A 143,089-nucleotide genomic window follows, 5' to 3' on the forward strand; every position below is an offset into this window, starting at 1 on the left:
CCTATCATTTAAATTGGCTTCTGTACCAGATGACTGGAGGATAGCTAATGTGACGCCACTTTTTAAAAAGGGCTCCAGAGGTGATTCCCGGCAACTACAGGCCTGTAAGCCTGACTTCAGTACCGGGCAAACTTGTTGAAACTATAATAAAGAACAATATTGCCAGACATATAGATGAACATAATTTATTGAGGAAGAGTCAACATGGTTTTAGTAAAGGGAAATCATGCCTCACCAATCTGCTAGAATTCTTTAAGGGGGTCAACAAGCATGTGGACCAAGGGGATCCAGTGGATATAATGTACTTAGATTTTCAGAAAGCATTTGACAAGGTCCCTCACCAAAGGCTCTTAAGCAAAGTAAGCTGCCATGGGATAAGAGGGAAAGTTTTCAGAATGGAGAGAGGTAAATAGTGGTGTCCCCCAGGGGTCAGTTCTGGGACGAGTCCTATTCAACATATTCATAAATGATCTGGAAAAAGGGGTAAAGAGTGAGGTGGCAAAATTTGCAGATGATACAAAATTACTGAAGATAGGTAAGACCCAGGCAGACTGTGACGAGCTACAAAAGAATCTCTCAAAACTGGGTGAATGGGTAGCAAAATGGGAGATGAAATTTAATGTTGATAAATGCAAAGTATTGCACATTGGAAAGCATAATCCCAACTATACATATAAAATCATGGGGTCTAAATTAGCTGTTACCACTCAAGAAAGAGATCTTGGAGTCATTGTGGATAGTTCTCTGAAAACATCCACTCAATGTGGAGTGACAGTCAAAAAAGCGAACACAATGCTGGGAATAATTAAGAAAGGGATAGATAATAGGACAGAAGATATCAAGTTGCCTCTATATAAATCCATGGTACGCCCACATCTTGAATACTGTGTGCAGATGTGGTCGCCCCATCTAAAAAAAAGATATATAGGAATTGGAAAAGGTTCAGAAAAGGGCAACACAAATTATTAGGGGTATGGAACCGCTTCCGTATGAGGAGAGATTAATAAGACTGGGACTTTTCAGCTTGGAAAAGAGACAGCTAAGGGGAGATATGATTGAGGTCTGTAAAATCATGACTGGTGTAGAGAAAATAGATAAGGAAGTGTTGTTTACTACTTCTCATAACACAAGAACTAGGGGTCACCAAATGAAATTAATAGGCAGCAGGTTTAAAACAAATAAAAGGAGACTCAAAGAGCTTGGCTTGTTTAGCCTAACCAAAAGAAGGCTGAGGAGAGATGTGATTGCTCTCTATAAATATATCAGAGGGATAAATACCAGGGAGGGAGAGGAATTATTTAAGCTGAGTACCAATGTGGACACAAGAACAAATGGATATAAACTGGCCATCAGGAAGTTTAGACTTGAAATTAGAGGAAGGTTTCTAACCATCAGAGGAGTGAAGTTCTGGAATAGACTTCCAAGGGGAGCAGTGGAGGCAAAAGATATATCTGGCTTCAAGACTAAGCTTGATAAATTTATGGAAGGGATGGTATGATGGGATAGCCTAATTTTGGCAATTAATTGATCTTTGACTATTAGCGGTAAATATGCCCAGTGGCCTGTGATGGGACACTGGATAGGGTGGGATCTGAGGGTATGTCTACACTACGAAATTAGGTTGAATTTATAGAAGCCGGTTTTATAGATATTGGTTTTATACAGTCGATTGTGTGTGTCCCCACATAAAATGCTTTAAGTGCATGAAGTCGGCGGACTGCGTCCACAGTACCGAGGCTAGCGTCAACTTCCGGAGCGTTGCACTGTGGGTAGTTATCCCACAGTTCCTGCAGTCTCTGCCGCCCATTGGAATTCTGGGTTGAGATCCCAATGCCTGATGATGCAAAACAGTGTCGCGGGGAGTTCTGGGTACATGTCGTTAGGCCCCTCCCCCTCCGTCAGAGCAACGGCAGACAATTGATTCGCGCCTTTTTACCTGGGTTACCTGTGCAGACAACATACCACGGCAAGCAGGGAGCCCGCTCAGCTCAGCTGAGCTCACCATCACCATATGTCATCTGGATGCTGGCAGACGTGGTACTGCACTGCTACACAGTAGCAGCTAATTGCCTTTTGGCAGTAGACGGTGCAGTATGACTGGTAGCCTTCATCGGTGATCTGGGTGCTGGCAGACGTGGGGCTGCATTGCTACACAGCAGCAGCCCCTTGCCTTTTGGCAGTAGATGGTGTATTACGACTGGTATCCGTCATCGTCGTACTCCAGCTCAGTCAGAGTCACCTGGGCAGACATGCTTTGTCTCCTGGAGACTCAGTTCTGCCGGCAGTCCTATTGAACCGTCTTGATGATGACGGGTAGCGGTCGTAGTTCAGTATCTTCTGTCAAGCACCCAGAAGATGCCGAGGGCTATCAGTCATGCTGCACCGTCTGCTGCCCGCTTAAGATCTAAAAAATAGATGGACCAGATTTGTTCTGTATTCATTTGCTTCCCCCTCCCTCCGTGAAATCAACGGCCTGCTAAACCCAGGGTTTTGAGTTCAATCTTTGGGGGGGGGCCATTCTGTATGACAGTTGTTTGTGTTTCTCCCTGATGCACAGCCACCTTTGTTGATTTTAATTCCCTGTACCTGTATGCCATGTCGTCAGTCGCCCCTCCCTCCCTCCCTCCATCAATTTCGCACCTTTTTTCAGCCCAGACACCATAGCACTGGGATCATGGAGCCCGCTCAGATCACCGCGGCAATTATGAGCACTGTGAACACCATGCGCATTGTTCTGGTGTATATGCAGAGCCAGGACATGCCAAAGCAAAACCAGGACCAGCCGAGGAGGCAATTGCAGTGCAGCAACGAGAGTGATGAGGAAATTGACATGGACATAGACCTCTCACAAAGTACGGGCCCCAGCAATGTGCAAATCATGGTGTTACTGGGGCAGGTTCATGGCGTGGAATGCGGATTCTGGGCCCGGGAAACAAGCACAGACTGGTGGGACCGCATCGTGTTGAAGGTGTGGGACGATTCCCAGTGGCTGCGAAACTTTCGCATGCGTAAGGGCACTTTCATGGAACTTTGTGACTTGCTTTCCCCTGCCCTGAAGCGCCAGAATACCAGGATGAGATCAGCCCTCACAGTTGAGAAGTGAGTGGCAATAGCCCTGTGGAAGCTTGCAACGCCAGACAGCTACCGGTCAGTCGGGAATCAATTTGGAGTGGGCAAATTTACTGTGGGGGCTGCTGTGATCCAAGTTGCCAGGGCAATCAAAGACCTGGTGATATCAAGGGTAGTGACTCTGGGAAACGTGCAGGTCATAGTGGATGGCTTTGCTGCAATGGGATTCCCAAACTGTGGTGAGGCGATAGACGGAACCCATATCCCTATCTTGTCACCGGAGCACCAAGCCACCGAGTACATAAACCGCAAGGGGTACTTTTCAATGCTGCTGCAAGCCCTGGTGGATCACAAGGGACGTTTCACCAACATCAATGTGGGATGGCCGGGAAAGGTACATGATGCTCGCGTCTTCAGGCACTCTGGTCTGTTTCGAAAGCTGGAGGAAGGGACTTTCTTCCCGGACCAGAAAATAACCGTTGGGGATGTTGAAATGCCAATAGTTATCCTTGGAGACCCAGCCTACCCCTTAATGCCATGGCTCATGAAGCTGTACACAGGCAGCCTGGACAATAGTCAGGACCTGTTCAACTACAGGCTGAGCAAGTGCCGAATGGTGGTGGAATGTGCATTTGGATGTTTAAAAGCGCGCTGGCGCAGCTTACTGACTCAGATAGACTTCAGCGAAACCAATATCCCCATTGTTATTGCTGCTTGCTGTGCGCTCCACAATATCTGTGAGAATAAGGGGGAGACATTTATGGTGGGGTGGGAGGTTGAGGCAAATCGCCTGGCCGCTGATTGCGTGCAGCCAGACACCACGGTGGTTAGAAGAGTACAACAGGGCGCGGTGCGCATCAGAGAAGCTTTGAAAACCAGTATTGTGACTGGCCAAGCTACGGTGTGAAACTTCTGTTTGTTTCTCCTTGATGAACCCTCCGCCCCCCCCCCAGTTCACTCTACTTCCCTGTAAACCAACCACCCCACCCTCCCCTCCCCCCTTCGAGCACCACTTGCAGAGGCAATAAAGTCATTGTTACTTCTCATTCATGCATTCTTTATTAATTCATCACACAACTAGGGGGATAACTGCCAAGGTAGCCCAGGATGGGTGGCGGAGGAGGGAAGGAAAAGGACACACTGCAGTTTAAAACTTTAACTCTTATTGAAGGCCAGCCTTCCAATGCTCAGGCAATCATCTGGGGTGGAGTGACTGGGTGACCGGAGGCCCCCCCCCACCATGTTCTTGGGCGTCTGGGTGAGGAGGCAATGGGACTTGGGGAGGAGGGCTGTTGGTTACACAGGGGCTGTAGCAGCGGTCTCTGCTCCTGCTGCCTTTCCTGCAGCTCAACCATATGCTGGAGCATATCAGTTTGATGCTCCAGCAGCCGGAGCATTGAATCTTGCCTTCTGTCTGCAAGCTGACGCTACCTATCATCTTCAGCCCGCCACTTGCTCTGTTCAGCCCGCGATTCATCCCGCCACCTCTCCTCTCGTTCATATTGTGCTTTTTTGCACTCTGACTGCCTCCACGCATTCTGCTGTGCTCTTTCAGCATGGGAGGACATCTGGAGCTCCGTGAACATATCATCCCGAGTCCGCTGTTTTCTCCTTCTAATCTTCGCTAGCCTCTGAGAAGGAGAAACATTTGCAGCTGGTGGAGGAGAAGGGAGAAGTGGTTTAAAAAGACACATTTTAGAGAACAATGGGTACACTCTTTCACGTTAAATTTTGCTGTTCACATTACACAGCACATGTGCTTTCGTTACAAGGTCGCATTTTTCCTCTTATATTGAGGGCCTGCCGGTTTGGTGTGAGAGATCACTCACGCAGTGCCAGGCAATAGAATTCGGCTTGCAGGCAGCCATGGTAAGCCACAGTCTTTTGGCTTTTTTAACCTTCATAACATGTGGGAATGGTTTCAAACAGCAGCGCCCTCATTTCCCATACCAAGGACCCATTGGGTTGGCCATTTAAAATGGGTTTGCAATGAAAAAGGAGGGGCTGGGGTTTCCGGGTTAACATGCAGCACAAACCCAACTCCCCCCCCCCACACACACACACCCAATTCTCCGAGCAGGAACGGGCACCTCTGAATGTCCCCCTAATAAAATCACCCCATTTCAACCAGGTGACCATGAATGATATCACTCTCCTGAGGATAACAAAGAGAGATAAGGAATGGATGTTGTCTGCATGCCAGAAAACACCGGGACCATACGCTGCCATGCTTTGTTATGCAATGATTCCAGACTACGTGCTACTGGCCTGGCGTGGTAAAGTGTCCTACCATGGTGGACGGGATAAGGCAGCCCTCCCCAGAAACCTTTTGCAGAGGCTTTGGGAGTACATGAAGGAGAGCTTTCTGGAGATGTCCCTGGAGGATTTCCGCTCCATCCCCATACACGTTAACAGACTTTTCCAGTAGCTGTACTGACCGCGATTGCCAGGGCAAATTAATCATTAATCATTAAACATGCTTGCTTTTAAACCATGTGTAATATTTACAAAGGTACACTCACCAGAGGTCCCTTGTGTGCCCTCAGGGTCTGGGAGCACGCCTTGGGTGAGTTCGGGGGTTACTGGTTCCAGGTCCAGGGTGATAAACATATCCTGGCTGTTGGGGAAACCGGTTTCTCCGCTTCCTTGCTGTGAGCTATCTTCATTGTCTTCATCATCATCATCATCATCATCTTCCGCGTACCCCGAACCCGCTTCCCTGCTGCATGTTTCTCCATTGACAGAGTCAAAGCACACGGTTGGGGTAGTGGTGGCTGCACCCCCTAGCATGGCATGCAGCTCCTCGTAGAAGCAGCATGTTTGCGGCTCTGCCCCAGACCTTCCGTTTGCCTCTCTGGCTTTGTGGTAGGCTTGCCTTAGCTCCTTAATTTTCATGCGGCACTGCTGTGTGTCCCTGTTATGGCCTCTGTCCTTCATGGCCTTTGAGACTTTTTCTAATATTTTGCCATTTTGTTTACTGCTACGGAGTTCAGCTAGCACTGATTCGTCTCCCCATATGGCGAGCAGATCCTGTACCTCCTGTTCGGTCCATGATGGAGCTCTTTTGCGATCCTGGGACTTCATCATGGTTACTGTGCTGATGAGCTCTGCGGGTCACCTGTGCTCTCCATGCTGGGCAAACAGGAAGTGAAATTCAAAAGTTCACGGGGCTTTTCCTGTCTACCTGGTCAGTGCATCTGAGTTGAGAGTGCTGTCCAGAGTGGTCACAATGAAGCACTGTGGGTTAGCTCCCAGAGGCCAATAACGTCGAATTCCGTCCACACTACCCCAAATCCGACCCGCAAAGGCCGATTTTAGCACCAATCCCCTCGTCTGAGGTGGAGTAAAGAAACCGGTTTAAAGGGCCCTTTAAGTCAAAAGAAAGGGCTTCGTTGTGTGGATATGTCCAGGCTTAATTTGATTTAACGCTGCTAAACTCGACCTAAACTCATAGTGTAGACCAGGCCTCAGTTATACAGAGAATTCTTTCTTGGGTGTCTGGCTGGTGAGACTTGCTCGCATGCTCAGGCTTTAGCTGATTGCCACATTTGGGGTTGGGAAGGAATTTTCCTCCAGGGCAGATTGGCAGAGGCCCTGGGGGTTTTTCACCTTCCTCCGCAGCGTGGGGCACATGGGTCAGGGGTTTGTTACAGGACTGGGTGGGTGAGATTCTGTGGCCTGCGTTGTGCAGAAGGTCAGACTAGATCATAATGGTCCCTTCTGACCTTAAAGTCTATGGGTAAGTATTTCTTCACACAATGCACAGTCAACCTGTGGAACTCCTTGCCAGAGGATGTTGTGAAGGCCAAGACCATAACAGGGTTCAAAAAAGAACTAGATAAATTCATGGAGGAGAGGTCCATCAATGGCTATTAGCCAGGATGGGCAGGAATGGTGTCCCTAGCTTCTGTTTGCCAGAAGCTGGGAATGAGCGACAGGGGATGGATCACTTGATGATTACCTGTTCTGTTCATTCCCTCTGGGGCACCTGGCACTGACCACTGTCAGAAGATAGGATACTGGATTAGATGGACTTTTGGTCTGACCCCGTGGCCATTCTTAGGTTCTTAACTGTAACATTCTAAATACAGACTGAGGGTGAAATCCTGGCTCCAATGGACTTGATGACTTACTGTGGACTTTAGTGGAGCCAGGATTTTGCCCTGAGATTGTAAAAGGAACAAGAAGCTATGTTGATAAGAAAGGAATTAGAATAACATGGGTTATGTTCTGCACCGATTTATCTTGAGGGAGCCAAGAGCTGATCTTGTGGCTTAACCCAGAATCATTAAGACTGTCTGATAAGCCTGTATCTGTCAACCGGGTCGTTCAGACGTGGCATATTCCGACTTATTGTATCTTACTGGTGAACTCTGGAATTGTACCTGATTAGCTTTATTTTTAAGCTCCTTCTCAATTATTGTAGATTGCCTGGTGGCTTTTTATTATTCAAAGATATGTGAGCACTACTATCAAATCTGAAACCTAGGTTTCCATATAAAATAATTTTCCCAGTCTTGCTTCATGTATTCACCTTGAATAATAAAATAAGAGGTGTGATACTTAATATATTCTGAAGGATTATCAAGAGACGGTACTAACTCTGGTCTGCTTAAATGAGCTAATCTTACTGTAGTCAGTCAAAGCTAGGAGACGAGCAGACTGTAGTTACTTGGAGGAGTGATTTGGGATCATTAATCTTCAAATTCTACTTTACAGGGCAGTTTGAACTTTGCTAGCTTGGGCTGCCCTCAGGGCCAGCTCTAGGTTTTTTTGCTGCCCCAAGCAAAAAAAATTTTGGCTGCTTCCCTTCCCCCCCCCCCCCCCCCCCTGGGCTCTCCCCTTCCCCCAACTGCACCCTCCTGCCACCCCAGCCCTGGGTCACTGGTAACTCACTCCCAGGGTGGGTCATTCAGCAGGAATTTTGGATGTGCACAGAACACAAACAGGATTGGTTCCCATATGGTTACAGAACTTCAGTAAAGTGGAACAATTTTCAGCTTGTGTGTTTGGAGGATATCTGGATGCATATTATAAGACTGTCCTACATAAATGAGGAAAAGTTGAGGTGCCTTTATTATTCTTTTGTTCCATTCTTTGTTTCTATGGGGAATTTGCCAATGCAATATCACTGTCTTCCTTTTAAACAAATAAAACTAAAACTAAAAAAACAAACAAAAAAAGCAACGGCTGTTGAAAATAGCAATTCCAGTGCTAATAACCACTGGGAAGCATTTCTTGCTCAATTTATTCTACTTTTTCTACAGCAAGTTACAGTGGATCAGTATATTTGATTTGGGGGAAATGAAGTAACAGCTGCCCAAATTGAGTTTGAGTACTCCTGAATTTTGAGGGTGTTCAAATCTGGAAGGCAGATGCTAGATTCCCTTTCTGAATATTAGCTAAATCTGGAAAAGAAAAGTCAATTTCTGCTTCCATGGCTCAGAAGTGTAAATTCTCCTACGTGCTGGTACTGTATCTAAAGCTGCCCAGTCTAGTAGAGCCTCCCCTCCCTTACTTTTCATTTTAAATTCTAGTGGGATCCATGTAACTCCCTTGCTAGGTTTCAGATAGAGAGGTGCACTGTCCATTTAGTCCACCCAATTCCTTCTTTGGGAGAGAGCCCAGGGCTGGGGCGGCAGGGGAGTGCAGGTGGGGGCCAGAGCTGGGGCGGCAGGGGGTGTGGGCGGGGGAGAGTCCAGGACTGGGGCAACACAGGGGGGTGGGGGGCGAGCCCAGGGCTGGAGTGGGGGGCGGCAAAAAACCTAGAGCTGGCTCTGTCCCTACCATTCACAGCAAGCTGCAGGTTTCAGTTCCATACTCCTTCCCCCTCCTTTTCCTGTTACTAGTGGCTGAGAGAATGCTGGGAAATGTAGGGCTGGCTCTATAGGCAGGGAGCTAACCAAGGAACTACAGCTCCCAGGGCCCCCTGTTGGTTCTCAACTCCCATGCTGGATTCTTGCGCCCCTGCAAATGTGCAGCCCTAAGCAGCTGCTTGCTTTGCTGGTGCCCAGAGCCGGCCCTGGCTGCCCTGTATGATGCTGGGACTAAGAAGGACAAAAGTGGCTTTGGTGCATCCATTCTATCTAATACCATTGTTCTAGATGGAGTCTGTGCAGAGCTTGAAGTCATTTGGAAGGCTGGAGCTGGGAAGGGTGGTTTGATGAGGCATGGTTTAGAGTCTAGTTATTTTTTTTATCAGGTATTCCTTATGTGGGATGTTTTCCATTGTCTGTTCAAGTCCTTAGGCTCCCTAATCCCTGAAGCATGAGCTATTTTCTACATGGTTAACTCTGCAGATAAGAGCCATGTGACGGCTCCAGCTGGTCCCAAGCCATAGTAATTAATGCCATGTCTTTCCCATTTCTGTCTAGGTTTCAGACTCATGCGTAGGCTTTTGCCAGCATTAATCATCTTGCTCACTGGAACTGTCAGGCTATGGGAGCAGTACCAACTAGCAAGTAGTCTTACCTTCTAAATTGGAAGGGCTGAGGAAAGGCTGAGTTAATGGAGGAATAAAGGCTAGTTGTCTTTGGAAGGCTAGTTGGAGAAAGGGATTTTGGAGACTGCAGGTACAAAGTAGCATCCCTTTAAAATATTGTGAGTCCTCTAGCGGCACTCACTACGTTCTGATTTAGCAGCCATCAGGAACCAGCGAGAGCAGCAGTATGTTTGTAAGTAGGCCTTGCATGTTAATGCATAGTTAGTAAACATGGTCATTTTGGACCCAGCTGTGTCCATGTGGTTTCTTCATGTTTTGGTTGTGTAATGAGCCAAAGATACATCAGAGCACAAAACGTTCTATCTGAATAGTTCAAGGATAGAGTTGACTTAATTCCAAATATATGATAAACTGGGCCAAAGGAAAATCAGGTTCATCATGCATGCCTACATGCTGACATGTACAGCATCCCTACTGCAGGGCAAAATATCACAAATTATCCTTACTGAACAAAGTGCACATCCTTCTTCCAACTGTATTTTGGTTCCAAGTTGTTTAATAGTGGCACTGTACATTATGAACCCTATTTGATACAAGACCAAAGCTTGACTAGAATGGCTGAGACAAGATTGGGATATGGTGACGTGCTGCAGGGAATATAGCTTGCCTAGTGTGCAAAATTTACTGCAAAGACAGTAGTTGACATGAGTTTAAGAATCTTAGGCTATGTCTAAACTATAAGCTAGGAGTGTGATTTCCCCTGCTCACATACATGTACTCACACTGCCTCTCATCATGCTAGAGTGAGTACAAACAACAGTGTAGCCACAGTAGCAGCTAAGCTGTATACACCTACTGGTTTCAGGCAGGTTTGCACTCCACACAGCTATGCCATGCATCCTCTGCCACTACCTCATGCTACACCACTAAACTGCTATTTTTACTTGCACCAGCTCAAGGAGAGCTAGTGCCAGCATGTATACATGAGCAGGGGAATCACACCTCTAGCTCGTAGTGTAGACATAGCCTGAGCGTGGTGCAGCAAATACAAATATTTGTGATGGTGGCTTTACAGCCTTCACTGAATGGGTGGTTGGGAAAGTGAACAGGTTTAGAAAGCTGAAAGTAATAACCAGTGTGTCTGTTGGGGGTAACTTATTCTCTCTCTTAGCCCTCGCTCCCCATCAGGTTAGCCTAGCATTTGAGGACCTAGTACTGTGCCCTCCTCCCAAAAAGAGAAGCTGTAGAGCAGTGGGTCTCAAACTTCTTTACTGGCAACCCCTTTCACATCTCAAGCCTCTGGGTGCGACCCCCCTAATAAATTAAACACCCTGTTTAATATATTTAACACCATTATAAATGCTGGAAGCAAGCGGAGTTTGGGGTGGAGGTTGACAGCTCGTGAACCCCCCCCCCATGTAATGACCTCATGACCCCCTGAGGGGTCCCGACCCCCAGTTTGAGAACCCCTGCTTCTGCCTTCTTCCACCGCTGATGCTATTGCATAGAAACTGTGCATTTCCCTGAGGGCAGAATGCTTCATAGTTTGTCCACCACCAGTGTTTTGACAGTTCCTTTCTCTTTGCACTTGAGAGAACAGGTTTGCTGGCAGTTGTATTAAATCTCTAGCTCAACCTTTCATCACATCAAAATGGGGAGACAGGTGGTGAGAGAAGGCAAAATATTGTGGCTTGTGTACAGCATTCAAAATGTACAAGCCACATTGCTTGGTGGGTGTAAAATGTAGGGGAAATAGGGCAAGTTGCTACTTCCGCAATTACAGTAGCATTGAGTCTGCTCCCCACTGTACCTGGTAGAGCTGATGCACCAGTGATTAATTCCAATGTGTTTGGGAAAGAGAAACACCCAGCACAAGAGTCTAGAAAGCTACCCACACCCCACCCCTTTTTGCAGCTTGGATGGGACGTTTTTATTGTAGCTGAAAAATTCGAATGTCTTTTCTTCTGCCAACTGACTTATAAAGGCAGGAGCATGTTACACCACATCTCAGCTAAGGTCAGATGTGGGATTTTGCAGCTTCCGCTTACTATTTTGGAAATGCACTCAAAATTTTGACAGAGTGTAAGTCGCCATCTGCTACAAGAGCCATGATGGATTAATTCTCCTGACTCTTGAGAAATGTTCTGATTTTATATACCACGTAAATGTGTTCGAAGAAGAAAAACTTGGAAACTTCCCCCATCCGCTAGTCTGAAAAGGTCCTACAGTAAGTAGCAAAGGATATCTGCCAAAGGGTTACCATGTGTGCACATTTTGTTTATATGCAATGTATAAATCACTGTGGAATACAAATCCATGTCTAGCATGTAGAGCAGGGATCGGCAACCTTTGGCACGCGACCTGTCAGGGAAATCTGCTGGCAGGCCGGGACGGTTTGTTTATCTGCAGCGTCTGCAGGTTCGGCTGATTGCAGCTCCCACTGGCCGCGGTTCGCTGTTCCAGGCCAATGGAGGCCGCAGGAAGCGGCGGCCAGCACATCCCTCGGCCCGTGGCTCTTCCCGCAGCCCCCATTGGCCTGGAACAGTGAACTGCAGTCAGTGGGAGCTGCGATCGGCCCAACCTGCAGATGCTGCATGTAAACAAACCGTCCCAGCCCACTAGCAGATTTCCCTGACGGGCCGCGTGCCAAAGGTTGCCGATCCCTGATGTAGAGGGAGCTTTTCCAGACATGAGCTACAGCTGGACTTAAAAACTGTTTTACTTTACTACTATAGATAATAGGGCCAATTTTCAATTATAGGCTCTTTAGCGAGATATGCAAATCCAACATTTGCCACAAAATATTGGACATTTGCATACTTAATTGCCAATTTGAGCATCAAAATGGATGTAGTCTTAAGATGCTCACATTTAAAAATAAGGTTCAGTGTGTGAATTTAAATTACCCTTTGAGACTGTATTGTAAGTTTTGTGGTGGTAAGACGTGTATGTGAGTATTTTATTAGCTGCACTTTTACCTCTGAAAACCTTTGGAAAAACACTGACTGTTCTCAGTAAAATACAAGATGTATCAGCACTGTGTTCATTATCACTTCCCAATATAAGATTACAGTGAAGGTTTAATCACAAGCTAAGGGTTATCACTAGAGTTGAATACTGCAAAAATGTTTGCTAATGTTTAGTTCAGACAAAAAACCTGAATTCAGGTAGCAAAAATCTTGAATGTAAGAATGTTCCTAGAAGGTGTTTCGGATACTTGTGCTATTGTGTATAAATACCAGAAGTGCTTGCAGGCCACCTTCATCATCCATATGAATATTTCACAGACTGAAATACATTCACATAAATTTGTCAAATAATTTTGAACAACCAAATTAGTAAAAAAATCAAGATCTTTGCATGGATAATTCACAGATAGAAATAAGTTGTTTTCTGGAAATAGTTCTTATTTAATATTAAATACTAATATTTAATAAATAAACTAATAAATACTAACCCTGCTCTTGTTAGTACAAGTGTCTGCTGAAAGCCGTGTATAAATTATATCCACTATATAAATACATAATATATTCATATAGAGAGAGACCAAAAAGAGAGAGGAAGTTAGAGCTGTTTTAAAGGAGAGAGGTTCCAGAGATGCAAAGAATTAAGAACTAAGAAAAGACCCGTTAGGGATTTCTTTAAAAACCTACATTTTTCTCTCTGGTTGATTAAGTTTTAAATGTTATTTGATATAAGGGAAAAAACATTTTCTACACAGATCCACAGCCAGGCAATTAATCCCAACTAGAGGCAGAATTTGCAGCCCAGAAATATATTTTCCTACCTGTCAAACCTCCCTCTTCATATGTAGAAGTGTTGTTTCCACTCTTCTCACATTGGGTAGATGTAATTTGTGTCTCCAGAGATCTATGATTTTTATTTGTCAGCTATATTTAATTATTAAATTCTCATTCTTTGCAGCTGGAGAATGAAGGGGAAAACAGACATGTAAAACTTAAAATGCTTTTTTTAAAATACTGCCGAACAAATTCATCCCTGGTGTAACTCTGTTGGCTTGAGTGAAGTTACACCAGGGATGAATTTGGCCCATTCAGGCCACTCCTAGAATCAATGTGTGCTTTTAAAGAAAGACTGGGATTATAGCTGTAATGCATCATCTCTCCCCAATTCTGTTTTAGCAAATCCAGCTAGTTCAAGTCCTCATAATTTTTAAACTGAGAGCTAACTTTTGACCCCTAGCTCCCCTCAAAAACAATTTGTCCCCTTATAACTTTAACCAAGAAGTGGAAGCCCTGTAGTGGGCATATTGATACTTGTGCCCTCTCCAACCTTCAATGACAAGTTTGTTGGCAGTGTAGTTGTAGCTGTGTCGATCCCAGTATATTAGAGAGACAAGGTGGATGAGGTAATATCTTTTATTGGCCCAACTTCTGTTGGTGAGAGAGACAAGCCTTTGAGCCACAAAGGGCTCGAAAGCTTGTCTCTCTCACCAACACAAGTTGGTCCAATAAAAGATATTACCTCCCCCATCTTGTCTCTGTTTGTTGGCACAAAGCATACCGCTACTTCAGCTAGCCTTGCACTGGTTATTATTAGACTCTGGTGGCCACAGGATCAGTTTCATAGCAATCATGGAGTGATTCCAGGTGATCTCTAGTTCCAGTCACATGAGTTCAATGCACGTCGCACACTCTGGATCTTGTGGAGTGGAGTGGAGATTGAGGGGTCATGACCTGCCCACTATCTCTTGCAGTTTCAGGGCAGGGCACTCTTTGTTCGCATCACAGTAATGGATCTGTTTGATTGTATATCATAAAATTCCAGAATTGGCACTCTGTGGGCCACTCTGAAACCTAGAATGTCTGCAGAGTCGGTGTGAAGTGATGGAAACAGCTACAGGCATGGTCGATGGCTGTCTTTGTTCAGACTGTCACCAGGTTGAACCATCATTGGGATTCAGAGTCTGTTACCATTCAGTTTTTAAGTTCTCAGCCATTTTGACTTTATGAATTACACCTACATGGCTTACTGTGGCTGTAAAGCATATATCTCTGCCATGCCATGATCACTGTAATATCAGATGTAACTCATCCAATCACCAACCTTAATGCTAATTTGCATGCAACAATATCATTGTTTGTATGAGGAAGATGCATAGATGGTGGATCATCTAACTGCCATAGTTCTTCAAAACCACCCACACAATTAGCACACACAATAATCCCAGACACACATTGTGAATTTTTCAGCTACCTTGTGGGAATGAGCGATCTGACTTGGCCTGGCTTGGCTTTTTCTGTAGAAGCAGATCAGTGTCTGAGGTATATAAATGTGCAGTCTGCTCTGCATGAGTTTTGGCTAGCATTGCTCACTGAGGTGCCAGGTGTGTTTAAGGGAACTGTGGGTGGTGATCAGTGAATTGGACCTTTATCCATCCTGGCTGATAAAATCTTTCCATTTAATTAAGGAAATCTATTGAGGAGATTGTCACAAAGTTGGTCTGGAATCCTCTCATTTCCCTGATTTTTATCAGTCTGCTTTTGGTCTGGGAATGGACATAGACTGCACTAGTCTCTTTGGTAAATGTTCCTTTGGCAATGGACAAAGGCTAGGAGTCCCATGACTATGCTATTAGATCTGTCAGCAGCATTTGATTAATTGACTAATGTTGGTGTGTGGTCCCTGGCAGGGCTAGCTGGCGTTGTGCTTTGTTTTTCTTTTTAAGAAGATTTAGTGGGCAGTATTGGGCAATGTTCATCTGCCTCAAGGATTGCCTGTGTGGGATACCACAAATATCTCTTCTATCACGCACACATACCCCTCATTCAACAAATCTATGTATCTGCCAGGGGAGATAAGCGAGTTGGTTTGGGCTGTAATGCCACCAGTATGTTAATAACTCTTGCTCTGTTGTTCCATGTGACTAAATCTGGATGATGTGGTTGTTGGGCTCGGCCAGACACTAGGAAAGTCCAAGTTTTCTGACCTTCAGAGTAAGGAACAAGGCTCACTTGCTAGGCCTTTTTGGAGAACCTGAGTTGAGTAGAAAGGAAGTTGCTGTTTTATGGGGTGATTTTATGATGAAGAGGTTAATTGTCACTGTTTCTGTGACATTTCTGGGATTATTATTGCATTGATGAGCCTAGAGAGTTGTCAGCTGTATTAGAATCAAATCAGTATGTTTAGTCATATATTCTGTAATTCCTCAATTATCTAAAGTTATATCTACACTAGGGGGACTATACCAGTAGAACCCCATAGAATAGACACAATCTACGCTGATGGAAGGGGTTTTTCCCTTGGTGTAAGAAAACCACCTCCCTGAACATTGGTAGATAGGCCAGCAGAAGCATTCTTCCATTGACCTAGTTGTGTCTACATTGGAGGTTAGGTTGGCCTAGCTACATCAGTCAGCAGTGTTGATTTTTCACACCTTTGACCGACATAGCTATGTCAACCTAAATTGTAAGTGTAGACCAGACCTCGTTCACTTAATATCAGCTCTTCTCTCTTTCCATCTCTGATCTCCACATCTGGGTGCAAACTTTTGTATCTTTTGCTGTCTAAAGCCTATGTCTATGCTTCAACTAGAATCAAGTTGGGGAGCCAGTTGAAACGCAGTTACCAGCCGTTGCTTAGCCAGGAACCTTCACTATGTGCTTGTAACTAAGTTAGAAGACTGGACAAATGGGTTGTAACCATGTTGCAGCAGGGTTATGGTTATGTAAATGGGGTCCAAGAGTAGTCTGTGGACACCCTGAATTTGTAGTTCTTCTTTGAGTGCTTGCTCATGTCCATTCCATATTAGGTGTGTGTGCTCGCCACATGCACTGATGCCGGAAGTTTTTCCTTCAGCAGTATTCGTAGAGGACCGGCTATGGCGCCCTCTGGAGTGGCACCCGCATGGCACAGTATAAGGGGTGCCACTGGCTCCCCCCCACCCTCCATTCCTTCTTGCTGCCAGTGACAGTGCTGGAATGTCTGCTGCTTCGGCTAGCGTTGATTCCTCCTCTGTTCTTGCAAACTTTGAAAACCTGTAAAATAGTTATACATCGTTAGTAGTTTTCTTAGTTACCCTTAGTAGTAGCCTCAAACTCTTCGTTAGTCCTGAATGGGACCCAGCCAGGGGTCAGGGCATGCCCTGGTCCCCAGGCTTTAAGCCCTGCGATCGCTGCAAATGGCCTATGCCCATCAGCGATCCATATACCAGCTGCCTAAGGTGCTTAGGCAAGGGGCACATAAGTGACAAGTCTGTATCTGTAAGTCGTTTAAACCTAGGACGAAGAAGGAGTCCAATATCCATCTGAAAGTGCTCCTAATGGAGTTGGCACTCACTCCGGCACCGTTGCCTCCCTGCGCAGTGCTCCCCCGGCGCTATCCACAAGCCGGCACCAGTCTCCCTCCACGGCTCCAGTCAAGAAGCTGAAAAAGACTGTGAGGGGAAGATCTCCTACCTCCCCCAAGGGAAAGGAGAGGGAAGGGGGCAAGCCAACACCCGTGTCGGGCAGCTTAACATCCCCCTCAGGAAGTCGGGCCGCAGCTCAAGTCGAGTGGTGCAGCCCATCCCATGCCTTGCCTGTGACTCTGGATAGCGGTGCAGGCCCTGGCCAGCTTCAGGTGCCGTCAACGCCCAAAGCCCTTCATGCAGCTCAGGAGATCCTGACGCTCCCGGTGCCGCCCACACCGGCTCCAACGGTACCCTGCTCTCGGGGAAAACCCGTGTTGGGACCTATGCTTGTGTCCCCGCCTCAGCAGTACCGTTCCCATTGAGAGGGACGTCCCACCAGCGTTTGCCTGTCCTTAGCTGTCACGCTTCAGGACAGGAGAGGCAGGCTCAGCGGAGTCCTCTTCGGTCCCCGCACCGGGGTCAGTGATCGAGGGACTTGAGGCATACCTTGCTGGTAGATTGGCACAGAGCCTCTGAGGCACGCGCCACCCGGCAAGAACTCCGGGACCAGCCCCGACCATCTTCAAGGGCCAGGTACTGATCCCAGGACCTATCAGACACCAGAGGCTGCCGATTGCCAGACCATCATTGCCCGTCTCCAAAAGGAAGGTTGCCTTACTCAGAATAATGCTCCCGGCAACCGGCTTGCGATGTCCCAGTACCGGTCAAGTAGCGTGAGGTGTGGATCGCTGGTATCTGACTTACGTGGTTTGCCATGGCAGGCTCTAAATGTAGCCCCTGCAACAATGGCTGGGGATGGTCTATTCCCAGTCCAGAGACCCCCCTGGGGAATGGTAACGATATTTTCCAGGCAATACTTACTTCGCTATGATGGTGGACCGACTGCAGGACAGTCCTGAAGGGGGTTCCATTTGACAACCTCCCTCACTCCATCGAGTTGGTGTCGGACGCCTCAGACCTCGGCTGGGGTGCGCATCTCAGCGACCTCCAGAGACAGGGGATGTGGTCCCCGAAGGAGATGAAGTTGCACATAAATATCAAAGAGCTCCGAGCAGTCCGGCTGGCGTGTGGAGTCTTCCTGCCCCACCTGTCGGGCAAAGTGGTACAAGTCCTGATGGACAACACAGCCTCGATGTTCTACATCAACAGCAAGGGGGAGCTTGCTCATCGGCCTTCTGTCAGGAGGCACTCAGTCTATGGGACTTCTGCATCAGCCACGAAATCCACCTAGAAGCTTTTCACCTTCCTGGTGTCAAGAATATGCTGGCGGACCAGCTCAGCAGGGACTTCTCCTCTCACCACAAGTGGTCGCTCCATCCAGAGGTAGCCTGCATAATCTTCCAAAGGTGGGAAACTCCCCAAGAGGACCTGTTTGCTAGCAGACAGAACAGGAAATGCCACTGATTTTGCTCTTGGCAAGGTCTGGGCAAGGGCTCCCTCTCCGATGCCATCCTCCTGTCATGGTCAGGGAGCTTGATGTACGCGTTCCCTCCGATTCCACTCATCGGCAGAGTCCTGGCAAAGATTGAGAGAGAAAACGCAGGTTGTCATGATCGCCCCGGTGTGGCCTCGCCAGCATTGGTTCCGCACGCTCATGAACTTGTCAGTGGCCCCTCTCTGGCCCCTGCCCAACCAACTGGACCTGCTGTCACAGGACCACGGTCGCCTCCTACACCCCAACCTCAAGTCCCTCCACCTCTCGGCGTGGATGCTGCCTGGCTGAACCCAGAGGAGCGGGCCTGTTCCAAAGGAGTCCAACAGGTCCTCCTGGGGAGTAGGAAGCCCTCAACCAGACTGACTTACCTGGCCAAGTGGATGAGGTTTTCCCACTGGGCGTCTGAGCATAGCATCTCTCCCTCATGTTCTTCCATACAGGCTGTCCTGGACTACCTGCTCCATTTGAGGAACCAGGGCCTGACACACTCTTCCATTAGAGTGCATCTAGCAGCCATCTCCACTTTTCACCCGCTGATCCACGGACAGATGGTGTTTTCTCATGACATGATGGTGAGATTCTTGAGAGGTCTCGAGAGACTCTTCCCGCAGGTACGGGCTTCTGTCCCATCATGGGATCTTAACTTGTTCCTCTCTAGGCTCACTGGCCCTCCCCTTGAGCCGCTGGGTTCCTGCTCCCTTTCCCACCTGTCATTTCTGGTGGCAGTGACATCCGCAAGACGGGTCTCTGAAATTAAAGCCTTGACCTCATAACCTCCATACACGGTCTCCTACAAAGATAAGGTTCAGTTGCAGTCCCACCCGGCCTTCCTGCCAAAGGTGGTCTCCACCTTCCATATGAACCAGGACATCTTCCTCACGGAGTTCTCTCCCAAACCACACAAGACCAGTGAGGAGAGGCATCTTCATGCCCTGGCCGTCTGGAAGGCCTTGGATTTTTACTTAGAATGTACCAAGCCTTTCCGAAAATCGACTCAACTCTTCATCGCTACAGCAGATAAGATGAAGGGTCACCCGGTGTCCTCACAGAGGATTTCCAATTGGATCACCTTGTGCATAAGGACCTGTTACGACCTGGCAAGAGTTCTGCCACCACCGATTGTCAGAGCCCACCCGACAAGAGCGCAGGTGTCTTCAGCGGCCTTCCTGTTGCACATCGCTATCCAGGACATCTGTAGATCCGCAATGTGGTCATCTGTTCGCACATCCGCGTCTCATTACAGCATCACTCAACAGGTCAGAGACGACGCTGGGTTCGGCAGAGCTGTGTTGCAATCTACACGTCCATGAACTCCTACTCACCTCCAGGGGTACTGCTTTGGAGTCACGTAATATGGAATGGACGTGAGCAAGCACTCGAAGAAGAAAAGACGGTTACCTTTTCCGTAACTGGTGTTCTTTGAGATGTGTTACATGTCCATTCCATAATCTGCACTCCTTCCCCGCTGTCAGAGTTTTTGGCAAGAAGGAATTGAGGATGGGGGGAGCCAGCAGCGCCCCTTATACCACACCATGCGGGTGCCACTCCAGAGGGCACCAGAGCTGGTATCCTACAGATACTGCTGAGGGAAAAGCTACCGGTGCATGTGGTAAGAGCACACACCTAATATGGAATGGACGTGAGCAAAAAAATCTCGAAGAACACCAGGTACAGAAAAGGTAACTCTCTTTTACTTTTCAGCCATACTTCTCATGCAGCTGGTGATTCACCATTTTTAGAGTGAACTCCGTACCAATTCACCATCAGTTAATGTTAATAGTTGCTGACAACCATAACTGTGTAAAATGTCCAATTTTTTTTTTTTTACATACATCAGTTTTGTGGTCACTATGTTCTTTCACAGATTTTTTTTTTAAATGTTAAGGTATGTTAAGGTTTTAATTTGTGAATATGCATGTCTACTGATAAGATGGACTGTCAAGGATATTGGGGGGCGATAATTTGCCACATTCTGATGGGGTAGGCAGAAAAATCTTTCTGTTTTCAGTTATCTAATTGTTGGTTTTAAATTTGCCACAGCATCTCAGAGAGCTTAAATTAATTAAAATCACGCTTTTTGTGGGTCCCATGAAAAAGCAATAATATTGTGCTCCCCTGTTGGCTGTATAGCATGTACTTCCTTGTTAACACATTTGATTTTTGAATACACCTTTTTGATACACTTCTGCTCAAAAACTCCACATCACCCATCTTGTATCAGTCTTTGGGCTGTCTTCAAACTTGGACAGGGATCTCACCACAAATGTATTTTGAGGAACTCTTCCATGACTTCCACTGGTGTATGTTTTAGAAACAAGTCTTAGGAGGAGGGAAACTTTTTAAAAAAGTAATTCTCTATTAAATGAGTTCTGTTACAAACCATATTCTCTTTGTGCCCTCTACCCCATCTAGATAAAGTCTGGCCCTGCTACAAATATTACTGCAATGCAGAGGTGTGGGAATAGAGATGTCATGCAAAATTGAGAACTTTTTTCCTCTTTCTCTTTAAAATAGAGGAGGAAACATTGTAGATGCTGTGTTTGCTCCTGCAACAGGTGAAAAGATGCTAACATCTTTGTTTTTAAAGTAAAATTTCTGAAATGTAAAATTGTCACCGTATTTTTCAAATAATGAAATGGATTGGATTGTTTTACAATTCAAATCCTTCAGTGATTTCTCCCCCCCCTCCCCTCCAAATGCAAATTCCCTGTCTGGCATGTTGTTTTTCTCTATGGCTGGAGTTTGGAATGTGATAAGCTGTCAGGACTCTGTATGTATTTGGGGACCTGTATGTGTTTGTGCTAAAAGCCCTTCAGGCACTGTTATGATAATCAACATAAGAAAATAAATTGCTTTTTGCTAAAGCAGTAAAGAATCAGAATCCGCTGTAGCTCAGCTATCATGAGCAATTCTGTATGACAGATTGCCATACGTACCGCATGATGGAGGGTAAAAGACTGTGGGGAAGAAACTGATTTTTGTTTTCAAGCTACCAGCCTGTATATGCTTTTGCCTGCAGATGCATGTTATGCAGATCAAAACTTTGGGCATACAAAATTGCAATCAGTTTTAGAGGCCTAGTTATAAGTCCCTTTTGAAGATGAAGCCCATCAAGTCCTTAGTTAAGGTAGCAGTTTGCCTTTGGGCAGACGTAGCTATCAACTTTGTCACCTATGATGCACTCCTCTTCTCGGTGAAAATCTTTTTAATATTATTACATGATTTAATTGTATTGTTTTAATAGAGGTGAGCAGCCTGTGAGCAACCAACAGATTATTTTATTGTAATCATTGATCCCTTATTTAGAAATAGGCAGATTTTCAGCCTCCCAGCAACACTGGTAGTGGAGTTACTAAAGTCCTCAAATCTTGATTTAAAGACTTCAAGTTACAGAGAATCTACCATTTATTCTAGATCAGACCAGAAAGAGACATGTACCCCATGCTGCATAGGAAGATGAACTCCACGCCATGGTCTCTGCCAGGGGGGAAATTCCTTTCCAAATCCAAATATGGCGATCAGTTAGACCCTGAGCATGTAGGTGAGCCCCACCAACCAGACACCTGGGAAAGAATTCTCTGTAGTAATTCAGAGCCCTTCCCATCTAGTGTCCCATCACCAGCCATTGGAGATATTTGCTGCTAGCAGCTGGCAGTTACATGCCATTGTAGGCAATGTCATCGGACCATCCCCTCCATAAACTTATCAAGCTCAGTCTTGAAGCCAGTTAGGGTTTTTTTGCACTGCTCCCCTGGGAAGGCTGTTCCAAAATTTCAATCCTCTGATGGTTAGAAACCTTCATCTAATTTCAGGCGTAAACTTGTTGATGGCCAGTTTATATCCATTTGTTTTTAAACACCAATGTTGGTGTTTAACCTCTCCCTCCCTGGTATTTATCCCTCTAATATATTTATAGAGAGCAATCATATCTCCCCTCAGCTTTCATTTTGTTAGTCTAAACAAGCCCAGCTCCTTAAGTCTTCTCTTGTAAGGTAGGTTCTTCATTCCTCAGATCATTCTAGTAGCCCTTCTCTGCACCTGTTTCAGTTTGAATTCATCTGACTTAAACATGGGAGACCAGAATTGCACACATGCGGTCTGACCAGTTCCTGGTACAATGTTGTTAATGCTTCCCTATCTCTACTGGAAATACCTCCCTAATGAATCCTAGGATTGCACTAGTCTTTTTTACAGCTGCATCTCATTGGCAGCTATAGTCTGTGATCAACTAATACATCCAGGTCTTTCTCCTCCTCTGTCGCTTCCAACTGGTAAGTCCCCAGCTTTGCACGTGCCGGCTGCCTCACTAAAACCCTGGCCTTCACCTGGGTAGCATGCTTAGCCTTTTCTCCTGCCTGTCAGCATGCTGCTGTTCCAGTCTTTCGTCCCTCTTCTTCTGGTACTGGACATGCTTGTCTGTCCTCTCAAGAACATCGACGATAACTAAGGCTAAGATTTTTGTCACAGATATTTTTAGTATAAGTCATGGATAGGTCACGGGCAAAACAGAAAAATTCACGGAAGCCGTGATCTGTCCCTAACTTTTACTAAAAACATCCCTGACAAAATGGGGATCTGGGTCCCCACACTACTTCAAGTGGGCCAGCTGCAGGGACTAGGAGCTGCCTGTAGCAGCTGGGGGCTGCAAGGTACCACTGCTGCCTGCAGCTCCGGGCACCCCCCGCTACCCCTGGGGGCCGAGAGCTCGGGGGTTCCCCGCCACCCATGGGGGCCAGGAGCTTGGGTTCCTCTGCAGCAGCCTGGAGCTGCCCGCCACCCCCGGCGGCAGGGAGCTCAGGGATTCCCTGCCACTCCTGGCGACCCGGAACTCGGGGGTTCCCCTGCAGCACTTCCCCCGGCGACAGAGCGCTGGAGGTTCCCTGCCACCGCCTGCCAGGAGCTGGGGGGTTCCCCCAGCAGCAGGAAGCTGTGGGGGTTGCCACAGGCAGCAGGGGTACCCCACAGCTTCTTGCCCCAGTGGGGGAACCTACAGCTTCTGACCACTGCAGATTGCAGTCACGGTGGCTGCTGGAAGTCACCGATTCCGTGACTTCCGTGACCTTCGTGACTAAATTGCAGCCTTAACTATAACTTCATCAAGCAAATGCTTCCTTTTGGAGCGGTCCATGAACATACGTTGGGCCAAAGATTGAGTTCCTGAAGAACAGCACACAGTATAGGCAGGGCTGGATTTCCAATTAGGCACAGTAGGCACGTGCCTAGTGGCACTGGTGTTCTAGGGGCGCGAAGGTTACCAAGTACGTGATTTTTCTAGCCCAATTGGGTTATTTTTAGCTGTCAGTTGCCGGGGGCAAGTTGTGGTATTTTGGGCGATTTTGCTGCCCTGCTGCTGCTGGCTGCTTGGGAGTTCTTGGGAGGGAGGGTGCCTCCTAATCTGCCCTACCCCCTGCCCAGATGCCCCACACACCACTTGTCTCATACTGTGCCCCCTTCCCTTAGGTGATGTTTGCAGCATGCACCGAATTCTTGTCCGAGGGAGGCAGCATTTTTTTTCTTCAGAAAATGTGCTGCAGTCCTGCCTTTCGCCCACCAGAGGCCACTGTGGCACCAGGTGGCAAATAGCCAGCAGGCAGGTGCATTTTTTCCTCAAGTGAAAAGTCACAGCAGCCTTCTTGGAGCCAGGTAAGGAGGCAGAGTAGGCCACACAGGGCTGCTGGGGGCTCACAAGGCCACATGGGGACACAGGAGGAAGGGTCACAAGGGGATACGGGAGGAGGGCGCTGAAGATGCTGTGCCTAGGGGCGCATAAGGTGTAAATCTGGCCCTGAGTATAGGTAAAGGGTTATTGTCTACACTAGCTCAGTGGAGGGGCACTGAATTAATTATTGTGGAATCTCAAGGGCATAAAATGTAACCAACACCTATTGTGACCGGGATGCTTCGGTCCTCATACTGTCTCTGGACACAGCCTTGTTAATTGCAGTTACAGAAGTGCAGACGTCATGGTAACTTTAAAATTGTAACCTTTTGGTTTAATAAAAGTGTCATAACTAATTGCCATATGGAGGGTGCGGGAGGTGTGTATAGCGCTCTTGCTGCAAAAAGCTTTTTCTGTCATTTCAGGCCTTTCATTATTTGGGAGGCATAACTCTTCTTGTGGTGCCCTATTGGCAGAGGAGGATGTTATTCCAAGCTGCTGGTGTATGCAGTGTATGCAGTATTCAAACATATAATGACCAAACAGCACATTTGTGAGTGGAATGGACTAGTCACCTATACAGTGTGGCCTGGAAAATACTCCCTTCCCCACAGTGTGACTAACTATCTGGAGATCCCGCTTCAGGAAAAGTTGGCAGCTATCAGCAGCCAGGATGTGGTCAGAATCCATGTGGGAATGAACATGATGCTGTGTTAGTTCACACATGGTGTCATAACTATAAAGGGAAGGGTAACAGCTGTCCTGTGTACAGTACTATAAAATCCCTCCTGGCCAGAGACTCCAAAATCCTTTTCCCTGTAAAGGGTTAAGAAGCTCAGGTAACCTGGCTGGCATCTGACCTAAAGGACCAATAAGGGGACAAGATACTTTCAAATCTTGGGGGGGGAGGGAGGGGAGGCTTTTGTTTGTGTTCTTTGTTTGGAAGCGTGTTCGTTCTCGGGACTGAGAGGGACCAGACATCAATCCAGGTTCTCCACATCTTTCTAAACAAGTCTCTCCTATTTCAAACTTGTAAGTAAATAGCCAGGCAAGGCGTGTTAGTTTTCCTTTGTTTTCTCAACTTGTAAATGTACCTTTTACTAGAGTGTTTATCTTTGTTTGCTGTACTTTGAACCTGAGACTAGAGGGGAGTCCTCTGAGCTCTTTAAGTTTGATTACCCTGTAAGGTTAATTTCCATACTGATTTTACAGAGATGATTTTTACTTTTTTCTTTAATTAAAAGCCTTCTTTTTAAGAACCTGATTGATTTTTCCTTGTTTTAAGATCCAAGGGGTTTGGATCTTGATTCACCAGGAGTTGGTGGGAGGAAGGAGGGGGGATGGTTAATTTCTCCTTGTTTTAGATCCCAGTGGGGTTGGAACTGTATTCACCAGGAGTTGGTGGGAGGAAGGAGGGGGGATGGTTAATTTCTCCTTGTTTTAAGATCCAAGGGGGTTGGATCTGTATTCACCAGGGAATTGGTGAAGGTTTTTCAAGGCTTCCCAGGGAGGGAATCCATTGAAATGGTGGCAGCGGAACCAGAGCTAAGCTGGTAGTTAAGCTTAGAAGTTTTCATGCAGGCCCCTACATTTGTACCCTAAAGTTCAAAGTGGGGATACAGCCTTGACACATGGCCTACCCTGGTTCTGCTGCATGCAAACACTCTGAAATCTGCAGCTTTCCTCCATCCCATACCCAGAACATTTCTGGGGGAAAACTCATCCCTCCTGTACTGTGGAGAAATTATTTGGTGACCCGCAGACGGCGTGGATTACCTCGAACTAGCATGGACTAGTTTTGGCAATAGGATACTGTTTCCCAAACACACACACTCAGTTCATTGTTTACAGGTGGCTCCATAGACCCAGGAGGAGTGATTTATTGAAAGGAAAACATGAATGGCCCTAACAACCATCTGTGACACAACAGTTAAATTAACCTTCACAGCTGTTTATGAGTGTTTGAAATTCCAAGGTGCCATTTTGAACTCCACATGGTGGGGGATGCCAAGGTGCTGTGATACAATCCGCTGCTAGTGGCCACACACTGGTAGTCAGGACTTAGCATTTTTGCATTGCTCTATACAGCAGGAATCCCTCCCATCACTGTAATAATAAACTGAAATTTGAGTCATACACTTACAGAGCTCTGAGGCAGCTTGAGTCTCCATTGGGTTTTCTGCAAGCTCCACACCAGGCTATTCTATATGGAGGTGGAGGAATCAAACAGCTCTTCCAAGTAGGGATTGAGAATTTGCTGTTGATCCTGATCCAAGGCTGCTCTGGGACCTTAAATCCTAAAATGGGCGAGTCGTTGGAGAGTTGTACAAGGTGCAATTCTTGTTTCAGTCTTCCGGTACTCGCTCTTCAGCCTCTTCACAGGCACTCTGCACGGATCACCTGTCCAGAAAATCTGCAGAGCTGCCAGTTTAACAACTATCTGCTGGTACGCATGGTCATTGCTGATGCTTTTGCTGAAGTCCACCGTTTTACTTGCTTCGCACCAGAGATTCATCAAAATCTGGCTGTGCTTCTCTGACCAGGATGCAGCTCGCTTTGCAAAAGGCTTGATCAGTTCGCTCTCCATTGCGAACCCAGGAGGCTCTCTGACACTGGAGATTGGTGATCGGAAGAGAATGAGTTAACGTTGACCTGAGTGCTGCTGTTCGGGGGACAGGAGGTGAGCAGGGTGGCTTCTGTTTTCAATACAGTGGATTGTTGGGATAGAGAGGACAAAGGAAGTTGTCCCATGGAATCATAGGGTACTTCTGGCAGACTCTTGGGACCTGAATCAAGTGGGGCTGCATCTGCACTGCAAATCAATAGGGCTCAAACTCTCCAGCCCTGCAGGGTTCTGGGACCCTAGGTTAGCGCAGTTGCTGTGCAGATGCAAGGGGGGTTAGGCTTGAGCCAAGTTCAAGTACAGGTTCACATTGCCGTGTAGACATACCCTCAGATTCATGGTAATGGCTAGACACACCCTGAACACTTGAGGCACAAAGATGAGAGCTGGCTAGGGTCTCAGCAAAAGCAATTCTTATTCTAGTGCTCAGAAGATCTTTGGTGGGAAAATTCTTGGGCCTGTCCTGTCCCACCAAGACGATCTCCAAGGGAGGGGAGGAGAGAAGATGTGGAAGGAAGAAGGGAGGTGGCAAGGGAAGAGCCCAAAGGAAGAGGGGAGGGAAGACGAAGAAGGAACTGGAGAGTAGGGAAAGAAAGAGCAGACAGAGGAGAGCTGAAGGGGCAGGAAACATGAGAAGTGCCATAGAAGATCAGAGCAGTGGTCTATCTAGTCCAGCATCCTGTCACTTGTGGTGGTCAATACTAGATGCTTTAGATAGAAGAATGTGCAAGACACCTATTCCTCCATGTGTGGGTTGCATAGTGGGCTGCTATATTCTTCACTAAACGATGAGCTATGTTATCTTCAGCTAGTTCCAGCTCGTGCTGTATTTCAACACTATCTAGAGAACTGTATCTGAGTTCTAACCCCAGAGTTGATGTAGTGCAAGGATAGCAGGGGGGAGGGGGTACAGAAAACCCATCAAACTAGATACTGCCTTGCTACTTACAACAAAGTACATAACAAAAACCAAACACATTTAGGTAGGAAGGTGATAGTGTTACAGGCATAAAAAAAGACAAGTCTCTACAAATAGCAATACAAATACCTTGTGATGAATGAGACTTTAAAGGAAATGTGTGAAAACTGTGACTGGTCCTGGAGCAGAAAGTGTCTCTCCCCCGCAACAAAAAACACAAACCTCAGGTTGAGAGGATTAAAAAAAAAAAAAATCTGCTTTGCTTTTCCTGCTTTCTTTCCTGTGTAATCAGATGCTTAGATTTACTAAGCTACTGTGACAGAAAAATACATGGTTTTGTGCTGTGCATATCTTTCGATGTTCATTGAACTGTGATGCGTCATAAAATGTCTATGATCAGCTGAAGCAGAGACAACTTGCGTTCACATTATTTGTTACATTGGGTTTCCTGTTTAGTTCTAAGCAAAAACACAATGCAACCAACTCTAATGGAATATTGTCACCTAATGAGCTCTAAGCACTGTTCTATTATTTTATCCTTACTGATTTTCAGCTTCTAATCCCTTCTAAATATATTAGCCATCTCTTCCCTGCTGCCCTCTCTTTATTTCCACAAAACCCACTGAAAAGGTAAAGATCTGTATGAAAATCCTTGCGGGCTCTGTTGCAGTACACAATGCAATGTAATGAAATGAGGCTGTAGACAGACATTGCGGTAATCAATGGCAATTGTAGCCTTATCTGTAGTTTTAAGTTACTCTTGATTGATTGCCCACCCCAAGTTGTGAGGATCTGTGCTATAATGGTCTGGGTAGGTTCAGCCCTCAGATAACCTCTCAGTTGTAGTCTATTAGAATGAGGATCCTATGGTGCACAAACATGGACGCCACACTTGTATTTGTTTGGTTTGGTTACTAAAAACCTCCTACAATACAGAAGAGAACTGAAAGATAATGCCATACAACCAGTGCTTGTGTTACGTACACAATTGCCTGAGAAGATATGCGACACATAGTAGGTGGTCGTCAGCACGCTGGTCACACCTTTCCCTACTAAGAATTATAGTAGGTTATGCTGACGGCTCCTTGATTCCATGCAAATTCATGTGTGTCACCCTCATTTCCTTAAGCTTTTGCACCCCATATCTTAGGGAGTTCACACTGTTAATTAGTTACTTATTTACTTCATCATCATTATTATTTGTCAATTAGTTGTATGGTATTTTTGTGGTATTCCTGGAGTTCATGTATAAGTGTCAGTTAAACTTATTCTTTACATTTATCCTAAAATACCAATAACCTTTACTTTGTAATTTCATATGTCCTATTAGCTAATTTTCTTATGACTGGCTTAATCTTGTGATTTGCTGTCACCTACCTGTCAGTTCCTCATGTTAAGCTAAACCTAGGCCTTAATTAGTTATACTCAGCAAACTACCTTTTAGGCCTTGGGCCTGTGGGTTCTCTATTTGCATTACAGCATTAATCAATACCTATTTTACCTGTAGATATAGATGGAAGGCTACATGTGAAGCCGGAGACCTTCAGCACCAAAGCTCCAATTCAGCCAGCTATTTAAGCATGTGCCTCACTTTAATCAAGTACATCCCCTGGGATTTATTCATATGCGTAAAGTGAGGCATGTGCTTAAGTGTTCTTCGGGGCCCACTTCACCAAGACAGTTATCTAACCACTCAAGCTCAAGTAGGGCTTCGGCCATGAGAAACTGTTAGAGGCTGTCATAACTGCCATCTACATCTAGGTAAAAACTACAGTCCCTTGTCTCCACTAGGATTTCAGATTGATATCTCTCTCACTGTAAAAACATACCTTTGATTGTCAGTGAAATCATAGCCTCAGTCTCTGAGGACAATGAGAGGGACACATGATCACACGTGCTAAACTACACTTTTACTGCAGTATTTTCTTCTTAACACCTCTATTCATACAGTGTGTGTTGTTTTTGGTACTGTCTTCTTCCACTTTTTTTTTATAGTCCCTTCAAATGAACATAAAGCAGTAGAGCTTTCTGATGTTCTAATCCTGTGTTTTATTGAAACAGAAAATTGAACAAATATTGTCTTATTAATCATATCAAAAGACTTGCATCAAGTTCAGTTCAATTAAAAAATAAAACTCACAGTGGGAGACAAGCTCTTTTGGGAATTTAAGTGGGAGGTAAGCAGTGCATACGCCTTGTACATCTCTTCTGCACGGGGATGAATTTCATTCAGTGGCCTGTCTTCACTATAAAATTAGGTTTTGTTAATACACGACCTTGAGGATTCATTCGCTAACACCATGTTTAAACTCAATTTAGCAGGTAGCACAGTCCTCAGGTTTAAATGGTCATGGGCAAACACCACTGGAACGATAGGGTTAATCACCTGATGTTAAATATGACTTGCACCTGCCTGTCTGTAAAGTCATATGTAACATTGTGTTGGTTAACATGACCTAATTTTCTAGTGAAGACCAGCCCTATGGGAAGAAGATCCATCTTACCTTCTGCAGCAGGAGAAAGCAAGACAGGTCATGAGGTCTGTGCATAGGGCAGAGACCTGCTGTCTTTAGAGTGAGAGTGGGCCTTCGATGGCCTTCTGCCAACTCTCTCTGCAGTACCACAGCCTGGAGCTACAATCACATAAGGCAACTTATTATTTGCAATTTCTTATTCTGAAGCTGTTGGATTTGTAGAGTCAATTATTTAGGCCCAGCTGGAGGTAATGACTAATGTTTCTCTTTAAGACCAAAAAGTATAATATATATAGTCTCTTTCAGCCGCTGCGAGCTCAACTCCTTGAAGCCTGTAAATTTGTTTGCTCAGGAACATTCACATTTTATTAGATTTTGACATACATGATGGTGCTGATAATTCACTGTGGAAGATTTTTGGAAAGCTGTCTCCAAAGGATTAAAACAAAGGCAAAGCTTCTATGCAAGCAAGCTGGAATTGTGCCTTTAGTACTTTTTCAGCAAGTCAAGCTGAGAAAAGTGGTAGCTCACCCATTCCCATTCTTGAGTCAGCAGAAGAGAAAAGCAGCCCTCAGTATGAGTGGTGCTGGGTGCCCCTGGCTGAGTACTTGATCAGAAACAAGGCTCAAACACCCTGCCTAAAAATGGCTCCAGAAACAGCAGCTGTAACTATAATAAAAATAACAACTCATCCAGAAAAATCCATCTTTGAACTCATATTGAAATTTACTTATGTTAGATTAGAGGTTCTCTTTCCGTAGTGATTCCTGGTTGTAAGGACTATGCAGTACACTATATACATACATCTGTCCTATTTTCTGCCATGATTCCCGAGTCAGATCGGATTAGCCCAGTTGCTGGTATTCTTGTAGGCTAAGACTTCCTGAATAACTGGTGTTAGCTCTTTCATTTCATGCCTAGAGTTCTGATACCAGCACTGCTATGGCATAGTCATGAGCTGGGAAAAGCACGCTGGGATATGATGTTCAAATCAGTTCATAAAGTCTTCCAGTTGGGGTTTACAATTCCTAGAGTCAGTAGAGCAAAAACACCAGGTTCTTTTCTAGAGCTTGTTCTATGAACAAACCTTCTTGGTGTTCTGACATTCCTCCAGGTCAGGTTTTGTGTGTTTTGTCTCAGCAGCACCAGGGGAGAATTAGTATCTTTAGGCACATGCCCCAGCCATGGATAATGAGGGAACAGAATACAAATTTGGAATTCTTGGTTTGTGATGACACCACCCTACAGTTCCCGTCTATTGCAAAATATCAGCGTTCCAGATGTGTGTGTGCAGAGAGAAGTCGTTTTTTGTCATGAGTCTATGTGGCTGGCCAGAATTATGGAGGCCTGTCCCCATTTCTAAATCAAGTTTCTCTTATCAGATTTGTATATAGTATCCCAGCTGCAAGATTCTTCACTATGTGAGTGAATATCCCATCAATATCAATAAGCGTTACATGCATGTAGAGAAGAGCAGGTTAATGGAGTCGCCATCTGCCAGGAATATGTCACCTTCAGCTTTTATACTTATGTTCACTCTAATAGTTAATTAAAACAGAGGAGCCAGTAACTAGTTTTTCAGCAGGTCAGGAAGAGAAAATCATGATCTGATTATGTACGTAAACGCCCCAGGACTTGGGCCACTCCTTTTAATCTGAGATCTTTAAGAGTCAGCCAGAGTTGTCAATTGCAATTGAACACCTGCATAAGTATAGTGACGCTTTAAGTAAAAGCTGTGCCATTGCATCCATTATATTAATCCTCTAACAATGCAATGAAAACTCCCACTTTAGTAAAATTTGGCCAAAAATATTAAAAGAAAAGAACTTCTGCAAAAAAGCAGGATGGGAATTTGGAATTCCACTGTTTTCATTTTGAGTTTATAATTCAGCCATCAACAGTCTTTCGAAGAAAGGTTCAAATGAGCGACTGTATCAAAGGATGTAATACACATAGTTACATGTTTTTCCAGAAAATTAGTTTGTGCAAAATAAGAAAAAGGAAGTTGGGAACTGCAGCAACCCTCCTGTTGTTCAAATGATTAGTAGGCTCAATGCACCAAGCAGCCTTGGTACCACCACTGTGGATTAAGACATGAACAAATGGACTGACAATCTGAGCCCTGACTCTGAAGATCTCCCTGCAGGATCTATTTCCATTAGGGCTGTCAAACGATTAAAAAAATAATTGCGACTAGTAGCAGTTTTAATTGCACTGTGAATAATAGAATACTGTTTATTTAAATATTTTGGATGTTTTCTTTATTTTAAAATGATTTAAATTACAACACAGAATATAGTGTACAGTGCTCGTTTTATTTTTTATTACAAATATTTACACTAAAAAAATAGTATTTTTCAATTTACCTCATACAAGTATTTATTACAATCTCTTATCTTAAAAGTGCAATTTACAAATATAGACTTTTTTTACATAACTGCACTCAAAAATAAAACAATGTAAAACTTTAGAGCCGGCAAATCCACTCAATCCTACTTTTTGTTCAGCCAATCGCTAAGACAAACAAGTCTTTACAGGAGCTAATGCTGCCTACTACTTATTTACAATGTCACCTGAAAGAGAGAACAGGTGTTCCCATGGGACTGTTGTAGTTGGCATTGCAAGGTATTTACATGCCAGATATGCTAAACATTCGTATACCCCTTTGTGCTTAGACCACCATTCCAGAGGCCATGTCTTGTAAGTTTCAGTCACTAGCCTGCTTACAAAAATGCAGGCAGAGGAAAACTGATCAAGCCATGGTCATAAAAAGACCAACAGTCCTGTGTGTAAACAGAAAGTAAATAGGATTTTCACATTTTTGCAGACCTTCACTTGGATTCCCCCACCCCCCAGGATCATGAAAGTACTGACATTATTTAGGGGGCAAGAAGGGAGGGAGAGAGAGAGAGAGAGAAAGTGTGTCCAGGTATGTTGGGAATGTTCAGTACAGGGCATGCAGGTTACATCCAGTCCTTTAGATTCATTAGCATCAGGGGTCTCAAGTTTCCAAATCTGAGCAAATCTTTTTTTGCAAGCTTTCTGGTTCTCCCCATATCTTGAAGACTAGGTGTGTTTAAAGTACATCCAGTGTAGTGTGTGTGCACACTGGGGAAACAGCTTTACAGAGATGGCTGTCTACAAATATTAGGCTCAAGGTGTTGCAGAAGAAACGGACACAACCACGACTCCAAAATAAAATGGAGTCTCTTTGCAAGAGCAGATTAGAAATAAGAAAAAAGAGGGGGAGAAGAGGCAGAGGTCGGCAGAATAAGCACTGCTCAGAACGCTGGATGTTATGTCATTTGCAAGTGATGACCGTACACAGCCCCTTTCATCCAGAGGGATCCCAAAGTACTTTACAATGAATGTGCAGTCCTCATTCTGGCGAAGCTCCTGTCCATCTGAATTACTTCCTCGAACACTGAAAGGCAGCCATCTCTGGGGTGGGAGTTTAGCAGCTCGCAGTACCACTGTATAAGAGTTAAGGTCAGGAAGTAAAGAAAAATACTATTCAGCTGAAACAGCAGGAGATTTTTTAGCTAAATAGATTGTAATGATCTAAATTGGAATTTTGCCAGGATAAGAGATGGGGAAAAAATGCAAGCAGCAAACAGTGAAAGGTTAACCCTTTGGAAACTACATATTCCTTTCTAACCATTTTTCTGGGTGGTGGAATGGACAATGCTTCGGTGCCAATTAATAGAGGGTAATAATTGCATTAGGGTAATAATTCAGAGTGGAGATATTGGGTGTGGCCAGGTTGGATAAAACATTGTTCCCTGTGATGAATAACATGCAGGTTCAGAACTCGTGACACAGAGAGAGTGAGTGTTTGGTCGCAGGCTAAAAAAAAAAGTAGAGAGGGAAATATTATCCTTGTTGGATAGCCTGATGAGATGAATCTGTGGTCAAGATGGCTCTGTTAAAAAGGCTTGCCAGACTCCTGTGTGCATTATGATTCTTCATAAACATCTCCTCTGCACTGTGAACAGTGTCATCTTTTTTTAGTGTCATCTTAATAACACTCTGATGGCTTGGCTGCTAAGGCTTGCTGTCTCGTAGGGAAGAGGTGTGTCTGGAATACAGATTGTGCACAGTGACGAGCAGTGCTCTTCCACTATTCAATATAGAAGAGGGGAGACGAGATGAGCACTAAGAAATACCAATATCTTCTCCCTCTTCTTTATTCCGACTCTGTTCTCTCTGGCCGATCTGAGTACTTTGTCCTGTTTTGCCCCGATGTAATAAACCTACTGAAATGGCAGCAGGACCACTTTCTTCCCAGCTGTCATCTGTCAACCTGACCTGTGATATTAGCAGTAGGCTATTGTGGTGCTACATTTCCCTTTCTCCCAGGGCAACCACTGGCCTAATGACTTCTGGGAGTTCCATTGCAGTGCATATGCTGACACCGTGAGGCTTTGAGATAATAATGTGCTCTCTGACAGCACTGGTAAACACTGGCTGAAGGAGACAATGTGTTAGTGCAACCCACAGGCTGAGAAAGCCCCACTGAGCTTTGTCAGTTTTGAGGTGCCTTGGGCAATTACCGTGTACAAAGAGATGTAGAGCTTGCTGCTTAGATTTGTTTATTGGAGGGCTTTTAGTTGTGCGAGGCATGCACACGGGCACTTAGTACTCAGGTGAGCTGGGCGGGAGGGAAGGTGAAAATGGCAGCTCCCCACGGATGCTGCTGAATTAGATGTTAATAATAATTAACGATGTGATTAATAATCATTAGCTGATGCCAAGCTGGGGTTGTGCCATTTACAGGGTGTGGTGCTGCTTCGTTGGTCTAAATCGGATCAGCTCGCTCCAGATTTGGACCTCGTCCTGCCAGTCTGTGGGTGGTGCACAGCAGGGAGTACAAGGCTGTTGCACGCCAGGGCAAGTGTGATAGGAGGCTACTTGTGAGTGCAACAAGGGGAAGTGGGCGTCATAGCCCTCTGCAGAGAGCAGACCACAAGTGAAGCTATGTGTACGCTACGGACCTTACTATAGCACAGCTGTACCACTGGAGCTGTGCTGCTGTAAGGTCTCCCGTGCAGCTGTTCTATGCTGGTGGGAGAGAGCTCTCCCGTCGACATAATTAAACCGCCCCCAAAGAGCAGTGGTCGCTATGTCGGTGGGAGGAGCTCTCCCGCCGATGTAGCGCTGTGCACACTGGCACTTATGCCAGCAAAACTTATGTCGCTGGGGGGGGCGTGATTTCATACCCCTGAGGGACATAAGTGGTAGTGTAAACATGGGCTAACTTGGTGGCCACACAGCAGCGCTCTGACTAATGCAGGATCAGGATTCCCTGAACTCTTTACATTCTTCACTACCAGAGACCTTCTTTAATGTAGAGTAACCCATAGAGCAGTGGTTCCCAAACTGGGGTTCATGAAATGTTACAAGGGGTTCTCAGGAAAAAATTCCTAATGGCAGACAGAGCTGTCCATAGGGGACCCCGGGCAGCACGGGGCCAGCAGCCCGGAGCCTTGGGGACTTGCAAGAGCTATGCAGATCAAAGCAAGCATATCGATCACACTGAGGAGATTTAAACTTCAAGACTCCTTATATGAAATAGAAAGGGAGGTGGATTTTTGTGTGTGCTGTTTTTGAAATTAAATAGGCTGCTAGTGTTTTTAAATTATGAAGAACAAGTTTAAGCGTTGTTTGTTTGCCTGGACTGCTCAAGACCTGAATGCTTGTGTAGGAGGAACTCTTTGAGTTGGCTTCTTAAATACCTTCCTGCTGTTTCACATCCGATACTCCTTGATGAAACATAGGAGCCAGAGGCGCCAGTACAGGGGGGCGACGAGGGTCACTTGCTGCCCTCGCGTCGGCGCCCTCCATCCCTTGCGGGTCCCTCCCCTTTTTTTCCGGCAGTGCCCCCCTGCCGCGGGGTGCACAGGAGCTTTGACCCCACACCTCTTTTTTCTGCTGGCACCTCTGATAGGAGCCTTGTCTTATAACAGGCTTAATCAAAAGTGATACAAGCTACAAAAGTGACATCTTGGAAGAGTGTTGCCATTTTCATAATGTAATGATAAATAAAAATTAAGAAATCGCATGTAATAAAAACAAATTTTATATTTCCAAGATCACTGCTTTGATAATTTATGCTGAGGTAAGGGAGAAAATCCCTGGAAATATTCATTTTTAGGAGGGGGTTCACAAGACTTAACATTTTAGTGAAAGAGGTTCACAGGTTATTAAAGTTTGGGAACCACTGCCCTAGAGTTTCTATCCTGTTCAACAGATAGACAGAGGAAACCACTTTCTGCTGTCCCCTGCAGGGAGTGCACGGCTGAGCCAGCATAACTTGAGAAAGGGCTGATCTGCTACACAAAGAGGGGAATGGCCATGTAAAATACATGGGGAAAAAAAAAGAGAGATTTGTTAATACAGGATTATTGTCCACATTGCAAAGGTCTCAGAGTTGAGTTAGATTCATTCAATCAGAGTATATTTTAGGTGGCTCTCCAGAGCCCTCCGTCAGAGCAGGAGTGGGATCATAGCCTCTGGAAGTGTGAATCTGTATGTTTTTCTGCTAATTTAATTTAAAAGGCGCTATCCTCTCAAGGTAGCATGCTAGATGGAAGGCCTCAGATGCCAGCGTTCACTATGGTTACACCTGAACAGCACCTTTTAAATTTCAGCTTTCATTATTTTGCAACAGCAAATGAGCAAACTTTGTGTGATGTCTTTGAGCCAGCTTGTTTCACTTACTGTATAGCTTGTGGCTCCCTTGTTGGCAGATCAGAGGGCTGGGGGTTGTTCTCAAGTCTATTGGCTCATAAGAATTTTAGTGCCATCTACTGTAAATATCCTTTAAAAATCCTGTCTGAGTCTCTTCAGTATCACCCGACTGCTAGTGTGGGGAGGTGGAGGGGGAAATGCATTGAGAGAATCTGACTGGGTTCATTTATTTTTTAAGAATGTTTCACAGATGATAAACTGTTATGCTTGTCTGACTTACAAACGTTTTTATAGTGGCTGCCAATGCCAATTTGAGAGTTGAAACCTACTGAAAAACAGCCTCAGTGATGCTTTATGACACTAAGAGATAATGAGCAATAATAATTATTAGTTGTGTCACAGCAGCGCCCAGAGACCCCATTGTGCGAGGCACGATACAAACACATAACAAAAGATGGTCCCTGCCTCAAAAAGCTTAAAACCTACATGGAGGAGATGTGGATGGTCAGTCCCGGAGTCTCCAGAGTTTATTCACAGAACAAGTACTGCACATGCAGTGTAAGTACCTGCTCTCTCATGCTGCCTGGCCAATGTATCTCAGTTTTATCCTAAGGGGTCACCTAGAGTGAAATGGCAGTTCAGTCTCTGAGGCCAGGTCTCTACTGGTTAGGCTTTCCTGGTCTATACCAGCAGAACGCTGCTGGTGTGGCTGCAGCTTCTACTGGTGAAGCTCTGCTTTTCCCAGTACACCTGTTTTGCGTACCCTACAGCCGGGGTCTCAAACACGCGGCCCGCGGGGTGATTTTCTGCAGCCCACAAGCCCCTCGCAGCCCCCCCGCCCTCTCCCAGTGTTTAGCAGAGTGGCTCCGGCTGGACGTGCACTGGGAGCAGGGCATGCTCCCTGCCTGCCCTGCGCAGCTCCGGGAAGAGGCTGGAACGTAGGGAAGGGGGGGCGGAGGGGCTGTGTGTGGCTGTTGCTTCAGGCAGCGCCCCCAGCAGCTCCAATTGTCTGGGAACGGGGAACTGCGGCCAATGGGAGCTGCTGGGGGCGCTGCCTCAAGCAACAGAAACACACAGCCCCTCCGCCCCCTCTTCCCCACGTTCCAGCCTCTTGTGGGGGCAGGGCAGACAGGCAGGCAGGGAGCCTGCCCTGCCCCCGGTACGCGCTGGGCCAGATCCTGCCCCTCGAACCCCTCCTGCAGCTGAACCCCCTGCCCTGAGCCCTCTGCCGCACCCTACACTCTGACCCCCTGCCATACTCTGCACCCCTCCTGCACCCCAACCCCCTGCCATACCCTGCACCCCAACCCACTGCCTTGAGCCCCCTGCTGCACCCTGCACCACTCTTGCACCCCAACCCCCTGCCCTGAGCCCCCTGCCACACCCTGCACCCTGACCCCTTGTTGTACCCCTCACCCCTCCTGCACTCCACACCCCAACTCCCTGCCCTGAGCCCCCACCACACCCCACAGCCCTCCTGCACCCCCTGGGGGCAAGGAGGGGGCAGAGTTGGGGTGGGGATTTCAGGGAAGGGGTTGGAATGGGGGCAGAGAAGGGGTGGGAAGAGGCAGGGCAGGGCCTCATGGAAGGGGTGGAGTGGAGGCGGGGCCGAGGGGGGAGTCAGTAATGCGGCCCTTGGGCCAATGTACTAGTCCTCATAGTCATTTGAGTTGAGACCCCTGCCCTACAGCCACCCGAGCGAAACAAGCTGTCCTGATGACAGCACAGATTTACTGATAGAACTGCCTCTACCTCTACAGGAGGTGATTGCTAGCACAGCTGTATCTGTCACAAATCCCACCTCATCACACCCCTGACCAAAATAGCTATGCCAGCAAAAATGTACAGAGTAGACCTGGCCTGAATGTCATGTGGAGTCAAACAAAACTCCTGTCCACTTGAACAGGAGTCTTGCCTAAGTGAGGATTGCAGGATCAGCTCTCCCCCGTCTTTAACTCACTCAGGTTCACCTGTGTACTGGGAGGTTTAGGCTCAGAGCTTAGTGTTATATGTCATACACATTAATCTGTACTTTTATCTATGTGCTGCTGTCAGCAGGGTGAGCTAAAGAGCTGAGAACCTTAATTCTGCTTAAATCTTTAACCTTGTGTTGCCTTTTAAAGTCACAATTCAATTCAGCATAGGATTGTATTTAATTAACTGAAGACATTCCCCCTTGGAATGAATAGCAGAGTTGTTGGCAGCCAAACTGGTGCAGGTGTTGTTTAACTTTTGACTGACAGACTTCAACTCCTTGGTATAAAGGTGAAGTTACTGCACTGCTGTTTCAACAGTGGGAGTCCCAGTTCCAACACACACTGGTATATTGATTTCCAAATATCTGCTTAACGTCAGAGGTGGTGCTAGCCCATTGGGGGCCCTAAGCAGGAATATTTGTTTGAAACTGCCCCCCAACACATAATAAAAAGCAAAGCGGGGGCTGTAAGGAGCTTGACTCACCACCACGGCACCTCCTACTAGTCATCCTCAGGGAATTAGCTCTCCCAGCGTCCGGAGCGCCCTCTGCAGGTCGGTGATCCGCCTTACCTGTGGCCCTCCCAGGACCCCGGTGCCCCGTTTACCTGGGGTGCTACCCCTCTGGCAGTAACCCCTCAGAGCCTCAAGGTCTCCCCCTCCCAGGGGAATCCCCACCCCCCTATCCCCACTTCGCCTCAGTGTTCGGCTACTGCCAGTCCCCATCTAGCCCCCCACTCACTGGGGCAGACTGCAGTGTGAGCCACTCATCATAGGCAAAGGGGGTTTGGACCTGCTGCCTCTACCTACCCATGGGCTGCCCCCTGCAACCTCAATACCTAATGGGCCTTACCAGGCCTGGGGCTTTCCTAGGCCGGAGCTCCCCGGCTCCCTAGGCCTTTTCGCAGCTCACAGCCTTTTATAGGGGCCAGCTGGGCCTGATTGGGGCATGGCCCCACCTGAGCCTACTTTCCCCCAATCAGCCCAGGCTTCTTGCCCCAGCCACAGCCCTCTCCTAGGCTGTTTCTAGCCCCCCAGGGCACGAGCGGGTAACCACTCCACTACAGGGCCTCTTTGAGCTGCTCGGGGCCCTAAGCAATCTGCTTATGCCTAGCGCTGGCTCTGATAGTGAGGAAATCGTTCTGTAGCTGGTGTATCTTTCCATACAATAGGCCTTTAGGACTTGACTTCAATGGACTTCGGAGCTGGGTTTTGATGCATTAATGGAAATGTGTCAGTTTCTCACATCCCCGTCCCTATCTGCACTAAACGCTTTCTGACCGCATCGAACCACGACAGCATCAAACCACATCAGCATTAGGCCAGGCTGATGATAATTCCAGAATGCTTATGGCCTTTGTCCCATTTGTATTTAAGGTAAGACAGGCTCCTAGCAACGGAGCTCCTTCATGCCTGAGCCCTCGCCCTGCCTTCTCCTAAAGAATTCCAAATAAACTTCTAAACAGTACTTTGCCAGAAGACGTGTTACTCACCTTTGACCTAAATTTACCTCCAACCCACACCTCTGGGAACTGACAGGTTGAGAAGCACGTTCCCAAGTCATTTGAAAAGATATTCATGATTTCCAAATATCAGCTTAACGTCAGAGACTCTTGCCGCTCAATGGAAGCGACTCGCTTCCTTTGAGCAGGGGGGGAGATTACCTTCAGGCGCACAAGGATAACTATTTAATCCTATACTGGCATGATGAAGAAAGCTGAGCCATGTTAAAGCTGGCTGCGGAGCAGGGGTGGTAAGATTTTAATCTCTCGGTGAGCGCTCTGCTAGACAAGATACACAATGAAATATTCAAGACAGATGCATACCATAGATTTTCAATGTGCCATGTTTGGTGTCTTTCTTAATGTCTTTGCATCTGTACCTGACGGGGAGCTGATTTGGAGCTTCAGTTTCTGAACCTCCGCATAATTTCTGTAGCACATTTTAAACACCTTCTGCCATGTGTGTGAAATTTCATTTTCCATTACGGCTGCTAAGTGTCAGTCGAGCTTTGTGATTCTTCCGGCTGTATAATAATTGCTTCCTTTCTTTGTAGGAATGATGTGGCATCAGCAGCCATGGAGGGGAGATTTTTCTGAGGAGGCTGTCTTTAATTAGCAAAACAGATTAGTGCTTCAGTGCCTTTCACTGAGGACAAAGGGATTTCTCTCTAGATGTGGGACGCTCCCTTTGCAGCAGTCTGAACTCAAAAACTGCTACTTGTATATTTTGGAAGCAGGAAAACAGAAGACGGGCGACTGCTATACTTAGGTTTAGCAAAAGTTATTGACAGGCCCAAGATTCAGATGTGAAATTTGAATGCCCTGGCCTAAGCTTTTGGATCCGAGAGGGGCCAGCCGTGCGTATGGATTCTGAACCCACCTAAATTTGGGAGAATATTTGGGTCCAAGTTTTGATTTAAGCACATCCATAGCGGCTGCAGTATTGTATTGCTAAAAGCATCCGTCCCCCTTCTCTGTGACACTGTTAGCCCTGAACGGTTTGCTTGGGTGACTCGTATAAATTTACATTTTAACTGGGAAGCGATTGACACTGAGGGGGAAGAGTGCATGCGTGTGTAAAGTTCAGCTCTGTGGATTAATCTACTAGGGAGTTAATGATGCACTAACAGCTTGAAATTTGCCAGGGTAATGATAGAACTTTTAAGATGTTCTGGCAAGCCTAGAAAATAGTCACCCTGTTAAACTGATGCCACCTGGTGGAGACAATTGGAGACTAAGATTTATACTTTAACCTGTCTGGCCATTCAATGACAGACCTGCGGGTGGCTATCTTACAACAGAAAAACTTCAAAAACAGACTCCAAGGAGAGACTGCTGAGCTGGAATTGATATGCAAACTAGACACAATCAACTCAGGATTGAATAAGGACTGGGAATGGCTGAGCCATTACAAACATTGAATCTATCTCCCCTTGTAAGTATTCTCACACTTCTTATCAAACTGTCTGTACTGGGCTATCTTGATTATCACTTCAAAAGTTTTTTTTTCTTTTACTTAATTGACCTCTCAGAGTTGGTAAGACAACTCCCACCTGTTTATGCTCTCTGTATGTGTGTATATATATCTCCTCAATATTTATTCCACTCTATATGCATCCGAAGAAGTGGGCTGTAGTCCACGAAAGCTTATGCTCTAATAAATTTGTTAGTCTCTAAGGTGCCACAAGTACTCCTGTTCTTTTTAAGATTTATAGCAGTTTTTAAACCAGTGTTTCTCAAACTTCCTTAACCTAAGCCCCTCTTCTAGGTATGAAAATAACATGTAGTTGTGCCATTGCCTAGTTCTGTGCTGGGGATGGGGGGTTGAATTTTCCTCTTGACCCCCAGATGGTTCTCCGCTTGTGCCGTGAAAAATTGCTACTAACCCAGGCCATTTTGTCTTAGCTAGGGTCAATATACAGATTCTGTTCTCATTCATCTAAGGGGCTAATCTTTTTAAAAATGTACTAAGCTATTTACCGCAGTAAATTCTTGCCACCCTGGTTTTGCCCTCTATCGTGGATGCAGCTGCTTAAGGAAGTACCGATCCTGAGAGTAGTACCTCAAGGAAAGCTGTTGCTGAACCCAGACTGGCTGACACTGGAATGTCCATCCCAAAAGGAGGTAGAATTCAGAAGCACTGATTCCAAGCATGAATGAACCATTCTCCAGTGTTCCTCTCCACCAGCTGCCACTCAGAAATTCGGGATATCACAGCCTCAGGCAGCCAGGGCAGGCCACAAATAGTATAGGTCTCAGGGTCCTGTCATTATCCAGGTTTGATAGAGATAGGTTATAGAAATATTTAGTTTATTTAAATCTATATGATGAGAAATTTTTTGCATTTTGTCTAGAGAAATCTGGGCTCGGGAAGGCAAGTCCAGTGAGAGAAATCTCAAACTTTTTATTTCCCAAATATAGGTAGATCTGTCCCATCAGTGCCTGTATGCTCTTGAAAAATGACCTTCCAGTTTCTTTTATTATCCTTTGTGTACAGCATGCTGGCTCTGCTTAACATGTGAGCAAAGAGCTATCGTGTGTGCTTCAGAGAGTTCATAGCTGGGGTGAAAGTGGGAACTCAACCCAAAACCTCTTGAGAGGAAGATGAGTTTTTCCTTCGGTATTGTACAATGTGAGCAGGATCCTGTTATTCAGATTTTCTTTTCCTTTTAGAGGGAAGGGTGGTTATCCTAAGGTGGAAGAGGCCCTCTTCCCTCCTCAGTTCTAGGGATGATTATTATTATTTATATGGTAGCACCAAGAAGCCCTCCCCCAGGATCAGGTCTCCATAGTGCTAGGCGCTGTACAAACACAGGAGAAGGACCCTGCTTCAAAGAGCTCTGTGGAACAATGTGCAGGGATCTCTTGGAGCCGATGGACCATCGCAAGCAAAGTCTGTGCTTGATCTTAATTATTGTTCACATCATCTACTGGTGAAAACGTTAATAAAGAATGTGATTTCATTGTAGAAGCCGAGACAGCCGAGCCCTCTAGCATGGTAGGTTCTCTGAGCGCAGAACAGGTTTCAGTTACAAGCTGAGCAAACAGCTGCACGGGAGAGAGCATGACCTCAAAGTGCTGCAGGCAGAGCCCCTTCTAGGATTGCAAGGAGGGAGTTGATTCACAATTTCCTTTCCTCTGTTTGCTTTATTTGACAAACAATTATCATTCCAGACGTAATTGCTGGAAGAGCCCTATGGGACTCATAAACCTCTAACGCTGAAGGTTTTTCAAGTGAATAAAAAAGACCCAGTGACATTTTATTTATTTATTTTATTTTATTTTGCCGTTGTGCCCAGGATCTCCAGATCTAGATCAGGGTCCTGTTATGCTTGGCGTTGTACAAACACAAAGACAAGGTACCTGCCCCAAAGAACTTCAGAATCTAAGAGGTTCTGAACTAGTAAAAAATAATAAGTTATCACAGCAATTCTCAACCAGGGATCCGGGGCCTCCTGGGGGCGGGAGGGCTGCGAGCATGTTTCAGGGGGTCCTCCAAGCAGGGCTGGCATAGACTTACCGGGGTCCAGGGAAGTAAGCTGAAGCCTGGGGCCCTGAGCCCTGACATCTGGGGCTGACGCTGAAGCCTGAGCAACTTAGCTTTGTGGAGCCCCCTGTGGAATGGGGCCTCGGGCAGTTGCCCTGCTTGCTACCTGCTAAGGCCGGCCCTGGCTTTTATATGCAGAATAACAGTTGTTGCGGCAGAGGTGGGGCCCGGAGCTTTTATAGCCTGTTGGGGGAGGCCTCGGAAAGAAAAAGGATGAGAACCCCTGAGCTAACAGACGTTAATGAGAGAGTTAAAAAATAAAATGTCCCAAGGGTGGGGGGCAGAGGGCAGGGGGGACCCTTGGCATGTGCATACCTTCCCCAGCGGGGCTCAGTTTGGAGGAAATGTTCTCTTCTAGATGACAGCTGATATGCAAATGTAGAGGTGATCCAAGTCTGCAGCTGGTTCCCACTATAATACCAAAACACCTTGACCAAGATCTTGAAATGTAGTTCGAGATTCTGGGTGTCCAATTTGAAATACATTAAAGAGATCTGATTTTTCCAAGAGTGCTGAGCACCCACCCTCTGAAAACCAGGCTCCTTTAAGGTGTCTCAAGTTGGGCACCCAAAAATTGAGGCACCGGAATCACTTAGTCCCTTTTGAAAACCTTGGTCCTTGTGATCAAAGGATGTTAGAGCATGTTAGGTTGGTGGAAGCCTGAGTCACGTATTAGGCACAGTATTTGATGGGTCCTCCCTCAGAAGGTCAATACAAGGATATTCCAGTTCACACCACCTGCAGTTAAATTGACTATAATCTCCTTTTAAAAGAACTGTTTATTGTTACACAAACTGTAAATCCATTCTGCATATTGAAGTCTTCAGATTTTGCATGCGTGTGTGTGCGCACAAGAAGGTTATCTAATAAACTGTTTCTTAAGCTCCAACAATTCTGCTACTTATATCATAAATTCAGTGATCTTCCTGTTACTGATCATTAATCTGCTTCATCTCCTGACAATTTTATACCCTTTTGATAAACTGTTTGTCTAACCATTTGAAAGAAACAATGTCAGAAACTCTACTTGAGGCATTCTCCAAACTAATGAGGAAAATCCATCACAGGGAGAGTTTCTCTCTTTCTTCATTGGATATAAATAAAATGTCAAACTAATTTACCTTCATAAATCTTAAAAGCTATTGCCACAATAATATTCTCATCTTGGGGTGGGTTTTTCCTTTCTTTTTCAGCATAAATATTTAAACAAGTATCAAAGAACATAAATCAATCAAATTACCTTCTAAAAACTGGATTATTTTGATATCTGGTGATTTAGTGATAAATGTGGATTCATCTGCTAGATTTTGCAGTTCCCAGGGTAGGTATCTGTGCTTTCCTGCTCAGGGCATGGGAATGCTTTATGGGCTCATACTGATCTGTTATTGACACACAGGCACATATCAACACAGAAAAGGCTAAACGTGAGGAGTGATCAACACATTTATTTTTATCCAAACTGCACCATCAAACCTCTTGAGGTTCACAAGTCATTAGTAATGTTTGGCTTCTGACTTCCATAACTGTTCTCTTGGTTGCTGCTGCCCATGGGACAGGGCCGGCGCTTCCATTTAGGCGACCTAGGCGGTCGCCTAGAGCACCAGGATTTGGGGGGGGGCGGCAATTTGGCGGCGGGGGGGTCCTTCCGCGCTCCGGGGCTTCGGCGGCAATTCTGTGGCAGGTCCTTCAGTCGCTCTGGGACCCGCCGCCGAAGTGCCCTGAAGACCGGGAGCGCGGAAGGACCCCCCACCCACCGCAGAATTGCCGACGACGACCGGGAGCGCGGAAGGACCCCCGCCTAGGACGCCAAAAACCCTGGCGCCGCTCCTGCCATGGGATATAATTTACCAAGGGCCATCTCACATCGTTTGTTTATAAGCAGCTCTCTACGTTGGTTCCAATGAGGAGCTCTGCTCTTACTTATAGGTACATGGCTATGAATCCATTACTGTAAGCAATGCCTGTTTCATTAAAAGGAGGGAAGCCATGGGCTTACACACAGAGAAGAATTCCAAAGTGCATTTTATGAAAGCGCTCAATTTTTATTTCCTGCATTTGGATAGATGGACAGTGAATTTTTTTGATTACAAGGGGCAGGGTCACAAGTGATTTAGTGAGAAAGATATAAGCCCTGATCCTGCAGTGGGCTGTCTGTGGAACATTAATGTGGCTCCATGCAGGGGACTGCCCATGTGTAGGTTACAGCAAGGTGTGGGCTTAAAACATCTGAGAGAAAATTCTAGGAATTCTTAAATTCTTAAAGACTTTCAGTGACATGTCTTTACAGATTTCACGGTTTAGATTGTTAGATTCTGCTTGAATGAAAAACATCAGATGCTAAAGGCAATTATTATAGTTAACTTATTCATTTTTGTTTAGCTCATTTGAGCTAACAGAACTTTTCTGATTAACCAAGTACTGTGGGCTGCTAAATTTCCATCTGTAGAAAGGACAGCAGATAAGCAGAATTCTTTCTATCTATCTATCTATCTATCTATCACATTTGTGTTGTTTTAAAATGACTAAAGCTATGATATAGACTGATCCTGTGCCCTATTGAAGGCAATGCAGTACAGTCAATTGGGCGGTACAGGGGTGATTGGGCCCCTAGCTGACCTGCAGTGAATAACTTTGGAAAACCATCACTTTAACAACAATTCTGTCTCTGTTTCTCTCCTCTGATTCTTTATTACTAGGAATATTTGTACGAAAATAGGATCTGTCTTGCTGCTCCTGAGGGCTGTTCCCCACCCTAAGTTGTCATAAAATCATTTCCATGGCAATCAATTGTGGCTGAAGAAAGGCAGACGCACTTGTTATGAGAGTTTTTAAAGTCTGTAGTGTGTGTCACTGCCCTTTAACTCCTAAGAAGACAGACAACGAAATGCTGTGCTACAACAGGAGCTATACAGATAATCATGTGGCGTGTGCATTAAGGAGCTTGGTTAAACCATATGATTCAAAAGTACAGTATCCTGGGTAATAAAATAAACATTACCTGGCAACACTTGATGAACCTGAGATGGGTACTCATTTAGTCTTTGATTTAAATCCCACTATTTTCAAGGTTTCTTCTACATGACATTGCAAAGGCTGCAGCAAATGGTATTCTAGCCTCAGATTTCCCACCAATTTCTGTATCAAACACATTTGGATAATCTTGCAGACTGCTAGATGATGATCAGAGCTGCAGTTTTCATCCCTGTGATCCTAGTTGTGTTCCCTAGCTTCTGTTTGCCAGAAGCTGGGAATGGGTGATGGGATGGATCACGTGATGATTACCTGTTCTGTTCATTCCCTCTGGGGCACCACCGTTGGAAGACAGGATACTGGACTAGATGGACCTTTGGTCTGACCCAGTATGTTCGTTCTTATGTGGCTTTTTAAACCACAGCCTATAGTAGGGGGATGCAAAGGCGCACTACGCCAGCAATAGCTCCAGAAACATTGTGCCTCCAGACACTCTGCAGAGCTCAAGTGGCAGCTGGCTGAGCTCCCCTTTGCCAGGGTGCAGCCAGCTGGTGAAGGGGAGAGGCCACCTAGCCCTATACATAGGGCCCTACCAAATTCATGGTCCATTTTGGTCAATTTCACCGTCATAGGATTTTTAAAATAGTAAATTTCATGATTTCAGCTATTTAAATCTGAAATTTCATGGTGGTGTAATTGTAGGGATCCTGACCCAAAAGGGAGTTGGTGGGGTTGCGGTACTGCCACCCTTACTTCTGCGCTGCTGCTGGTGGTGGCACTGGCTTCAGAACTGGGCAATGGAGAGCAGCGGCTGCTGGCTGGGACCCCGGCTCTGAAGGCAGCACCACCGCCAGCAGCAGCGCAGAAGTAAGGGTGGTATGGTATGGTATTGCCACCCTTACTTCTGCACTGCTGCTGGCGGGGCGCTGCCTTCAGAGCTGGGCACCTGGCTAACAGCCACCGTTCTTTGGCTGCCCAGCTCTGAAGGCAGTGAAGAAGTAAGGGTGGCAATACTGCAACCCTCCTAAAATAACCTTGCGACCCCCCTACAACTCCCTTTTGGGTTAGGACCCCCAATTTGAGAAACGCTGGTCTCCCCCATGAAATCTGAATAGTATAGGGGTAAAAGTGTGCAAAAGACCAGATTTCATGGAGGGAGACCATATTTCACAGTCCATGATGCATTTTTCATGGCCGTGAATTTGGTAGGGCCCTAGCTATACGGTTTTCACCATCATTGCCAGTTCTAGAGTTGCCCCAGTGTTTCCAGTCCCAAAGTGCAACTATCAAGAGGGTGACAATTCCTGCTCAGTGGCACAATCGCCGAGGTGGGACGAAGCCTCCTTGAAACCTCTTTCCTGCCTATCCTTCTTGCACACCCACATAGGGCTCAGTCCAGTCTCGCCCTATAGCTCCTCCGCTTTACTTGCCTGTCTCATCATATCCACAGGGATGCCATTGGCTGCTTGCCAGACCAAAGCTGTGTTTGAGTTATGTGAGCATAGAAAAGTCCCCCAAAGCATCAGCTTGTATTATCTTTTTGCACACATGGAAGCTATAAATGCCCAGTGAAATTTGGTTAAAAAAAGATGCACTCCTGAGATGAGACTTTGTCAAGCTAGAGTAATTTTTTATGATCAAGTTATAAAACCCTAAAAGTAGGATAATGGGAAACCTGACACATCCTTAACTGAAACAGAGTGAAGGGCCCTGCCTCCCGGCCCTGTGCCTCCCTGATCCCGTCCCCAGCCTCAGCGCGGCTTGCACCCAGCCAGGGGCCTGGCTGCCAGCCCCTGCTGCAGACCCGGCTGCTGGCCCCCATTGCAGCTCTGCTTCCACCCCCACACTCAGCCTTGGCCCTTGGCCATGGCTCCGTCCTCAGCCCCAGACTCACCCCGAGCCTCTTATCCCTGTCTGCATTCTCCCTACCCCAAGCCGCAGCCCCACTCCTAGCCCTGGCTCTGAAGAACATTGGGGGGCACGAACAGAGGGAAGGGGTGGCATGACCCTCTAAAGTTTGGGGACCATTGATTTAGGCTGACCTCCTGCACGTTGAAGGCCACAGAACCTCTCCCACCCACTCCCGTAGTAGGCCCATAACCTCTGACTGAGTTACTGAAGTCCTCAAATCTTGATGTAAAGATGTCATGTTACAGAGAATCCACATTTACTCTAGCTTAAACCATCATGTGACCCCGTGCCTCACATTGCAGAGGAAGGCGAACACTCCCCAGGGTCTCTGGCAATGTGACCTGGGGAATATTCCTTCCTGACCCCAAATATGGCGATCAGTTAGATCCTGAGTTTGTGGGTGAGATCCACCAGCCAGACACCTGGGAAAGAATTCTCTATAATAACTGAGAGCCCTCCCCTGCTAGTGTCCATTCAGAACACACAGATGTGTATTAATCAGTAGCAGATCTTAGTATTGTTTTCGGGGGTTTTTTTTTCCATTTATTACACATACAGAAGTGACATCTTCCAAGTTTAACCACCCAACACACACACACACACCCATGAGAAAATGCAAAAAACTGCATGTTATGCCATGTTAAATTTGAACAGATAAAAACCACAAGAAGTCAGGAAATGCAAAGTTTTGGGTTCTAAAAGCAACATTAACTCAACTCCATTGTCCAACATACGTGTTTTGTGGTACACCTCTACCCCGACATAAAGCAATCCGATATAACATGAATTCAGATATAACGCGGTAAAGCAGCGCTCCAGGAGAGCGGGGCTGCGCACTTCGGCGGATCAAAGCAAGTTCGATATAACGCGGTTTCACCTATAACTCGGTAAGATTTTTTTGGCTCCCGAGGACAGCGTTATATCGAGGTAGAGGTGTATTGTTTGATATTAACATAAATATATCAGCCAGAAAAAACAAGACTGGAACATATCACACATATGGTAGATGGCCAAATGACTGTTGCTGTTTAACTTTTGCGGTACATTTTATAGATTTAATTATGTAATATTATTGTTCTTGTTATTATTTATTTATTCATGTAGCTCTCTAGCTGTGCATGGCATTTCACAGAACAAGCAATGACTTACCCTGTGCTCATAAGGGTTTACAATCTAAGGGCCCGGTTGGCAAACACTTACTGCTGAGCGTAGGGCTTACTATTACGAGGCATCCCTGTGATGTCATTGACTTCTTTTGGACTCCACATGGGCACAGCAGCCCACCTGTGCAGCTCAATCCCAGGACAACACAGGAGGTGACAACACATGGTGAGAATGGGGAAGGAGTGGGAGAAAGATGAAAGCAATGGAGTAATCCTATCCTGCCCTCATTGAAGTCAATGGTAAAATGCCCATTGACTTCAGTGGGACAGGATTTCACACATTAAAATGATGTGGTCTCTCTGGAGGCCAATGTAGTGTCTTGGTAGTTACAATTTTTTTATAGTAATAGCAATTGTTTTGACTTGAGGAACATGGCACTAACATAACTTGTATCATTTAATCTTTCTCTTAAAGAGAAATGAGAGAAAAGGAAATTGCTTGTGCAATTGGATGGTTGTTTTTTAAATGAGCCCCTTTAGATTTTGAAGCTCACACCTCACTGAGGGGAATATGGTGGGAGAGGGGTGAGTTCCAACCTTTTCTGCTCCTGTTATTTGCCTGGAGATCATTTTCTGTAAAACGGGTTTGTAGGGTAGCAGCACGTTTGTTTACATTGTGGTGGATTTTTGTAATAGAAAACAATTCAGGCCAAGACTTTCAAAAGTGACTTGTGATTTCAGGTGCCTCAGTTACTGAGTGTCTGACTTGGGACACCTTGAAGGAACCTGATTTTCAGAGAATGGTGCTTAACACTGTCTGAAAATCAGCCACCTATAAATTGTCTCAAGCTGAGCACTTGAACTCACTAGTCACTTCTGAAGAGGTTGGCTTTAGATTATATAGCAAATACTAACTATGCAATTAGAATGTCAGGACTATTGTAAAAAGCAACAGAGGGTCCTGTGGCACCTTTAAGACTAACAGAAGTATTGGGAGCATAAGCTTTCGTGGGTAAGAACCTCACTTCTTCAGACATCTGAAGAAGTGAGGTTCTTACCCACGAAAGCTTATGCTCCCANATCTGCCTGGCTGCTCAGACAGTGAGTGTGATTGTGCCTCTCTGTCTAGTGCTGAGACAACAGAGATTACAGAAACTGTAAATGTCTCACTGAAAAATGCACAGCAAAATCCTCTAAAAATACTTACTTATACATCATGGCCAGGAAAAAATTGCAAGTGCAAAATAAAAAAAACAATTGGGGAATCCAGTATTTTAGGGTCTCTTTAAAGTTTGCATTCTACAATCGTCCTGTATCAGAGGGGTAGCCGTGTTAGTCTGAATTTGTAAAAAGCAACAGAGGGTCCTGTGGCACCTTTAAGACTAACAGAAGTATTGGGAGCATAAGCTTTCGTGGTTCAGAACCTCACTTCTTCAGGCATCTGAAGAAGTGAGGTTCTTACCCACGAAAGCTTATGCTCCCAATACTTCTGTTAGTCTTAAAGGTGCCACAGGACCCTCTGTTGCTTTTTACAAATTCAGACTAACACGGCTACCCCTCTGATACAGGACGATTGTAGAATGCAAACTTTAAAGAGACCCTAAAATACTGGATTCCCCAATTGTTTTTTTTATTTTGCACTTGCAATTTTTTCCTGGCCATGATGTTTAAGTAAGTATTTTTAGAGGATTTTGCTGTGCATTTTTCAGTGAGACATTTACAGTTTCTGTAATCTCTGTTGTCTCAGCACTAGACAGAGAGGCACAATCACACTCACTGTCTGAGCAGCCAGGCAGATGTACAGTGACGACAAAAATAAGACAGGACTCAAGTAGGCTGTGCCAAAATTCTTAGCAGATAGCATGCTCAGAAGTCATTTTGCAGTTGCTTATCATTTTAAAAAATATTGTTCTGCAAACCAAGGAAGGTTTCAAGTTTTGGACAGCTGTTTTGCTGCTGCCATGTCCAAAAGAGGGTATTTAAAAGCGCTTTAGTAGGAGGCATTTTTGTTTAATTCTCCCATAGCTCAAAAGTGACAAAAGTGATTTAGTTCAAACTTTTCCAAATAAAATAAAAATTCACTCCAGACCTAGCATGGAAATTTGCAGCTCAAAAGGTGAATGTTTCAGGAAGCATTGAGTGTATGAAAACAGCGAGTTAGGCTAGAAAGTGCTTTGCAATCTTAACAATAGCAATTGCTGCCAGATGCTTGCTGCAATGCATTATGGGCCAGATTCTCAGCTGGCATGAATTGATCTACATCCAGTATCCATAGGCACATCGTTCATTAGACTGAGGAAGCTCACATGCTATTTCATTATTTATATAATAACTTTGGAGGTGCCACCCTTTTGTCTTATGTCAAACCAAACTGGTCATATTGACTATTTCTGAAACAGTTAATGCTTAATCAAAAGCCTATTGAAGTCAATGAAAAGACTCCCATTGACTTCTATGAGCTTTGGTCAGTCTCTCAAACTGTTGAGTTAATATTTCTCATGTTGTCCTTAGTATTTTGCCGTAACATTCAAGATAAGATTTTCAAAGGAACCTCAAGGAGTTAGGTGCCCAAAATCTCAATGAGATTCAACTCCTTTGAAAATCCAAATTGGAGTCAGTGCTCAATACATACTTGGTTAATGCATTTTCCCAGCCTTTCTGTAATGTGTCAGAAATTTTCTTCCCCCCATCTGTCTCTTCCTCGGATCTATTCTGCTTCTTCAGGATGTGCTGCTGAATTTGATTCTGAAGAACCAAGCACTCAAAATCAGCTTCTGAACATAAAAGCTTTAGAGGACTGAGGTATATCCATGGTTGCAACCTTGCACTTGATATCAGGCGAGTGTGTCGCTCTTGTAGGGGTATGTTTTAAAGTGATGAATCCTTAAAGATTGTCAAATTGTGTTCCTGAATGTACTGCAGTAGGATCTGTCCTCTTCTGTTAATGACTTGAAGCAAGTGTCTAAGTCCTGGGTAACCACCCTGGCTTTCCCAGAATTCCTGATCCAGGGACAGTGACTTCAGAAGCATGTTCTGTAAACATCCCGATTTGAGCACAGTCACAGCTGTCTCAGGAAACCTGATGAAGAAAATCAGAAGAGGGAAAGAAAAGGAGTTGGAAAGATAAAATCATACAACTAAGGGGTTAGGGCAGGAGAATAGTGTCTGCTCCATTTCTGTCTCTGTCCTCAGAAGTAGTCAGAGTTCTGTTCTGTTCATATTTTATGCAAAGCAGAGATTGTTTTGGTGCTAACTATTTTTCTTGGATGCAGAGGTGTAGAAAGCGGTAACAGTTTAATAAGCACAGAGTGAGAGAGTTGTCCCTCGCCCAAAACATTTGAATCTGGATTTTCAACCCTTCAGTGTTCAGGGGGTGTTTTGAGCCTCAGTTTAGGTCTTTGTCCAGCTCTTGCGAGGATGCACAAGAGCAATTCGGTGTGAGAAATATACCCTGATATTAAAGGGCTGTTACCATGTTAACCCAATAGGTTCCAGGCATATGCTTTAGGCGACACAAGTGGCCTAAGTGTCTTGTGACAAGTCATTCCCTAGCACATGGAAAGGGACTCAAGCGGCAAGCTTTGGAGTGATGGCCAGATTTCAAACTACTCAAAGTCCAGGATTATTCTGGTCCAAGGGTTTGGGTGGTTCCCATTTCTGCTAACAAATAACAATGGATGTAAACTATATAAAACTCTGCTGGTAATAGGCGAGCTGCTTCGACAACAGTGCAATCAGAAATGAATCCAAATTCAAATCAGAAGGCTGATAACGTGTGCAAGCTGGATATGCGATGACGCATGAAATACTGAAATACCTGTTTGTTTGATAGTTTGGGCAGCTGCCAGTTACAGGGAAAATAATATGCTTTATAGTTTCTGAGGTAGTCATTAGCTACCCCCAGTGTGAGATATAAATATTCACCTCAGTGTGAAGTATGCGCACATAGGGCCTGATTCTGATCTCACTCTAATTTTATACCACTGTAACTCCATTCATTTCAGTAGAGCCACTCCTGATTTACACAGGTGCATGTTAGCTTGGACTGAGGCCCTGATATCTGCATATAGGACCTTATCCAAAGCTCACTGAAATCAATGGGAGCCTTTCCACTATCTTGAAGGGGACCTGGCTCCGCCCCCATATTGAGACTTGAGCGAAAAGGCAATCCAAGAAACTAAGATATACAAACGTGGGATTGCACAGCTTTCAGTAGTGGTATATGCGGAACAAACATCTTTAGTATCATCATGGGGGGGCGAAGTGGGGGTGTAGGTATCAACGAGGTATGTGCGAATGTAAAGGAGTCAGTCTTTCTATTGGTTGTGAGCCCTAAGAATCACTATCTAGAAGAAAACTTCACAAACCCAGGCAAGTCCCATCCAGTCCAATTGATTCTCACCAGCAACACATCTGTTTTTATTGAAGAACCTTAACTGTTCTGCCTTATGTATTCTGAAAGGAAGGGGTTGTTCCAGTGGCATGGGCTGTGACCCTCTTGTACTGTTAGCTAGAATCGCTTCTGTTGCCCTTCTTACCCATCTATGCCTTCCAGGAGCCTGAAGTTGAGTTTTGCTTCCGGATGGTGGGGTCTGCCTGCATTGTCAATGAACACCAGGCGAGAAGGCGCACTTCTCCGGATCTGGTGGGAAAAAAGCGAGAAGTTCACATTTTGGGGGTTCTTTGAGCTGACATTTTGGGAGGAAGGGTAATTTGTATGCAAAGAGTGGGTTTTTGAATATTTAGGGTTGGCAGCAATGACAGTCCATAGCAAGGGTGGAACCAGGGACCATGTATTAACTCTTAGAGACAAGCTTCTTGTCTGCACCCAGGCCAGTGCAACTATGCACTGCCCTTTGCCTTGGAGCTGGTAGCAAAACCACAATTTAACCCAGAAGTCTTAAGTTGCTGAGCACATGTACCAGCTGCGTCAAATAAAATGCAGAGGGTCACCATGGCCAGGCCCCTAAAGTTAAACTCATCTCGTCCCCAAGGATTAAATTGGTCTGTAGTAGATTTCTAAGATGAAAGTCAGATTGTCATTATCTAACATTACTGAGCAACCTCAATGTCATACTTCATTCTTAACTGCCTGTTTTATTTATTATTATCCAGGGACAATATTTATTATCAGCCCGGTATTTGATTTCATGGTGAGAAGACAAGTAGATTGAATTTCATTTGTTTAATATTCTGGCAGAATAAAATGTGCGTATTGTTGAAGGAATACAGCCACTGTACGACTGCTATGTCATGCTGAACTTTTACTTCAGAAGTGTGTACGCGGCTATGCAGCCAGAAGGAGATCATGTCATTCTGTTTTTTAAGTGCTGCAACTTTAAATGGAGAGAGATCTCCCTGCCTCATGCTGTCACACTGTCACATTTCAGATGCAGAATGTTACAAAGAGAATCACACACCGTGCTTGCTGCTTGCTCGCTCTTACTCACTCTCAGGACCAGATTCAGATACACTTACACTTACTATACTTTTACTTACTCTGAGCAGCAAATTACTCCACCAGTTGTCCCATTGACTTAGGGATACATATAAGAATCTAACCTGCCGACATTGTACACGGTCTTTCTTTTCTCTTACCCTGAAATAAAAGTTACCTAGACATATTTTGCTCTTTGTGGCAGTGGTAAAAACATAACAAAAGTCAATAACAGATAACCAGTCTGGCCTGTTAAAAAAAAAGGTAGAGGTTAGAAACTGAAAGGATGGAGGCAAACACGTTTGGCGATATCATACCAGGATGTGGACCAGGACCAGCTCTGCAGGAGTCCTACATTTGTCATGAAGCATTTCTTCCATGCAGGGTTCTGTAGGGTCTGGCTGAAATCCACAGCAGTAACGGTCCAGGCGGTCATGAACCTGTGGGTGACATTTGAAGTATTTTGAGGCTTCAGGAATTTCAGGATGGAGATGTTAAGTTGTAGTTTAACAGGGAACTTTTCATGCCTGGAAGAAAAAAGCTTGATAAAATTTAGAGAAAAATCCAGATTATTCATTAATGAAAGAGCTGTTTATATAAAAGATTGGTGGGTGTTCAGAGAACCATTCAAAAATGTAGCTGCTTTTCTAAACCATTTTGGTCTGGAAAGTGGACTGCAAAGCTCCCAATAACCGGCTTTCCTGCAAGATTTCAGACACTTCCTGCTTGCGGTATTTCAATACTCGATGTTTGCATGGACTGAATAGATTCTGTTTCTATCTGAAACCAAGAGGAGATGCATATAAAAATTAAGGCAAAACAAAAAAAATAAGTTAATTGAATTTTTTTAAACCTCAGAAAGGGATTTTCTCAGGCAAATTCAAATACTGGATGAGGATTTAGGTTGGCTCCTGTTTTATATGAACCATTTCACCCTTCTCTAATAATAATCGAAACAAGTAACAACTATTGATAGAAATGAGAAGAATGAACAAGGTGGCGTGGGGAATTGTTCTATGCTTGCTTGGCCCGTTGGTATATTCTTAACACCTGCATAGAGCGGGATTTGTCCTGCGTGCAGTTTGCAGATCAAGGTGGATACTCCAGGTGGGGCACTGTAACTTGCTTTAGCTGCATCTGTTATTTAGTAATTCATGGGCACTTTTGAACCTGCTCCTCCTCACTCCTGACAGCCCATTCAATGAAATGCTGATGCCCTCCCTGAAGGCCTGCTCTGGAGCCTTTACTGGAGTGTGCATTATACAGTCCGGGGCACAGAACTCTCCTCTTGTGGATCCTTAATCTAATGTATAGATTTTAATTTAACATCTTTGAATTTAGCCTGACATAGGGATGAAACAATTTGACTTTGGGTTTATTTCCCTGTTTTTTGGTAGGTGAGTGCCCAATGTTACAACCAACACTGCTAGAAGGAGCCACCTCTGGCAGCAACTGGCATGTCTGAAATTTTCATCCAAATCCTTAGGGTCACATCCTCCCCTGAGTATACGGTTTGGCACAGGGAAGAAGGAATCCTTTCATAGGCTGTTATGGGGTCACTACTTTAGCCCATTGCCTACCTGTTGTATGCTTGCCACACAGAGGCAATGGCTGGTGGATCCCCCTCATGGCAGACTGGCTGGTCTAGACCTCCTTCCCCCAGACCTGCTCCATTTACTAAACCCAGGCAGAAGGTGTTGGGCTGCATGACACCTAGGTATGCACAGACTTTCTACATGAACATGGGCTCCCGTATTTGTCCCTACCCCACTCCTGAAGAGTGGAACCACCTCACTTGTGCTGCACGCATGACACTCCATATCCTTGGAGGAAGAAATAGGATTTGACTCTCCTTCAAGATTAATGTTATCACTATCAAGTGAAACCCAGAAGCCATAACCCCTTTCTAATTTTCCATGCCCCACTCCGTTAGCTTTGTCAAAATAAGCTATTGGTTTTTATGCTTCTTTGTACAAGGCAGACAGTCTGCTGTCTCAGTTATATAATAATCACCCCAGAGGTGTGCAAAAGTGCCAGGGCTGCATACAGAAGACTGACTCACTGCCTCCTCCGAACAAGGCCTGGCCAGAGCACAGAAGCATAAATCACCTCCTGCAAACACATCACACTTTCCTGAAACGGGACCAGTGCTGCTGAGGCAGGCAGAATTGCCAGAGTACGTAGCGAAACTGACCGATTTCACATGAGATTGCCAAGGAATCTGGTTCAAACCAGAGACATGAATCTATAGCCTGGTTTTGGGGTATGAACCTGTAACTCAGGTCAGGTTCGCTGAGGTTCATGAACCTTTCGGTCAGGCTGGGCCAAATTTCAAGTGAACCTGAGCTGAGTTTCAGGTGCCAAAGGGGAATTTATGATTTTCAGTGGAAACCATGTGATATTAGGTAATTTCCACAGTTTCAACTTAACAACTACCAGAAATGTTAGCTGAATTGTGTTTTGTCTGAACCCCAAACTCAAATCAAATCACAGAGGAATAAAGTGATATAAGGAATGCACAGTTTGATTTGTGTGACCATTATATTCCTAGCCCTCTTAGATCCCAAATTAATTAATTTGATGCCATGCTAGTATTTCTTAACACAGGCCCATCGGCTGATGTTTAATGAGGCACTCCAGGCAATATTTCTCCTTCAGGGAAACCCTAGAGCTAAAGTATTTTCTGAAACCAAATGCATTTGAACTCAAGAAAATGTCACACTTATTCCATGCACATCCTATGTTTAGGTGCCTGAAAATGCAGCACACTGATTTCTCCCACCTTGTGTCATTTTCCATCATAGCAGAATTAATAGTCTGTGCAGAACATAAAGAAAATCTCAGCTGCTTTACAGAGAGAGTCAATGTGCTTGTGCACTAGACAGAAGTTTGACTCCGCATACTCACTGGGAGACTATGAAAAAAATCATAAGTTGTCATGCACAGGAGGAGACATTGGCCACATTTTCAAAGGTAACTGCATTCCAATTTGGCTGGGTACTTAGGTCTGCAAATGCAGCGTTGCAAACTGGGAAATTGCACATGAGAATGGATAATACCATCTTGTGACTTCCCTCCCACCACTCTGGGGGGAAGATGGCAGCCAACAGCATGCATGCCAGTGAGACAGAGTCAGTTTGGAGAGTGAGCATCATGGAAATACTCTTATGGAAAGAGGCCTGGGATACTTAATGTTCACGCAGATCAGACAAGACCTAGATTTTGCAGGTGTCATCTGAAAAACTCCCACGAAATATATTACATCAGATTCCTATGTCCTGCCTCAGAAGGGAACAGCCCTTTTATTAACTGCACAAGTATTCAACTGAGTCTGAGTCTGTTCAGGTGTCTAGAAACAGTCAAATCACACCGGGCATGCCCAGAGGCTTGAGACATGCGTTAATATCATCAATCTCATGGTTCTATTACAGCGGTTCTCAAACTTCATTGCACCACGACCCCCGTCTGACAACAAAAATTGCTACACAGCCCCACATGGGGCTGAAGCCATAGCCTGAGCCACGCCGGCCTGGGCAGGGGCGGGCTGAAGCCCTCAGACTTCAGCTTCAGCCCTGGGTGGCAGAGTTCAGGCTTCAACTTCAGCCCCGGGACCCAATGTGTCTAATGCAGGCCCTGGCGACCCCATTAAAAAGGGGTCACGTTTGAGAACTGTTCTATTACATCATTTTATTAGCATACTCAGCCCCACCCTACTATATAATACCTACCTTTCTATCCCTTCTCCTCCTTTGCTGAAGGCTGACCCCAGCCCACACTGTATTTTCATTAAAAAAAAAAATCTCCCTTGCCTGGTACTTGTGGTAACTGTTGTGTGCCCATCTGAATATGAACGTATTGCCTCTGCTCCACCCACTAGAATGTGGGAGGCTGTACCTTTTAGCATGTTGCTGGGAGACTGTTTTTAGGAAACCAAGGAATAAATGTATATTAGAAGAACAAAAGTTATAAGGTACAGGCTGAATCTGACATCTGACTTAAGTCTCTCTCCAGGAGCTGGTTTGGCTAATTGTCCCTGGCTGACGACGATGATCTTGCAGAACAGTTGTGATGCACAGTGTAGAGTTGACGCACCTTCTCTAGACTGACATCTGCTCCCTATATTTACGTGTCTGTGTCTATATTTACGTATAGGCAGAGCTAAGGTAAGACCATATTCCACCTAGGCTTTACTTATACAGCTTATTACATCTTGTACATTTCTGTAATAGAAACAGACACATACCATCCATCTAATGATCTCAAATGCTTTCTAAGCATTAATGATTTCAGCCTCTCAACTACCCTATGAAGGAGGTAAGTATCATTATACCACTTGTACAGATGAGGAAACGGAAGCAGAGAATTTCAGTGACTTAGCCAAGACACCAGAGACTGTCTAGAGCAGTACCAGGAATAGAATTCAGGTCTACCAACTCGAAGGTCTACGATTTAGAGATGAGACTATGCATTATATTTGGGGTTTGCAAGGGTTCATCCAGCCTGGAAGATTTACCATGTTACAACATATTGCAGGTTTCATACCAAAAGAACAAAGCACGATCTGGAAAAATTCATGCCTAGGCAAAGACTCCAAAAAAGTTTAAATAAGTTTCAACTCTTCCAAATTGGTGGCAAGTCACTCTCCATGAGCAGTATATATAGCTTATGACAGTATAGCCAAAAGTACCATTATGGCCATTGTATAGTGTGACTTCCTGCATAACATACCATAGAACTTCACTCTGATTCTTGCACTGAGTGGAATGAAGAAAGGTGTGGGGAGGGGGAGAGGGGGAAGTGGGCAGGACCAGGATGCGGGAGGGTGGGCTGGAGAGAAGCAGAGGGAGACAAGGGCAGGCTGTGGGCATAAGGACAGATGGGTCTATAACCACTACAGCGCACTCATCTTCATTCTAGCATTTTCTAACTTTGGACGGCTTAACTATGAAACCTTAATAATGTTCTTTTAATGTAGTTTTTTTTTTTTTTTTTGGATGAACTTAACATTTATATTGTGGGATTGCCTAGAAGCCACCCAGTTCAGGACCCCGGTCATGATAGGTGTTGTACAAACATATACGGTAAATGACCATCCTTGCCCCAAAGAGCTTGCTGTTTAGAAGACCAAACCCAACACGACAATGATGAAAACAAGTGGGTTGTGGTAGGGAGGGTGAGGGAGATGGGATAACAGCAATAACAGGGTGGGTGCAATTCTTAGCCAGTCAGGAGCAGTGATCACAGCTCTCCACCTACCTAGCCATCAGCTGATTGTAGTTTGCTATCTGCATTACAGAAGAGGTGAACTTTCTCTGGATTTGGACACATAAAGGGCAGCTTGGAAGAAAGAACAAAAGAGCATGTCAGAGACATGCTGATAATGGCTGGCACTTGACTCTGGAACTCACTCCCCGCCTTGGTCTGACAGACCTGGCATTTGTTGACTTTGAGGACATTCTGAACCCCTTACCTATCTTCTACTTTTGTTGAAGGATGGTGGGTTGAGGGATGGGAGGTGCTCCGGTTGGGGATGGTTTATTTCATTTGACCAGACAAGTGCTATATTTTCTCTGGGTTGGTTTGTATGGGCAATTCCTTGTGTGCCTGATTCTCAGGCCTTGGCTACACTTACCCGCTAGTTCGGCGGCTGGCAATCGAACTTCTGGGTTCGACTTATCGCGTCTAGTCTGGACGCGATAAGTCGAACCCGGAAGTGCTCGCCGTCGACTGCGGTACTCCAGCTCGGCGAGAGGAGTACCGCGGAGTCGACGGGGGAGCCTGCCTGCCGAGTGTGGACCAAGGTAAGTTCGAACTAAGGTACTTCGAACTTCAGCTACGTTATTCACGTAGCTGAAGTTCCATACCTTAGTTCGAATTAGGGGGTTAGTGTAGACCTGGCCTTATTTACACTGAGGCTCCTTCACATTGTTCTGGCAACATAAAGGGGCCTTAATGAGGGCTCACATTATATATGCATGCATTTTCCAGCCCCTTTACACCGCCAGAGAAGTGCAAAGGGGCCTCAGTGGAAATGAGAATCGGACCCCATATATCAAATTTTGGACAAAATGTGGCCAGTTTCTTTCCTGTGGTGCCATCCGAGTTTTGCATGAAAGGTTGCTATGTAAGGATCACACATCTCTACGCCCCGTGGTTCTCACGACATCCCTAGCAGACTTTAATCATGTGGAACTGGGTCATTTGGGCCTAATTCTACCTTGACTGAAGGTAATGGGAGTTTTGCTATTGACATCAAAAGGGACTAGGATTTGGATTAATTTAACCTATTGTATTTTGATGGATTCCTGCTATGTTTACCGTAATATCAATGTTGCCAGTTGAGGCAGGAAAGTGTAGACGAAGGCAGTATTATTGAGCCAAATCAAGAGAGAGATGGTATGTGAAGTGACCAGCCAACTCAAAGCTAAAAATCACTACCTAAGAGATGAATGCTGCAGACATTGCCAAACTGGGAGATAACTGAAACAGAGGTGTTCTAGCAGCACTGCTCAGCGAGTGAGCAGCAGTGTTCACAATACACTGTGCTCTCTCTTCTGGTGATTTTTCTTGGCAGCAAACTTTTTGCTTGTGGAGAGAGGGTCATAGAGAATGATTTGAATCATGTTAGTGAGCTACAGGGATAGCTCAGTAGTGGAGGGAGGGATAGCTCAGTGGTTTGCGCGTTGGCCTGCTAAACCCAGGGTTGTGAGTTCAGTCCTTGAGGGGACGGGACTACTTAGGGATCTGAGGCAAAAATCAGTACTTGGTCCTGCCTAGGGAAGGCAGGGGGCTGGACTCAATAACCTTTCAGGGTCCCTTCCAGTTCTATGAGATAGGTATACATAGTATGAAAAATAGAAGGCGTCTCTGTGAGGTGTTCATAAAGGATTTTGATCAGTGTAGCTGGCCTTTGGGAGCCAATGTATATTAGAGAGGCTGCAAATAACAGAGGCACTCCATTAGGGGAAAGACCCATAGAACGTAATACAGAATGATAACCCTTGCATGGAATTTTTGGATCATCCTATAGAATTCACTCCTGAATTCTATCACTGCTCCAAAATTCTACAGAATGGTTCAGGATTCAAAGGATTTCATTCTCTATGAAATCCTATAGGGTTTTTGAGTCATTTCTGAAGAACTGTGTTACATTTCTATAATATCCTGCTGGCTTCATCCCTATTTAGCTTGATAGGACTTTTACATTAGTGATGATGTCTTTGGAGCTATTGAGAAACTCTGTGGTTTGTTTTTGTCATTTGGTCTGCTTACACCTTAGGTAAAAGTCTCCCTCAAACATCATCCTTTTCATTTAGGGCCCAATCTTCACCTTGAATCCAATGAGTTTTTTGCTATGGAGCCCAATTTTCCCAATGGAAGCTGGATCAGGCCCTTGATATGTTCTGAGTGGTGGGGCAAGGAAGTGGAAAAGAGACTAAACTTGTCCCGAATCTTTCTCTTCCTGGTATTTTTGAGTTACTGTCTGGTTTCTGTCTGGTATGCCCATGGCCCACTGTAGTCTCCCTATCACTGCTGCGGTTGAATCTGAGAACTGCCATATCTCTACGCAGGAGAAGAGGCAGTAGCTGTTCACATGGTGCGCTGGCAATCAGTCCACAAAGGGGCATTGGTGTTCTCCTATAAGAGAGTTACTTTCCTAAGCCTCCTGGCCCAGAGACAAATTGCTACTCTGGAGTTGTGGAGGATTACGAATCAAAGAGCAAAGAAGGAATCCATGCTGGACAGCTTTTTCCTGGGGTGGGGTGGGGGGAGAATAACACTCACTATCAGGGCCTGACATCACACAAGCGTATGCTCATGGCTGGGAGATGGGAAGTGGTGGTATTGGAATGAGGGAGGCAGAGAATGGAAAAATGGAAAAAGCTAAAAATGATTTACACAGTTGGTGTAAATCAATGTATCTCCACTGACTTCTATGCTGATTTACAACAGCTGAGGATTTGACCATATGGTTTTTAAGTAAAAACACCAAGGGTGAAGTCCTGGTCCCATTGAAGTCAAGAGAATTTTCCCACTGATTTCATTAGGGCCAGGATTTCACCCCATAACGCCACTAACTCAAACCTGGATGTGTTTATTAGTAAGTTCTAAAGTAACAGTCACACACAAGAAAGCCGATCCCAGAATTTCCATTTTTGCTCTTTAAACACTTATTTTATTTCCTGCTAGATTCATTTTAAATATAAATGTTAACATAAAATATTCCAGTCATGACTGGATTTGTTAAATCTAGTCATGATTGACCCCTTCTGCCAGCCATGCTTTGAGGTTATAAAGATTAATGGTTAAGCTCTGCCAAAAAAAAAAAAAAAAGGTAATGGGAACACATATTTTAGCAGAGATTTTTTAAAACCTTTCAGATAGTTTTTTCCCCTAATGCTTGTGCCTACAGTGCTAAGTAATACCCCTGAGGTGTATAAATAAGACTCCATCTCCCATATAAACCATCTCTTCTTCCTCTCAGTTACCCCTAATAACTCACAATTCTCTGTTCAGAGACACTGTAATAATCCCCAATAGCAGCAGGTTCTGATTTTCCAGATGGAAGATTAAGCACTCTTGATCCACACACAGAAGAGAAGGAAAATCTCCATGATGGGGGAAGGATCCTGGTTAGAGAAAAAGAAAGCTGATTTTCAGCAACAAAAAGACACCCAGGAACAAAAGAGTCTGGATAACATGAGACTGACATAAGATTCTTTTAAATGAGCATGACCTCACACCAGTGTGAATCAGGAGTAACTCCACCCAAACTAGTGAGGTTACACCAGGATAAAACTGGAATAAGTGAGATCAGGATCAGGTCAGATGTGTCTGAAGCTTGCCTGTGTATCCATGTTCCCCTTCAAGTCCAAAGGGCTTTGCATGCACAAACTATACAAAAGCACAACTTTACATTGAGCTTCCAAACTGCACAGTACATTGAGAAGAGATAAAACAGCCGTCTCTCCCTTCCACACAAATTGATTATTAAACACGTTTACTGAAGATTGACAGCTACGCCAACACTGATTTGTGAAAGTAAAGACATTTTTGTTTAAAATGTGTGTTATAAATGACCAAAAAAAAAGGCCTTTTTGTGCTTCTCTCTGATACATAAAGCAGGTTGGAAGGGCTTTTGGTGTTTGAAAATGTGCTTGGGTTATATTTGGTTGGTTGGGGGGGGTTTCAAATCAGGAAATCAGGTCCTATCTAGGCTTGAAGACACTACAAGTACTAATGAAGTGGTGACATCAGAAGGTTAATGAGGACCAAAAGCTTACAGAGTAGGACACTACTGTATGTAATAGCAAACGTACAGCTTTGCCAAGACAGTATGGGGTTAATGTTAGAGGGACAAGTGTGTATTTTGTAATTAAAAGTTGCTGTTTCTTACAAGGGTACGTCTACACTTACCTCCGGGTCCGTCGGCAGGCAATCGATGTTCTGGGATCGATCCCGGAAGTGCTCGCCGTCGATGCCGGTACTCCAGCTCGGCGAGAGGAGTACGCGGCATCAACGGGGGAGCCTGCCTGCCGCGTCTGGACCCGCAGTAAGTTCGAACTAAGGTACTTTGAATTCAGCTGCGTTATTAACGTAGCTGAATTTGCGTACCTTAGTCCAAAGTGGGGGGTTAGTGTGGACCAGGCCCAAGATTCTTCTACTAGGCTGCTTTTACCCACTGGTAAGCCAAAGAGTTCTTGACATCTTCTTTTCTAGGAAACCTAATCCTCTGCCCATAACCCCATGCCAACGTTTTTGAGGAAGCCTGGAGTACTTCAGGCATCACTGTTTGACTTGGTTGGCGTAATGCTAACCAGGAAATGAGTGGCAAAGACCCAGCAAAACTAGATGAAGCTCCTTGCTTTGCTGCACAATTCTCTACTTGAAGAGTAGTTCATTCTGCAAACAGACTGAGTCTGGTGGTTTAGGAAGTTTGCCACACTTGATCCAGCAACTACGACACTGAAGGTTTGTTCGGAATGGAAAGCTACTGTGTACGTTTTCAGTCTTTTTCAGTGTCGAGTCCCAGACACTCTGAAACCTGAAAAATTAAAACAAATGATAGTGACAGCTCCCGTGGTAAAGCGGCAGCAATCCAGCATATCCCTGCTATAGGCGGAATTCCCCTGGTTTTGTGTCAGTGTCAGGCTTCTGACTGAATCAGTCGTCTGTGTGAGAAATCCTTGTACAGAGTTCTACTGATTGATGATCCAGGCTTCCTGTTCTTTATCTGCCGTTTGAGAATTCAAATAAGATTAGATGATCATGACAAACTGAAAAGCTAATGAAAACATGAATGAGTCCAGACTGCAGGCATTCCGCGTTCCTACTAGGAATATGGGGTTGTCCTGAGGCTGAGTGGAGTCTTACGGTAACAGAGCTTACAGATGGTGAGCTATACTTATGGTGTAAGTCACCACAACACCTTTTATGTCAATGAATCTACACTGATTTATTCCAGCAAGAGATCTGGCCCCAGTATCCAGCCTGCCTCCTCTTCCCCTCCCCTCTCCCCCCACCTTTGCTCTTCAAGGCTCAATCAGGCAACTTTTCCTCAGGTAAGTAGTGCCATTTTAGTCCATAGGATGATTTGACTGACTATTGCAGGACTGAGCTCTGTGTCACAGGTTGATTATCAAATGGTGTTGTGAACTCCACTAATCTGATTCATAATGAATCATAGCCACGGGGTAGTGGTACAGTGATCAGCACATGGTTATGACCCCACAAACCTATTTTAACTCAGAGTACAAAATAATCCTAATTAGATGATGCCACTGGAATATGAAAAGGACTATTTAAAAAAAAACTTTCACTTTTGCACATTTGTCCGGGATTCATTTTAATCACAAATCTGCCTGGAAAAAAACCACTGTTTCCTACTTTGAAAACAAACAAAATCAGTGAGTTTTCATTTCAGATGTTAATTTGGGTTTGGAAACTAAACCATCTGGGCCTAAATTCTGTTTTCTCTTTCAACCCCCCATTTGCTTTCACTGCGCCGTGACGTGTTCTGTTCAGCGAGGTGTCTGAAGAAGGACTGCATGAGCTTGGATGGAGACACACACCTTTGCCTAGGCTACTTTGACTATTCTGGAGGCCAGGCACTCTTGCATTTTAATCCTGGCTCGGTCACTGATATGCTGTGTGACCTGGGGCAAGTCATTTGGCTTTGTGCCTTAGAGTCCCCATTCATAAAATCGGAATAATAATGCTTACCTGTCTGCCGCCCAGGGGGTTTGTGAGGGTTAATTAGTATTTCTAAAGCATTTTGACTATGGAAAGTCTTTTATTAATGCCACGTATAATTATAGAGACAAGGTGGGTGAGGTAGAGACTGGTGAGAAGCATTTGAGCTACACAGAGGTCTTCTTCAGGTGTGGGAAACTAAGAGTGTCACTGCAAAATACAAAATGGAACAGATTGTTTAGCACATTTTAACTACTTATGCTAAACAATCTGTTCCACCTTGTATGAAGCAGTAGCCCTTTGAGTATGTTTCCCAGACCTGAAGAATTCTACATAAGCTTGAAAGCTTGCCTCCCGCATCAATGGAAGTTGGTCTAATAAAAGATATTACCTCACTCACCTTGGTTTTCTAATATCCTGGGACTGACATATCCACAACAAACACCGCATACACATATCATTATGAGAGTAATAATGTGTACTTCTGCTGGGTTTGTTTGGCTCACATGTTTTTTGACACTCCACAGTTGGAGACCTTCCCAGATTTCCCCTCTCCCCAACTTTGTGAAACAAGACTTTCACTGAAACAAGACTTATAGCTATGCCCAATACACACACACCCCCACACATACACACTAAAGAGAAGAAAAAAGAAAGACAGGGATTGGTCCAGCACCAAGCATACCTGTAGGAGAAAATCAAAGAGTGCCAGTTTGGCCCACTCTGTGTGCAGGACACTCAAACACGGAGCTATTCCGAGGGCTGCCCTGGAATCTGCCATGCCACACCGCTGCTGCAGCAGAGACTGGTACTGTAGCCACCCCAGTGCAAAGGAGTTCTGGTCATTGTTGGCATCATCTAGGTGCTGGATATCAGGCACCCACCATACGATGGGCCTTGCGGCACCATTGGTGTATTTGTAGGGCAGCAGGAGACTGTTGAATTTGCGGGCCACTGCAGGCAAACTCCTATTCAGCCCCAACACTCTGTCCAAGTGGAAAGCTAGCACCTCATAGAGGTCACTGGGCCGCTTTATTAATCCACAGAGCCCATCGGAACAGTCTCGTTTAGGGTCAGATGGGGAAGCGTCTTGGCTGGCCAAAAGGCTGACTCTGAGTATTTGTCCGTGAGCAGGAATTCTGGTTTTGGTCACCACTTCGCTATTTGCCAGCCATTTCATCTTCTGCACATCGTCTGCAGTAAACCAAGGTGGGATCCTCTCACCAAACCTCAGGCGGCCCTCCCATTTGGCAGAAAGGGCATCTTCTGGAGTCTTCACACACCATTCAGATGTCTGTAACTGCGTGGCCACACCCACCCAGAAATGAGCTCCTGGCTCTCCAGGCCTCTGGGAGTAACTGCCTGTCTGTCTCTGCGTGCCTGCTGCACCTTTGAAGGGCAGCCTGCTATCTGCTTCCGAGATAAAGGCCTTAATCGAATCTGAATGCTGCGGCTCAGCGCCAGCTGCCTGCACATCTGGTTTGCATTGGTCCTGTGCCACAGTTGGCTGGCTTGCAAAAGAGTTCTTAAGAAGTAAAACAAACTCCGGCTTTCCTTCCTGAAAACTCCTTTTATTGCTGAGTGAAGGAGAAAAGAAAGGGGCCTCCTCCATTTGTGGTTTCATATCTGCCTTTTTCCCTGTCAGCTTATAGAAATGAACATTGTTCCCTGTATTCTTTAGAGAAAAATGAGTATTAAGCTCCCTTTTCTTCTCACCACTGGTCCTGCAGGGAATGTTTTCATGCTGTAATTTACTGCTGGCTTCAGAGCTTTTCACAACGTTATGTTTCCTAATCTCTCCTTTGTGCTTTCTCTTTCCTTTCAGCAGTGTGTGGTTTTGTCGGCGCAGGCTGCTTGGCTTGTTCTTTGGCTTGCAGGCAGAGTGGGGATGGTGTGAGGATTGCCTTTCCTGATCGGTGCCAGGGGGAGCGGGTTCCCATTCTCTGTGGTCAAAGCTTCTGGCCCGCCGGGGGACGGAGGCAGTGGTGTTTGTCCACAGACGCCTGGGCCGGATGACTTTCCCATGTGGCTCAGCTAGTGCCAAGAACTGGAAATCGGACTCAGTTGGAAACAGCAGAGGAAAACTAGTAAATGCCACCACAGAGAAGGCAAGCAAGAAGCAGAATCCAGCCACAGGTGGTCTCTTCAGCCTCATTCTTCTCCATGATCTCTGAGCCTGTGGAGTCAGAAAGGACAGCCTTATTGACTGCATCACAGGGGATAGCTAGAGCTAGGGCAGAAGCTGTCTTCATGAAATGTATTGGCCTGCAGGAAGTTGGGTTGATCAGTGCAATGGTATCTGTCGATCATATTGTGTTAGCACTCGCTAAGGCTCCAGTTCAGCTCCCACTAATGCCAGTAGAAAACCCCCAATGACATCAATGGGAACAGAACTGGGCTGTGATGTAACTCCATGGGCTTCATCAAGGCTGAATTTGGCCTGAAGAGTAGAAGAAAGTGAAAAAGGCAAAGATTTTAATTAAAAGGGCAATTGTGCAGCATCCTGGCCATTGCAAAACATGCCTCAGTGAATCACTAGCAGACTGAGCATGTCTTATTGTTGGGGACAGTGGACGAGCAGGAGAGTTTAAAGGAACATCTGGACAGACATAGATTACCAGTGTATAAGGAATGTTCCTCAGTGGTGGATTTGCTAATATTGCAGGACTTTGGTCTGTATTTACCATATCCCTCTATATCTCTGCCTCGTCTCTGTCTCATTCTAGTTTTGTATAGATTCATACAGCCCAAGGCCAGAAGGGACCACTGTGATCACTTCGTTTCGCCTCATGTGTAACACAGACTATAGAACTGCCCCCAAAATAATGCCTAGAACAGATCTTCTTGAAAAACATCCAATCTTGACTTAAAAATTGTCAGAGCTGGAGAATGACCCTTTGTAAGTTGTTCCAATGGTTAATTACTCTCACTATTAAAAACTGGACACCTTATTTCCAGTCTGAATTTGTCTACTTCAACTTCCAGCCACTGAAAGTTGTACCTTTCTCTACTAGATTGAAGAGCCCATTATTAAATATTTGTTCTTTATGTAGATACTTAGAGACTGTAATCAAGTTACCCCTTCACCTTCTCTTTGTTATGCTAAGTAGACTGAGCTCCTGGAGTCTATCACTCCAAGGCAGGTTTTCTAATCCTTTAATCATTCTTGTGACTCTTCTCTGAACACCTCTCCAATTTTTCAACATCCTTCTTGAATTGTGGACACCAGAACTAGACACAGTATTCCAGCAGCAGTCACAGCAGTGCCAAATACAGAGGTAAAATAACCTCTCTACTTCTACTCAAGATCCCCCTGTTTATGCAACCAACAATTGCATTAGCCCCTTCGGTCACAGCATCGCACTGGGAGCTCATGTTCAGCTGGTTATCCACCATGATCCCCAAATCTTTTTCAGAGTCACTGTTTCCAAGGATAGAGCCCCTCATCCTATAAGTATGGCCAGCATTCTTGGTCCCTAGATATATACATTTACATTTAGCCATATTAAAATGCATTGTTTGTTTGTGTCCAGTTTACCAAGAAATCCAAACCGCTTTGTATCGGTGACCTGTCCTCTTCATTATTTATCCCTCCCCCAACTTTTGTATCATCTACAAACTTTCAATGATGATTTTATGTTTACTGCCAGGTCATCAGTAAAAATGTTAAATAGTGTAGGGCCATGAACTGCTCCCTGTGGGACCCCACTAGCAACACATCTATTTGACGATAATAACCCATTTACAATTACATTTTGAGACCTATCAATCAGCCAGCTTTTAATCCATGTCATGTGTGCTCTGTTAATTTTATATCTTTCTAGTTTTTTAATCAAAATTTCATGTTGCCCCATGTTGCAGTGCACACCCTATGTTCTGCTAAGTTGGCTCACCTTCTTGTCCCTGTTACAGCCTTCTCCCACATGAAGCCCCACACCTTTATTTTTTATGCTGTCTATTACACCTGAACATCCTCTCTGGCCTCTGTGCCTCATAACCTCACCCACTTCCTTCAAACACCACCTAAAAATACTCGTCTGAGCCTTCCTTTGCTCATCTCCACTCTCATCCTCTTTCCTGGCTCTGTCCTCAAATTTTAGTATCATTAAATAAATGTAAAATAAATCTGTGTTTGAAAAAATGAATAAAAAGGAACGAATAGGATGGGCATGTAACAAAGAGCATGCCACATTTTTACTTGCCTATGGCACCCTTTAAATAATAAGCAATGGGTGGTGAATTTAAAACCATATGTACTGTTAGCCCATAATATTTCTATTATGATTAGTAATATGTTAGCACTTAGGAGCCCAGTTGTGGACCGGGAGCCCATTGCACTAGGCACTGTACGGACACAGTACAAAAAGGCTCAATAAATTGTAAACAGCCTAAAAATGTTTGTGTCGGGATGTCAGAAAATTAACCCAAGCAATTGAGCAATTCTACTACTTACTCCCTAGGCAGATTTCTACTGCCTTTAACTTTGAGTCTTTTGTGCTGTACCCAGATATTCCCTGCCCCTTACCAAGCAACATATCACATCTCCTCAAACTGGTTTCCCTCTGTGAGCTGTGCAGAAAGTTGGCTACAGCAATTAAGTCCTCAGTGATGTGTGCTTTTTATTCAGCCGTGGGTCCCTTCAGCAGCCTCTTTAGCAAGCTGGCCCCTCTCTGCTCATCATACCCAGACAGTAAATAAGAAGGAAAGCTCACACCCACCGATTTACTTGACAGCGTCTCTCCCTGAGTGCTGTATTTAGTCCTACAGTTGCCCAGATGAAGGGGCAGCATAGCAGGAACCAAACTGTGACTCGGTCACAATTCAGTCCCTGCTTCCCCCTTGCTCCATAGGAGGAGTAAGCTATGGCAGTCCCTTTCCTGGAGCAGCATGCTCCCCCCTCCATGCTGGCTTGGCTGGTCTGACCACCATGACGTGTATGAGAGGGGGAGTAGGGGACCCCGGGAGGCTGCTGTTGTGACTCCAACGCCGATAGCCAACACAAAAACGTAAGCGGGTATCTCACACCCCATGCTCACCTGCATGGATGCAGAGCGGGGCCCGTGATTGAGCCCAAAGTTTTACCAAGCCAACTTCCTATTGTATTTTACTTTTGGTGCAATGGAAATGGCCTCACCTGCCAAGTGCGTATTGAGGAAGCAACACTAACAATTGAATAGGCCCACTCACCAATTGGTTTTGTAAGGTAACAAGTTGTAACCCCCTCCTTTGGGACAATGCGACACATCATCAAAATGCAATGCAGAACTGCTGCAGTTCCGATGGGAGGGGGGTATGTGGAGCAGGAGAGCTCCGCCTGATGTCTCTAAGTACAGGGTCTCCGTCTGCTTAGCAGGTCTGAGCATGTTCCTGTAGCAGGCTTACACTTATCAGAGCTTCATTGTGTTTCTGAATATGCCTGGTTTGGTGAGCAATGCACTCAGCTCCCACTTCCATGTGTTCTCTCGAAAGGTCTAGTTCTGTCACAGCTGGCTGGTTTGCAGCTTTGGGGCCTCCTTTGGCACAAGAAGGATTGCTAAGATTAAAAAATGCTTGCAGTGTGATTTATGTCAAGTGGCTCCTGACAGGCATCTTAAATAAGAATCCAGTCAGAGCAGGAGCTGACCTGTTACAGATTTTCAGGCATTTGTTTAGCCGTATAACTGAAACAAAGGAGAAAAACATTACCAATGGTGCATTTTTCGTGGTAAACGTTTCGTATTAAAGGCTTAAGCAACAAAAATGAATGATCATTCAAATGAATTTTATTCACCTCACCCTTTTGGTTGAGTCAGTCACGGATGAAATTATAAATTCTTTCATTACTTAGTGCTTGTTAATGTCTTGCCCGGGTTCCTAGAGACTGTTTTTGGCCCATGTGAAAGGTGGTGTTCGCCCAGTTCTCACATCACATTTGACACTAAGGCTCTGTCTACATTATGGGCTAGGGCTGTGATTACCCAGTTCACATCACATACGTGGAGTAGCTCTCATCAAAGTAGCATGAGTATAAATAGCCGCGTAGCCATGGTAGCACTGGTTCCAACAGCAGGGACACGGCTGAGCCATGCAAAGCACATGCCCACCGGTTCCATGAAGGTTTGTGCTCAGCATGGCTCAGACATGCCTCCACTGCCTCTACCTGTGCTACTGCGGTATGCTGCTATTATACTACAGCTAGCTCGATGGGAGTACGTGTGCACAAGCAGGGGAATCCCATCCCCAGCTCGTAGTGTAGGCCTAGCCTAATAGTAAATGGGTCCCCTAACTGGCAATCCCAGCCAACAGACCAAGGACTGAATGGGCATGGAGAATGATCTACCTTCTTATCGCTAGAGCTAGTTCCTCTATGGGAGGCAGGGCAGCTGCATTGCCTCTGTCTGTGCTGTTCCTAGTCTGTGAATAGAGGACGTCTCACTCCAGGGCTGGAAATCTGGCACCACATTCACTTAGAAAATTGGAGAACAATATAAAAAGGATTGAAGATGTCATTGCCATTAGTCACTGTTTATAATTGTGCAGTAGATGGATTCTTATATTTTAAAAAAGGGTAAAACAGGTGGTGCCTTGTGTGCTCAGGTTGTAGACATCTGTCTGTCAGTGACCCGGAGAATAAGCTCAGACTGAGGAATGTTAGGTTGGTGGCGGTCCAAGAAAGAACTGAATCGGAAACTGAGAAATTATTCTTATTTTGGCATGATGAGAAAAACGGTAGAAAGGGCTCCTCTGACTTTCCCTGTGCAATGGAGTGTGATTTGTTGCATTCCACCAGTCAACACTTCCCACTCTTATCCTCTGGCATGGGGTGAAATCCTGCCTCCTCCTCTTCCTCCTCCCCCACCCCGCCTTCAAGCCTATGAGAGTTTTGCCAGTGACTTTGATGGGGACAGGTTATTCAACATAAAAGTGACCCTTTTCAGATTCAGTGGCACTTGTTCTTTCACCAGAATAACAGCCCCATTTCATTTCAGTGCCATGCATGTATCTAAGGCCCCAATCATGCAAACATGTATGCACATGCTTAACTTTACTGCTGTGAGCAGTCCCATTGATCTCAATGGGACCATCATTCACAGGAGTAGAGTTAAGCATGCATATGTGCCAGCAGGATTGGGGCCTTAATCAGGGCTGCACTGAGATCAATGGGACTGCATTTTGTGCGGCTCCCTCTTGCCACATTATAGATCAACATTGAGACACCCACACACCACACTCCCCAATACACACACGTCGTTCACCCCAAGCTTAACAACAAAGCAGCTGATGATTCTGCGTTCTAATAAGGAAATAACTTATCTCCTTCTGCTGCTGGTGGCATCACGAGGGGATAATAAGTAAAATAGCTAATGTGTCTTTAAAAGTCAGTTTAATATGGGATCTCACACTAAAAATGTATAATCATCTGGTTATTGCATGGTGTCACTATAGGGAAGAATTAAGGTTGCTGGGATGCCCTGAATGCATGTAATGATTTTTACCCTTATCTTACTGATACATACTCTCAACCTTAACTCCCTCTTAATATAGATGTTTTTCTGGGACAATCTCCTGTACATCTTGTTAAACGATAAATACACAGCAGCTGTACGCAGCAGCCTCTCAACTTCTCTGCTTCTAGTTGCCAATTTCTTGTTTTCATTGTGGAAAAAGTGCCTCCTGTGGTATCAACAGGTGTAGCCAAGGCAGTTAATTGATCCACCGAGCCACCTTAACCCCTTCAGGCCTTGAGTGGGGTGGCCAACCCATCACAAGTTCCCATGGTGACGATCCATTATTCCCACTTGCTGAAAACCTGGGCAGTTCCCTATAAATTGGTGTGGCTGGCGGTAGAAACTCTATATTCCTACTGCTCAAGCCACAGAAACAGGCCTTAGGGTGAGCAAAAGCACTGACTTCCAGTTCTCATGGAACCGGAGCCTCGTTATGTTTATGACTGTTTAGCTGAATAAGCACTGGAGGAAATCAGGAAATGGAACAGGGCAAGTAAGCAGAATTCTGGTTTCAGATTTCTGCACACGTATACACAGTAAAGGGTACCTTTACATAGAATGCCTGTTGTGTTTGTGGTGAGTGGAGATGCCTGAATTAAATCCCTGGATATGAACTCTCTCAAGCGGTGAGGAAGTTTGGATCTGGATCCAAATTTTGTCGATAGCTCATCGCTCTGTTACAGGCTTAACTCACAACCCATGGGTTAGCACCCTCAGACCATGAGAAACCGGAGCTGTGCCTCGCTGTTGCCTCTTAAGGTTTGTCCATGGCTAGTTTGTGTTTGAATATTATTAGATAGAGAGTTATGCAGCATACACTGCAGGGGCTAGGCAAACAGGAATTTTGCCTAGCATAACTTTCTTGTAAATTCAGTTCTGAAGGAAGGTACATTCGTCCTGGCTCTGGGTGCAATGGTATTCAGACTGCAATCTGAAGCCATGGGGAGGGATTCTCCTTTCACTTTGGCTATTGCACAGAGGCTATCAAAAGTCCGTAAGCTGGCTGGGAGAATTCTTCGGACACTGGCACAGTATAGGACTGCTGAAGGCTGACCTGCATAGGCCCCTTCACAAACTCCAGCCTCGGGGTGGGTCAGGCCAGAGCCAAGACAGGAAGGGGTGTGTTGGGAGCAGGACAGCCTACACTGTTACAGAGATTCTCATCTTAATAGAACTGAACAGCCCCGAGATGGGAGGGAGGGAGGGAGGGCAGTGCTGTGAAGTAGAGCTGCTCCTATATTCCCCGCTCTACTTAGGGAGCTGCACCCTGGGTTGAACTTTGCTGTACTGCATCTTCTGGAGCTGCAGCACAGAATCTCAGCCTTTGTGTTTGTTTACACAGTTGGAGTGTGTCCCGGGCATTAACTGAAGCACTTCTATACGACTTATGGGGTGACAAGAGTATCACAAGATTTTTGCTGTGTTAAACCAGTTACCAGGCACTTCTCAGATGATAAAAGTTGGTATTTTGAGGAACAGAATTAGCACTGCAACAATCATTTTACATTTCTTTATTGTTGCCTAGTAGCTATGTGAATATATAGCTACAAATAAAATGAAAGATTCATAGATTCAAGGACTGGAAGGGACCTCGAGAGGTCATCGAGTCCAGTCCCCTGCCCGCATGGCAGGACCAAATACTGTCTAGACCATCCCTGATAGACATTTATCTAACCTACTCTTAAATATCTCCAGAGATGGAGATTCCACAACCTCCCTAGGCAGTTTATTGCAATGTTTAACCACTGTGACAGTTAGGAACTTTTTCCTAATGTCCAACCTAAATCTCCCTTGCTTCAGTTTAAGCCCATTGCTTCTTGTTCTGTCCTTAGAGGCGAAGATGAACAAGTTTTCTCCCACCTCCTTATGACACCCTTTTAGATACCTGAAAACTGCTATCATGTCCCCTCTCAGTCTTCTCTTTTCCAAACTAAACAAACCCAATTCTTTCAGCCTTCCTTCATAGGTCATGTTCTCTAGACCTTTAATCATTCTTGTTGCTCTTCTCTGGACCCTCTCCAATTTCTCCACATCTTTCTTGAAATGCGGTGCCCAGAACTGGACACAATACTCCAGCTGAGGCCTAGCCAGCGCAGAGTAGAGCAGAAGAATGACTTCTCGTGTCTTGCTCACAACACACCTGTTAATCCATCCCAGAATCATGTTTGCTTTTTTGCAACAGCATCACACTGTTGACTCATATTTAGCTTGTGGTCCACTATAACCCCTAGATCCCTTTCTGCCGTACTCCTTCCTAGACAGTCTCTTCCCATTCTGTATGTGTGAAACTGATTGTTCCTTCCTAAGTGGAGCACTTTGCATTTGTCTTTATTAAACTTCATCCTGTTTACCTCAGACCATTTCTCCAATTTGTCCAGATCATTTTGAATTTTGAACCTATCCTCCAAAGATGCCCCTTTCCACCAAGCAAACTGAAAGTCATAGCTAGGAGCACATCTCGCTTGGCCATTTCTCGTGAGTTGAGTCTCACCAGTCACATTCCTTCAATGCACTGTTTCTTTTCGCCTCCTAACCTAAAGGCTGCAGAGGCTGTTGGCAGGGCTCTCTGCCTAAGACTACACCACAAGCTGTCTTATGAAAAGCAAGATGCAGCCAGGGACAACAACAGTCCCCACAGGGAGTGCTGGAGTTTGCTGTATTGCCACATGTCAGTTATTATAAAGGTATGCACACACAAAAAGCTGTTGTTTTATTTCACAATATGGTTTTCACTCCTGTGAATCTGAAAGACACCAACACTTACTTTTCTCCTCTGCCTTAAATCCTTCTTTCCAGGATCTTAAGTTCTTTTCCCTTCTTTCTTTTCCCCAGCAAACTACCTCTTCCAAATTAGCCCTCTGCTGAATGGGACTATACCCTTAGGGCTGGTCTACACACAATTTACAGGAATAATTTATACCATTAGAAGTCCTTTTATACCACTATAGTTGCATACAAACTAGAGGGTTGCACTGCTTTAATTGTATCAATTTTAAACTAATATAGTTCAAGTAGTACAAAAACTATGTCAACAAGTCCCCTAAAAGGAGAGGAACAGAGATTGCCACAAGGTGTTGATTAAACCATTGGCATCTCCACACTTGAAATATATTTCACAGTTCAGTTTGACTTGGCATGATTTTGATAGAGCTTCTTAGTGGTGCATTGTTTGTTTGGGATATGCAAGAGAAAGACTGGGAATTGATCTGTCTTTTATGTAGGAGAGATTCAAGGCTGATTTACTATATTTGGAGCTTGAAAAATCACTGCTTTACCAACAGCAGGGAATTGTGGATGGAGGGAGACTACCAACTTTTGTTTTATGCCTCTTTATGTACAAAGACTTAGATCTTTTTTCTTTGTAGCCGTGTTTTCTAGGCTCATAAGAGACTGGTAAAAATTGTAAGTTGGAGATGGGAATTTTGTTACCAGATGCTATGCACATTTCTCCCCATTGCTTAGCTTATGCAGCTCAGCCTTGGCCTGAAATAACCCCTTGTATTAGAGCACTGGGCCTCCTTTATGTGTGCTAGCTGTGGATTTGTCTCATGCTGCAGTGTACAGAAATATTCACTGGAGACTAAGCTGAGACCACGGTCTCATTTGCATTGGACCTGAACTTTCCTGGCATGAAAGGTTGGTGCATTTTATAACTTTCTGTCCCCACTTATCACCCTATTTCTCCCTCCTATAGAAAGAAAGATTTTCTAAGAGTAGCTCAGTTTACTGGCATTGTGGCAATGATTTCCAAAAGAGTATAAGAGAGTTAAGCAAACCCCATTGAAATTCGTTTGAAAATCTCAACCTATAGGGCCTGGGAATGGTTCAGAAGTGAATTCCAAAATATAATAATAGTCTAAAACACCCCTTGAAATCTACTGAGAACTCACGTGAACTGCAGAAATTCTTACAGTTCTACAAAGCCATCGTTATATGGAAATCATGCAAAATAAAACCATATTACTTTGTGTGAAAGAAACCACAGCTGTTAGCTAAACCATATCCATGTGGCATAGGGAATAGAACTCAAAACTCACTGGTCCAAACACAGACCTCTCACATAGGAGATCAATGAGAATTTCCAGTGTTGTTACTAGGAGTAGGGCTAACAATTGGAGCTGGGTGAAACTTTTTTTAATGAAACCTAAAACCAGAAGCAACTCATCTGGTATCATGTTTCACTGCAAAGCTGGAACCCTGGTCCATGTTCAGCAAACCTTTGGGCAAACCAAGGTCTACATTTCAGATGAATCTGAGTTAGTGTATGGTTTTGAATGGAGATCATGCAAAACTCAACGGGTCTGCATGAGGACTGCAAAAAAACAGACAAAACACAACAAATGAATCTCGGGGTGCAGGGGGTGGGCGAGTGAGAACATATAGAAACCAACATTTTTTAAATGTTTGGACAGACCCCTGTGACTCAAAACCAGTGTGAATAAATAGCCTTTTTGTAGGCTAGCCACGATACAGCTGGGTACTCAGAGACACTTGAGCATCTTTGGTTCCAATGAATAGAGGGAAGCAATGTACATACAAGCCTGTAGGTAGCATGGCAGTGATTCCAACACTCTTTAAGCAGGCAGCACTATGAACTGTTGCTAGGGTAGCCACTGAAATCCAGACATTTGAAACAGTCTAATATGTTTAGATGTGTTGTTACGGTAAAATAGAGCCTGACCCAATTTGCCTGGGGAAAGTTAGACAGTTTGAAGCGATTGCTATACTGGAAACAAAATCAACTTTAAAACAAATATGCTTTCGCATGCCCAGCCAAACTTGTCACATAAATCTGATACTGAAGCCAGGGATCAGCACGCCAGGCAAGAAATGATACAAGGCCAAATTATTAAGCTTGGGACAAAGAATTCTTACTGTGATGTGACACGGCATAACATGGACAGAAAATGGGGTTTGGTTGTATTCTGTCTTTGGAACTATTTATTTTGGAAACACAATCCTATCCAGGCAAACATAACAGCACGGTAGAGCCAGCGTAGAGATAAGAAATGGTTTATATGAAGAAAAGCTTGCAATCGGAGCTAATAAGCTAAAGACAGCTGGCTCTGCTTCTAGGCATTGGTGCGGCAAAAAGCTGAAATGTTCACATAGAGCTATGTTAAAAGGAATCTCCATTTAGGAAAGTACTCGTTTCTGAATTGCAGTCACTTCTGGGGTGGAATGAGGCTGCCGTTCTGCACCAAGCTGGACTCTGCTAAGGGTCCTGGGGCTAACATAACCTGACTCGTATGAAAAGTGGTGTGGGGGCTTCACTGAACACAAGTTCTTAGGCCCTCAGTTTTACATCACACCAAAGGACAGCACATCACCCTTTCATGCTATCCTGGGGCATGGGATCAGTGCTCACCTCCAGGAGCTACAGAATTACCACCACCACTTCCAGCAGCACCATGACTTTTTCTTGGATGTCTCTGTTCTAAGAACTAGGCAGACTTCCTGCTGCTGACAAGGGCTAGGGAGAGCACAGTTGGAGTGATTAAACCTTAGAGCTCTTACTTAATTGCTTCTCTCAGGGGTGCAATAAGGGGGCCCAGACCATCCTCCTCACCCCCCCCCCTTGGCCTGCATGTCCAGGGTTTGAACCCCCCAGAGCCACACTCCATAAGGGACTGCAGAGAACATCCCCTTTCCCTTCAGCAACCCCCAGTTACTCCCCCAGGTGGGTGGCTGGTGTGCGCGGGATCTGCCTCGGCCCAGCATGGAGCCATAGAGCCAGGCCAACCTGTTGAGCTTCCTCCGTGGCTGTGAGGGTGGCTGAGTCCACAACGCAGAGCTGCTGAAGCAATACAGGTCACTGATCCAGCTTGGAGACCACCCAGCCCAAGGCGGGGCCTCTGGTCTGGGTGAGGTGGGAGGAGGCCAGGGCTATGGGGTCTTGAGGAGATGATGTTCCTTAGAAGGGGAAGACCCCATGCCTGTGTGCAATGGAGGGAGCTTCCATCTGTGTCCTGCGGATGGGGGGTGCCTCTAAGGTGCCATTGAGCTCACCCATCATGCGCTTGGTTCCAGGGAGATAACCCCCTGGACGCCAAAAAAAAAACTCAGCACCTCTTGGTCTCCCTACTTAGGCAAATTTTGGTCGTGCCCCTGGCTTCTCATATAGAAATATCATTTAGTTCAGCAAAAGATACGTGAGAAGCCTGGTTCTTCACTCATTTCCATCAGTCTGACGTAAATGTAGTTCCACTGACTTCAGTCTGATTTCCACCAGTGCAAGTGAGAGGCGAATCAGGCCCACTCTTTAGAAAGAGCCATGCAATTATCAATGAATGATTATTTCCACATACAGACTCACAGAAAAGGGGGGCAGAGAGGCCTCCAGAACCCGGCAGGGCCTTGTGCTATTGGCCCTTCAATCAGAATCCTTCTGGGTTCCCATCTGTAAGTCGTTTACTTGGAGAACGAAGAAGAAAAGTAATGTACTTTTTCAGGAAAGAAGGGAAGAGGCCCATGTCCAAGGCTGCCTTGATGCTATGCCCAAGCCCCACCTTTACAATCACACATGGAAATGATTTGGAACAACGGGAAAATAAAAAAGCCTTTTGAAGGTAAGAACCATCTGTTTTTCTGCTGCACAAATCAGACTGAATAGAAACAGCTGATTCTTGGTTTTGATGCAGTCCTAGTGTCCGAGTTCTATCTCATAACTCTCCTGCTATTACAGCCCTTACACAGAGAAACAGCAACACACACAGCAAACCTGATCCTGTAAGGTGCTGAGCACGCTCAGCTCCTAAAGGGAATAGAGGCACTCAGCACCCTGCAAAGAGAGGCTCAGCACTTCCAGAAATTCCTGCCCTCCTCTGACTGCAACAACAGGCCCCCAGTCTGAAGGGAACAGGACAAGGAGACAGTTTTAGTATCTCTCCAGGCGCTTTCTACTAGGAAAAGCAGATGTTACTTGGTGCTTTTCAGAACCCTCAGAAAAACTTAAATATAAAAATGAAAACACCTGCATTTCTCAGCTCCTTTTGAACTCCAAACTCAGTTTTTTAAAGCTACCAGGAACAGGAACAACAACTGCATATGAAAAGAGTTCTAGACCACACACAGACCCATTTATCTTTGGGGGTCGTACAGCGCTCATCACCTTCATATCTGAAACTTGTTGCAAGTGGGTAAAGTTCCCGTGACCTGAAGGGAGTTGCCTGTGCTCAGACCAGATCTGAATATGGGGTATTAATTTTGTTTGAAGTACTAGTTGGGAAGGGAGAGGGGAAAATAAAGGAAAGCAAAGTTGCACCAACTGAGGAGCTGGTCCAATAAATCAGCATAGCTCTATTTATTACAATGTAGTGACACCAGTTTACATCAGTTGAGGACTACCTATTGTATGAAAATAAGGGCATGGCTACACATATAGCGATTCAGTGGCGCAGCTGCAGCATATCTGGTGAAGACGCTCTATGCCGACATGAGAGAGCTCTCCTGTTGACATAATAAAACCACCTCTGCGAGCAGTGGTAGCTCTCCCACCAACATATAGCTGTGCAAATGAGCGCTTATGTTGGTGTAACTTATGTCACTCAGGGGGGCGGTTTATTTACACCCCGGAGCGACATAAGTTCTGCCAACATAAGCTGGAGTGCAGATAGAGCCTAAGAAGCAAAATGCTTATGGCTCATTCCAGAGATGAATCTCTGCCCTGTCCTTTCCACGAGGAATATGTCTCAGGGGAAGCCATTCCAGAGTTCATTGCTTTGGAAACTAGAACGTAACGTCCTAGATTACTGACAGCTTCTTGAATTAATTGCCCAAGACTTGGTATTAAAGGCCTATATTGTGATGTGAGCACAGCCCGGAGCAAGGAACAATGCATACACCGCCAGAGTCCAGAAGTAGCCCCAGGAGGCGGTCTGACTCAAATACACCTCTGTGCTCTGTTCACAGTTCCTGCCCTGCTTCTCTCTTGCTGCAGTGGGGCAGTCATTTTCTGCAGGCCTATGCCCACAGCAAATTACAACACACACTGTGCTGGCTCAGGTGCCCTGGCCATTGGGACAGCAGGGAGGGCAGAGCCAAATCTCTGCCTCGGACCCCCTATCTGGAGCAGGTGGGTGAGAAATGGGCACACAGCACGTGTTTACTCCCATGCACCGAGACCCAAGCTTTGGGTGTCTGCACAGGAGCTTGCAAGTTCTTACTCCCCTAGTCACAATCGAACCCTTACTAAACTAAGGCTTGGTATTAAGATTCTGATCCCCTCACTCCTGTTGGGTAGCATCTTACTCCATAGACAGTTTCATTGACTTCAGTGGGACCACTTGTGGCGTAAGGTGCTGCTCAGTGTGAGTACGAGTGTTTGCATCTGGCCCCAACCCCTTACTCACTCTGTTGAGCAGTTACTCACATGAGTTGTCCCATGGAACTGGCACTGTGAATAGCAGCTCACTAGTGGGAGTGAGGGCTTCACAGTCTGGCCCTGTGATCTCAGAAACATCGGTGCAATATTACTGCTGCCCATGCAGTTACTCCTGAGCTATGCTTGTCTAAGTGGGATCAGAATCAGTCCTTAAGTCTCAGCTTCCCCACGTGTACTCCTTCAGGTCCCTCCTTAAAACACACTTCTTCTGTGAAACCAGCCGTGAACTATTCACCTCCTCAGAGAAAAGACACCCACAAAAACCTGGAACTAACAGGTTTGATGCACGCCACTCTCTGGCACTAATTTATTTCTTTTAATTGTCTCCTTCCCCCGTTCTTTGGCCTTATCTTGTCTGTTTATAGTGCTGTCTCTGCAGCAGGGACATGGCCATCTTATGGGTCACTAAAGCAGCTCTCCATCCCTGTTGTGCCACTGGCACAAGTGGGCTGAGAATCTGGCCCAAAGCATTTCTTGTCATGCACAGTACTGTAGTTACTTCATTTGATTACTGTTACCAGCCTTGGTCAAGTATGAAAATGCTGTATGTGAAGAGCATATCCAACAAAATCAATGTATCATATGTGTGGCTTTAAAAAGATCTAGCCAAGCCATACTTGGTTATTCTCTAAACAGCCTTAGTACTGTCTGAAAAGTTGCATTTCATCTTGGGTAGTAGAACAGCTAGATACAGAAATCCAGTGGGAGCCAGATGGACATAGACGGGAGCCATTTTTTCCTCCTTGAGTTGATTTAGTGACCAAACAGACAGAGCATTGTTTGCTTCCAAAAACCACTTTGTCTTTTCTGTCAGCAAGCGCTGGTTTGGGCACGGCACGTTCTGGCTTTATTTCACTCCTGCTCTAGGCTCAGAATCATGCACTGGAAATCAAAACAAGAGTTCTCCCAGCTTCCCTTTCCCAGATTTAACCAGGGAGTCAAGTTTTCCCTTCCACCTCAACAACAACAAACTGGAAGAAAGTACATTCTTTATGAGAGAGACAAGGTGGGTGAGGTAATATCTTTTACTGGACCAACTTCTGTTGGTGAAAGAGACAAGCTTTCAAGCTCTCAGAGCTCTTCTTCAGGTACTCAGAGTGTCACAGCCAAATACACGGTGGAACCAATTGTTTTATTATGCTCTATGGTATTTCTGGCAGCTGAATATTGCATACTGAACAGGGGATGGTGATGATAAATATAATGCTACAGGAAGAGTGTTGTATTTACAACCCCAATGTAAGTAGCTTTCCAAAGACACTTGCTTTAGGTCCATGCTCTAAAACTGCTCCAGTTTATGCTATGGCTTCAATTCAGTCTGAAATGAAAACCATACATACAGCTGTCCTTTGCCAGTTTGACAAACTGGCAGGTACAGTGTGTCCTTCTTGGAAATTAAGTTCAGTTCTCAGCAGGCATGCTAACAACAAAACCAATAAAAGATGTGAATTATATTGGTTTTTCAAAAGAGGCTTTTATAACCATGAGCCAACACTATGAATTCTCGCTGATCAAATGCAAATATGACAGAACGCGGCCCACACAAAGCATCTTGAAGAGCTGTGGATGCAGTTTGATCACTAGGGTTGCATTTTTTCAAGTGTGTCTCAGAGTTTTTATCTTTGAAATTTTACTCCTAGGGGGCTTGAACTTCGGCAGAATTCAAAATCAAAAAGAAGCATGTTTTCAATTTCTCTTTTAAAACCGAATTTAACAACTTGGCATTGTTGGTAGCTCAAGAGAGAGAACTCCACAGCTCTGAAGTATAACGGGCAAAAGCCCTTGCCACAAAACATTTCCATGGAAATAAGTGTACAGTTTCCTCCCTGCTCAGAGGACTCCAGCTCGGATGAAGCCCACTGGGTAAACAGATTAGGAGTATAACTCAAATCATAGTGAAAAAACACCTATGCAAAAAGCTCTAGGCAATCTGACAATTAATTTGCCTCACAAAAACACAATAATGACCACCCAGCAGCATTAAAAATAAATCCATATGGATAACACCAACTTAGCTCACCAGTAGCGTTAGACAATCAGAGATGTTAACAAATTAACTTAGCTAGCCCATAAAACAAAACAGCTGAAAAAGCTCACTTCCACCCGCTACCATTCTGGGAACATACCCTTAACTTTCCCCAAAGCCTTTTCCAATAAATAGCATTTGCCGCATGGCCAGAAGCCCGTCAAGTATTTAAATAACAAAACAAATGCAAAAAAATTAATACAAAATTGTGAAACGAACATGCCATTTGTAGCCATTGTATTGTTCACTCTGCTTGTATGTTCTATCCCTACCCTTTTAGTTGTGTTGTCTATTTAGATTGTAAACAATTCAGGGCAGGGACTGTCTCTTATTCTATGTTTGTACAGGGCCTAGAACAATGGGCCCCCTCTTCTGAGGAGACCTTAATGCAGCTCAGGAGAAGCCATCTTTCTGTTCCCCCAATCCCGGCACTGGGCTGATACCTGGAATACATTAGAGCAACATCAGGGCTGCTCATAGAGTATGTCTCCAAGGAGACACCCCCGTATTAGCTCTGACCAAGCTAGCATGTTAAAGTGGAGTTGTGGAGGTGCGAGGGGCTAACTGCCCCAAGTACACACCTAGCATCTCTGGCAGGATCATGCTGGGTACAGCTCGCCTGCGCTGCCTCAACTACCCTTCTATTTTTAGCAGGCTAGCGCTGATTGAGGTATGTCTCCATGAGCTGGGAATTACACCTTCCAGCTCCAGTGCAGATATCCTGTTAGTTCCAATAGCTGCTGACAGCCCCCAGGGATCATTCCACCAGCTGGGGCATCAGCTGACCTAAGGAAGCCCTGACCATGTTGATTTCCCTCAGCTACACCCCTCATGCTAGGAGCCAAAGTGGGGGTCAGGGGGTGACATGGGACCCACTACAGCAGCTCTACACGACTTGAGGGTCCCCAAATGATGGGGAAACCCTCCAGGGCCTAGGTAAGCCAGCTTTAGGGCTGCTTTGCACCAGCAGAGTGCCATTAGATTGCCCTGACACAGGGCAGGATCCAGACTCTCACCTTTTGCCTTTCCTGAATTTTTCCCATGCACCCATAATGTGGTATGTGAATGTCTTTTTCTTTATTTATTTATTTGTTCATTCAGTCATTTTTGCATTAAATTTCCTAGCTTTGTCCCAAGAGAGAGGAACAGAAGAAACGAAAGAGAATACACCATGATGCTCAGTAACAATGGTAACCAGTGTCTATTCAGCGTCACAGCAAAGCTTGCACTGGCCTAACTCAAAGTCAACAATCAGCAGCTATTACCATGCACTGAAAATCTCACCCTCCTGGAAAAATGCACATCTGCTCAGTGCATCTCTTAAGCAATGGGGACCCTCAAATTTAGTGGCATTTTCTGCTAACACGATGAAGTGTTTAGCTCTTTAGGGCAGGGACTGTCTCTTTACTGCACTCCTAAGGCCCTGATCCTTGAACGTTGCCCCAAGGCGCAGGGGTGGGGAAACTGAGGTTTGCTACACACAATAAAATGCCCTTTTTTCAAACCTAATGCAGTACCTTTCAGACAGATTCTCTGAGCATGTGTACTGGTAGAAATCCTTGGCAGAGTCCGTCTTCTGTGAGCCAAGTACTCAGCGTCCTCCTATATCATTCTGCTGTGAAAAGATGGATGACTTGCACAGAGGGAATGTAGTACAGCTGGCTATTAAATTAAGACTGCCAGAGTCAAAGGTAGCCCTGGCTTGAAATACTACTGCTTGTTTTTATGAAGTATTGAATAATACCTTGTTGTCTGGAGTCTGAGTCAGCTTTCATAGGTTCATAGATTCCAAGGCCAGACAGGACCATTGCGAGCATCTAGTCTGACCGCCTGTATAACACAGGCCATAGAACTTCTCCAAAATAATTCCTAGAACACATCCTTCTTACTCTGTATGTAGATTCAGAGATTTTACGATTAGATGCAGAACTAGACAACATACCCAGTTTCCATTTGTCATGGCCTAGTAAATCGTATTTGATGAAAAAAGAAGATAACCATGCAGCTTTTGAACTATATATTAATATTCTCATTTAGTAGGGAATGCTATAGTTAAGGTTCCAAGAAGTTTTTGAATTAATTCTAACTCCCTCTTTTTAGGTATTACAAATTTCCTCCCCGAAACCTCCTTTCGAACTGGAATTATCCATGGGTATATTCTGCTCAAAGGTGATTTTTTTTTCATTGCTGAGGAAAGCTCGAAATACCTTTCAGCTATTTTTGTGATATGTAAAAACACAACTAAACCTCTGATCCTGCAAACACTTAAGCTTGTAGCTGTACATGTGAGGAATCTCACTGAACTCAACAGGACTACTCAGATGTGTACATTTACTCCCATACGTAAGTGTTTGTAGGACTGAAGCCTTATTCAGGAAGTTTCTGCTTTGAGACATCACTGCAGAACATCCCCAAATCATAGAATCATAGAATATCAGGGTTGGAAGGGACCTCAGGAGGTCATCTAGTCCAACCCCCTGCTCAAAGCAGGACCAATTCCCAACTAAATCATCCCAGCCAGGGCTTTGTCAAGCCTGACCTTAAAAACCTCTAAGGAAGGAGATTCCACCACCTTCCTAGGTAACCCATTCCAGTGCTTCACCACCCTCCTAGTGAAAAGGTTTTTCCTAATATCCAACCTAAACCTCCCCAACGGCAACTTGAGACCATTGCTCCTTGTTCTGTCGTCTGCCACCACTGAGAACAGCCGAGCTCCATCCTCTTTGGAACCCCCCTTCAGGTAGTTGAAAGCAGCTATCAAATCCCTCCTCACTCTTCTCTTCCGGAGACTAAACAATCCCAGTTCCCTCAGCCTCTCCTCATAAGTCATGTGCTCGAGCCCCCTAATCATTTTTGTTGCCCTCTGCTGGAATCTTTCCAATTTTTCTACATCCTTCTTGTAGTGTGGGGCCCAAAACTGGACACAGTACTCCAGATGAGGCCTCACCAATGTTGAATAGAGGAGAATGATCACGTCCCTTGATCTGCTGGCAATGCCCCTACTTATACAGCCCAAAATGCTGTTAGCCTTCTTGGCAACAAGGGCACACTGTTGACTCATATCCAGCTTCTCGTCCACTGTAACCCCTAGGTCCTTTTCTGCAGAACTGCTGCCTAGCCATTCGGTCCCTAGTCTGTAGCAGTGCATGGGATTCTTCCGTCCTAAGTGCAGGACTCTGTTGAACCTCATCAGATTTCTTTTGGCCCAATCCTGTAATTTGTCTAGGTCCCTTTGTATCCTATCTCTACCCTCCGGCGTATCTACTACTCCTCCCAGTTTAGTGTCATCTGCAAACTTGCTGAGGTTGCAGTCCACACCATCCTCTAGATCATTAATGAAGATATTGAACAAAACCGGTCCCAGGACTGACCCTTGGGGCACTCCGCTTGATACCAGCTGCCAACTAGACATGGAGTCATTGATCACTACCTGTTGAGCCCGACGATCTAGCCAGCTTTCTATCCACCTTATAATCCATTCATCCAGCCCATACTTCTTTAACTTGCTGGCAAGAATAGTGTGGGAGACCGTATCAAAAGCTTTGCTAAAGTCAAGGAATAAAATGTCCACTGCTTTCCCCTCATCCAGAGCCAGTTATCTCGTCATAGAAGGCAATTAGGTTAGTCAGGCATGACTTGCCCTTGCTGAATCCATGCTGACTGTTCCTGATCACTTTCCTCTCATCTAAATGCTTCAGAATTGATTCCTTGAGGAATATATTATTATGATTATTATTTGTAGTGTAGTAGCACCTAGGTGGACCAGGATCCTATCGTGTAAAGCACTGTACAGCTTTTTAATACAGATACATATTGAATGCGATCCTTCTCCATCTTTGTTAGAAATCCACCCCTATCGAGCAACTGATTTTGGTTGGCCACTTGATTAGTCACTTTAGACATGTTTCAGTGTATGAATTATTTGCTAAGCACAACAAGCTCGGTGGTGCATGTGATATGGACACAGACTTTGCTCCCAAAAGTTTGTAAAATACAGTCACAGTAAAGACAGAATACCCTAAGAATCCCGGAGGAGGGAATAACTTGGTATGTAGCCCCATGCTTTCTCCCCGCCCCCACAAAGAGAACTAAAGAATGGCTGAACTATGAAAACTGGCTTGTGATGTTCTTCAATGACTATGACCAATGCCAAGCTGGAAAATAGCAAAGTCAAATGACCCAACCTACAACTTTCAAATGTTCATCAGTTTGGTTGTTAATTTCAATCCATTTGCAAGGCTCTCATCTCAGGGAGATCAGGTTATCCCACTACTAGTTCTAACAAACAAGGCTTGTTAGGCAAGTTGATCTTAAATTACTATTTGTTAAGCAATATTTTAACTACAACATAAAAAAATAAATGTTGATATTTGTTGCATAATGTACTAACATTGCAGTTAAAAGGCTGGTGTTGAGGTACCTCTATCAACTTCTAAAATAATTCTCCCTTCTCTTCCCAGCCTCCACTTCAACCCTTTCACTCTTTACAATGACCTCTTGGGAGCTTGAAATTGAACTCTGATTCCCTTACTTGTGTGCTGAGCTGCTGGCATTGTTTTTGGGGGGGATTATTTTACTTATTTAGGTTTAGAAAATGTCATTGAGACTCCAATTCAGCAAAACACTTAGGCGTGTGCTTGAAGTTAAGCTTACGCTAACATCCCATTGGCTTCAATAGGGCTTAGGCACGTGCTCAGAGTTAAGCATGTGCTGATATGCTTTTTCTGAACTGGGGCCTGTGAGGGGGTGTACCTGCCCCTTCAAGGCCCCCTGCTGGAAGACCTGCGATCCTACCACATCCTGCCCCAAGAAAGGAGCAGTGAAGGTTGGGTCCTCCAGCATTGCCTAGAGAGGCTGCATAGAAGCAGCCAATCAGAGCCCAGCAGGATCAGCTAAAAGGAGCTGCTGGGGCTCAGTTCTTGGCTGGGAGCAGAGAAGGGAAGAACCAGCAGACAGGTTCTAGTGGCACATGCAGTCAGGGAGGAGGAAGAAGAAGCAGAAGAGGAAGAAGAAGAGGAAGAGGATCTGAGAACTTCAGCCCTGAGATAAAGGTGAAGAGAAAGGGGCTATATTGGAGAAGGCCTGTTTTGGCTTGGACAGTCCTTTTTTTAAGCAAGAGCAAACAGGACAAATGCCCCCTTCTGTAAGAAAAGTGGGGTGTGCAGGAATGTGGGGGGGAAGGGCTATGCCAGCCCCAGGCAGAAAGGGAGGCTGGGCTCAGGTGTGGGGCAGACAGGGCTCAAGTGAGCAGCAACACTAGCACCAGCCTCATCTGGGAGGCAGGCAGGGCTTGGGTGAGCAGTGATGCCAGCCCCAGTCTCGTGTGGGGAGAAGGGCTGGGTGAGCAGCTCGAGCCCATTCCCAGGGAGGGGTTGTGGCGGGCCTCGGGTGAGTGGCTCAGGCCAGCCCCACAGTGGCTGGGGGGGCTTGAGCCAGCCCTGCACAGTGCCCTGTTTTCCTTTTGGGAAATATGGTCACCCTATCCAGGGAATAGCAGCAACTAATTAAAGGAAGCACTGCTACAGACTAGGGACTGAATGGCTAGGTAGCAGTTCTGCTGAAAAGGACCTAGGGGTCACAGTGGACGAGAAGCTGGATATGAGTCAACAGTGTGCTCTTGTTGCCAAGAAGGCTAACGGCATTTTGGGCTGTATAAGTAGGGGCATTGCCAGCAGATCGAGGAACGTGATCGTTCCCCTTTATTCGACATTGGTGAGGCCTCATCTGGAATACTGTGTCCAGTTTTGGGCCCCACACTACAAGAAGGATGTGGAAAAATTGGAAAGAGTCCAGCGGAGGGCAACAAAAATGATTAGGGGTCTGGAGCACATGACTTATGAGGAGAGGCTGAGAGAACTGGGATTGCTTAGTCTCCAGAAGAGAAGAATGAGGGGGGATTTGATAGCAGCCTTCAACTACCTGAAGGGGGGTTCCAAAGAGGATGGAGCTCGGCTGTTCTCAGTGGTGGCAGATGACAGAACAAGGAGCAATGGTCTCAAGTTGCAGTGGGGGAGGTCCAGGTTGGATATCAGGAAAAACTATTTCACTAGGAGGGTGGTGAAACACTGGAATGCGTTGCCGAGGGAGGTGGTGGAGTCTCCTTCCTTGGAGGTTTTTAAGGCCCGGCTTGACAAAGCCCTGGCTGGGATGATTTAACTGGGAATTGGTCCTGCTTTGAGCAGGGGGTTGGACTAGATGACCTCTTGAGGTCCCTTCCAACTCTGATATTCTATGATTCTAAGCAGTTGTGGCTGCTGTTTATAGGGTCCCTGGGTTGGGACCTGGAGCAGTAGGCAGGCCTGCATTCCCACATTGTGAAAGTGGCCTAAGCCTCAAGAAGGGGACAAGGCTCTTTTGGGAAGCCTGAGTGAGGGGTGGGATTTAAAGGCCTAGAAACAGGGCTGAAGACCCTGATGAGGGCTGACAGTTTGTTGAACCCTTTGCTATCCCAGGAACGGTTTGTCCATTTGACTGTGAGACTCGACTAGAGGGTTGAGCTGCTGAAGATCTGCCTACCAAGGTTAGCAACCTACAGAGGGTGCCAGGAACAGGAAGAAGAGTGTAGTACCACACACAGCTGCTAGGAGGCTCTCAAGACATGAGTGCACCCATCCCTCCCCCTCCCCCATCAATGGGCCTGAAGTATTTTATTTGTAGGGGGGAGAAATAAACACATACAAAAAATGACATAGACATTATAAAATGGTATAAGGAGGAGAAAGAAGAAGCAAATTCTGCGCCTTCTTATCTTGACAGGGTCTTGTTACTATTAATCTACTATGTCATTGATTTCACGTCAGGGTTCCACTCACCCTGGGTTTTCTGTTTCTGAGGACAGGGAATCACGTTTCTCAGGCTCATCGTCACCTCACAGTCACTGGTCTGTCTGCATATTTCCTATGATGTCCCTCCCATACCAGGTACATCATTGCTGAGTTATGGGCCGTATATTGTATGGCACATTCCTTTACTAAGAAGAAAATTTTAAACAAAATCTTCTGCCCAAATCCTCATTTTCCAATGTTAAAAAACTTCTTTATGTCAGCAAGAAAATTCCAGCAATTGTACATAACAGGGCTGCTATTGCATTGACTAGTTCTGACTACATTATAAACCAAACTAGTACACCTCAAATGGTTTGTCATCTGAATTCCACAATGGAATTTCATTATAGCCTTAATATGAACAAATAGTTCATAAGCACACCAGAGGCTGAAATACATTCTCATTAAACATCAATTGAATAATTCTGAATAATGACAAAATTCATAGATTGACATCTGCTTGCTGATTTCCTAAAAGAAAAAGGGTTAATTGTCTAATAGATGGCTCACCAGGAATAGTTTGCCCTGCTCTGTTCAAGTTGTTTGCATGATTGCTCACTACTCTATGCATTTCCCAAACAAAGCACTGCCTCAACATGGGAGGCATTTTGCTCCCATTGTTCAGCGGTCCCTCCCAGTTAAGAAGCTGTTTAATTCCATTGAAGTCAGTGGAACTTAAGAATGTGCTTTATGTTAAGCATGGGAATTGGGACCATAGATCAGTAGAAATCTGCAGAGAAGACACTTTTTTTTTTCTCCCAAAGGATAGCAATTTGGCTATTTATAAACTGCAGCAGGTTGAAGAAACATTCAATCAGTGACATGAGTAGCTCTATTGTTTCTGTAAAGTCATAAAACACGGTGGGCCAGATCCAAAGTTCATTGAAGTCTATGTGAGTCTTTCCTCTGAGTTCAGTAGACTATGGCTCAGGCCTTCTAGGCCTTCAGATACCATGGTGATGAGCACAGATACCTAAATATGTTTGCTTGAAAACATCACTTAGGATGTATTTTAATTATGGAATTGTATAGGGAAACAGATAATGAGAGCATAAATATTAGTCATAAGAGTTCTGTTCAGCTTAAATGCTATAGATTGCTCCTAGCTGGTGATTCTAGAGTGGCCTAACCAGTTAATTTTGTGACTTTGGCTTAGGAAAATAAAGAACTCATAATGCTCCCTAACTCTCCTCACCCCTGCTACATAAATCTTTCAGCTTGTAGGGAGTTCATAGTGATGCCTGTGATTCATGGAAAAGGCACTTTTCATTCAGATGCTATGTATACTGCAACTTAAAAAACAGATTTAATCCCGGAAGTCAATATAAATCACTTACAAAAATAAACTGTCTCCTGCACTCCATACTTTGACATTAATAGCTTTAAGATGCTCCCTCGCCCTCTTTCCCAAGTGCAGGGTTAGGATCTTTACATGGGCTCTGGAGACTAGCTTTGCCTTCTCTCTATTTCACAGAGATATTATTTTAAGTAAAATGTTACCGCAAATGTTTCATGCAAACAACACTGAGAAGCACTGAATTCACAGGCTATATGGAGAGTAGCAGGATAAGATGCTCTGAAATCTAGGAGTCTTGATTCCAATGACAGCCTGCTGCTGCTGCATGCAGAAAAACCCAGGATAAGAAGCCATCTCAGGAATCTTCTCCTTCCTGGGCCAGTACAAACGAGGTTTGTTTGATAGGTGATGTGTATGTGCAACAGGGCTGGTCCACACTAACCCCCCACTTCGAACTAAGATACGCAACTTCAGCTACGTGAATAACGTAGCTGAAGTCGAAGTATCTTAGTTTGAACTTACCGCAGGTCCACACGCAGCAGGCAGGCTCCCCCATCGACTCCGCGTACTCCTCTCGCGGAGCAGGAGTACCGGCGTTGACGGCGAGCACTTCCGGGATCAATCTGGGATCGATTTATCACGTCTAGACAAGACGCGATAAATCGATCCCAGAAGATCGATTGCTTATCGCCGGACCTGGAGGTAAGTATAGACGTACTCCCAGATGGGCTCAGCTATGTGCTTATGTCAGCCTCTAGTGGCTGGCCTTCAAAGAAGCTATAAGCCCCATTACTACTGACAGTAGTCTCCTTTTGAAGGGTCTCCTTGAGAGCAAAGGGCACAGGCTGCTGATTTTGGATAAGAATGTGCAGGGTTCTATTCCCTGTGCAGTTTAGCAGATGACTATGATGTCTCTGCATGTGGCTGTATGGATTCATGACAGGTGACACTTGAGAGCATTAGTGGGGTTGGATGGGGACAATTTGATTCAGCCAGCAATTCAAGCAACCCATGCTGACCCATTTGCGGAGGCTGCATCTCCGGGCAGTTTATTTGTGGGTTGCATTCTTCTGAGAGCATAATAAGCCAACATCTTCTGTTCCAGGATCATATGTGTAAGCAGAGTTCCTGGAAGCAGTGGGCTTTTCTTTTCAGTAACCCACATGGGTTGGGATTTCCCAGAAACACCAATAGCCAGTCATGAATTGAAACAAATGGGATGTGAAATCCATACTTCAACAGATGATAGTTTTTCCTGTTGAGGGATTTTCAGATGGATATTTAAATCTTGAGGCCTGTCAATTCCTTAATCAGTGTAAAAGAGTGATCAGATCACATGCCAGGCAGAGGCAGCATTAGCTATTCATTCACATTTGTAAGGTGCCCAATCAATGCTTTACAGTCCAGCTGTTCTCAAACTTTAGCAACCCGAGAACCCCCATTTTGATTTTAAAAATTTTGCAGACCCTCAAGCCCCCAACTCAGCCCCAAACCCTGCTCCAAGGCCACACCCCACCTCTTCCCACCCTGCTCCACCCCTGCCCCTCCTCTTCCCTGCCTCTTTCTGCCCCCTCCCCCAACTGCACCCCGTCCCCCCTCCCAGGGCCTCCTGCATGCTGCTGAACAGCTGTTCCTTGGTGTGCAGGAGGCACTGGGAGGAAGAGGGAGGAGTAGATCAGTGGGGCCCATGGACCCCGGAGTACCCTCGCAGACCCCCAGGGGTCTGCGGACCCCAGTTTGAGAAGCGCTGCTCTACACAAAGATTAAAAGCAACTGAATAGGCCAAAGAAAGCACAGAAGGATTCTTCTGCCCTCCCATCCTCCTCTCCTAAATCACAACTGGCCCACCCCTCTCCAGGAAAAGCCTAGAAGAACAGGTGTCTTGTGGCAGCATGCCCTGAAGGCCCAAACTACATGTTTTGCCCATTGAGCAGGGGTGGTGGGAGGCAGAAGTTCCGCAGTGAAGGAGCCCTCAGTGAGAAGGACTGTTCAAACCAGCACTTCAGCTGATTTCAGCTGCCACTATGCCTCAGATGAAGAGCGAGGTGACCAGGTCCCATAACCTGGACACACACAATTTAGGGCTTTGCAGACCAAATCAGCACTTCACACTTTTTAGGCATCAACTCATCCAAACATCCCTGAAAGGGTAACTACCAAACTAAAACCATCATCCAGGTGCAAGGAAGGGGATATTCCTGTCCCCCAGCTCTCACCCCCCATAACCAGCCCAGCCTGGCTGTTCCAGTTGCCCCTGAGCCCTTTAAGAATGGCAGAATCTGGAAACTCCTAACAGCAAAGTCTAGGAAAATAGCAATGGTTTACGGGCCAAATCCTTCAATCTGAGTGTTCAGAATGTAAGTGGATTTTTTTCTACACCTTTCCCTATTGCCTCTGCAAAGAAGGACTGTAAATCGGTGCCCTGATAAGTGTGTGCCTGCCTGGGGACTGTTTTCCTACACACGCGTCTTCTAAGACTGCAGTGGGACATGGGACACCTGTGCATGTCAGTCCAACTTGTCACTCCAGTGACAGTTACATCCATTGTCATTCAGGTTCTCCTTTCTCTGTTTCTGCTCTGCAGGTCTCTGAATGGTCTTATTCCCCCCACCACTTCCCTGCCTGCCCATTGTGCTTACCTCAAGATGTTTTCAGATCAGCCTTTATATTTGTATGGACGAGGAAGGCCCCCTCCCCAAAGAAACATGCTCCTTTTCTTTGTGTAATACCTGTCTCATGCTTTCATTTACATTCAATAATATTCCCTTTGTTTGTGATGAATTACACTGAAGATGCCTGTGGGGAAGGGGAATATTCGGCAGCTCACCAGATTTTGTTTCTAATTCTTCTCAACCTGCCACTAAATGTCTGTTTTTCTTTTGTGAGGATAGGCAGACTTTTCCCAGCACACAGGAATCAAGATTCTGTTTCCCTGTTGGTACATTTCAAAGCAAAAGATGGTACCGTCCTGACTGCTGAGCAGGAACAGCTTGACCAATGGACTGAGCATTACAAAGAACTCTACCCAAAGGATGCCATTATCTGTGACACCTCCTTAGCTGCCATTCCCCAGCTTCCAATGGTGCAGGAGCTGGATCAAACACCGATTCTCGAAGATGTAGAGAAGGCTATCAAAGAGATTGCATCTGGGAAAGCAGCAGGCAATTATCAGATCCCTCTGCAGCTCCGAAAGGCAGGGGGGAGAAAGCTTGTGAGAGACATCCACGCACTTCTCTGCACCTGCTGGGAAGAAAGCCACATACCCGGATCTGAAAAATGCAAACATAATTACTTCATACAAAAATAAAGGGGACAGAGCAGACTGCAACAACTACCCAGGGATATCTCTGCTCAGCATGGTGGGCAAGGTGCTTGTAAGGGTCCTGCTGAAAAGACTCCAAGTCCTTGCTGAGAGAGTTTATCCTGAGAGAACAGTGTGGGTTCAGAGCAGGACATTCTACGACTTGTCTATATGTCCTTCACAATGCACTTGTTGCAAGAAAAAAGAAGTGAACAACAGGCACCTCTCTATGTAGTATTCGTTGACCTACAAAAGGCCATCGACACGATTAGCAGGAATGGCACGTACAAGATCCTGTCGAAAATTGGCTGTCCACAAAAAGTGCTCTCCCTATTTAAGGAGTTCCATGAGGGAATGAAGGCAACTATCCAGTATGAAAATGAAACATCGTCTGAGTTTAGTTTAAGGGTGTGTCTTAGTGTCTACTGACTTTGGCATCTTCTTCTTCTTTATTCTTCTTCAGTACGCTTTTGGAAATGACCAATCTGCCACACTAATTGAATCGAGGACGGACGGCAGCTTGTTCAACATCAGACAATTTCAGAGCAAAAGGCATATCACCCAGCGCACTATTGGGATCTGCTCTTTGCAGATGACGCTGCATTCATCTCTAACTCACCTGGTGAACTGCAGATCATGATGTATAAGTTCACTGATGTATGTATCAAGTTTGGCACGGTCATCAGTAGCAAGAAAACAGTTGTCATGTCACAGGGCACCAACATCCCACCTAAAATCTATGTCAGTAATGAAACTCTGGACCACTTGGATCACTTCTTGCTATCTTGGCTCAGCTTTAACCAGCTCAGTGAGCCTTGAAAGAGAACTTCATACAAGAATCGGCAAAGCCTGTCACCTTTGGAAAACTTACCTCATGTGTCTGAAACAACAAGCTGCTACACGAAGGTGTCCATTTATCAGGTGTCCTGAACATGAAGGTGTCCATTTATCAGGCTTGTGTCCTCAATACCCTACTTTATGACTGTGAGAGCTGGGTTAGATACTCTAAGCAGAAGCGGAGATTGAACAGCTTCCATCTTTGCTGTCCCTTGGAGTCACTTGGGACCCATGGATCACTAACAACAAGATCCTTGAGAGAACCGGCCTACAGTTTATGCAGACCATGATGGACGCTCACAGGCTTCACTGGCTAGGACACATGGAGCGTATGCCTCAAGATTGTCTGTGGAAGGCTGTGCTTTATGGCCAACTCAAGAACTACCTGCAGCACAGAGAAAGGCCATAGCTCTGATACAGCAACAAGGTCAAGCAAGATCTCAAGAAATTCAGCATTCCCACTGACAGCTGGGAGAAGACTGGAGAAGCTGGGTCAAGGCGGGTGCAGTCATCGTGGAGAACCATCAGAGAGCCCAGGCTGAGGCCCACAGGTGAGCCAGAAAGAGTGTGCTCCAACCTCCATCTGCCGAGTGGATCTGGTGCCACTGTGGGAAAGTCTGCCGCTTGTGCATTGGGTTCTTCTCCCACACCACTGTCAAGCACCATTGACTGACTGACTGACTTTGTCGTGTTTCCTTTCATCTTTCAAGTTCTTGAATGGCCACATGATACATTTCCAAGTACAATAGGTGGCATCCCCTCAGTTTTTCTCACAAAACCAATCACTGCAGAGGGGACAAAGCCAGGATCCCCAGACCTGGTGAACTAACAGGTTAAGTGGACCTTGGATCCACCCTGGAAAGGTTCCCTTTCTCTCAGCATCTCCCACCCTGAACAGACACTCCCTCTTGTACCTTTGTCTTCATCCCACTCAAATCTTTGTTTTACAGCCCGAGCGAGGCAGCCAACTGACAGCCATCAGCTGTGCGTTGCATTGCTGCCTGCTACTCTGACTGTGCGACACAGAGCAAAGCTTCAAGGTAGCAGAAAATCACTGCCTGCACTTTTTGCAAAGCACTTTGGGGTAGACAGAGTGTGAGGGACACTACATAAGACCATATCCTGTTTTATATTTTTCCATCTTGATGGGATTACCAGCTTCTGCTATGAATGGCTGAAAAGCCGCTAAGTATCATTTAAGATTTTGGCACCAATCCAATGAGGCAGTAGTTTTATTTTTTCTGTGGGATGTTTTTTTTTTAATTTGCTATTTTCAGTTTTAGTTTTTAACCACCAGATTAATAGAAAAAATGTAGAGCAATCATTCAGTATCCAAAAGCGCTTGCAGTGCACTCATTGTGACAGAGTTCTCGCCTATTGGGGACAGTGTCAGGTTCCCTCAAAGGCAGTTTGGCAAAGATCTCTTCAATCTTTTCTTCATGGACAACAAGGAAGTATATTCATAGAATTCCAAGGCATCCCAGATGAAAAGGGAGGGAATTAATGCAGAAGGCCCTGCATCACAGATGACTTTATTGAAAGCAGACAGAATTGTTTCCATATGGATTTCAGAAAGGTATCCTCCTCCTTAGTTTAAATCAAACAAACAAAAATCCTGCCCACTGCTGGGATTTATCTGCCTCCTGAGTCACTGGTGAATTCATAACCAATCACATGAAGAGCCACACAGAGCCAACACTGCAGCACACCTTTCCCATATGAATCCCCATGGTCAAATGAACCTAGTAAACTCAGAGAGAGCACTGGTGTGGCCCTACTCTGAAGGCCCTTGTTCATAAGGGCAAGAAAAATAACTGCAAACTGGGATTATTTAACCTAGGAAGGAGAGGTGGGGCAGGGTACCAGACTGGTCACATGATTGGTCTGAACTGTCATGGCGGATCCTATGTTCTGATCACCCTGATGAAGCTCATCTTACGATAGCTTCTAAACTGAAATACCAATAAATGCTTTTTGTGCTGAAAATGGAGGACAATTTCTATCCCAGCCTCCTGTGCAGTAACCCCCCACCCCTACCCCCACAGATGGCAGGGGGTTTAGGATATACCCTGAAGTTCCTTAGAACATGTAACCACAGCTTCCAAAACCAGCAGTTCTGGAGCTCTAGGAGAAAGTGTCGGCATCAATTCAGTGTTCCTGTTCCTTCACAGTGCTGGGTTGGCCCCTGGCCTTACTCAGCGGCATGTTGCACCTGTGCAAACCCCCCTCTCCCAAATCTTCCAGCCCCCAGCCACTCACATGAGTGAAGAACACGCATCCGACCCTTTACCTTTTAGAACCAGGCTCTACTTTTATTAGTCTCAGCCTAAGTTAGGGTGAGTGTCCCCTGGAGCTTCCTGCTCCACAATGCTCCCAAATGACAACTCGTACATGGAGGAGCCATAAACGTGAAACAAGCTGAGCCCCCGGGAGCATAGTTTCTGCCTGCAAGTCCATTGTCAGCTCTGACCACCTCCTCATGCAGCGCCCAGCCTCACCATTCTGGAACCCTGCCTTGTCTCAGCAATATGGCTGGTTGCTTGTCATGGCAAAAAATAGGGGAAAGCATCATTTTAGAAGGGGGGAGTTAATAAAAGGCTAAGTCAAGGCTCATGGGATTATAATTACTATTATAATTAGCTGTGTGAGAGGTCAAACATCCTTTATTATGGATGATCCATACCTAATAGTGTAAAAAAAAAAAACAGTGCCACAGTACTATAAAGTACTGTGCAAATTCCTGGGGGAGGCTTGCTTGGTACTGAGCGGCGCAGCAGGACAAAACCAATGCCATTTGACTGAAAACAGAAACTAGAAGTGTTGGTTGTCATGGAGGTCCTGGCTGAAACACACAGCCAGTTTAGTACCCAGTGCTGCTAACACTTACACATAGGGATGACTCTAGTTGTGTGAATCGTCCCATTGAAGTCAGTGAAACTCCTCAGGGAGACTGCTCTCGCCTAACTGTAGTTGAGACTCTGATACAAAAAGAGACAGGTTCCAAAGGTCCAATGCTCCACTCTCTTCATGTGACTGGGAGGGAGCAAGAGGACATGGGTAAAGGGGCACAGAAGGGGAAGTCTCATTGTAGTCAATGAGACTACTCACATGAGTAAAGTTACTCACTTTTGTAAGGGATGGCAGGATCTGGCCCTCCATTATGAATGATCCAGATGGGAAAGTTCTGCATCTTTTTCAATTTTGCACTTTTTATGCAGCCAAATTACCATTTTTTTGTGAAACTGTGATGAAAATGGTGTGTCATAGATGTGAAAACAGACAAAACACAATGATAGAACATTCCACCACAGGAATTCTGTATTTTAACATGGCTCTAAGTTTGCCCCGTCCTTTCAACTAGACACATCAGATTGGGAGAAAGAAAAAGAGGATTGGGGGGGGGGGGTTCTGATTGGAAGTCTAGAGAGGGAAAAGCCAGCAAACTAGTTGATTGAGTGACCTTAGGAATTTCATTTTAGATTTCTTTTCCCACTCCTTTCATCAATTTGTACAGACTGATGATAATGGTAGCAGAGTTCCACTATTCACTATCCAGGCTCATTATCCGCCCCCTTTGAGTCTGTGTAGCCAACAATTATTCAGTTCATTATTTATTACTATTTCACTAGAGATTGCATAGTTTATTTCTTTATACACTTATTTTTTTAAAAAACCCTCTCTGCTCAAATGCTCCCTGTTTCACCTAGCTGACCAACAGAGCAAACTGGCACAAGCATGCTTCTGAATAATCAGACAGATCAGACTAGCGTTATCCACTGACCTCTGGGGAATTGTATTTCAAAGTCTCTTTGCAGTTTCTTGACTGTCCAGCCATAATATTATAAAGAATGAATCCAGACAACACTTATTTAATAGGGGGCAGATGAGCTTCTTGTTTGCCTACCTGTGCACCAAACCGTCTGAACAGGTCTAAGCCCAATTTTCTCAGTACCATCTTGGACAATGAAATGACGGTCAGGCTGATTCTATGACTATCCTGAATGGCTAATACTTCTTAACAGCCCCAACACCTTTTTACACTACGAGCTTTGCAGTAAAGCACGTAAATCATACCATATCTTTGCAATGCAGGTAGAGGGGCGCCTCCTCTTCTCCCTTAGCCACCTTCTATGTTCATCTCCTGCAGAAGACGCTGCACACTGTAGTCTTGTCCTTTGCAGAAACTAAACCCTGTCGTTCTTAGGCATAGTCCATTTGTAGGGCTTTTGCACTGGGTTTGCAGGAGAAACCACTAAAAAAAAAAAAAATATTTCAGCTACTAATCAACGTCTCTCCCCATTTTTATCTCCTTTTTAATTACAACCAGATGTTGTCACTCCAGGGTGCCTATCCCAACCAATATGCACGGCTCAGCTGAGGCTCTTTGCAATTTCAACCTCCTGCTCATTATTCCAAAGGGTGTTTAGTTTTCATAAATCCTTGCTGGTAAGTTGTCATCAAACTTTACAGAAGGGTCCAGTGTGTGTTATTTTTTTCCTTGCTGGAACTGTTCTTAGCCGTGTGCGGGACGGGTGCACGAGTGTGAGGAGTATAATCTGGTACTATGGGCCCAAATGCGCTTCAGCAGCTAGTGCATATCCAGTGTACAACTGGCAAACTTCAACTGCTAGTTTTAAAGTGTGTAGCAGCCCGGCAGCCCAGACCCACCTCCCTGTGGGGAGGGGAGAAGAGAAGGGGGGGGGGTGGAATGCCAGTTAATTTGAAGAGGCTCTTTTCACAATAAAAGCCCTGCCTGCTTTCTTAAACACTGAGGGTTGCATTTAGCCACAAAACACAGGTAAAGAAAAGCTAAAAGAAATGAGCTACCCTGGCCTTCTGTGGCACTGACCATAGGAAACACATTGCGGGATTGTATTTATCTTGGAGGATCAATAGCAGACTAGTGAAAGCAAACAGTCACTAACTGCAGAGATGCTTGAGAAGAAATCCTTTGCTTTTTATACTATTATTTTTGCTTTCCATTATGACATAACAAAGGGCTGTGTCATATAGTACCATACCTGCTCAAGCACACTAGGACATTGGGACAAAACTTCTTATACAATCTGATAATAAATTATCAAAAAAATAATGCTTTGGCCTGGCTACTATAGCAACTTTCAGCAGCTCAAAGCATTTGATAAACAGTCTTTCACTGAGGCCTAGATTCTGCCTCCCCTCCAAAGAGGTAGCTCGCTTCACACCCTCTCCCATACTGGAGGCATTTGCAGGGGTAAACAGCATTTTTTCCCCTCAGCCGATTAAAATACCCCTGGCAGCCATATAACTATCAGTGGGCCAACAACTAGTGCTAGTTAGCCCTGTAGGGTAACCCCCAACAGAGCCCCAGTTAGTGCAGGCTCTGTTAACCGAGGGCCAGTGTGGATGCAACGTGCTGGCCCAAACCGTGGGCTGTGTCAGCTGGAGCAGTGCTTCTCTTTGCCAACTCCTGCAGGCAGCAAGCCACCTGAGTTCACCAGGTGAGACTGCCCCCTCTGCACCTCAGTATCTCCCTTCCCTCAGAACTCCCACGGTATTTGCCTGCTCTCCAAAAGTACCCCAGCCTCTCAGCCTCACACCCTAAACCCCCACCCTAGTGCCCATTATTCCCTCCCATCACCATCCCCAGAAATACTTCTCCCACTCCAGCTCCACAGGTCCTTAGCTGTACTCCTGGACAAAACACTCAATCTCTGCCTCCTTCCCTCCAGCTATAGCCCTCTATAGTATCCCCTCCCCCAGCCACATCCCTCCCCCAGCTCTGCAATTGCCCAGCAATGCCCGACTGTAGCTCTGCTCTGCAACTGAGCAAATGACCAGCTGGGGCAGGAGCAGCAGGAGGGGAGCTGGTGACGGAAGCATTCCTCCCCACTTCCGGCTACTAGCTTCCTGCCCCTGTCAGGCTAGGAAGGAGCAGAAGGAGAAGGGAGCTGGTAGTTGAATGGCCATGAGAAGAACAGCTTCCAGCTCCCTTCCTTCTGCTGCAGCCCCAGCCCGTGAACCACAGATGGTTCATGGAGAGATGACACCACCACAGTTCGAAGGCTGACAATCTCATACCAATGAACCTCTGAGTCCTCAGCGCAGGACTGGTGAACCAGCAGTCATCTATCTGTTGGCTTCAGCATGGGGGTATTAATGGAGGTGGAGGAGCTGAGGGCATGGCCAGACGGAAGGGGGATACTGTTGGGGGTGGGAATATTGTGGAAAGCAGAGTGCAGGCCAGAGTTAGATTATGGAGGGAGGAGCTTTGGGGATGGCACGGAGGGTATTTCCAAGAGGGAACCCACTGAACTATGCATGTTCCCTTTGGGGACTGCAGCATTACCAGCTCCGTCAGTGGGCCCCCTGTTGTACGTGGAAGTGAAATTCACCAATGTGCAGAGGAACAGGGCAAGGCTCTCAGCACTATTTAAACTCTGAACAGTGGGGAAGAAGGGCCAGCAGACCCAGTGGCAGGGCCGGCTCCAGGCACCAGCTGAGCAAGCTGGTGCTTGTGGTGGCAGATTGTTCGAGGCGGCGTTCCGCCCAATCCTAGGGCGGCACGGCTGCTTTTTTTTTTTTTTTTTTTGGTTCCGCTCCAGCCGCCCTGTAGGGGGCAGCGGCGCGGCGAACCAGAGCGCCCTGCAGGGCAGTCCTCTTCCTTCCCTCCCCGCTGACCGGAGCGGAGCCCTCACGGCAGGTGGCAGGAGGCGGCGCAGCGGGAGGAGCCACGTGGCAGCGCCCCTGCTGTAGCCCTGGCCGCCCCCTTCTCTCTCTCTCCCGCCCACTCCCCTCCTCCCCCCCGCAGCCGGTCCCTCTGCACCCGCATTCCGGCCGCGACACAGGGTTTTTTTTGCTTTGTCGTTCTGGCTGCCCTGTTTTTTTTTTTATTATTATTTTTTTTATTTTGCTTGGGGTGTCCAAAAAGCCAGAGCCGGCCCTGCCCAGTGGTCAAACAAGAGTGCTCACGCACACCCAGTTCCCTGTGGAAAGGATGTCCCGGCCAGCCCTGCATCTCAGTGCAGAAGGCTGCGATGGATACATTGGCTCAGCACCCCATGCCTCTGGCACAAAGGTGCTCCACATAAATTCCAAATTCTCGGGCTTTATGAGGAAGGAGTGGATTTTGCTGCCCAGCAATGAATCTGTCTCCTATATGGGTGCAGTGAGGGAAGGAGGCCCCATGTCCTTTCCCCTCCCTTTACGAACCACAGAGGGGCAGCCATACTTTGGCCCTTTTATGCTGTGTTGGAACATGACTGTATGTTTGGTGCCTCAGTACCTTCACAGGCACCTTATTTTTATTACATACTGCTACCCCAGTGAGCAACCCGTGAAATAAACAAGATCAAGACACATTATTATTTACGTATATTATGGTAGTATCTGAAGGCCCCAATTGAGATTGTGTGCAGAGCCAGTAGTGAATTTTTTGGTTACACTTTTTTTTTTTTAACCAAAAGATGTGATTTGTCAAAACCAAAACAGTTTGTGAAATAGTATCAGGTTCAATTAAACTCACAAATTGAAACATTTTTGGTTTTAAAAAAAGTTTTGAGATTGTTGAACGGGAAAATTTTGGGGTTTTTTTTTTAGTCAAAATGACTTTTTGTTTTGAAATGTTAAGGAATTTTCACAGATAAAGAGGTGGAGGTAGGTTGAAATCAAAATGAACCGTTTTGATTGACCTGAACCAAAAGCCTTTTTTGGATTTTTTGGTTTGCGACATTTGTTTGACATTTTTAATTTAATGTCCCAATTTGGGATGGAAAATTTGAAATGTCAAAAATCTCTCATGGGATGAGAAAGCAGTTTCCCACCCAGCCCTATGTGTGTTCTAGGCAGCAGGGGAAACAAAAAGAAACAGAGGTGAAATGACATGGCCAAGTTCACACAATGGGTCAGTGGCAGAGCCACAGCCAGGGTTAAAATCCAGGTTCCCTGAGCCCTAGTCTAGTGCCCGGTTCACTGACCACACTGCCTCATTGGCATATCTTGTAAGGCTGCACAAAGAGTTAGACAGTTATAAGTAAAGGTCACAATATAATGCTTCTGTCTCTCACTGCACTTAGCCCTTCCAGGCCTAGAGATTTTTAATTCCTTCATGGCCTCTTGTTTATATATATATATATATATATATATATATATATATATATATTGGCTCCTAACATCCCTCATCACTATTCAAACTCCAAATAATAACCAGGACAAGAGGTGAATTAAAGGTCAGACACAAAAGAAATGAGTCTGACTTGCGCTCACGCAGCATGATTTATATCCCACACGTTAGCATAAGCCAGCTAGCGAAGTAAATCAACTAAACCAAGCACTGAGCCCTGCCAGCTGGGCTCTGAGAACACTCCAGCTCACCTTTTGCCTCTTGGTTTCATTACTGATATGGCAGGAGTTTTATTTTTTACTGGCCCATTACATCATTTTTATTAATTAAATGTTTGGGATACTTTTGTGGCAGTGGAAGCCCCATATTGCTTGTAATGATGCTTGCCTACACTGCCATCTAGTGGTAAAGCTGTATACCGATATACACCTAAAACCATTGTTGTTAAGGCATTAAAGCCTGGAACAGCTTCCATTTAAGTCAGTAGGAATTTTTCCACTTACCTCAGTAGAAGCAGGACTGCGATCTAATTAATTAAACCTTACAACATTCCTGAGGCACAAGTCAATATTTTGATCTCCTCCACAATGTGTGCATTCCCTTAACATTCAGTGGGTTTCCATGCGCTTGCATGTTCAAAAAACTGCATTTGGATGTGCAAAAAGGCAACTGGGATGGATAGATCAGTGGTTTGAGCATTGGCCTGCTAAACCCAGGGTTTGTGAGTTCAATCCTTGAGAGGGCCATTTAGGGATCTGAGGCAAAAATTAGTACTTGGTCCTGCTAGTGAAGGCAGGGGGCTGGACTTGCTGACCTTTCAGAGTCCCTTCCAGCTCTATGAGATAGGTGTATCTTCATATATTTTATTATAAATGCTGAAGTGATCAAACCAGCCTCTAAAACCTACTCATGTGGGCCAGATCCTTAGCTGGTGTACAGTGGTGCGGGAACAATTTTTATAGTGGGGCTGCTGAGAGCCATTGAACCAAACTGTAAACCCTGTATATAATGGAAACCACTTCAAGCCAGAGAGAATGGGGGGAGGGAAGGGAGCAGCACCCCTAGTTTCAGCACCTATGCTGGTGTAACTCAGAGTGGCTTCATTGACCAGTGGTGCTGCACTGGTTTACACTAGCTTAGGATCTGTTCCACAACTTTTATGCACACCTATTTGCATGGGTGGATTGTTTCATATCTGTGTGTCCAAATGAGAGGGTTTGCATGTACAGACACATACCACTGGATGTGCAAATGTAAAGGCTGCCTTAAAAATTGTCCCTAAAAGGTAAACAGAGTTTAGTGGCGAGGAGTAGGGTTTATCCTCAATGTAAAGTGAATATAGGAACTGTTTCAACTGCTAATAGCAACTCCACTGTTGCTGGGTAGCGGAGAATTAACCTGCTGGTCAGACTCAAAAGATGTATTTGTAACGTATTTCAAAGCGATACCTTACCAATAACCTGTATGATGCTGAAGAAAACAACTGGCACTATCCCCTTCTAGCCCAGTTGTATGAGGCTACTGAGAAAGAATGGGGGGCTGAACACAAGCGTATTCTCCCCCCTTCTATAGCTAGCCATTAACGGCTACCTACTATGGGGTATTTGAGTAGTCATTCCTAGAAAGCTGCACCAATAGTGCTGGGAGAGCTGCATTTAGACCCTCAAGGGGGGGGTTAAAATGAAAGTGTTGGCAACAAGTTAGGACTGGTGGCCAGACATCAATATCCACATTGAAAAGTTGGCTAAAGGATGTACAGTCTGTCAACAGGCACAGCATGCACAAAGAAGGCATCAAGCTCCTCTTGGGAGTGGCCAAACTTACCATGATAGTACATACACATGGAGTTCATGGGATCTTTCCTAGGTCACATGGCCCTTGTTGTGATCAGTGACTGTTAGGAATGGCTGGCAGTAGGGTGGATGCTATCTATAGCATGGTAATGTCACACACAGTGCTTTTTCTGATTTTTAGCTCTCACCCTTCAAGTAAGAAAATAGCTTAATATTCACTAACATTGTACATGACCTTCCAATGGCTGATGGCTCCCAGGTTATTAGATGAATTGTCCCTTTCAATCGAATTGCCCCTGCAAACATTTTTCGCATGCTGACAACTGTAGAAAGGGTCCAACGGGGCAGGGAGAACGGGGGAGAGAAAGCCCGAACTGTGGATTTGTAGAAACCTAAATTATTCCAGATGTCTGTCTTATCTCCCTGTATATAACAAACATTAGCCCTGATACTCCACTACTTTACCCCTTGTGTAGTCATTGACACCTGTGCAACATGGGCATACGAAGTTATCAAAGCAGGATGGTACTATTTCACACCAACTTTGCACTCTCTATCAAGAGAAGTAAAGTCATGCACAACATGCAAGACAGTAGAAAATCAGGCCCATGGAGTACAGTTCTTAGACACTACTGGGAGGGATGAATGGATAGCAGGAGCACAACCATAATTTTCCTAATGAGTGGACCCAGAGTTCTCCCTCAATTGCCCTGCATGGTCTGCACCCAGCTTCTAGCTCTCTCCCCTGGTACTCAGCCCCACGCACTCCTCCCCCCACACCCAGACCCACACTGTCCACCCTGCACCCAGCTCCACACTCACTGCCCCCTCCCAGCTCTCCCTTCTGCACATAGCCCGAACGATCTCCCTGCCCCATATCCAGCCCCCAGCTCTTACCCAGAGAGGCGGTCAGACTGGAGAGCACCTCCCCCACCAAGGTCCAGGCAGTTCTGGACCCCATCTTGCTTCTGCAGCTCCATTTCCCCAGGAAGCACCAAAAGCCTGGATCCAATCCTCCCACCATCACAGGGACCAGGCTTTCCCAGTGCCCCCTGCTCTGCTTCTTCCCAGGGGCTGGGGGTGCCCAGTGCCCACGGGTGCTGTAGAGACTGCAAAGGTGGGAGGAGCAAGCAGGTGCATGGGGTCACGACACCACTCAGACTTGGCCCAGCTGCCCCCTGACAAACTTCCAGCTCCAGTCAGGGGGCCTGGGGGTGGTCCTGGGCACTTGGGAAACTCCTGCCCCTCACCATGCCCTAGATAGATTGGTCGCTTTTAGGTACCAAAGCCCTGGCTTTGGGGTACCACAGCATCTATACTGAGAGCAGGCAGTTCCACACACTTCTTATCTGGGGGTGGAAAGAGGCAAATAGAAGTGTATTTGTCTGCAGTGTTATTTTAGCTGAACTGCATCTGTTTGCTTCACCATTCATTTCCTTTTGGACTCATTTCCTTTCCTTTTTTTTTTCCTCTCTCTTCTGAAATGTTTCTATTTATATGCAATTTCCTGTCACAATGATTCCGGCTGGGAGAATGCGGTTATTCTGTGGGGAGGATTGGCATTGTGAATTGTGATTGACATGCCAGGTGATCCATCTCGTCTTTCCGGCTTCCCTCTGCATGCAAATAACCATTTACAATGCATGCCTGACATTTGAAGAATTTGCTGTCAGCACTAGGCACGGACCATTGCTGGAAGCAGGATGGCAGACTTGAGGGATCATTGGGCTGAACTTGTCTGGCAAACCTGACAGTCTGTGCTCCTAGAAACAGTCTGTTCCCAGTATTTTGAAAGCTTGGGTTGTTTGTGTGGAAGATTTGACTTGGGTTTGCAGCATAAAAATCAGATAAAATTCAGTGATACAGGGGAATGAAGATTTCTGCAAAGGCACTACCCAGGGAGGCTCAGAGATTGGGCTCTATGCTGATATATAGGCGCCTGTAGTCCAGCAGCGACTGGCAGAGCTGCAGATGCAGCACAGTCTAAGACTTTCATTGGAACTTCATCAGAAACTTGATGATAGAACGATTTGCCTTAACCTTGGCCACCCTGTGCTCCTTCAGAGAGGAGAATGGGCAGATTTGTTCAGACCCAGGCCCAGGATGGGAGGACTCTGTTTAATCACAGACTCTAAAGCGAGGAAGGAAGGCATCATACTTTGGCAGTTTATTCACTAGCTTCTCTTGGTGAGTGTATTCAGAGTCTCTGACCATAATTCAGTGCATCCATGCTAGTCATGCTGATTCGTGGTCTGAAATGTTACAGTTCTGACCCACATCCACACAGCTGCAGTTGCTCTGTCCCACACGAACCTATCCCACAATTCCTAGCACAATTTCCAACAGGAACAGTTTATGGGGAATGTCAACAGTGCCTAGAGCATTGTGGGACTGTGGTGGCAGGACTATTGAAACCATTGTTATGCTGTGACGACTCCGTCTACACTAGCACTAAAACAATGCAGGCTGAAATGGTGATTAACTGCCATTGGGAATTCAACCAGAATCTCCACAGGTTTGGAAGTGGATGATGCTGTGTGGAGCAGCCAATCTTCCGCTCTAACCACTGATGTAGCCACCACATTCTGTAACCCCTGAAGTTCACACAGAGGGACTTCTGTAAGATATGGATGGAGAAGGAAGGATTATGCTGCTTGGGCTTCCCTACTCTACTTGTGAGAGCCTCTTATCCCCTCTGCATGAAAGACTAACCAGTGGGTGGAATGCAATGGCCCATAGTTATCAAGCCAATTAAACAAGGGCCCAGTGCCCCAATTCCCAGCTCCATTCTGACTTGGTATCATTTCACCATACCTTTGCACGGTTGTGAATGACTACACAACAGAGAATCGGGGCCAAATGAGACTTGCGCTTCTAAGTCACTTATCAGCTTTTGAAACTCCCACCACTAATGCCAACGGCTCCTATCCTACTCCCACTGCGGTCCATTGGCAACACTCCTGTGGGCTTCTGTGGGAACAGGAACAGGCCCCAACTCTTACAGAATAGCTTGCAAATGTTATCAGGAACTCCACCTGGAAGTATGTGAACATCACAGCCTTTGAATTGAAAATTAGAAGGATAGATATGCATGTTGAGAATGTAGCCAGATACATTCACTTTACAAACCTGAGGTGTTCAGAAGTTGCTGCATTTTGGATATATGTCATAAATCCGTCAGCAGCTCTGAGTATGTGCTGGGTGGATGGAGGGCAAGTCACGTAGAAAACAGTCATTTCCTGACACACACACCCCTTCTCCATTCTTGTTCTGGATACAGTAAATCAGGTTTCCTGACACCTGCAGACTAGCTATCATAGAACGAATTTCTGCTTTCGTCGAGGCAGATTGACTTTGCAGGGATAGTCTCATCTCACACTCACTCTTGAGTGATACGAAAGGGTCGAAGCTATTTCCATGCGCCGAGGCACTCAGAAATGGCACTGTCAAACTAACAGCTTGGAACTGTTAGCAGCTGCTGCTGCTGGCTTCGCAGCAGTGGTTTCACTATTCACTGTGAGCTACATTTGCCTTTAGACACAGCTCTGAGCGAGAGGGGTGGTGCATGAGCTGCAGTCTCCCAGGAGGCACTGTGCCGCAGAGAGAGCTATCTGAGGTGCCAAAGTCCTCACTCGCTTTCCTTTGGTGTGGCAGGGGAAATTAGTTATAACAACCCTTGTAAAGGGAGCACTTTACATCACCGCCTTGCATCTAACCAGCAAGCAGGGGAGCTGGAACAAAGACTCCACCCTTCGCAGCCCCTCTCTGTCCACGTGCTCATGGGGGCGGGGGAGTCACTTGGTGAGCAGGACCTGTGCTCTACAACAATTCTGCCTCAAGGTTTATTTAGGTCTGAGTGTGTGTGGAGGGCGGGGCACACCCACTCCCCGGCTTTCCCAAGTAATTTATGAGCATTTGGAAGATGATCTATTTCCTGAGCTATATCCGGCCTGCCTGGAAACTGCAATGGAGGAAGACACAGATGTAGCAATCCTTTAATTTATAAGATAACCCACCAGGGATTTGTGTCTGCATGGAGTGAGGGTGTGATGCTGCCATTGACAGGTGGGTTTAGAAATGGGGCTGAAATTAAATTTTTCCCTTCGAAGCCCTTTATTGACTGATTTCACATCCTTATGAAAGAGTCCAATAGAATATACTAGAGCGTGATATTCTTCCTATAGTGTTCTAAACCAACCAGCAGAATTCTATAGCAGAGGTAGAATTCTCTATCAAACTCTATAGGGAGGTTTAAATTTTATACAGGAAGGATGACCCCTGTTCAATACTGTATAAAACTCTGTTGCTGGCATCCATAGCCAATTCTGTAGGAGTTTTCCATAAACTATACCAAACTTAAGCAAAAGAACTGTGCTCATCCACACATTTCTCATTACTGACTTCCTGAGCAGCCAGTTCAAATGAGGAGAGAAAACATTCACCAAAGTGGCAATGAGATGGTGGGAGGTGAGGAGCAGATCTGCTTTTCCCTCCTTGTGGTTGGTGACAGGAGGACAATCCAAAGGCAGATTATTGTAAGTAAGGGTTAGCCAAGCAGACAGGAACCTTTCTAAAGCTTAGGGCAGACTGTTCTCTCACGAAAGGTGCTGTACCAAATTAGCAGGAGCACACGGTCAGCATTCCAAACCCAGCTTCGAACGTTAAAATCAGAAAGCAAAATATCTAGGCGGGAACTTTTCAACAGCACAAAGTGGAGTTAGGCTCCCAAGCCCCATTGATTTTCCATGAAAGCTGAGCACCTAGCTTTCCTTTGCGCCTTTGCTAACCTGAGACCCAGGTCACACAGCAAGTCTGTGGCGGAGTCAGGAACTAGACCGCAAATATCCCGGGCCTGACTCCCCATTGCCCTGCCCCTTGTGAAGTTGTTAAAACCCAGTGCAAAGCAGGTGTACAATGCTGTTTTACACCCCCTTTGCACTGATGTAAATGTCTAAACAAGATGTAGGACAACAGAGAATCAGGCCTCCTGAGTCCCAGACCTAGTCCCCACTTCCAGGAGAGCCAGCATAGCCGTACTGGCAAACTTCTCCTGTGGTATATAGACACAGCTTATACCAGAAAAAAAACCAACACTTTTGCTGCTATAGCTTATACCAGTTCCCTGAACAAAATAAGCTAGCTGGCAAAGGAACTTTTATGCAGTGTTTCTGTACTACAGCTTTTGCTGGTATAGCAATAGCACCAAAAATCACTCCTATCCCACGTGGCTATATTGGAAAAACTTCTAGTGTAGACCCAACCCCAATCTGTCTCGTGCCACAGGCTCATCCCTCCTCTCTGGCACTTAACCTCGCCATAAAGGAAAAGCTATAAAGAAAAAGGAGAAATATATTGTCGATTTTTTCACACTACACTTTGTTGGTCTGTTTCTTTCACTGTGAAGTTGAATCGGTTAATTGCCTTGGGTGGCTAAGGCAGTTAATGGGTGGCATAGACTTCAAAGAAACCTACAGAGAACAGAGAGTCATTTTTGCTTCTAGGAGAAGAAAAGTTGAATTATTCTTTTTCATTTGGAAATATGTGAGGTTATAATGAGTTTGGGGGCCTACGAATGCAGCTTCCCACATCCACCAAGGTAATTATAAGCTTGAATGGATTTTTGAGGCCTGAACCCTACCCATATAAATCACTGCCTATCAGCCACTGCTTACAAATTAGCTGCTTAGAAATTCTTAGAATTTCTCATTTTTTTTAGTTAGCTATGACATCTGTCTGTAATGGTCCTAGACTCCGTATTAAATCATAACTTTTGGTGCTGTATGAAAAGCCTTGCTACAGCAGCCTCTCTTAGCAGGAAAGAAGGCGAAATAAAGAGAGGGGCCTCATTTGCAAAGTTTAGTTCTGGATTCCAAACAGCCCAGTATTTTGGGGTGTTCAGCTTCAGAGTTTGATCCATTAGCAAAATTGAGGTCTGGATCTTGGTTCAGATTCTGACAACCTCCCCCCATTCCTGCCACCACTACAGTTTCAGGCAACCCCCCTCAGTGGTCCAACAACCTCTCAGACTTCCAGCTCTCCAGCCATTGCCTTTCTTGGGTGGAGACTTGTGTCTCTCTCTACCTTCCAGACTTCACAGTTTCCTGCTTTACCTGTGTTGTTCCCAGCAGAGACAGGTTGCCCGAGCACAACTGTTTGTTTTCTCTTCAGACTGATAGAGTGATTGTCAACAGTTATAAGCACTACACAGTTCTTTCAGTGCAAAATTACTTAATTCTTAAGGTAAAAGCATTACAGAAAAAATATATTAAAAACTATAAAAGAACCTACATGCATACTAATAAGCTTATTAAAGTTCACCCCAGTTCTAACATGGGCTCAGTCTGTCCCCCCCCCCACTAGCCCTGCTGAACCCTAGTCTGTGAGCCCCCCAGCAGCCCCGCATGCCCCGCTTTATCTGTCCCCTCCATATGTGGCTACTAACCTGGCCCCCAGGCAGGGCACTGTGAGGAATGCAGCTTCTGCTCTCTCCCTATTGGCTGTTATGGCTGGTGAGTGGCTGCCTTCTGTTCTGATGCCACAACAGCCCCTGGTGGGTGAAAGCAAGGCATAACTGTAGCACTTCTCCAGCAGAATGTGTTTTCTGTGGAGAAAAAAAAATCTGTGGGGGACATGAATTCTGCATGTGCACAGTGGCACAGAATTCCCCGAGGAGTAGTGATTACAAGTTTTTCACAGTTCCAGCTACAGAGCTTTCCTTGCAGTTACGAGTTCATCACAGCTTTAGCTTAGAACAAGCACACAGTCTTATAGGGCCTCAGTTGACCCATGTCCTTTCAACCCTTCCCAAAAGATTGGGGGCCATCCATGGACCGGGGATGTTGTCCACTTGCTGGATCAGGAAGAAGGCCCTGAATCAGTTTAAAACCAGACTGTTTATCCAAAAATCCTTTTTGTGCTGTTCCCTGAAGAATCTAGTTTGAACTAGTGTATGCACATCTCTCCAGGGGGTGGCTTCAAAGGGGCAGATAACAGAGAAAGTATGTTTGCATCTCCTTTCTACTAGAGACGGTATGTACAATGCCACAATAACACATACACAATTGCATATTTAATACAATATGTCCCAAAGGTATTAACCCTAATTCAGTAAGGTTTATCTTAATTCCATAGTTTGTTCAGGATTTTACGGGATATTGTCAGCCTTTCACAAAAATTGAGCTCTGGAGTTGGATTCAGATTCTGACCAACCCCACCACCACACAAGTTCTCTGGAGTTTTTCATGGCAGACAGGACCTGAGTTTCTAATGTAAAAAACAAAGAGGAGAAAAAACTTGATTTTTCTGTGCATGTGGCAGATTTTCTCTAGGTTTTCTTTATACACCATAAACAAACATTTTTATTTTGCCTTCATGCGTCACTTTTAACAATTATTAAGTTTCCATAAACATGTTGAAGAACTTATCCCAATTGAGATGAATGGTGTAAATTCACATTTCCCCTGATGCTATTGTTTCAGTCAGTCAGATCTGGACTCTAAAAAAGCAGCGGGGGGAGAGAACTCATATCCTGAAGGGTATCTTTACAAACAGAGGGGCTAGAATACTTTTTTTAATTAAACCTAAGATTCTGGAGAATACAGCAACATCTGTGGGAAGGCCATAAATCCTCAGCATTTGCAGCTTTTACAGGTCCCACCAGTTTCTGTTGTCCCCTGGTTATCATTATGACTCAAACACAAACATACGGAGAAAAGGACAAAACAGAGTTATTAAGCCTTTCAGGAATACCTACTCATTCCTATAGCATATACTAAAAGTTCTGTACTGCTTTTCTGACCACAAAATAGTCTTTGCAGGGCACAAGCTGTGACAATTTCAATGAGTATGATTTTTTAAAAGAACAAGATTTTAAATATCTGTCTCAATCACATTGCAAAATTTTCCTCCTGTGAGTGGGCTACTTTAGAAACCACCTTAAAGTTCATCCAGAAGTGATTCTCGCCCATCCAGACCCTATGTGTGTGATGTTTTCTGCCATATTGGGAAACCAGTTTTGAAATGGTTGCCTCGTGTATGATTTTGTAGACAGCACAATTAAGCTATATAACTCTCTGTACCCTTCCCCATGCTACCCTCTGTGCCAGGAATGCCCTCTCCACACCAGTGCATCAAGCTATTTTTCTAAGTCCCCAGCCTCTTATTAGTCACTTATTTCACAATGCCCCAAAAAGTGAACAGAATATGAATTGTTATTCCTCTAGGTTTATTCCTCTAGTGTGTCCTGTCTTCGCCACTTCTGTCATTTAGATTGTGCTTTCTCTGGGGCAGGAGTAGAGCACTAAGCACAGCACTTACATAATAAATACAATAATCATCATTGTCACTTTGTTAACATTGTTCTTCAGCACCAGATTCGTGTCCCCATCTTTTTGCTAGAAACTGTTTTTACAAACCGTTTTTCTAACATGACAAAAGACGTAGAGCAGGATTTTTCAGACATGCTCTATATTGGCCCATCTCTGCTCCCATTGAAGTCAAAGTGACTTTAAGGGCCAGTGCTGAGTGCTTTTGAAAATCCCACCTGTAGCCTCACAGTAAGACTCAGGGAATCTGGTTTTGTTCCAGGGATGTATTTTGTATGTATTTCTTATGCAGATTCATCATTAGGGGTGAAAATCACCCCTATGGAGAGGTCTTATACACAATTCAAGTCCCAATTTAGCCCTATTTCGAGTGTGCATTGCACAGGTCAAGTTCAACTACATTTGAGCTCATTGCGAACGTTACAGTATGTTGGCATTCCAGGCTATACTTCAGCTTGACATTGATGGTCTCGTTGCTAGAGCGTATTTGTCAAAGGCTTTTAGGGCCTGAGGGCCACAGCACTTAACCCAGATAAGGCAGCTGCTATGAGAGAAAGATTTTGACAGCATGAGCTCTCACCTCCCCAAGGCACTGACTGAAGATATTAACTTGCCCAAGTGGGAGTCCTAAATCTTTCACCCTCTCTTTTGTTCACAGCTGCCTGACCTATTTGTGTAGTAATTGTGGGCCGGTTCATACCCCCATGCAGGAATACCGTCAGTAAATCTTCTTCTCACGCTTCTTTGGGAAAAGGGAGGGAAAGTTCCATTCTCCCTCTGCCCCACACACAGCCCCTCCCTCCCTAGAAGAAAGCAAGGTCTGTCCCACAGAGGCATCCCTGGGTAGGCCTGCTCCCTTCACACATAGGTGATCGAACTAGGGGTGCCGGGGGAGCTGTCGCACTCCCTGGCTTGAAGCTGTTTCCATCCTATATAGGGTTTACAGTTTGGTTCAATGTCTCTCAGCACCCCCACGATACAAATTGTTCCAGCGCCCCTGCCTCCACAGCAGCACTGGCCCTGCTCCCTGAAAGCCTGGCTCCATTAGAGTCACATGCCAGGGGCTCCCTTTAAAAAGCAAGGGGTTCCTCGTGACAGGAGAGTGGAAATGTAATCAAATCTCTGGCTCCCCATGTCCTGCGGAGCAGGGCACATACCAGTTTTCAACTGCGGAAGCCAATGGACTCTGACAGCCATCTCCTCAGCAGGCATCAATCAGTAGTTCCACTGAAGTCAATGGATCTGTGCTAGTTTGCACCAGCAGAGGATATGACCCTGAATGAGGCAAAATGCTTTCTCTTATTCGATGTACCCCTTAGACCAGGGGTCTCAAACTCAATTTACTTAAGGGCCAGTGCCAGTACTCAAATCCAACCAGCGGGCCAATGTCACTCATGCCGCCCAGAACCTGCCCCCCCAAAAAACTCCACCCCTCCACCTGCCTAAGGTTCTGGGACGGAGTATGAGTGGGGGAGGAGGTCTGGGGTAGGAGATTGGGGTGCAGGCTCTTGGAGGGAGTTTGGGTGCAGAGGGATGAGAGATTGGGGTCTGGGAGGGAGTTTGGGTGGGGGTGGGGATTGGGTGCAGGCTCTGGGAGGGAGTTTGGGGGCAGGAGGGGATGTGTGGGAAGGGAGTGCAGGCTCTGGGGGGGAGTTTGGGGGCTGTGGGGGTGTGGGAAGGGGAAGAGGGTGCAGGATCTGGGAGGGACTTTGGGGGCAGGAGGGGGTATGTGAGGATGGGGTGTGAGTGCAGGCTCTTGGAGAGGGTTGGGGGTACGGCGCTTACCTGGAGCTCCAAGGCAGGCCGGGCCGGGGGGGGGGGGAGGTGCTCGGGGCAGGGGCAGTGCACGGAGGCACAGCCACACCCCCCAGCCACAGGGAGGAGCTGGTAGCCACTGGAGCAAGCAGGCAGACGCCGCTCAGCTCTGCTGCACTGCCGGGGCCCCTGAAGGGAGAGCACCCGGGTGAGCAGGTGGGGCCAAGGGAGAGACCCAGCCCCAAAACTGCTGGAGCCCCGCAAGCCACATTAGGGAGGCTTGCGAGCCACAGATGGCCCGCGGGCCAGGAGTTTGAGACCCCTGCCTTAGACGATGCCCTGGAATGAGGCCAGGCTTCACAGGAAACAGCTATAGCTACGGGCTCCATAAGGTACTATCTACAACTATGTTAAAGCATGGTTCATGCACAGCTGCAGCCAGACTAATTTATAACATCATTTGGCCAGCTAGTGCACTAAATTGGGTTTGGATAGGCCCATACAGGGTTAAAAAACAGGCTGTAGTTCAAGCAGCGATCTAGGCTAATATGTTTTAAACAATGCTCCCGCCACACCCTTCCACTTGGCCATGTCCACAGCAACCAGCCCAAGTGTGTCATCATAGCCCATTTGAGCTCGGGTTGCCAACTTCGTAATATTTAAAAAACGGACACTTGAACAGGAGTGCTGGAACCTCCCCTACCTTGAGCCCCTTCCTCCCCCTCCCCTCCACCCCCCCGAGGACCTGCCCCTTCCTCCCAGGCTTCATCCCTGTTCCACCTCTTCCCCTGAGGCCCTGGTCCTGCCCTGCCCCTTCCCCCAAGGCCCTGCCCAAGATTGCTCCTCTTTCCCCCTCCCTCCGTCGCTCATGCTTTGCCCCTTTCCTCCCCTCCCTGTGTGGGTCAGGAGGGACTCGCCTGCAGAACCGGGGCTGGGAGCTGCAGCTGCCCGATGCAGGTAGGAGGTGGCCCTGGTTGCATAGGGGCTGGCATGGGTGATGACTCCGTGCCTCCCCGCCTCCAGTAACCAGACTTCGGGTGACCGGTCAATAGATCTGGGCACCTGGCCACCCTAATTTGGGCCACAACTAGTCTTAAAAAGGGCTCTAGGGCAGCTGTTAAATAAAGACCATTAGTTGGCCTATTTAGGCAAAGCCTATTGATGAGCGAATGCAGTCCTGTTTCCTTGCATGTCAAACCTTGGCCTCTACGGGTATGTCTACACTGCAGTTGGGAGAGGTGTCAGCTCAAACTGGTGCACTGAAAATAGCGGTGTGGCCATTGCCCAGGCCCACCAGACCTCCATGGGTCTGACCTGGGGTGATGAGCCCGAGCCACCACCAGCAGTGCCACAATGGCCACACTGCTATTTTTTAAGCATGCTAGCTGGAGCTGAGCTATGACAAGTCTGTCTAACCATGCTAGGAATCGCTCCTCCCAGCTGCTGTGTAGGCATACCCTAAGTGCCAGTACGGGTATTCATATAGTTTTGCAGTTACTGGAGCTGGAGGTGAGGGCAAGGAGCTGACACAGATTTTGAAATATTAGGAGAGACAGAGAGCAGGCCTGGGTGTGTTCTATATTAGTGTCAGGAATGGCAGAGGTCCATAAGTCTATAAGCAAGGAGACTATGCACACAAATGTATCCCTGTTATGTCTCCTAGTTCTATGAGAAAATATAAACGCAATAGCAAGAATAAAGGAAAGATAACTTATGAGGGGGCAGAATCAACTGCACAGTGTAACTTTTAAAGGAGGCCATTCCTTTCTAAGAATTACTGTACTAACACTTCATTTTCTTTACCATACTGTGTCTAGACCCCTTGAGAAAATTAAGGTGAAAGATGCATGACTATGGAGTGCTAAGTCTTCTGTAATATGTTGAATACCAGTGGATTTGAATAGATGGTGTGACCCGGTGTGCCTAGGGCAGCCCTGACTAGAAATGCCAAGGTCAAGGCAGGCTGCAAAAGGGAGAGCAGATACTCCCAAGACTGGAGGGCAACATTGAAGTTAAACTCTCCAACCAGTTACAAACTGTGCTTCTGGTCCCCCACACTGGTTATCAAGAAGCAAAAAAGAAATCATACAGCCCCGTTTATTGCATTCCAGTTCTCTGGCTCCCAGTAAGCACATAGGTCCAGCACAGTGAGAAGTTATTTAAAAAACTCTGCTCAAATATACTAAATGTTCTCCTGACCCCCAAACGGTGAGCCACGTTACAAGGTCAGTATAGGTTTGCATCTTACCCAAAATACCACACTACTAGCCAATCCTTTAGTGTGTCAAACTAAAGTTTATAATAAAGAAAAAAGAACGAACAAGAAGCAAGATGGTAAAGCAATAACATACATACAAAGACTTCAAAGTCCATATACCAGGTTCTTAGCAGTATTGGTGAATTTGCTGGCTTGAAAGTCCCTCTGGAACACATCCACAGCTTGGATGGGTCATTCAGTCCTTTGTTTAGAGTTTCATTTGTAGAAAGGTTCCTCCAGAAGTAAGAAGCAGGAATGAAGACAAGATTCGAGCTTGAAGACAAGAAGCAGGATTGAAGACCCCAAATGGAGAAGATGCAGCTGCTTTTTATAGTATTTTGCCATGCAGCTTGAATTTCCTTTGTTCCAAACACAAGCTCTCCTACACATGGCATGGAAAAACCTTCGCGTTCTGTCCATAGGCATGCCCCTACATGCCTGGCTGAGTCATAAGATGTAGTCCCTAGCCCTTTCAATGGGTTCATTGTACAGTTGATGTCCTTTGGTGGGCAATCAAGCAGGCCTGATGCTGATGCCATTCTGTCTGAGGGGTGTCACCCAGATACAACACAAGTTTGGAAATACAGATATACTTACATATCTATAACTTATAATAAAAAGGTGATACACACATATAAACAATATTAACATACTTGGCAAATAACATTTTTGCAGATGCCTTACACGGCATGTCTGGCACAACTCATTGCAATTTTACAATATTCATAATATCCTAAAGTGTCTCCCAGATTCCATACAGCATCACAGATGGCACAGTGGTTTTCATTGGCTTCATGCCCTGCCTCTCTAGAAGGTGAGAGTGACCTGCTGGTCTCAAAGGCCTTTTACATTTCAGAGACACCACGCTGCTGCTAAATGCTTGTGTGTGGACAAGACTGACTAGACAGGTGTGAGCGGTGGAAAGTTCACTTCTGATGCAATAGACCCGCTGCCAAGTAAGCACCAGGCAAGAACACACTTTCCATGCATCTCAGCAAGTCTCCAGCTCCAATCAGTGAGATTGTACATAACCGAGGAAAAATAAACACCCTTCAATAACATTTTAACTACAAAAGGGAGAAACAAAACTAAGTGATCTATTTCTTTTAGAAATCCTGGTATGGAAGGGGGCTATTAGCATAAGCTAAGGTTTTGACCTCAGAGCTGCTATATTTTACATGTTAGCACTAGAAAAATGAGGGCAAAAAAACCTCCCTGTCAGCACTATGGCAGGACAGAAAAAAAATATAGGCACTGACACAACTGTACAGCGGTACTTAATCCCAAAGATCTGATCAGGTCTAGGAAAAATCTTATAAACATATAGACTCATGAATGCCTCCTGACAACTTGGCTGTTATAGGAGTGAGGAGTGGTGGCTAGAGGTTAGAGGCGTGAACTGTGATATACAGGAGAGCTGTGTAAATATCTGATTTTTTATTTCACTGGCAGTTCCAAGAATATCAGGAAAAAAAAATGTCAGTTTGGGTCAAACCAAAACCAAACCTATTCAGAATTTTCAGCTTAAGAAAAAAGTTGAAAAAAAATTTCATTTCAGTTCAAACAAAATGTGTCATTTGGGCTGATGTTTAATAAAAGCAAATGAAATACAGGGGTTCTCACACTGAGAGTCGGTACCCCGTCAGGGGGTCGTGAGCTGTCAGCCTCCACGCCAAACCCCGCTTTGCAGCCAGCATTTCTAATGGTGTTAAATATATTAAAAAGTGTTTTTAATTTATAAGGGGGGTCACACTCAGAGGCTTGCTATGTGAAAGGGGTCACCAGTACAAAAGTTTGAGAACTAGTGGGCTAGAATCACAAAAGTGGAGGAGGATGTGGTGATGGTGGTAGTCAGAGGGCACACACCTGGGATGTGGGATAAATAATTATATGGTCACTGGAGCAGGAGCTGGAACCCAGGTGTCCGCCTCTTATAGGACTGCCCTAACAACCAAGCAATAGTACAATCTCATGCTCTCTCTTTGGCCTAGTGACTATTCAAGTATGTATTACAAAGTGGAATAGCTTCAGCAGGTGAGACAGAGTGCCCCACCCCAGAATATCCTGTAGCCTGATGGTCAAGACACTGCACTACAATGCAGAGACCTGCATTCAAGTCCCTGCCCCAGAATGGCGAGTCAAACCTGGGTCTCCCACAGCCCAGGGGAGTCTGCTAACAGCTGGACTATTGGATTGGAGGGGGGGAGGAGCCACCAGCACCATTTTTTGAATTCTGTTGTGAATATAGCCCAAGAAATCAAAATGTTTCATTTTGATATTTCCAATTTTTTCTTTTTTGTTTTGTTTCAACCCAAACAATTAGAAGTCAACATAAGTCACACAATGTTGCAATCGACCCAAATCTGCATTTTTCCCCCCTGTGAAATAGTTTTGGCTGAATAATTTTGTCCAGCTCTACTCCTGAGTGCCAATCCTGGCTTTTCCAATAGCTTAAATGGCCTGGAAGCAAGTTCTCTTCTTCCCTGGCCTCCTCTGTAAAATAATGTTTTCTCACCACCACCTCACAGGTGTCTTGTCAGTAAAACACTGTCAGAGCCTCGCTGCAAGGCGCTACGCAAGTGCAGTGTTATTATTAGTACTGTACTTGCCAGCAGCCCTAAAATGCTGCTGTTGCGGGGATGGCGAAATCTAGCAAAATCCGGTGCCAAGAACTCTTGTGATCACTCGGTCATTCCTATATTTGGATCTGGGTTCCCAAACAAGTGACCTACAAACTATTAGTCCTCTGACAAGAAATTTTAAACTGCATGATTAGAAGATAGCAGGAGTGTTATCAACAAAGGAAGATGGGCTGACTGAGAAACCTAACTGATGCTTTGTCAGGGATCTTGAGGGCTCCTGACAGTCAGGAGTTTAGCAGGTTATTTCACTAACTTTTCACAATTGACCCCCAATCTGATGTGTGGCCCAAATGATTTCAGTTTGGTGGCTGCCTCCCCCAAGACTGTCCCTTCCTTAAGCTTCTTCCGAAAATCTCCCACCATTGCCGGAGCTCTGAGAAGCTGCCCTGGTGCTAGCAATGGTGGGAGTTCTATCATAGTCCACTCACCGGCATTGTTACCAACACATTGCCTAAATCTGAGCAAGCCTGGGTGGCAGAGAGGTATAAGTGTCAGTGGCTGGTCTACACTAGCTCTCCCACCATTGCTAGCACCAGGGGAGAGTCCCAAAGCTAAAGTAACGGTGGGAGATTTCCAGAAAAAAGCTCAATCCAGAGAAGGCCCTAGGCCCAGATCCCCAAAGATATTTAGGCACCTAATTCCGTAGATGCTATTTAACTACACATGGCATGCACTGCTGATGCAGAATGGCTACTGTGGCTGAGGGATTGCAGCAGAAACCTTTGGGATCCTCTGGCATAAAGTTATACTGGGGCCCAGTCTTGCAAAGTGCTCAGCTCCTCACATGATCAAGCTCTCACAGTACAATCTGATGCAGTTTTCACTCCCAGCTCAGGAAGAGCCCCAGCTGAAGTGGCAGATTTTCTGCAAAATGGGGTTGAGATGCATTGGGGAAGCTGAGCTAATGAAACTTAAAGGTGAACTGCAGAGTTTAATGAAAGGTTTGTGCTCATTGTGTGCTTCTTATCATGAATAAAGAGGCCTGAAAGGGATTTTAGTCTGAAGTTGTTTTTCCTGGGTTGTTGCTGTTGTTGTTTTAACCTTAGAAATATAAGAAATGTCAAATCTGGTCTTCCCTGATTTTTCTGGAGAACTCCTTAGAGGTCTCAGACAAGAACTGTAAGCTTTTTTCAGCCCTTAATTCAACTGTGTAACAAAAGCATATCAACTCCCAACTGCTTCTCGGGCATTTGAATTACATTTTTAAAATGTTTTTAACATTCTTCTAAAAATGATTTCCCCTTTCTACCAATATGATGTCACTTACTTCATTTTGCTGTTGTCATAAACCCACCAATTATTTAGCCATCCACAGAGTTTTCCAGTATAAGCGAATACCTGAATTTATAATGTAAAAGACAAGCAGGAAAAAAACAAAAACCTAAAAAAATTTTGAGGGCTCCTTTGTCTCTCTCCTCCCCCAGAAAAACACCCAAGAATCTAGTTTTCCCTTCCTTCCAAGATTATCTTTGAACAGCACCTCACTGCAAAATGACTGATTCTAACTTGTTCTATTATTCACTCACTTTTATAGGCATGTGACTTATCAAACACTTTTTTGAATGTCTTGGCTGACAATGTGCTATGAGAAGTAGTTTGTATTCAGATGTTGCGGTATCCCACTGGATGCCTTAAGGTAAGCCTCCTACTGTAATCTCAGAGATCATATCCTTTTATATTATTTAAATATAAACAATATTGCTTTTTCAAAGCATCTAACATTTTCATCTAAGCTGAATTTCCCCCTGAGACCTGCATCACCCGTGCCTTTATCAATACCATGGAGCAGCAGAACCACTTCTGGCCCTATCCAGCTCTCAAAGAGAAGCCTGAAGCACATGTCTAGACAATCGTTTATCTCTACTAGCTGTGATGGCAACAATCAATAGCTCAGCTCCTCTCCATATCAATAATAAGCAATTAAAGCACAAAAATAGTAACTAGATAAAGCCACAAAAAATACTTTCATACCACAAGGCCATTGGGGAACTGTCTAATAGAATCTTCTATATGAAAATTAGGTCACTGTGTCCTATGAAGAAGGAATTTACTCCATGCTGCGTATAAAAGCATAACTCTGAAGTTGGTAATTAGCACAAAGGGCTAATTTCAGATAAAAGAGCATTACAGAGCTACTTCCGCCTGCAAGCAATGCTTTGAAAGCTTTGTTAAAAAAACAGTTACAAAGATTTGGCAGGGGGATTGTGGCTGTTACAGTATTTGCATTGCCGGGCTGGCACCGGAATCCTGAAACTGACATGAAGCAAGTGATTCAATAAAAGATCGAGTTTTTCATGTATTTACTAGTGTCTCTATCAATAGTTGAATGTTAGGGCTCAACCACGTAGGGGACAAGTGGGGCGAAGCTCCTACTGACATCACTATGAAGTTACAGTTGTCAAGGCTTCTTCAGCCTCCAACGATTAAACCTTTTTTGTGTGCATGCGTGTGTGTGTGTGTGTAAGGAAGATAAGTAGTATTACAGAAGGACTGCCAAATAATAAATGAATTTAGAACCTATATACCCATATATTTGTGCTGTGATAAAATACTACCATAAATGCAAATATTCTAGGGTAGCCAGGAATGCAATACAGAATCAAGTAAAATCAGTAGTTTAAGTTCAGAGGTATGAAGATCCCAATGCAAGCCCCAAATGTCTGAGCAAGAGATGATGTAGTGCAAATATTCAGACTCAAGCCCAGCCCAATGCCAAGAGTAGAGGAGCTGGTTGGGAAATTTTCAGCAAAATGGCTTTTCATCAAAACTGACTTTTTGCAGGAAAGGACGAGTTTCAAAGAAACCTTCATCAGGAAGGTTTCTCATGTCCAGGCCAGAGTTTTTGATCAGAGAAAGACAGCCTGACTCACCACAGAATATCCAATATCCCAGTGCTTAGGGCACTCAGCTGGGAGATCCAGGTTCAAATCCCTCCTACAAGATAGCTTGAGTGAGACTGACTCTATAGGCTGGTGGTCATAGCACTCAGCTAGGATGTGTAAACCCAAGGTCAAGTCCTTGCTCCAAATCTCCCACAACTCAGGTGAATCCTCTAACCACCAGGCTAGTCGCTCTCTCCCATACATACTTTTTGCAAAAAATAACAAAAGGTCTTGATTTCGCTCCAGTGAGATCAGGAAAATGTGATGTAGTCTCAAAAATTTTCACAGGACAGGAAAACCATTTCCCTTCCAGCTGTAGTCAAGAGCCCTCCTCCTATTTTGAAAATATCATCAACAGAAACCAAAAGGACAAAGGAACAGGAATTGTAACCTAAGGACCCATAATCAGAGCCAAGACCACCGCCTACCCATTACCTTACTCTGCTTACTTAATAGCTGTCTCCAGGAAATATTCTTGCTTGCAAGTTCTACTCGGCTCACATGCTAATTGAGCTGGGAACAGCAGTTAGGCCTTTTCATCTGCTAAAGGAGAACAGAGGAAATCTCAGGGACTATAAGAAAAAATTATAGAAACATACAGGTCTTAAAATATTGGCCAGCACCTACTAGCTAGAGATAGACAAGAAAAACAAGGGTGGGCTAGGAGCTTCATCAGCAAAGTACAGCGCCAATGTCCTTGTGAGAAGCCTGTTCTATTTCCACACACTGCTGAGATGAGAGAAGATGATAAGATTTCTACCAGGTCCCTGGATTCTTTTTGGGAGCACTATATTTCTTATCAACCTCCCGCAGCATCCTGTCCTGGAGGAGCTGTCCGTGGAGCCTTCTTTAGATGAGGTTACTAAGGCCATTAAGCAGCTGTCTGCAGGCAAGTCTCCAGAACCTGGCAGCATTCCACCTGAAGTGTACAAATATGGAGATGCCCATCTAGTCAGGAAACTCACCAGCCTTTTCAGGACTACATGGGAACAGGAGTATAAGAACGCTTTCATAGTCCATCTGTCCAAAGGTGAAGCTTATCCAGCTGTGACAACCATTGCGGAATCTCACTGCTGTGTTTAGCAGGGAAGATCCTTGCACAGGTTCTCATCAGGCTTGTCTCTCACCAAGTGGACTCGGGGTATCCAGGTCCCAGCGAGACTTTCATGCTGGGCGTGGCACCATAGACATGATTTTTGCAGCCCAACAAACTCAAAAGAAGGCTTGTGAGCAGAACAAGGACCTGCACATGGCGTTTGTTGACCTGACCCAGGTCTTTGACACAGTGAATTGTGAGGGCTTATGGAAACTGCTTCATAAATTTGGTTGCTGAGAGAAGAGGATTGCTATCATCTGCTTGTTTCACAATGTCATGATGGCCAGGGTGATAGTGTGCAGTGACTCAACAGAAGCCTTCCCTGGCAGTAAACAAGGATGCAAGATGGCTCCAGTGCTCTTTGCCATTGTCTTTCAGCCAGGCTCTTGTTTGCATTCCAGGGCTTTGAGAGAGGTGTACACATGCAGTTTAGATCAGATGGGGGTCTATTCAATCTACTGCAACTACTGGGCCTGCACCAGAGTCATTGAACATTTATTAAGCGAGCTCCTATTTGGTGACCCACTCTGCCCTTATTGCACATGTGCTCAAGGACGTTCGGCTTATCATGAACCACTTTGCCTACGCCTCAAAATGCTTCAGCTTTGCAGTCAGCTCATGTACTAGCCAGCCCCAGACCATCAGTATCATGAGCACCATGAGCACATCCTCACAGTTGACAATACACCTCTCAACTCAGTCAGGAAATTCTGCTATCCGGGTAGCATACTTTCCAGCAATACTATGTTGGAGTATGAGATCATACAGCACATGGCAGTGGTCAGCTTAGCATTTGACAAGCTCACCCACAGGCTCTGGAGGGAGCATGGAGTCTACCTCTGAACCAAGATAAAAATCGACCACACTGTTGTACTCACCTCACTCCTCTGCAGATGTGAGACCTGGATGCACTACTGATGGCACATTGTAGCGGGGTAGTTACCCTATTCCTGCCTGAGGGGTTTAAAACAGCCCTGACAGAGGGCTGGGGCAAAGGGAAAAGCCACTGGGCTGATTGGGGAAGTAGTCACAGCTGGGCCATGCCCCAATCAGGCCCCAGCTGGCCTGTATAAGAAGGCTGGGAGCCAGGCATTCAAGAGTCTCCCTCTGAGTGCAGAGAGAGAAGGGCCTGGCTGCAGGGAACTAGACCAGGTACCTGGGTGGAGCAGGGCTAGGGAGCTCCAGCCTGGATAGCCCCAGGCTGTGGCCTGGTAATAGGCCAAGGGGTACTCGGGGTTGCAGAGGGCAACCCAGGGCTAGGCCAAGGCAGCAGGTCCAAACCCAACCTTGCCAATGATGAGTGGCCTATACTGCAGTCTGTCCCAGAGAGTGGGGGCTAGCTGGTGACTGGCAGTGGCCTTAACCTGAGGTGGGGTTAGTGGGTGGGGGTTCCCCTGGGAGGGGAGACCTAGCATGTGTAGGTATTGCCAGGGGGCAGCACCCAGAGCAAGGGGCACTGGGGTCCTGGGAGGGACACGGGGCCAGTGCAGAGGACAAGGCGGATCACTGCCCTGCAGAGGGCGCTCCAGAGGCTGGTGAGCTAATTCCCTGGATGACCAACAGGAGGCGCCACAGGGGTGAGTCCAGACTCCTCTTACACACATCAAACAGCTGGAAAGCTTCCACCTTCGTGTCATCAACATCAAGTGGCAGGACAACAGTGAGAGGTGCCAAATCCCTGGCATCGACAGTATGATCATCAGAGCTCAACTTTGCTGGGTCGGACACGTGGTTCGCATGGAGGTTTCCTGTATCCTGAAAGCGGTGCTCTACAGCCAACTGAGCACAGGAACACACTCTAAGGGTCAACCCAGCCTCAAATATAGACACCTTGAAGGCCAACCTCAAAGCATGCAAGACAGACATTAAAACCTAGGAACTCAGTGCACTAAACAGACCCAGATGGCGTGGTCTGTGCCATGAGGGCGTATCTGCTTTTGAGGAGTGGCATGTGAGGTCTCTGCAGGAGAAGAAAGCACATCATAAGACCAATGCCTCAAACTCTCTCTTCAATAACTATTACACTTGCAAAACATGGCTCCTGGAGAAGGGGGGTGGAATATAGACAGGGGTTAGGGGACCAAGGCTGGGGCCACAGTTGGCGGGGTGGATATGGGTCCAGGAACAGAGCCTCAGCCAGAGGGCAAGGCTGGAGGCAGGACTGGGGCCAGAAGCGGAGCCTGGGTTGGGGACTAAGGCTAGGGTGGGGCCGGAGCAGAGTTGGGGATGGAGTGGGCCTGGGTGGTGCTCCTTCCCCATGCCCCATGGGGGCTGGCCCAGGCCCCACCACACACACCCAAATGTTCCTCTATGTGCCCCTAGAGGGGCATGCCCCACAGTTTGAGTGGCCACTTATTTTTTTTCCCCCCCTCCCAAGTCTGCTTATATTCTCCAGAAGCAGGGTCTCTCACACACCAGAGCAAGCTTTCAGTTCACCCTGAGTGACTGCATTTTTCAAGGCCTGAACACACTACCAGTCTTTCCAGACAAAGAAAAAGGGTTATTATACACAGGTAATCATGAAACTAAAGGATTCTTCTGACAACATTCTGGCAACCATAAGAGTGAAGCTGGAGTCAGTTGTGATGTCATTGGACCCTGAGAAATATTTGTATGTTTTATAGCAGGGGTAGGTAACCTATGGCACACGTGCTGAAGGCGGCACGCGAGCTGATTTTCAGTGGCACTCACACTGCCTGGGTCTTGGCAACCGGTCTGGGGTGTGTGTGTGTGTCTGCATTTTAATTTAATTTTAAATGAAGCGTCTTAAACATTTTAAAAACCTTATTTACTTTACATACAACAATAGTTTAGTTATATATTATAGACTTATGGAACAAGACCTTCTAAAAATGTTAAAATGTATTACCGGCACACACAACCTTAAATTAGGGTGAATAAATGAAGACTTGGCACACCACTTCTGAAAAGTTGTTGACCCCTGCTTTATAGTGTGCATACATTGTATTTTAGAAACAAGATTTTAACAAGCGGAATGTTATCAAAACCACACTGTTCCTCTGTGCAGAGACTTCCTGCAGGTATATTTCACTGAAAATTACATTTACTACCCAAACACAGGGAAAAATGGATTTTTGTTGATGTTTCATTTAAATATAATTGTCTGAGGTAGAGGACTACAGCAGTAGTAATTCATTTAGTCCACTGCAACCTAGATTTAGACAAGTGCAACAGGCAGATGTTAAGAATGAACTCAGGCTAGATTTTAGTGTAATCTAGAGACAAAAGACTTGAGGGTCCCATTTTCACCCCCTTCACTATTCATTCCTGAGGATTTTTTATTTTAGAACTTTGCTGTTAGCAGCGGTTATAGAAGTAGCCCAAAGTGCCTGCAGACACTGGAGTCTGGTGGCACCTTAAAGACTAACAGATTTATTTGGGCATAAGCTTTCGTGGGTAAAAACCTCACTTCTTCGGATGTTAGTCTTTAAGGTGCCACCAGACTCATAGTCTGTATCTACAAAAACAACAAACACGGCTCCCCCCTGATACTTGCAGACACTGATGCTCCCTGAGAGTTGTTTCTCTTTCAGAGGCCATGTTTACTTGTTTTGTGAAAATATCTGACAGCCTTACCGGATAATTTCAAGTCCACCTGCTTCTCAGTTTCTTACAACCCAACTCTCTCTACTAAACAAGAAACTGCTTCCCCATTTGCCTTGCAAACTACCTTCTATTTCGCAACAAAAGTGAAATATACATCATTTGAGAATATGCTTGCAAATTAGTTTATTTCATGGAAACAAAGGATTGTTTTTCACTGTTTTGCAAATTGAATCCAGCATATTTGCCTATATCAGATGTTGATGAAAAAGACTAGATGCTGTCAGACTGCAATACCTTTTAATTAGTTAAACAGCACCATCTTGTGGCAGGCTCTAGAAACTAAATTCTGTTTGTATTTTCAGATTACTGCATATATGTGTTGAATTTTTGTAACTGCATTTATCACCGTAGGAATATGCAGATTAAAAGAAACGTTCTCAACAGCTTCCGCTGTCATATTCATGCAGGAGCAGTGCTTTGAAATTGAAAGCACTTTAGTGTTTATACATAGTTAAGAGTTTATATCCTGTCATTTAGCTTTAAACAACAGAGTAGAAATTTAACAAGCTACAAAACTTTATTTCCATTCCCTCCAAATGTTCAGTAGTGCAGCCAACACACCTGCATGACAGAACTTGCGTTTTACAGAAAGGCAGGGTATTGCTAGAAAAACAGCAATAGCTACTGAAAGCGTCAAAAGTGGTAAAACATTAATTTTTCTAATAGCGATGAACACGGCTTGAAGTGCAAATGCTAGTAGTACTTAGCACTGCACAAAGGCCGGTACAACCACTGTACAAAAATGGATAAGGTTTGAGCCTGGGCTTCAGTTTATTTTCTATTAGCTATGAATGAAAATGAAGGCTGGATTCTTCATTCCCCTGCTGTCAACTCACTGAAGACACCGTCAACAGCAAAGGTATTACGAGTCTAAGGGTATGTTCACATGGCCAAAAGAGACCTATGGAGGATAGCCTCAGAGCCCAGGCAACTGACTCAGGCTCCTAGGAATTGCAGCATAGGGGTAAAAATAGCAGCATAGTCGTTCGGGCTCAGGCTGGAGCCCGGACTCTGAAATCCGGCCAGTGTGGAGGGTCTCAGAGCCTGGGCTCCAGGCAGAGCCCAAACATTTACTATTTATAACCCCACAGCACAATCCCAAATCAGTTCACCGGGGCTCAGACATGCTGCTGCAGTTTTTTGTGGGGGGTCTTTTTGGTTTTGCAAGTTGAGGTGTACACTAAGTACCTTATCTAAGGTACTTTATGGCCCCCATTACCATAGTGCCTCACAATCTTTAATGTATCCATCAACATTCCTGGAAGGTAGGAAAGTGCTGTATCACCATTTTACAGCTATGGAACTGAGAGTCAGAGACCCAGGGCTGGTCTACACTTAAAAATTAGTTCAACTTAGCTAGGTCACTCAGGGCTGTGAAAAATTTCACATCCTGTGCAACGTAGTTAGGTTGACCTAATCCCTAATGTAGAGGCAGCTAGTTGACAGAAGAATTATTCTGTCCACCTAGCTACTGCCTCTCCGAGAGGTGGATGAATCTACATAGATGGAAAAACCCCTTCCATGGACATAGGAAGCATCTATGCCACTACACTACCATAGTTGTGATGCCACAGTGGGCCTTAGTGAAGGTCACCCATGAAGTCTGATGGAACAAGAAATTGAATCTGGGTCTCAAGTTCCAGGCTAGCACTCCACCTACTGGACCACCCTTTCTCCCACTGTCACAGCAGCTTTGCCACAGTAGAGTTAACAGCAGGTATTTCCACATTAGAATCAGTCTTTGGAAAACATTGATGGCTGTTTCTATTAAAATACCAGTGAAGAGCTAATGGGAAAAAATTAAAGCAACGTTGTGAATTGAAGAATTGTGCAAAACGTAGCCCTATGTTCCTGTATAACCACTGAACAAATCCTAGGGGTTGTGATTTTGGGTATATGCTAATTGTTACACATGTCCTGGATGGTTACAGAATAGCTAATAACCTAGATTCATAGACTTAAGGTCAGAAGGGACCATTATGATCATCTGGTCTGACCTCCTGCACAATGCAGGCCACAGAATCTCACCCACCCACTCCTGGAACAAACCCCTAACCTATGTGAGTTATTGAAGTCCTCAAATCGTGGTTTAAAGACCTCAAGGTGCAGAGAATCCTCCAGCAAGTGACCTGTGCCCCATGCTGCAGAGGAAGGCGAAAAACCTCCAGGGCCTCTGCCAATCTTCCCTGGAGGAAAATTTCTTCCCGACCCCAAATATGGCGATCAGTTAAACCCTGAGCATGTGGGCAAGACTCACCAGCAGCACCCAGGAAAGAATTCTCTGTAGTAACTCAGATCCCACCCCATCAAACATCCCATCACAGACCACTGGGCATATTTACCTAATAATCAAAGATGAATTAATTGCCAAAATTAGGCTATCCCATCATACCATCCCCTTCATAAACTTATCAAGCTTAGTCTTGAAGCCAGATATGTCTTTTGCCCCCACTACTCCCCTTGGAAGGCTGTTCCAGAACTTCACTCCTCTAATGGTTAGAAACCTTCATCTAATTTCAAGTCTAAACTTCCTAGTGTTCAGTTTATATCCATTTGTTCTTGTGTCCACATTGGTACTAAGCTTAAATAATTCCTCTCCCACCCTGATATTTATCCCTCTGATATATTTATAAAGAGCAATCATATCTCCCCTCAGCCTTCTTTTGGTTAGGCTAAACAAGCCTTCTTTTGGTACATCTACACTACAGGGAGGAATCGATTTAAGATACGCAAATTCAGCTACGTGAATAGCGTAGCTGAATTCGACGTATCGCAGCTGACTTACCCCGCTGTGAGGACGGCGGCAAAATCGACTTCTGCGGCTTCCTGTCGACAGCGCTTACTCCCACCTCCGCTGGTGGAGTAAGAGCGTCGATTCGGGGATCGATTGTCGCGTCACAACGGGACGCGATAAATCGATCCCCGAGAGGTCGATTTCTACCCGCCGATTCAGGCGGGTAGTGTACACCTAGCCTCAGTCTCCTTTCATAAGACAGGTTTTCCATTCCTCGGATCATCCTAGTAGCCCTTCTCTGTACCTGTTCCAGTTTGAATTCATTCTTCTTAAACATGGGAGACCAGAACTGCACACAGTATTCCAGATGAGGTCTCACCAGTGCCTTGTATAACAGTACTAACACCTCCTTATTTTTACTGGAAATACCTCGCCTGATGCATCCTAAAACCGCATTAGCTTTTTTAACGGCCATATCATATTGGCGGCTCATAGTCATCCTGTGATCAACCAATACTCCAAGGTCCTTCTCCTCCTCTGTTACTTCCAACTGATGTGTCCCCAATTTATAACCAAAATTCTTGTTATTAATCCCTAAATGCATGACCTTGCACTTTTCACTATTAAATTTCATCCTATTACTATTACTCCAGTTTACAAGGTCATCCAGATCTTCCTGTATGATATCCCGGTCCTTCTCTGTGTTAGCAATACCTCCCAGCTTTGTGTCATCCGCAAACTTTATTAGCACGTTTCCACTTTTTATGCCAAGGTCAGCAATAAAAAGTTTAAATAAGATTGGTCCCAAAACCGATCCCTGAGGAACTCCACTAGTAACCTCCTTCCAGCCTGACAGTTCACCTTTCAGTATGAACCTGGGAGATAGTTCTTTTAATTGTGCCTCTGCAGCTGTCAATCTTTCCCATTGATGACTTAGTAAGCTCTGATAAACTGCTACTGTTGCAGTAGACCAAATAGATGCCTTCAGTATGCATTTCAATTACCATTAAAATGGACAAGACACAAAAATCATTTACCTGATTTTTTTTTTTTTTAATAAATTACAACAGGGAAAAGTCAATTCTTCAATAGATAGGCAATTTCATTCCTCCCCACAGTCCTTAGTTTCTCTTGTTTGTACATGTTTCTACATCGATCGGAGAGAAAAAATTAAGATTAAGAAAATGGTCCTGTAAAACAAATAGCCTAGTGGACAATTGTAGTAACAGAAAATACATTTAACTTTAAGCAACTAGATTTTAAGTTAGTGTCTCTTTAAATAGTTTCCAGAAGTTGTTTACCTAATAACATGATTTTATTCAGTATAAAATTCTTCCCACACAGGACAAGTGTTTATCTGGTCACTAGACATTCCTAGAATTCTGAAGTATTTGAGGCCAGAGCTACACCTTTTAGGAGAGTAGTGGAAGTAAATTTTGAAGTATGACGTATTTTAGAATAGAATTTAACCATAGAATTTAATTTGTCTGAGCCTTTAAAAAGAATGCAAAAACATTAGCACTTACACAGGTTTTACATTCTGCAGGGCAGGGGTTGTCTCTTGCTTCATAGAGACAACTATTCACACTTTAACCAACACCCTGGATTTGTACAAAAAGATAGTTCTCTACTCCAATAATCCTGTGTTTTAAGTATGATTTTTTGTAAAGTATCTTCATCAATGCTACATTTTTTCCATAGCAAATTGCTATAAAATATATTTGAGGATTTTAACAGCTATTTACTATTAACTTGGGTATGCAACATAATAGGTACTGTAATCCAGAAGCACATGAAAAGTGAGCAGCAGTAACTAACTCATTTCTCATTGCTGGTTTAGGGCCTACTCTCGTGATGTGTTGAGCACTGCCAACTCATAGCAATGTAAATTACAGTTACTTATTGTTGTGTAAGACCCTAAGTGATATATATATATATATATATATATATATATACATACACACACACACACATTACCTTAATATTTGTAAATATTACAACACAAAGACAGACACTAATTGTATATTAAACTGGAACTTTATTTGATTACTGACAGTTTATGCTTTTTTTGAAGATTGCTTCTGGAGCTTCTTCACTTCATGCTTGATGATCCTGTTCCTCTGTAAATTAAAGAAATAATTTTGTAATATTAAGTCTAATAAGAGCAGCAAATGAACACAATCTATAGACATCTGTGCTACTCATGACTTTCTGGGTTTTCAAATTCTCTCCTTTTTAGCATAATCACTCTTTGTTCGGCAGATGTAGGTTTTACTGAAATCGCAGAAAGATATCACATGCACTATATATAGTGGTGTGACATATTTCAGACACTTCGATGGCCCAAGTGGCAAAGGACTGCTGTCAGACTGGTAGCCTAGTTGTAGTGCCCTGCTACAAGTCTGAGTGAGACTCCTACTCAGTTTATTTTTTCACAGTTTGGCAGCATTGCTATTAAAGCAATGTGTGGCTCTCAGAAAAAGAGGGAAAGTAGTGTTTCATATTGTCAACAGCAATCCCTCACAAAGGATCAATGAACTTTGGAGACAACTTCAGTTCTCAACTGCAGAGATGTCTGGTACATAGCCTTGAAGACTAGCATGGAGTTAAGGGAGAGAAATATAGACTGAACTTGAATTAAGTGTTTAAAAATAAAACTAGCGATGAACAAGCATCAGCTAACTCAAAGGGCAAATTTATATTGCTTCTCTAGTTTTCTGCAAGCCTGAGTCCAAAATGAACAGAAAAATTAGTATAAGGAATTATGTATTTGAATCTGATTCAGAATAAAGAGCTAGATTTGCCTTTAAAACACCACAAATCAACAATCCAAAGACAGCTATACATTTAACCACTTACCATTTTCTTTGCCTTCATGACCTTGTAGCGATCAAAGTCTGTCATCTTGGCTTTCTGTTGAAGAAAATTTGCACTTCAGTTAAAAGTTAACTAAAATCTTCAGTGTTTAATTCCTTAAAACAGTTAAATGTAACATTGCAAAAATAAATATATTTTGTGCTTTTCAGCCAGACAACGCAAAAGAACTTTGCAAACCACCACTAAAATGAATTTACAAATCAGCGTACATGCCATTTATCTCCATAGCTGGGAACTGTCTGATGATGCAGAGAATAGACAAAACACATTTTGTAGAGATAGCAAAGCAGAAAAATAGATGATTAAATTTAGTGGTAAAACCATTTGGTTTTCAATAACACAATTTACATTACAACTTGACAACCCATGTTTTCTCTGCCTTTAGTCTTACTCTGCAACATTAATCTCAATTTTTCTACTAGATTATATCTGACAACTTTAGTAACATGCTAAGTGCAGAGTATTTTGTATCACACTGCAGATCAAACATACCTTTTCTCTGGCTTCAATCTTCTTTGCCCACCTTGTACCTGTCCATTTTTCATTAATATTTTCTTTCTCCCAGGCAACTCGCACATGCTTCTGACGAGCACTGCATTTAAACAATGTCATATATCAACATTATTTGCATCATCATCATACACAAATCAGCTCCTTCAGTGCTGCTCCAGCTTTCAATTTTAAATAAGTGAAATCAAATACCAAGTAGACAAGTTACACCTTTAGTACATGTCAAAGGTGTTAAATACAGAGCAAATTTAATCAAAGTCCTGTAAAAGTAAACTAAAACTTCCTTCTTGTGTTGGCAGTTAGGATTGAAGGGAGGGGCAATCTAGATACACTGGGATACCATTCTCTTGGCATTCATCTAAAATGGTTAGTAAAAAACAGAAGTTATGAGTTCAAAGTTATGGAAGCTTTATCAGCATAATAGGTCTCATAGTACTACTCAGTAGTGATTGTGGCTTAGTGATTTTATAGATCACAGAAGCTGGAGAGAAAAGACTTGGAATTCAATCCACCTACAAATAGGGTACATAGTTCTTCAAATAAAGAACATATTGAATACTTCCACTTCGAATATGTAGCCATAGCCTATTGTTTAGGAGACAACACATGAAGTTATACATTACTGTAATTCATTTATAACTTTTCCTTGTAAGTAATATGGGCTAGTATTTGCCTCAGTCAAATCTGCTACTTGTCAATCACACTGTCAATACTCATAGCAATGAATCCAATACATTTAACCACGATCATATGGTCTGCTACGTCTTAACAGCACACACATCATTAAATCACTTAGTACATTATGAAAGATGATTAGTTCTGAAATTTAGACTTTGAGGATAACTTAAGAAAACACCTATACATCCATATGATCTTTTCTAAAATTTAGAAACAGACAATGTAAATTAGCTTCACAAGTTTAAACAGCCAAAAGGAAAGACAACTCACCTGTGTGGGAATTTGAGTACAAAATCGGTTAGCTGCATGCACTTGAAGGGCATAGCCTGCCTTCTTACACCACTGCAGGGGCCGTCAACTAGTGCCTAGAACAAGAGTGATTGAATGGATTCACTAACATTTTTCCAATATACTATGACAGACTACAGAAGGTTACTTTCAAATGAAGCAAGTGTTACAAACTGGAGGAGAGCACTATGCATTTGGAACACTGGAGAACATAACAAGAGTGGAGTACACTACCCAAACTCTATGGCAAGATCAACTGGTATTTATTTAAAGCATTGTTTCCCCAACACAGAAGGCACAGGGAGACGCATGTTCTCACACAGGTGCAACTAAAGGTGCAGAAAACTTCTGTGCAACTTCCCCCTCCCTAATGCAAGTAGGAACAGCTCATATATATAGGACGACAGGCTCAGTCAGGTGAGTAGGGAAACTCAGAAAGCAAAACGTTAACAAAAATGAGTACAAATAAGAGACAGGAAAAATTAAAAAAAAAAAAGAACAGAAACTGTGATGAGATGAGTCTGGAGGTAGTGTCCCTCTGCCAATAACAAGAATCCAATACAGGTATTCAGCTCCTTTTAGAAAGATATGAACGCAAAAATGGCCATACAGGCCCAGACCAATGGTCCATCTAGCCCAGTATCCTGTCTTCAGACAGTGACCAATGCCAGGTACTTCAGAGGGAATGAACAGAACAGGGCAATTTATTGAGTGATCCATCCCATCCGTCAGAAGCTGACAGAAACTAGGGACACCCAGAGCATGGGGTTGCATCCCTGACCGTCTTGGCAAATAGCCATTGATACTTTCCATGGAAAGTATCTAGTTTTTTTTTTTAACCCAGTTATACTTTTGACCTTCACAACAACTCCTGGCAACGAGTTCCACAGGTTGACTGTACATTGTGTGAAGAAGCATGTTCTTATGATCCATACCCCTAATAATTTTTGTTGCCTTTTGATTACTTTTTCCAATTCTAATATATCATTTTTGAGATGGGACAACCAGAACTTCATCGTATTCAAGGTATGGGTGTATCATGGATTTATATAGCGACATGATATTTACTGTCTTATTATCTATCCCTTTCCTTGTGGTTCCTAACATTGTTAGCTTTTTTGACTGCCACTGCACACTGAGTGGATGTTTTGAGAGAACTATCCACAATGATTCCAAGGTCTCTTTCCTGAGTGGTAGGAGCTAATTTAGACCCCATCATTTTGTATGTATAGTTAGGATTATGTTTTCCAATATGCATTGCTTTGTATTTATCATTCAATTTCATCTGTTATTTTGTAGCCCAGTTTTGAGACCCCTTTGTAACTCCTCACAGTCTGCTTTGCACTTAACTATCCCACTACAGATCCCTGGGAGACACCACTATTTACCTCTCTCCATGCTGAAAACTATCCATTTATTCCTAGCCTTTGTTTCCTGTTTTTTAACCAGTTACTGATCCATTAGAGCAGGGGTCAGCAACCTTTCAGAACTGGTGTGCCGAGTCTTCGTTTATTCTGATTTAAGGTTTCGCGTGCCAGTAATACATTTTAACGTTTTTAGAAGGTCTCGTTCTAGAAGTCTATAATATATAACTAAACAATTGTTGTATGTAAAGTAAATAAGGTTTTAAAAATGTTTAAGAAGCTTCATTTAAATTTAAATTAAAATGCAGAGCCCCCCCAGACCGGTTGCCAGGACCCAGGCATTTGAGTGCCAATGAAAATCAGCTTGCCATAGGTTGCCTACCCCTGCATTAGAGGGGCTTCCTTCTTATCCTTACTATTGATCCTGCGAGGGGAAACAAGATTTTTCATATAAAGATTAATTGTAAAGCCTGCAGTGCACATGAGTATTTGTATTCCATTTTCCTTAACATTGTAAGCCCCTTAGAAAAATTGATATATGGAAAACTGAAGTATTTTAATATTGTACAAAAAAATACCTTTAAAATAGAGGATGAAAGAATTGGGGAAAGGAAAAGACTACAGGTCTCTGAGCTTACCCTGTTCTGGTCAATAACATCCACAATTGCCACCAGCTTGCCAGCATGAGGCCCAAAGGAGATATAGGCAACTCGGCCAATCTCAACATAACGTTTGAACACCTGGAAGAAATGTTTTACTGAAATTAAGAGTCTGAATAAAAGTAGTATGACCAAAACCAGGAACTGCTATCTACAAAACCTTCAATTGCAAGGGCTGTTTTGCCCCATGGCCTGGGATAGGAGATCGAGTACTTTCAGACCAGTTTCAGTTTAGATTTCAGAATAAGCAGCTATTCCTTCTTGTCTTGTGTTTCTATTGTACATCCCATTTGAAAATCCTTCTTGTCAGAGGTAGGCTCAGGTAAGAGAGAGGGGTCCCTAGAGGAGAAGGGAAACCAGGGAACAGCCAAACGTCGCCCACAATTTCACTTGCATTTCGGTCAGGAGTCAATGGTACTCCAAGCAAACTGCATGCCCCATTCCCCTGTCCTGCTAGGAAGGGAATCTATATTATCCCTAGGGATGGGAGGCAAGCACTGGTCTGGGCGGGGGTAGGACCAGCTCGGCGGCAGGCACCACACGAAGGGTCGGGGGTGGAATATGCCCCTCAGAGCTCACGGCTGGATGTGCGGGGGGGGAGGGAGGTATCTGGCTATAAGCTCAGTGCTGACGGTGCCGGTACGAGGGGGCGCGGGAGACGCACGCTCGCTCCCCGTATTACGCAGGGGGGGGGGGGCGGCCCCCCTTCCGCAGGGGGGGGGGGGGAGGTTTGTGCAAACTCTGGCAACGGCAGCCCGGCCCGGCGCGTTCACCCGCCCACCGGCCCCGCCAGCCAAGCGATGGGCCCCGCCAATGGACCGCAGCTTTGGGCTCCCCTCGGTGGTGGAGGAGCGGGGGGGGCAGCAGGCACCAGTGGAGACGTGGCCGAGCCCCGCGCCGCAGAACACGTTCCCGGAGCGGGGTGGCCCCTGCCCTGCCCCGGGGGCTCCCGCCCGGTCCCCGCGCCCCGGCCCCGCTCCGGTCATCGGGAGGAGGCGGCTCAGCGCCCTGCCGGGGCTCGCTCGCGCCGCGCCGGGCTGGCGGGGGGGGGATTCCCGGGCTGGTGGCGGAGGCCGCGGCCGCACGCACTCACCATGATGGCCGCCCGCGAGCAGAAAGGAGCGAGCGGCTTCCGCTGCGCCCGGACGCCGCTTCCGATCCCCTACTGCGCATGCCCCCACGCTGAAGAAGGTGGGCGCAAGCTCGCGCTCCAGATGCGCATGCTCCTGCGAGGGAGGAGGATAGGAGGGGGGAAAGAGATGCCTTACTAAGTGCGCATGCGCGCCAGGCAGTTCCGGTGGGTATCGAAGGGAATCGTTTCCGCCCCTCCTCCAAATAGGCATGCGTGCCAAACGATCGCGGTGGGCGGGTCAAGATTTTTACCTCATCCTTTGTACGCATGCGTGACAAGCATGCCGGGCAGGGCAGGGGTGAGAATGTGGCCTCACCAATGCGCATGCGTAGTGTAGGGAGTATCTCCCTCGCTCCCCTACTGTAATGCGCATGCGTGAGAGGCCGTCGGCCTGGAAGCTGTGTGCGCGTGCCCTGCCGCCGAGCGGAACGGAGGGCGCGCGGGTCCGGCCGGGCCTGCGCTGGAGTTCGCAGAGCGGGGTGCGCACAGAGCTGGTGCAGCGCATGCCCTGTAATGCTGCTGTATGGTACAGCCTGTACCCTCCCATGCATTTGCTGCACATGGGTAATGCGCGTTTTAAATGCCGTTGGCTTCTGTGGGGTTTTCCCTTTGCAATGCGAGAGGATAATTGATCTTAGTGTCTTTGCTTTCATTCACCACTTAGCTCAGCATGGAGTCAGCCCTGCCGAGAAACTGTCTGGTGCTTAGAAGAGAAAAGATTCCAAGCTAGATCCAGAGTAGAAACAGAAGTTACCCAAAATCACAACCTCCTTTCTAGTCCAGTAAGTTTGTACACTTGCTCAGCTCTGTGAATGGTAAGAATAACGATGGCCAAGGTACTCCCAACACTGTAACTCACAATGCATCAGTAGTGATGTTTGCCTTCCTTTCTGTAATTCCAGGAGGGTCTCTTGACCAAGGTACTATTTGTGAAGTTACGTGTGGAAGGAAGGCTGAGGAAAGCCACAATGGAGAAGTACTGAATCTTTCTACTGTAAAACAAAGTTTTTATAGAGCAGCCATACCTCAAGCCAAAGACTGAAAAAGGTGAGGACATTCTACAGGGCTTCCAGAGGGATAATGACATTGGCCATCTAAATCGTGCAAACTTGGCTGAGAATCAGAAGAAGGACGTCCTAGCAACTCGGAAGTTGCCACCTGCAAATTTCAGTTTCCTAAAACACTAATGGGCTCAAGGGCTAGTCAGAAATATCGTTGTTGCAGTGTGCAGCTCTTACAAGAGTATAAATTTGCACATTACTCCAAACATCTGGATGGAGTGTTCTGTGAGTGTTCTTTAAACAGCAAGGAAGCAGTCTTGATTTCCATTCCCTTGAAAGACTGGTCAGATGGCAAGAAAATACTTGGGAGGCATAGCAAATCCAAAGAACATGTTCTTGCTATAGCAAAGTCAGATGAATTTGTTGCATTTGAGCACAAGAAAAAGTTTACATACTGCAATCAGCATACTCTGAAACAAATAGTTAAAATTACCATCTTTTATGGAAGGCAGAACCTTTTAATGAGGGGACAGGTACTAAACACTAAGATTGTACATGCGCTTTCATGTAATATCACAGGACTGGACCCTAATTTGAAAGAGCAGCTTAGGGTATGTCTACACTACGAAATTAGGTCAAATTTATAGAAGCCGGTTTTATACAGTCGATTGTGTGTGTCCCCACACAAAATGCTCTAAGTGCATTAAGTCGGCGGACCGCGTCCACAGTACCGAGGCTAGTGTTGACTTCCGGAGCGTTGCACTGTGAGTAGCTATCCCACAGTTCCCGCAGTCTCCGCCGCCCATTGGAATTCTGGGTTGAGATCCCAATGCCTGATGATGCAAAAACAGTGTCACGGGGGATTCTGGGTACATGTTGTCAGGCCCCTTCCCCTCCGTCAGAGCAACGGCAGACAATCGATTTGAGCCTTTTTACCTGGGTTATTTGTGCAGACAACATAACACGGCAAGCATGGAGCCCGCTCAAGTCAGCTCAGTTCACTGTCACCATATGTCATCTGGGTGCCAGCAGACGTGGTACTGCATTGCTACACAGCAGCAGCTCCTTGCCTTTTGGCAGTGGATGGTGTATTACGACTGGTATCCATTGTCGTCGTATTCCTCAGTGAGTTTGATCGGAGGCACCTGGGCAGACATGTTTTGTCTCCTGGAGACTCAGTCCTGCTGGCAGTCCTATTGAACCGTCTTGATGATGATGGCTAGCAGTCGTAATTCAGCATTTTCTGCTAAGCACTCAGAAGATGCCGATGGCTATCGGTCATGCTGTACCATCTGCTGCCAGCTTAAGATGTAAAAAATAGATGGACCAGATTTATTCTGTATTCATTTGCTTCTCCCTCCCTCCGTGAAATCAAAGGCCTGCTAAACCCAGGGTTTTGAGTTCAATCTTTGGGGGGGCCATTCTGTGTGACAGTTGTTTGTGTTTCTCCCTGATGCACAGCCACCTTTGTTGATTTTAATTCCCTGTAAGCCATGTCGTCCCTCGCCCCTCCCTCCCTCCGACAATAGTTTTGCGCCTTTTTTCAGCCCAGACCAGAAAATAACAGTTGGGGATGTTGAAATGCCTATCGTTATCCTTGGAGACCCAGCCTACCCCTTAATGCCATGGCTCATGAAGCCGTACACAAGCAGCCTGGACAGTAGTCAGGACCTGTTCAACTATAGGCTGAGCAAGTGCCGAATGTGCATTTGGACATTTAAAAGCGCGCTGGCGCAGTTTACGGACTCGGATAGACCTCAGCGAAGCCAATATTCCAATTGTTATTGCTGCTTGCTGTGCGCTCCACAATATCTGTGAGAGTACGGAGGAGACATTTATGGCGGGGTGGGAGGTTGAGGCAAATCGCCTGGCCACTGATTACGCGCAGCCAGACACTAGGGCGGGTAGAAGAGTACAGCAGGGCACGGTGCGCATCAGAGAAGCTTTGAAAACCAGTTTTGTGACTGGCCAGGCTACGGTGTGAAACTTCTGTTTGTTTCTCCTTGATGAACCCTCCGTCCCCCCTCCCCCCGGTTCACTCTACTTCCCTGTAAACTAACTACCCTACCCTCCCCCCTTCGAGCACTGCTTGCAGAGGCAATAAAGTCATTGTTACTTCACATTCATGCATTCTTTATTAATTCATCACACAACTAGGGGGATAACTGCCAAGGTAGCCCAGGAGGGGTGGGGGAGGAGGGAAGGAAAAGGGCACACTGCAGTTTAAAACTTTAACACTTATTGAAAGCCAGCCTTCTGATGCTTGGGCAATCATCTGGTGTGGAGTGACTGGGTGACCAGAGGCCCCCCCACCACATTCTTGGGCATCTGGGTGAGGAGGCTATGGAACTTGAGGAGGAGGGCTGTTGGTTATACAGGGGCTGTAGCGGCGGTCTCTGCTCCTGCTGCCTTTCCTGCAGCTCAACCATACGCTGGAGCATATCAGTTTGATGCTCCAGCAGCCGGAGCATCGACTCTTGCCTTCTGTCAGCAAGCTGATGCCACCTATCCTCTTCAGCCCGCCACTTGCTCTCTTCAGCTCGCGATTCAGCCTACCACCTCTCCTCTCGTTCTTATTGTGCTTTTTTGCACTCTGACATTGACTGCCTCCACGCATTCTGCTGTGCTCTGTCAGTGTGGGAGGACATCTGGAGCTCCAAGAACATATCATCCCGAGTCCCCCGTTTTCTCCTTCTAATCTTCACTAGCCTCTGTGAAGAAGAAACATTTGCAGCTGGTGGAGGAGAAGGGAGAAGTGGTTAAAAAAAGACATATTTTAGAGAACAATGGGTACACTCTTTCATGTTAAATTTTGCTGTTCATATTACACAGCACACTTCCGTTACAAGGTCGCATTTTTCCTCTTATATTGAGGGCCTGCTGGTTTGGTGTGA

At 45.3% G+C, this 143,089-nt stretch overlaps 2 protein-coding genes and 1 long non-coding RNA gene across 7 annotated transcripts; 1 reads left to right on the forward strand and 2 right to left on the reverse strand.

Annotated features, from left to right (window-relative positions):
• Window positions 1-51,995: 51,995 nt before the first annotated feature.
• GASK1A (golgi associated kinase 1A) lies at window positions 51,996-101,099 on the reverse strand. 4 transcript variants are annotated; one of them, XM_034760875.1, is made up of 5 exons: window positions 100,550-101,099; window positions 67,006-68,496; window positions 55,445-55,567; window positions 54,229-54,332; window positions 51,996-52,769 (listed from the first exon to the last, which is right to left on the reverse strand). In XM_034760875.1, the coding sequence occupies exons 1-5, from the start codon at window positions 100,550-100,552 to the stop codon at window positions 52,559-52,561; spliced, it is 1,932 nt and encodes a 643-aa protein (XP_034616766.1). In that variant the 5' UTR covers window positions 100,553-101,099; the 3' UTR covers window positions 51,996-52,558. The 4 variants fall into 4 exon arrangements, with proteins under 4 accessions (XP_034616766.1, XP_034616767.1, XP_034616765.1 ...); XM_034760876.1 differs by lacking the exon at window positions 100,550-101,099 and adding an exon at window positions 71,508-71,978; XM_034760874.1 differs by lacking the exon at window positions 100,550-101,099 and adding an exon at window positions 71,508-71,978 and having other exon boundaries at window positions 67,006-68,760.
• LOC117872433 lies at window positions 76,825-86,019 on the forward strand. Its single transcript, XR_004644484.1, has 3 exons — window positions 76,825-77,443; window positions 80,260-80,376; window positions 85,342-86,019. It is a non-coding gene; the product is annotated as an uncharacterized LOC117872433 (long non-coding RNA).
• A 31,623-nt stretch (window positions 101,100-132,722) lies between the features above and the next one.
• LOC117872434 (60S ribosomal protein L14-like) lies at window positions 132,723-139,298 on the reverse strand. 2 transcript variants are annotated; one of them, XM_034760879.1, is made up of 7 exons: window positions 139,156-139,298; window positions 138,042-138,143; window positions 136,022-136,116; window positions 135,056-135,155; window positions 134,546-134,599; window positions 133,741-133,806; window positions 132,723-132,833 (listed from the first exon to the last, which is right to left on the reverse strand). In XM_034760879.1, the coding sequence occupies exons 1-6, from the start codon at window positions 139,156-139,158 to the stop codon at window positions 133,744-133,746; spliced, it is 417 nt and encodes a 138-aa protein (XP_034616770.1). In that variant the 5' UTR covers window positions 139,159-139,298; the 3' UTR covers window positions 132,723-132,833; window positions 133,741-133,743. The 2 variants fall into 2 exon arrangements, with proteins under 2 accessions (XP_034616770.1, XP_034616769.1); XM_034760878.1 differs by lacking the exon at window positions 132,723-132,833 and having other exon boundaries at window positions 133,705-133,806.
• Between the last annotated feature and the right edge of the window lie 3,791 nt (window positions 139,299-143,089).

Source organism: Trachemys scripta, chromosome 2, assembly GCF_013100865.1.
Source record: "Trachemys scripta elegans isolate TJP31775 chromosome 2, CAS_Tse_1.0, whole genome shotgun sequence".
In the NCBI taxonomy this organism is placed as follows: Eukaryota; Metazoa; Chordata; order Testudines; family Emydidae; genus Trachemys; species Trachemys scripta.

What these genes read in the sequence shown, in the direction of transcription:
- LOC117872434 (XM_034760879.1), bottom strand. An exon ending in AGATTGAAGCCAGAGAAAAG is followed by an intron (nt 134,600 to 135,055) that starts GTATGTTTGATC and finishes TTTCTTCAACAG; the next exon opens with AAAGCCAAGATGACAGACTT. An exon ending in TCATGAAGGCAAAGAAAATG is followed by an intron (nt 133,807 to 134,545) that starts GTAAGTGGTTAA and finishes TTTAATTTACAG; the next exon opens with AGGAACAGGATCATCAAGCA.
- GASK1A (XM_034760874.1), bottom strand. Translation starts at nt 68,532, where the DNA reads ATGCAGTCAATAAGGCTGTCCTTTCTGACTCCACAGGCTCAGAGATCA. An exon ending in TCTTTGATTTTCTCCTACAG is followed by an intron (nt 55,568 to 67,005) that starts GTATGCTTGGTG and finishes TGTCACCCACAG; the next exon opens with GTTCATGACCGCCTGGACCG. An exon ending in CTCCTGGAAGGCATAGATGG is followed by an intron (nt 52,770 to 54,228) that starts GTAAGAAGGGCA and finishes TTTCTTCATCAG; the next exon opens with GTTTCCTGAGACAGCTGTGA.